This window comes from Megascapheus bottae, chromosome X (assembly GCF_031878675.1).
Source record: "Megascapheus bottae isolate mThoBot1 chromosome X, mThoBot2.hap1, whole genome shotgun sequence".
Lineage (NCBI taxonomy): Eukaryota > Metazoa > Chordata > Mammalia > Rodentia > Geomyidae > Megascapheus > Megascapheus bottae.
The window spans coordinates 97,641,020-97,785,198 of NC_143547.1; the positions used below are offsets into that span (position 1 = coordinate 97,641,020).

Below are 144,179 nucleotides of genomic sequence, written 5' to 3' on the forward strand. Positions count from 1 at the left end.
TAAAAAAGGACCTGAGACTCTTATCTCCAAATAACCTCTAGAAAACAAGAAGTCAGGCTTGGCTCAAGTGTAGGGATGTAGCCTTAAGCTGAAGAGCTCAGGGACAGTGACCAGGCTGAGTTCTAGGCCCAAGACTCACAAAAGAAAAAAACAACGTCATCGACCCATTTGTTAGGAAATGGAAAAGCTTGGAAAAAATCATATTACGTGAAGTAAGCCAGACTCAAAGGAACTTAGGCTCAATGGTTTCCCTCATTTGTCACAATCAGTAGAAACCTTGGGCTCTACTAGCAGAGATCTGCAATAGAGCAAAAGCTTGATACATAAGGCCATATAGTATGAAGCTAATTGAAAGGACCTCCAGGATATAGAAACAAAAGCCATATAATGAATGATCGTTGTCCTTAATGTACTATGTTATCTCTCATCTCCTTTGCTCTCCCTTGGGTATCTCATATTGTTACAGTATCTCACTTTGTTATCTGATATATTGAATTTATTTGTATTTGGTTATTTGAAATTTGATAAGGAAGGGAGGAAAACCAAGACGGGGGTGGGGGGTGGGGGGGGCGGGGGGATGGGAGGGTAATGGGTACCAAGACATGTGAAAGGGTATTAATGTATGTGAATTAATGCACCTTCTATTCAGCAAATATCATGTAACCTTTTTATTAATTACAATAAAAAATTATATTATTTGAGAATTTAGAAAAAATAAATAAATAGGAAAAATAACAAAAGAATAATACTTGGAAGTGATGCTGTGGCTCAAGATATAGTGCAGTAGCCTTGAACTGAAGAGCCCAGGGTCAGCACTGAGGCCTAGAGTTCAAGTCCCAAAAACAAAAGAATTATACTATTTTACCTCCGTATGGAATCTATTAAACTCAAATTATTTCCTTTGTAATGATCAGCTTACACCAAATATGTTTACTTATAGATTTATAGGCACATTCTAACTATCATCAATAAGGGAAATCATGATATCTATGTTTACTTCACTCAATGCATTTTTTCCAAATATTTTTATATCCTAATAAATGGTTCAATATCATTCTTTCTGATGGATATATAGAATTCCAAGGTGCATATAGGCAATGTTTCCTTGATCCACTTGTTCAACGAGGAGAATCTGGGCTGTTCCATTTCTTGGGTATTGTATATAGTACTGCAATGTATATGGCTGTGCTGGTGGTTTCACTGTAGCCTTGTTGGTGCTCTATTAAAATATTTTCCAATATTACCCAATGTAATTTACAAATTCAGTGCTATAACCATCAAAATCACAATACTGTATTTCAATGGGATAGAGAAAACAATCCAAAAATTCATATGGAATAACAAAAGATCCCCAAAACCAAAAGCAATTTTTGGAAGATAAAACATTGTTGGAGGGCTATCAATACCAAATTTCAAACTCTGTCACAAGTCCATAGTAAAGGCACAAAAATAGGCCAATGGAACCGAATAGAATACTCAGAAAGGAATCCACAGACTTATAGCTCTCTAATATCTGATAAAAGAGCCAAAAACATAGAGTGGAAGAACACAGCCTTCTCAGAAAAAGTGTGCTTTTCAAACTAGCTTTACATATGGCTATACATGAAGAATTACTACAAAATGGATCAAAGACCTCACCATAAGGCTAGATTCCATGAAAATAATACAGGAAGGAGAAGAGGAAACAGTAGAGCTCCTTAGTGCCGGTAGAAACTTTCTAAATAAAGAATCTGAATCACAACGAATCAAAGACTGGACAAATGTGATTTATCAAACTTAAAAGTTTCTGCATGGAAAAAGAAAACATAGCTAATAAGCTAAATAGAAAACATATATAAGAGGGCTTTTTTTAACCAGCTGTACATCTCCTCTTGCTCTATCTCCTCTCTCTCTTCAATAAGATAACATGAACCCTGACATGTCAAAAGTTATCTCTTGAAGATAGTGGTTTCAGACAATGAAGAAATTTTGCAAATCATTTAACTTCCCTATTTGTCTTGACCAAAAGTTAGTTTATATCTCACCTTTTAACTTGCTTCAGTTGTTTAACAATGCACACTAGTAATACAACATGTGCAACTAAGAGAAGGATAAACTGATGCAATGATTCTATGAAAATTATTGTAAAACTCATGTACAATATAATTCATGAGAAATTTTGGGGTTCTAAGCTAATATAGGAGATTAATAAAAAGTATACAATATCATGCATTATATCTAAATTATATACGGACACCTAATTTTAAAAAAAGGTTGTGCATCAAAAACATTTGTAAAGTATCAATTTATTTTTACTTTGAGAAAATATGTAAAAAGAAAGATTTCTCTTTCTATCATATTTATAAGAAAATATAACAAAAATCATTATCATATAAGAAAAAAATAACATTCAACACAAATCAGGCAGGGTGGCTCACGCCTGTAATCCTAGGTACTCAGGAGCCTGAGATCTGAGGATAGCAATTCAAATCCAACCCAGACACTAAAGACCATGAGACTATTATCTCCAATTAATCACCAGAAAACAGGAAGTGGTGCTGTGGCTCAAGAGGTAAGGGGGTAGCCTAGAGCTGAGCAGCTCACGGACATTGCCTAGGCCCACCAAAAAAAGCAGCAACAAAAGCGAAAACATTCATCACAAAGTGTAGGTAGGAAGGTATAGAAATGTATCTAAACATACATTAATTTTTTAAAATGCCTCTAAATTTAAAAAAATATTATTTACTGTCAGTTTTGCTGTATTCATATTTTCTGTTATTCTGCTTCATTTCTTATTAACAAATTTACATCTTCTTAGAATAAGTGTAAAAGCTTCAGATTTAACAAAACTTTACATATCCCTTATGTTACTTTAGACAAATATTTATTTCCTTTTTTCACTCAAAATTATATTGTGAATAAATCTTCACAAACACTGCAGATAGTACTCTGCAAAGAGCTATTAACATATGATTGTATATTAATTGACTTGCAGATTTCTCTTAAATTTAATAAGAGTTAAATGAATATTTTTGATTTAAATATCTTCACTGCTTTATATGATTTTCCCTAAACTATCTTTTCAGAAATAATCATTGCTGCCAGGTGCCAGTGGCTCATGCCTGCAATCCTAGATACTCAGTAGGTTGAGATTTGAGGATCGTGGTTCAAAGCCAGCCTGGACACTAAAATCACCGAGACTCTTATCTCCAATTAACCACTAGAAAACCAGAAGTGGCCCTGTGGCTCAAAGTATAAGGTGGTTGAATTGAGCTGAAGAGCTCAAGAACAATGACCAGGCCATGACTGACAAAAAATAATAAGAGAGAGAGAGAGAGAGAGAGAGAGAGAGAGAGAGAGAGAGAGAGAGAGAGAGAGAGAGAGAGAGAAAGAAAGAAAGAATCATTGCTGAATTTAAGTTTGCTCTCTCTCTCTCTCTCTCTCTCTCTCTCTCTCTTTCTCTCTCTCTCAATCAATTTTGAAGTTTGATGAACTTCAGTAAGTTATTTCTAAGCAATCACAATTTTACAAAGTTCTGAGAAATCCCCTAACTGCAGAGAACTGCAAGATGCTCCATCAGTTGTTTACTCAGACAGCTAGCAAGGACATTTAAAAGTAATAGCTGTGTTCCACAGCTAGCAAGGACACCTAAAACTAAACTTCTGTGAGTAAACAATAACATCAGAACCGATAAGAAACTGAGGAATGTCTCTATGTAGAGGTTAACTAAAACATGAGGCTGTAAGAATGAAAACCAAAACTTGTTTATTCTGTACTATGAAAGCTGTGCTAATTCTGTACTCAGGGCCTCCAAGCATCACTGGTTTCTAAAGAACGGAGGACCAAGCTCGAGCTCGCTAATAAATGGCTCTTTGTTGCTTGCTTTGGTAGTGGTCTCTGATGGTCTTTCAGAGGGTTTGTGAAGGTTGGGCATAACATTAGAGTAAATTTGGAAACTTATATTTCCATCAAAACATGTTCCTGAGTATCAAGCATTATCAATATAACCCTTGCCAACTTGATCATCAGAATTATCTTTTACAAGTTTTCTAAATAGCATTGAACATTTGTATACCCATTACTAAAAATAAACTAAATCCTTTGAAAGCATTTCTCTCATATGAAATTCAATGTGAAATTTTCAATGTAATTTTGAATTGGTTATAAAACTCTTATCATTGCAAACTGTCATTGGGCACACACAACTATTTAGATACTAAATTTACTGTACAATTGTCATTTTAGAGTATTTTTTTAACTTGGTTCCTTTATTTTGTATTTTTTATTAACGAATTTATTAACATTAATTTTACATCATATTTCAAATGACATGTTTAACAAACAAGTCTTCAAGAAGGGAATCTCTATATACAATCACTGGCACTTAGCTTTTAGAACATACTCAAAATTAGGCTAAGTGTTTGTATATCATAGATACATGTTAATTTATGAAAGAAAATATTATGTCTAAAGAGTCATAGGTTTTTATGTCTATGTAGTTATGTTTATATTTCCAATAACATATCCATAGCATTGGGTATGCAAATATTGAGTCCTCTCTCTTGTACTGTTTGGATCTAATAGCCACATATTAAGGATACCATGAACCTTTTGTTCCTTTGGTCTTGACTTGTCTCACTCAACATGATTTGCTCTAGATTCATTCACTTCCCTGCAAATGCCATTATTTTATTTTGTCTGTTGGCTATGTAGAATTCATATATATATACCACATACCACATTTTCTGTATCCATTCATCTGCAGTAGGGCATCTGGATTGTTTCTACCGCCTGGCTATTGTGAATAGTGCAGAGATAATAGAATCCCAGGGCCACAACAGATTGGAGAGAGATTTGATAGATGGGACTACCTAAAGATAAAAAGTTTCTGCACAGATAAAAGCATAGTCACAAAAGTAGAGAGACAGCCAACCATCTGGGAAATTATATTTACCAATAATATATCTGACAAATGCTTAATATCCAGTATCTACAGGGAACTCAAGAAACTAATTCCCCCCAAAACCAACAAACGGTTCACTCAATGGGAAAGGGAACTAATGAGAGACTTATCAGAAGAAGAGATTAAAATGGCAGAAAAGCATATGAGAAAATGTTCATCATCCATGGTCATAAAGGAAATGCTTTTGGGCTTTAGTGGTTCTCTGTTAGGAGAATCCTAAATGTGGAAACTTATTTTGGGGGGGAGAGGTGGTCATGGGTCTTGAACTCTGGGCCTGGGCATTTTCGCTGAGCTCTTCAGCTCAAGTCTCCATGAAGCAAGCCTGACTTCCCATTTTCTAGAGGTTAATTGGAGATGAGTCTCAGGTCCTTCTTTGCCCGGGTTGGCTTTGAACCTTGATCCTCAGATCTCAGCCTCTTGAGTAGCTAGGATAAAAGGCGTGACCCACCACCCCCAGCTGGAAACTTAATATATGTATATATTTTGAAATGTCTACACAATCAAGACAATATCCATAAATCTATGTAGATAACTTTTCTGCACATGTATAGGAAAATACAGTGTTGATTGTGTATTGATGGCTCATATCAGGAAAAAGAGTCCAGGAAATTCCATCTCAAACTACCCAGGAAAAAACTAGATTAGAAAACATTCTATGTCTTATTAAGAAGAATGTATTCTGGTTTATTAAACAGAATGTTCTGCATTTATTTGTTTTATATGTCTGTTGAGTCCATCTGATCTACAGAATTTTGTAGATTTTGTAGATTTTAGTATTTTGTACATATTTTATATTATAGTATTTCTATTATTTTGTACAGTATTTTGTATGCTTCCTAATTGATATTTCTTATCTGGATGATTAATACATATTTAATAGTACCTACTACATTTGTAATATTTGTCATTCATTTCACTTTAATCAATATTACTTTTATATATCTACATAATCTGAACTGATCATACAGATATTTACAAATGGAAATACTAGACTGTATTCCTCATGTTTTTCCTGTAACTCACTAAACTATTATTCTGAATTTTTAAAAGTTGATACAAGGGCTTGAACTCAGGGACCTTGCAGAGTTTTACTCTACCACTTGAGCAACAGCCCAACATTTTGTATTACTGCTGGCTAATTGGATTTAATTGAAGATAAGAGTCTCATGAAGTTTCTTGCTAGGACTGGCTACAAATTATGATCCTTAGATGTCAGCCTTTTGTATGGCTAGATTTATGGCATGAGCCAGCAGCTATAGGCTTGAATTCTTTATCAATAATTTTGTAGCTATTCCTTTATTTATGGTCAGTTATTCAAACATTTTCTTAAAGGCATTCTTGTCTGCAGAGTTGTTACTTGATATGACTGTTAAGGGTCCAATGCTTGGGCTCTCTGTTACACCTTATTGCTTATATTCCTAGGAAGCCAATATTTATACTACATAATAGAAAAATAGAAATGTATACTTTGATTCATAACACATTATTTTTCCTATGGAAAAGTGAATTCCTTAGTATTTTCTCACATTTAGAGGTATTTTAGGAAATTATTATTATAGTATATGCTATCCATGATAACTTTGTCTCTACACTTGCACAAATGTATTTATTGTAGTATTTTTGTGGTAATGAGTATTGAACTCAGATATACTTGCTAGTCAAGTGTTCTGCTACTTTAGATAAACTTCCTTTTCATTGTTTAAATGTAATTTCTTGGTAACTTTTCTGTAGGCTAGCTTCACATTGGAATTCTCCCACTTCCTCCTTCCAAGTACCTCAGATTACAGGTGTGTGTCACCACTCCTGGCCCCTGAGCATTTTGTTTAATCACATTTTTACACTAATACATTCAATTTTATGTTATTTCTGTATGAATAAAATTTCTATGTTGATAAAATTTGCTATCAAGTCATCCACATATTCAGTGGAACCTTTAGATGAATAATTCAATAAATGTGCAGCTAAATGACATATCATAAATAAAGTATTGCATTTTTTATTTAGGCAAACTCAATATTCTAAACTTATTCAGTTGTGAATGAAGCCTCATTGTTTAGCACACCTAACTAGACAATGAAGGATGATAGAGATGTTGACAATGATTATTGCTTGCTTGCATCAAAACTCCTAATACTTCCAACTAAAATATTAAGGCATTGCAAAATACGTGTGTAAGTAATTAGTGTCTTGTAACACTTGAGAGTTTGATAGAATGCAATTTAAAATTGTCATTCCTCCTAAAATGACATAGAAAGCAAGATCACCATCTCATATTTTCTTTTTGAGGAATAACAGCAAGTCTCTTTATGAAAAGAAGTCGTAGTATTGTATTGGGATGTAGCGTATGGATCAGGAAAAATATATATATTGGTTTATTGTCAAGGGTAGACCTTTCAATAGAAAGAAAGATGCATCAAAAAAGGATCAGTAGCTTGTTCCCTTGCAGAATCAGACGTTATATCATTTAGATAACTGTACTCTAGGACATAATCAGTGTCTAGATTCTTGTTCTTAAATGTTTCCTTCACATATCATTTATTTCCATATTGTTATATTTATTATCTGATTAGTTAAGAGACATACTCATACTCCTGTATGGAAGTCATTCTCTTGTTTGGTATAATACTGATGTGATTGTGGTAAGCATAATGGCAGATATACCCAGCCTTGAATGCAGATAGAAATTGTCTGATGCATTCAGGCAACATATTATGTAAAGTGTTATGGGATAGTCATTCCTATGCTTTGCATAGAGTCATACACAAATGTATATAACCGGATTAGAAGAAGAGCCTCCTTTACCTGCTTTGAGAAAGTAAACTGACTTCTTCTGTGAGAACCATGAAAGCAGGAACTGATGACGTCCTCTACAACCTGAGATGGAGCTATAGCTCATGGCTAGTATTGAAATGAGACCTCATTTCTGAAAGAAGTGAATTTTGCCACAATAATAATAACTTGGAAAAGGAGAACAGTTCTTACTTTATTATTATTTTTGCTCAGTCCTGGGTTTGAACTCAGGGACTGAGCACCATTCTTGGGCTTTGTCAAGTCTAGAGCTCTGCCACTTGAGCCACAACACCATTTCTGCCTTTTTCTATGTATGTGGTACTGAGGAATCACACCCAGGTCTTCATGCATGCTTGGCAAGCACTCTACCACTAGGCCAAACTTCGGTCCCAGGAAGACAGTTGTGGTAGTCATTTCATGAAGACTGAAGTTTACTTGTGGGAAGTAGGTAATCTATGACTGGATAAATATCCTGAACTCCCTTGAAGAGGGAGATTGAAGAACTCAAGGTATGAGTCACACAGAATTTGATTTAATTCTGTGAATCACCCAATTAAAATTAATAACTCTACTTCCCTATTGAAACATTTATACATTATGCTCAGATCTTATATCTCCTGTGATTACTTACAAGTTTTTGTGATATTATTATCATTAATATTGAAATTTAAGATTTGGAAATGATGCTGGACATTTTACATAATAATTAGCTCTGAACATCATATGACATTTGATGGAATTTTATTATAACATAATTGTGAGATACACATTACACAGATATATTAAATAATTTTCCCTAAAAGATATACTGAAAATTGAGTTGGTTAGAGTGCAGTTTTGAAGGTATGTTTTTTTTTTCTTTCTTTGCAGACAAACTTTTCATGACCTGCCAGACTGTCTGTCCCTTAATTACTAAGCTTCATTCACTTCTCAAACTCACCTTTGCTACACTGCTGTCCTCAGGAACAAACATAATTTTTAACAATACTGAAAGTATTATATATTGTTTGTTATAATAATTAAATATTACAAAATAAATAATGGAATCATGCCAGAAATAATAAAGACTCAGTAGAGTTGTACAATTGTAACCAAGAATGCTCTTTACAGCAAGATGATCAAATGAAGGATTATATATTTTATGCCCTGTTCTCAGTTCTCTCTAGCATCTTTTAATCCAAAAGAGTAAATGAGATTCCTTCACATTTTGAACACGATAATTAGATAGCTTGCCATTTCATGATTTTATATAATGTCTCTCAATTTATGCCTGTTTTAAATCACTTTTACACTCAATTTATGCATTTGGCAAGAATATCACAAAGTAGTGTTACATACTCAATGCAGACAAGCATACTGTGACATTATCTTATCATGGATGATACCTTAAGTTACCTGAAAGATATATGATAATTAGCTCAAAACTGTGGAAAAACTTGTCAGAGATAAAATTAAAACTCCTACTGTATTCCATCTTAGCACAATTTTCTAGGTTTCTATATTTAGACTCCATTGTACACTTGAAAAGTTTTTTTCTTACCAAGGGTTTGAAGAAAAACATAATATTTTCTTCAAAGGTTCACCTTCAACTAATGCAACTGTGACTCTCACAAGACAATATTTTGGAAATTAACTTTACAAAGTGGTGGGCAATCTGGGGTTGGAGAGGGACAGTTAGAGAAAAATGAGGGAGAGGGATAACAATATTTGAAAAGAAATATTCTCATTACCTAACATATATACCTGTAATCCCTTTGTACATCATCATGACAAAATTAAATTCCAAAAAAGAGCTTCAACTTCAAAATAAATTAATTTGTTTTCTGCAGGTGCTTAACCAGTTCTGCCAGCACCACTTGTTGAAGAGGCTGTCTTTCTTCCATTCTATTTTTTTGGCTTCCATGTCAAAGATTAGGTGGCCATAGCTCTATGGTTTAATATCTGGGTCTTGGTTAAGCACCTGCAGAAAACTAAAGTTGGATCCTTCTTTGTCACCCTATACTAGAATTAACTCCAAATGGATCAAAGACCTGGAGGTAAAAGCCGACACTCTGAAAACTTTACAAGAAGGAATAGGAGATACACTAGGCCTTCTTGGCACAGGTCAAAACTTTCTTAATAAGGACCAAGAATCACAACAAATCAGAGAAAGGCTGGATAAGTGGGACTGCATTAAGCTGCAGAGCTTTTGTATGGCAAAGGACATAGCTAGTAAACTAATTAGGAAGCCTACAGAGTGGGAAAAGATCTTCACCAACCATACAACAGACAAAGGCCTCATATCTAAAATATATCAACAGTTCAAAAAATTGAATCAATCCAAAACTAATTTCCAAAGTAACAACCATCCCATTAATAGATGGGCCAAAGACTTAAAGAGAGTCTTCTCTGAAGAAGAAACAAAAATGGCCTATAGACACATGAAGAAATGCTCAACATGTCTGGTCATAAAAGAAATGCAAATCAAAACAACTCTAAGATTCCATCTCACTCCAGTTAGAATGGCCAGGATCAAGAAAACTAATAACAACAGATGCTAGAGGGGATGTGGCAGGAGGGATCACTACTACACTGTTGGTGGGAGTGCAAACTCGTTCAACCACTATGGAAAGCAGTATGGCAGTTCCTCAAAAGACTAAACATAGAGCTCCCCTCTGACCCAGCAATTCCACTACTTGGCATTTACCCAATCATCCAGAAATAAGGACATACTAAATCCACCAGCACAACAATGTTCATTGCAGCACTGTTTACCATAGCAAACATATGCAACCAACCTAGATGTCCCTCAGTTGATGAGTGGATCAACAAGTTGTGGTATTTGTACACAATGGAATTCTATGCTGCTGTCAGAAAGAATGACATTGCCCCATTTGTTAGGAAATGGAAAGACTTAGAAAAAAATCATATTAAGTGAAGTAAGCCAGACTCAAAGGAACTTAGGCTCAATGGTTTCCCTCACTTGTCATAATCAGTAGAAACCTTGGGCTCTCCTAGCAGAGATTTGCAATAAAGCAAAACCTTGATACAAAAGGCCATATAGTAGGATGCTAAATGAAAGGATCTCTAGGATATAGAAACATAAGCCAAATAAAGAATGATTGGTGTTGTTAAGGTACTATGTTATCTCTCATCTATTTTGCTGTCCCTTGGTTATCTCATATTGTTACAGTATCTCACTTTGTTACCTTATATATCTGTATATATTTGTATTTGGTTATTTGAAATTGGATAGAGAACGGGTTAAACAAGATGAGGGGTGGGGGTCGGGGGAGGGAAATGGGGACCAAGACATGTGAAAGATATTAATGTATGGGAATTAATGCACCATCTATCTGGCAAATATCATGTTAACCCTTCTATTAATTACAATAAAAATATAAAGAAAAAAAAAGAAATTAATTTGCTTTGTTTTTCCTCCCAGACAGTAATCATCACAGAGGACTCAAAGGGTTAAGGCAAATAGAATTTCAACTCTTATTCCCTTTGACATAGAGATGATTCAGTGAGAAGCTAATTGATCAGTGGGAAATGCTAATATTATTTATATGTGTATGTTTCTGTTTGATTTTGTTTTCTTCTAAATGCAGCTTGTTATCTAGTGACCTCATATGTCAATGAGTAAATGTAAGCAACACACACTGGTTCTGATTTAAAATATGTCTTGTGAATTTTATGGTAGTTGGCATTTGCTGCTGTTTTATAATAGGTCATTGGGAAAGCATGATGTTTTATCAGCAGCTATATCTAAGGGATTGAATAATGCTTGTAATCCATACAATAAATTGTGCAGTGACACAGTCACTTGGGAAATAACAGGCTTTTATTATTTTGGTCAGTGAATGAGAAAGATCAACCTGTGTTTGTCCACAAGAACTATAGCAAATTATGACATATGTTTCAGACATGTACATATGTCTAACAAAGCTACTTCATACAGTGCATTGTGATTAAGGTCACAGACTATGTTGTCAGAATTGTGATCCTAACTTTGCAGTATGCTGTGAATGATCTATCCATACTGTTCAAACACTGTTTTCTTTATCTATAAATCAAAGATGATAACAATGATTCCTTCATGATTAAGTGTGGTAATACACATAAAACATTTAGGAACATGCACAATATTTGATCATCTGTTTAGAGGAGACAGAGAAGGAACTATTAACTGTATGTCAGAAATTGAATCAAGATGGCTCAAAAGTATAAACCAAGGACATGGAAATGCAGTTTTTGACAAATGTTGACAAATATTAGTTTTCCAGGCAAAAATGAACATGGAGAGCATCCTAAGCAGGATCTATGCCATAAGAACATTGCCTAAGAATTGCAAATTCAGTACAATCAAAAAGAGTGTATTTGGGGACAGAAGAGTGGGGCAAGATGTGTCTACTGAAGTACAGAATTTATTAGCTGCAAGACAAAGAAAAAAATCAAGTATAAAAGAAGAAACAGCATACTGAGATTGATATATGAATCATGTCTCGGTAGTTGGTAAGGATAATAATTCAGAATATATGATGAACTTTGGGGTTCAGTTTTGTTCCTCATAGTTGAGGCTTCGTATATTTGGACATAGTAGTACAAACTTCAATTTTCTGCCTGGTGAAAAAGTATGTAAATATATAACTACAGACTTCCCTGGTGTATTTTCTATCAGGTAAGCATAGTTTTAAATTTTTTTTGCCAGTCCGGGGCTTGAGCTCAGGGCTGAGCACTGTCCTTGGACTTTTTCCACTTGAGCCTCAGCCCCACTTCCGGCTTTTTTCTATGTATGTGGTACCGAGGAATTGAACCCGGGTCTTCGTGCATGCTTGGCAAGCACTCTATCACTAGGCCAAACTCCCAGCCCCAGTTATTTTTCTATTTTTTAGGGAATCATTCACTGCCTGTCATTCCTGATTAATGAAGGAATTCCATACAGATCATTTGGCATCGTACCTTCCTCGCACAGCAGAAAATCCTTTTGCCATTGATGCCAAGGTTTGAAATTGTCATTTTCATAAAAAAAAAAAAAAACAGGCATATCAGCCCATTACCTAATTGATGTACATGAATCATTCTAGCTGGGGAAGCCAATACCAATGCACATGTTGCTGAGCAGTTTTTGGAATATACTCAGTTCTAGATTTGGAGCATATTCTGTCAAAAGAGAGGTCCTGTATTTCCTCATTATAAAAGCAGTTTGTACTTCCACATTTGAGCCCCCATTTACATACATCATCTCTGAAACAAAAATTTGGACCTTTAACTAAATTTCCCTTGCAAATCATTGTAAGATAAGGAAATGTACCATGACATTTTAAGGTGAATTAGAGCTGACAACATACTACTACTGAACATATCTCTTAGCAAAAGCAAGCATTCTGCATCACAGGAGTTTCTATTTTCTTACATTTAATTAGTCTCAAAAATGGTCCACCAGCTTCATGTTAAATTCCTTGTGCATCAATAATCTTGTCTATCCTTGACTTCTCATCTAGAGCATACAACGTTATACTTGGAGGAGCACTTAGCTGAGTAGATATGAGGACTGAGATAACTATGTAAATAGGGCACAGTTCATTTTTGCAAGTAAAGGCTAAAACATTGAAGAGGAAAGGGGATTAAATGAAATATAATCAAAGTCTCGACTCTCATTGCCACAAAATGCTCAAGCTCTCTCTGAGTAGGTAGCCCAGGTTAGTTTGCAACTAAACCCTACTATGGCTCTGTTTCCAAAAATCAGAAAAATACTTTATCTGCAATTCAGTTTCTGCCATCCATATTAATATATCACACTTATTTAAAAGCCAATTACATGCTTGCTGTGTGTAGAAAATGTGCCAGTTTTGTAGAATAATATGAGCACCCCCGCCTCGGCCAAAGGCTCATGTGTTGAAGACTTGGTTCCTAGTGTAGCAGTTTAGAGGTGGAGCTCTGGGGGTAGTCATGGGTTTATGCGACCTCAAAATTCATCAATGAGCAAAATCATTGATGAATTACTAATTCCTTGGCATCATTGGAATATGGGTAAGTTAGAAATTGTTCTTGGTTGAAGTAGGTTACTTCTTGTCTACCCTGGCTAGGAAGTATTCATTATCATAATTAAGAAAAAACATACATTGACTGCTTAGTAATTTGCAATGATCAAATTGGTAAGTGAAACACAGACTGCAAAGCAAGAGTTTGGAGCTTCATTTATAGGTATATCATTAACTTTTAATGAATCACATTAGGTCTGTACTCATAAAGTATAAATGAATTATTAGTCAGATGGGTAGACATAAAAATAAACAATTTATCAAGCCATATCCTTATATTAGTTCATTTACCTTGCATGGTATCAGAAATATCTCTCTAATCAAAAGCAGTAAACAATTCCACCAAAATATTGTTATCACTATACTGTACATAAGTTTAGTTGTTTATTTGAAGTAGGGAATCAAAGGGGAAAAACAAGATGATTGAAATGGGTGGGGTGAGAGAAACTGGAGAGAAATATCGGAGGTGGTATCAGTGTTCAAGAAGTAATGTACTTGGGCCGGGAGTTTGGCCTAGTGGTTAAAGTGATTGCCTAGCATGCATGAAGACCTCGGTTCAATTCCTTGGTACCACATATATAGAAAAAGCTGGAAGTGGTGCTGAGGCTCAAGTGGTAGAGCTCTAGCCTTGAGAAAGTCCAAGGACAGTGCTCAGACCCTGAGCTCAAGCCCAGGACTGGCAAAAAAAAGAAGTAATGTACCCACTACCTGATGAATGTAACTGTAACCCCTCTATATGCTGCCCCCAAAATAAAATACAATAAAAATAATGTAAATAATATAGTATTCAAAAATAAACTTCAATTACATCATTTGGTTTAGCAACCTTGAGGAAACAGCTTTCTCTGTTTATAAGAACTTTAAGTGCAATTCATATTAAAATTCATCCACTTAAAGTGTACAACGCAACAGAATTTCATACATATACAGAGTTGTATAATCATTATCACTATCTAGTTCCAGAACATTGTCATCAATCTACAAAGAAATTCCATGATTCATTAGAAGTCCCTCCTCATCCCACTTCCTTGAGACTCTAAATAACTTTTATCTACTTCTTTGTTTTTATGATATTTTTATTGCATTTTATTGTCAAGATAATGTATAATACATTTACATTCATCAGGTAATGGGTACATTACTTCTTGGACATTAATACCCCTTCTGATGTTTTTGTACCCAATCCCTCTCCTACCCCCTCTCAATCATCTTGTTTTCCCCTTTTTTTCTATTTCAATAAACAAATAAGTAAGTGTATATAAAGTGTACCAGGTAAAAAGTCAGATACAATGACCACATGAGGTTAACCATAAGTGGAAAAAAAAGAGAAAAAAAATAACATCACATAGTAATTAAGAACAACAATCACAAAAATACACCTCTTGTTTCTATATCCTGAAGTTCATTTCATTTAGTCTCATCCTGTATGACAATGTGTACATAGCTTTTCAACTATTGCAACCTCTCTGCAAGGAGCATCCTAGATGTGTACTAATTATCACAAATGATGGAAACCATAGTTCTTTTGTTTCTTTGGGTCTGGCTTACTTCACTTAATATGATTTTTTTCCAAGTCTTTCCATTTCCCTACAAATGGGGTGATATCATTTTTTCTAATGGTGAAATAGAATCCCATTGTGTAAATTAACACATCTTCTTGAACCATTCATATACTGAGGGGCATCAGGCTTGGTTCCACACCTTAGCTATGGAAAATAACGCTGTAATGAACATCGATGTGCTAGTGGCTTTAGTGTGTGCTTGTTTCTGCACATTTGGGTAAATGCCAAGGAGTGGGATTGGGTCATAGGGGAGCACTATGTTAAGTCTTTAGTCTGTTGAGGAATTGCCATATGGCTTTCCACAGTGGTTGAATGAGTTTACACTACCACCCACAGTGTAGTAGTGATCCCTCCTGGCCACAACCCCACCAGCATCTGTTGTTACTAGATTTCTTGATAATGGCAATTCTAACTGGAGTGAAGTGGTATCTCAGAGTTGTTTTAATTTGCATTTCTTGTATGGCCAAATATGTCGAGCATTTCTTCTTATGTCTATAGGCCATTCTTATTTCTTCTTGAGAAAAGTCTCTCGTTAAATCTTTAGCCCACCTTTTAAAGGGAAGATTGTTTCTTTGAGGATTTCTTTTTGAGAGATTCAATTTTTTGAGCTGTAGGTCTGTTTTAGATATGAGGCTCTTGTCTGTTGTATAGCTAGTGAAGATCTTCTCCCACTCTGTGGGCTTTCTATTTATCTTGGTAGCTCTGTCCTTTGTCATACAGAAGCTCTGCAGTTTAATGCAGTCCCATTTGTCCAAACTCTTCAATTTGTTGTGTTTCTGGACCTATATTAAGAAAGTTTCTACCTGTGCCAATGAATCCTAGTGTATCTCCTATTCCTTCCCATAAAGTTTTGCGGGTATCTGCTTCTGTCTCCAGGTCTTACATTTGGAATTAATTCTGGTGCAAGGTGACATATAAGAATCCAGCTTTAGTTTTACAACAGGTGCTTAACCAGCTCTTCCAGTAGCATTTGTTGAAGAGGCTGTCTTTCTTCCATGTTATGTTTTTGGCTCCTTTATCAAAGATTAGGTGGCCATTCGTCTGCGGATTGATTTCTGGATCTTCAGTTCTATTCCAATGTTCCTCAGGCCTGTTTTTGTATCAGTACCAAGATGTTTTGATTACTACAGCTCTGTAATAAGAGTGTGAAGTTTGGTTTTCATATTCCTCCAGTGCTGTTCTTTCTGCTAAGGATTGTTTTTGCTCTTTGGGGTCTTTTATTATTCCATATTAATTTTTGGTTTGCTTCCTCTATTTCAGTGAAGAATTACATTGGGATATTGATAGGTATTACATTGAATTTGTAGATAGCCTTTGGCAGGATTGCGATTTTCATGATGTTAATTCTTCCAATCCAGGAGCATGGGAAGTTTTTCCATTTCCTCAGTTCTGCTTTGATTTCCTTTTTCAGATTTTTAAAGCTTTCATCTTAAAGTTCCTTTACATTCTTCGTTAAGTTAATTCCTAAATATTTAATTTTCTTTTTGTCTATTGAGAAAGGAGTTGCTTTCCTGGTTGCTGCCTTGCTCATATTGTTGTTGGCATACAGAAAAGCAATTGATTTTTGATGATTAATTTTATACCCTGCTACTTTGCCAAAGTTTCAAATCAGCTCAAGTAACTTGGACATGGAGTCTGCAGGGTTCCTGAATTACAGAATCATCTGCAAAGAGGGAAAGTTTCACTTCTTCTTTCCCTATGTGGATCCTCTTTATGTTTGCTTCTTGCCTTGTTACTCTGGGTAGGAATTCTAATACCATATTGAAGAGGAGTGGAGAGATTGGGCATCCTTTCCTCATTTCTGACTTTAGAGGAAATGACTTCAGCTTTTCACCATTAAGTATAATACTAGCTGTAGGTTTGTCATACACAGCCTTTATTATACTGAGGAATGTTCCATGGATTCCTAGTTTCTCCAGAGCTTTTATCATAAAGAGGTGTTGGATCTTGCCAAATATTTTTTTTCTGCATCTATTGAGATGACCATGTGATTCTTGTCCCTGCTGCTGTTGTTGTGATGAATCATTTTAATTAACTTTCATATATTGAACCAGCTTTTATCCGTGTGATGAATCCTATTTTATCACAGTTTATAATTTGTTCTTATAACATTTTAGGAAAATACAATCCACACAACATATAACTGACTTATTTAATATGTAAATCTAATTTTTCAGTATTTGGTTTGACCACTGTCTCTGGTAATTTCAGAATTCCAGTTTATAAAGAGACAAGAGAGTTATAAACATACCAAGAGAAATTGTTACAAAGCTCTATAATTTTAAGAAAATTTGGCATTCATCTTGAATAAAATTCCCTGACATAATCTCAACATTTGGTAATTTTGCAGAGGTCTGACAAAAATTAATTTTGAAAGCATTGCTCCTGCTCTTAATTTTGGGTTTTTTTCTTTTGTACCCATATTAGTGCTTGAACTCAATGCTTTTCAATTTTCCCTTTTTCTCAAGACTAGTGCTGTACCCACCTGATCCTTGCCTCTATTTCTTGCTTTTGCTCATTAGGTAGAAGTGATAGTCTCATGAATCTTCCTTCCCATGCTGTTGCTACATGGGTATGGGGAGGGACACCCAGGGCCAGCCTGAAGTCCCCGGAGCCGCGAGATAGTAAGTATCCCAGCCCTCCCCCAATTACTGTGGAAGAAACCACTCCGAGCCAGGACCTGTGTCAGCAATGAAAGCACAGCAGATTTCTTGTTCATTGTGTCAGGCACTTAGTTATATACTGTTGGGGAAAATGAAGGTGGGAACTGGGAAACTAGCCAATAGGAAGAGAGCCATTGTGCTATCACTAAGGTTCCAGGGCAAACTTTTAGGTACTGGGCAGGACCAGTGCAGGAAAGTGCTGGGGAGGGGGGGGAGCTCAGTAGAATCACGTGCACAGAGATAAGAGAGATATGCAAGGAACCTGAGGAATGCCTGGCCAAAGCCCTTTCATCTGAGCCAGAATGATAAACAGGCCTCAGAGATGGAGATAAGGCCCCAACACCATGCTGGCTTTTGACTGTCACCCTCAGATAGTCTCCTGAGTAACTAAGACCATGAGCATGAGCCACTGGTGTTGTATGGATGATTATGGAATAGATTTTCACATTCCTTTACTCCATTTTTCCTTTGTACTTTTATTATCACAGTTAACACTACAGAATGTCTCAGAGGCTGTAGGTGCATTTATTATCCATAAAGTATATTTGATTTCATACAGAAATCTTTAGGAAATCAAAACCAGACTTAAAAGTTATATTTGATTGTTTTCCTTTTTTTCTATTTTCTCATTCTTATAAATAGTGAAAACCTACTGTGTGTCATCATTGTACTCACGTAATTGAGGCTAAAAACCACAATGAAATAAAAGGTCCGCGCTTATATCCATTAGAATGTTTCAAGCAGAAGGGTAGTAAATGTATAGAGGGACTTTGCTTTAAGATTCACAAATAAAACCAGAATGAATTTGGCATATTATCTATTTTACTAAGTCAATTTTTTTAGACACAGGAGTAGGGAGTCCTAGCAGTCTTCTAGTGTGAAGAGCAGAAACCAAGTAGCACAGTCTGTCTGAGGACAAACAAAAAAAGAAAAGATGGATTATGTATGTCCTATTTTGTCTTTGGTTCTTCTGTACCCCCACTCCCCCTAGGGAAGGCAGATCACTCAATCTCTCAATACCAATATACCACTTCTAAAGTACTCTTACAGACATATCCAGAAACTATTTTGTGCTAGTCATCTAGACACCTAACTGATATATAAGATTCATCATTACAAAATCTAGAGGGCATACCAAAGAGTATATATACATACAAATATAAAAATATATACAAATATATTAGAGAAGTACCATTCACAAAGCAAAGTACAGTAGTGTTATAGTTTTCTCTCCTATTAAAGCTTTTTTCTTTTTTGAATTTTCAGGCTTGATTCACTTTGTTATTCTTGTGTAAAATCTTGCATTGTAGCCATAGCTGGAGCTTAGGTCCTCTGCCCACCCTCTGATGTGGGTTTTTCACAAGATTATCAGTGAATTCATGGTAAAGAGATTTGGTGAAGACGGTGTCTTTCCAGAGGTCAGGGGTCAGGTAACTGTAGGTCTTGGAGATGGCTTCAAAGATGGCTTTGGTGAAGTTGCCCAAGGTGGCAGTACAGCCCCTCGCTGAGGTGTAGCAGTAATCGATACCAGCCATTATCCACAGCTTCTTGGGCACAGGAGCTGAACCAATCTCTGTGCCTCTGGGGGTGGAAGAGACGCACCAACTCCAAACCATAGTGGCCCATCATCTTGCACAGGAAAAGATGAGGCTCGCCAACCTTGTAGCCTCTCTGCACAGGGACAATGGAGCGCTTGGCCTGGATGATGGCCCTCAGATAGCAGTGGCAACCTCCTTGAGCACTTCACACCAGGCAGACATGGCCGTTGTAGTACCCAATGGCCACAATGCCTTGACCGTGGTGGACTGGCCAACACGGGTCTGCTTCTGCACAGGCGTGATCTTCCACACCTCTTCCCTGAGAACTGCCCCAGGCAGAAGTCGTTGATCTCAGACTCCTTGATGGGAGGGAGAAAAAAGCAGATCTCCAATAACTTCATCTTCATGTCCTTAACCAGTCGGTCCAATTTGGTGACGGGATCTACTCCTTGTCTTCGACCTTGCATCCAAGACCCCAGCGTCCACAGCCATAGCCTCTACCACTACCTCGACCCCACAGGCCACTACTGACGCCTCCTAGGATGTCATTGTGGCCTCTCAAGACTAGACCCTCCCACTGTACCGGGATTGTCCGCCATTTGGTGTCTTCCCAGAGAAGAAGAAGGCTTAAAGTATTTTTTCTATTAAAGTTTCTTTTTTCTTTTTGTCAGTCTTGGAGCTTGAACTCAGGGCCTGAGCACTGTCCTGGGCTTTCTCAGTGCTAGAGCTCTATCACTTGAGCCTCAGCACAATTTCTGGCTTTTTTCTTTGTATGTCATACCGAGAAATCGAACCCGGGTCTTCGTGCATGCTGGGCAAGTACTCTACCACTAGGCCAAACTCCCGACACAAGATACCATTGTTAAAAACACTTTTTCTAAGGAAAGTAAGCCAGATCCAAAGGAACATAAGTTCGATAGTTTCCCTCATTTGTAATAATTAGTACATATCTACGATTCTCCCAGCAGAGGATTACAATAGCTCAAAAGGTAAGTATATGTGGTCATATAGGAGGAGACTAAATGAAATGAACTCCAGGATATGGAAACAAGAGGTTTATCTTCGTGATTGTTGTTCTTAATGTACTATGTGAAGTAACTTCTTTTCTATTTTTTCCCCTTATGGTTTCTCTCATGTTGTTACTGTATTTGACTTTGTTTTCTGTCATATTGTATATACATTTATTTGTTTATTTGAAATGGGGAAAGGAAAGGGAATACCAGATGATTGGGAGAGGAAGGGAGAGGGAAACTGGGAGAAAAGCATGAGAAGAAATAATATACCCACTATCTGAGGAATGTAACTATAACCCCTCTAAACATTACCCCGAGAATAAAATACAATTAAAAAAGCAGTTTTCCACTTCAATGACTGACTTTACAAAATTTTATAATCCTGGTGTCTTTTTATCATACTGATGCTATTTTATCATGTCACTTACATTTTAAAATGATATTAGGTTGTGCAATACATAGGCTCTTCTGTTGCCAATTACTTTCCATTAGAATACTACAACATTATAATTCATTCACTTTCTTTTTTCTAGTCCTAGTGCTTGAACTCAGGGCCTGAGCACTGCCCTTTTACTTTCTCAAGAGCTGCCACTTGAGCCACAGCACCACTTCTCGCTAGGCAGAACCCTGGTTTTTGTGCAGGCTAGGCATGCACTCTACCACTAAGCCAAACTCCCAGGCTCATTCACTTTCATGATAATTGCATTATTTAATCCTTATTGCTTACACAGAACTTCCATAAAAATTACCATCTACTAAATTGTACACACTATCAATGTGAGAATTAACTGTGGTAGAAAATTCTCATTAGAAACAATCTGTATTCACAAACATAGGTAACATAAATGTTGAGATTAAAAGATAGTATACATCCAAATTGTGGTCTTTGAGTCATCTGATATTAAATAAGGAGATAAATATAGCATATGAAAGAAATTATTTGATCAAAGTTATTGACATTTGGAAAATAGAAGCAGTATTAAATGAATAATATCTACACTATATATTTGAAAAAATGGTTTTGTACTACTCAGTGTTGGTTGTTATAAGACTATGAATGTGACTTAGGTTTATTGTTACCACATTGAAACTTCAAGTGGAATTGGGTAAATAAGTACACTATAATATCAATAAGCAATTTGGAATTTATCAAATGAATAATTCAAAAGTGCCTGGACAGTAACCTATACTACAAAGGACAATCAGATTTATAGAGATAGCAACAGAAGAATATGCATGTGATATGATGTCATTACATAGGCATCAGTTCCTAATTTATGATGGTTTGATTTAGTACTTTTTGACATCGTATGGTATGAATATGGTTCAGATTTAATAGAAAGCATATTTTGAGTTTTGACCAATTTCATACATGCTACTCTTACTTGTTCTACTTCTTCTCCCAACACTGGGAATATTAGTGAGTTACAGTGAACATGCAAGCACAGAATCACAATTCTATGCAGTGTATCTTGTACTATGTTGCTGAGCTTAGGCTGGGCCAAGTGCATTAAAACATTTTTAGTTTATATTGTTTTCACTTACAGTGGGTTTAAGTTAGCTAAGAATCATCTGCATAATGAATTATGAGCGTCCTTAGAAATGAATTTAAGAATGAAATGATGGATGTTGCCATGTCACACACTGGAAAATGGCTTGTGGGTAAATGCATAGAGTATGTCATCTCAATTGCTTCTGAACTACAAGGTCTTACATAATGAAAAAATAATGAGGCAAGATGTGGGATAGGATTTCAGTGAAGGAGGTCTTAAAATGAAATTCATTTCCATCTTGATTCCCACAGAAGGGTCATACCAGTTGACAGGTGCACTTTGTAAGGCAAAATCTATAAGAAGACATCTGTATGAAATTCCAATGGAACTTTCCCTCTTCTTTTCAATTCCCTCTGAACCCAGAGGTAGGTGAGATATTTTTGGAACATGCCACAGGCACCCAGGCAGGTTGGGGATTTCATTCTAGCCTGTCTCTGTTCTAAAATAATAAAAGAAGCTCCAAGAAATTATAGTTGTCAAATCTGTCAGGGAGTAAAAGCAAGAGGATATCAGTTTGACAGTTTTCAGCAGCCATTCTGCTGATCGTCCATGTTACTATTGCACTGTGCTCTTCTGGAAGTGATGGGTGAGGAGTGAATTATGTGTTTCAGAATTAACTCAAAAGGATTCCTCGTATGTATTTGTTGCAATTCGACAAGTTTGGAAAAGCTGACTTTATATCTGTGAAAGGATTTGAGGAATAGAAAAAGAGTGAGAGAGGCTTAATGTATGTTGGATATGTACAGGGCAGACAATGTGATCATATTCCTGTCTCATCTCTCAGTTCTTATGTTCTTGCTGTTTTACTTGCAAAAAGAAATGAACACCCTGACACATACATGCATTTGTGACATACGGAATGTTTCTCATTTCCACCTACCTGCACTGTGGATAAGCAAGAAAACAAACTGAAGCAAATAGCATGGATCAATGCAGAGATGACAAGAGGTTGGCACTGAAATGCACTGGCTGTAGTTGTGTAAATGTTATCTAGGATTCAGGGGCAAATAGATGATTCTCTTTGTGTAATTATGTATTTACTAGTCAAAATGTTATCTTAATATTACCTAGGCCACTCAACAGTAAGTCTTGTAATAAAATTGAATCATTAAATCTTTTTAAGGACTTTTATTTGGTCTAGGATTTAATGATTAAGGACCAGGTGAGCAGAACAAAATGGGTAAGAGTTTAAATCAGAATGAAGTTTTATAGTTCTACAAAGATTTGAAATTAATATTCATTTCTTGAAAGGAGTGGTAACTAGAAAACAGCTTTAGAAATAAAGCATAAACCTATTCATCCACTTGCTAGCTCTGAAGTATCTTCAGATAAGTCACTGAGTGTCAGTTTGCTCATATTCAAAATACTGTTGTGTATGTTGCATGGCTATTTTGAGAAGCATGAAATGAGATAATACATTATATTTATGTCTGATATCTAGTGAATTATACCAAATATAGATTATAATAAAATACAGTAAATCTATTTGTAAGGAAATGGAAAGACTTAGAAAATATATTAAGTGAAGTAAGCAAGACTCAAAGGAACATAGGCTCAATGGTTTCTCTCATTTGCCACAATCAGAAGAAATTTTGGCTCTCCTAGCAGAGATTTACAATAGAACAAAATCTAGATAAGGCCATATCCTATGATGCTAAATGAAAGGACCTCCCCGATATAGAAACAAAAGCCATATAACAAGTGATTGTTGTCCTTAATGTACTATGTTATCTCTCATCTCTTTTGCTGTCCCTTGGTTATCTCATATTGTTGCAGTATTTCACCTTGTTATCTGATATATTGTATGTATATGTATTTACTTATTTGAAATCAGATAGGGAGGTGGGAAAACAAGATGAGGGGCATGGGTAGGGGGGGAAATGTGTACCAAGACATGAGAAAGGGTATCAATACTTGTGAAGTAATGCACCTTCTATCTGGTGAATATAAGGTAACCCTTCTGTTAATTACAATAACAATATATAGAAAAAAAGTATACAAACGTGAAGCAATAGTTTTTAAGACCTTGGGCTTCAAAAAACAAGAAAGCCTAAACGTCTCGATATGGAAAATGTACGAATTAATAGAGATTTGTCCAGTATGTGTATTATAATTACCCCGATATCTAGTTTAATAGCTGCCAGTTTCTGTGTCTCAAGCAGGGAAGGCATGTTCCTTTGGGTGGCAAAGTCTATCATGTATCATAAACATCTACATGATGAGAGCTACATTAAATAAAAATAGTATTTTTAAAAGGTAGAAATTAGTATACAAGAAAAAGAATACAAATGGACCATTATGTCATAGTTTACCATGATGAATTCATTGATGGTGGGTCAAGACTATAGTCCTAGCAACTCAAGAGGAAGAGATCTGAGGATCAAGTTTTGAAGCCTTCCCAGAAGGAAAGTCTGTGAGACTATTTATTCTAATTAACCTGAAAAAAGTCAGGAATTGAGCTCTTGTACAAGTGGTAGAGGGTCAGCCTTGAGTAAAAAAGTTAAGGAACAATACTCAGGCCCTGCGTTCAAACCAGAGGACAATCACACACACACACACACACACACACACACACACACACACACAAAATAAATAAATAAACAAATTCAAGTTATATGAAGCACCTTCTCTTAGTTATTTCAATAAGAAAATTAAAAATGGAAAGACCTCTTCTCAACAACTCATATGTCAAACTGAGAATCCAAAAGAAATTGGACATCATTTTGAACTGAATAGTAATGAAAGCATACCACATATATTTATGGGAGAGCATTAAATGTATACTTTAATTGTTCTTTGGAGAGAATTTATCATACCTGTTGCCTTCTTATGAAAACATAAGGGATATTTCCTTAATTCTACGGTGACCTTAGTAAGTTCCTTTTCTAGTTCCTCAGAGTGCAAACTCTGGTTGTTTATTATTTCTACCTTTACCTTTACTTCTTGTATGCATTTATTTCTATAAACTTCCCTCTTAAGATGGTTTTCCTACATTGTTAAAGTTTTAGCATGCTACTTTTATTTCTCATTTCTCTTTGAATATTTTCAGTTTCTTGTAAAATCTTGAGAGCACAATGTGTGATATTTTCCAGAGCATGTGTTTCTATTAATGATGAATAGAATTTTCCATACACGTCTGTTAAGCCCATTTATCTTAAGGCATAATTAGAATCCAGTGTTAATTGATATTTTATCTAAATATCAAAATTGGGAACTTATGTCACTATTACTGTGTTACAGCCATATATTTGTGTGTATATACATATTGACATTTCAAAAAATGTACAAAAATACAAATTTTCTTAATGCTACAAGCATTCAAACTCATTTAAGAAACAAAATTAACTTCAGTATTCATATAGTTGTGAAGTGGGTTAATTTTTGGTTTTTGGGATTTTGCCAGTCCTGGGCTTGAGCTCAGGGCCTGAGCACTGTCCTTGAACTTTCTCAAGGCTAGAGCTCTACCACTTGAGCCTCAGCACCACTTCTGGCTTTTTTCTACATATGTGGTACCAAGGAATCAAACCCAAGTCTTCGTGCATGCTAGGAAAGCACTTTAACCACTAGGCCAAACTCCCGGCAAGTGGGTTAGAAACTAAATTAATATGGTTTTGTTTATATATTTCACCCATCAGCCAAGGAAAAATTTACTTTTAAAAAGATTTACTAGTTTGCTCTTTCTGATATAATGAATTGCCACAGATTGGGGAGTTAGAAGAGAAGTGCATTTTATCACATTTTTGAAAGCTAAAACTCTAAATCAGTGATTTGACATTGTTAAGTTCTTCTGAGTCCTCTTTCTCTTATCTTTCAGATGGATAAAGTTCTAATCATAACCAAACATGGAATCCTTTACTGAATGTGCCTCAATCCTAATCTCTTATAGTACAAGTCATATGTGATTAGGATTCAGTATAAAACTTCATTTGAGCTTACGTCTGGTCAATTTTATTTTCTATAAGAAGAAATCATGTCAGCCCTTTCTCAGGCTACCATTATCTACTCTTTTGTTCACACAGCTCCTTCTTAGATCTAGTAGACAGTACTTTCTGAAGAAAAGAACGGAATGGCAGTTAATGAGATACACTAGCCTGCCATTGTGCTGGTTCTTGGAGTCACAACCTGATAATATCTCCTCCACTGTCCATTCTAGTCTTTTCTTTCTTGGCTATCTTCTCAGTAGCTCTGGTCATTTATTTAGTAATGTCCGCTAAAAATTTCTGAGTAATCTGAGACCTCAGTGGGAGATTATTGTGCTTCTCCATTTACAGACATAACTTGGTAAGGGAAAATATGGGAATAACATTGTGCTTTTCCTTGGTTTCACATGTAATTTTTGCTTTCTGCTATTTCAAGGAAACAACCCTATTCACACTTAAACAATAGGGCTGATAACCCTTGCCAATATAGTGACTTTTCTTTCTCATGCCATAGTCAAAGGGGATTCAAAATGCTCAGGAATCAACTCTAACATATAGCCCTTCCACAGGGAAAAATTCCTACCAGCCCTTCCAAGGCCAAACTGAGTTGACAAAAAGTATAAATTCCCTATTGCATTATTAGGAGTGAAATTATATGGAACAGTTCTGCACCTATCACTTGAATTTTAAATTCATGTAACTTTAATATTGAAATGTTGCCCTTTATAGAGATATTTGATTTAGCAACATAATTTAAATTAAATAATACATCTATATTCTCAGCCTTTGTTCTGAACAGATGCTTTAGCTGTAGTGTTAGGATGTTTTTCCTTTTTTTGCATAAGACTAACATCATCTGTTGTCTGGTATATGGTCAGTGGAAATCATGTTATTTGATAAACTCATATATCTCCATTGATGAAAACAGCTGTGTTAGTCAGATACTATACTGTGTGAGAAACAAAACCTATGGATCCATACACTCAGATAGTAGTAATTATTACCTGACTATTTGCAAGCAGTAACATCAATTTGTGCCCGAGAACTTACAAGATCAAATACTGACCCTTCCACAATGAGAAATTATTCAATGAATTAATTGCTAATTTGATATAGACTACTATTCTGACATCTCTGAGACCTTAATGATTGCATAAACTCAGCTTCCAATCTGATAATTTAAAAAGTCAATATCTTGAGTAAGAAGTAATTCATTTTCCCTATTTGTTTTTTTCTTCTATGTAGAATATCCATTTGCATTCTGCCCCTAGTATCTGAATAAATTTTCACTGGGTACAATGTAAACTTGATTTTAGCCAGTACTCCATGGATTACCATAGTTCTTTGGCCAATAGTGGAGCTATAATGAACTTTTAGATCTCTGCCACAACTCAACTCGTGGATTTAGTGATATTAGTGATGTCTAGTTATTCCTGGCTTGCCAGTCCCTTGAGTAAATGGCTATAGACCCTTTGGGCAGAGACTTAATGAACTGTCTTGGCACATACTTGCTTTAGTATTATGTACTCTTTTCCCTTAGAGACTCAACAGCCTCTTAAATAGTCAAGTCCCAAAACTGAACATTAACTCAAAAACGGAACTGAACAAATAACTGGGAATATTTATTGAGTAACATCCATCAGTTTCCACCGCTCAGTTCTTGTCATTCAGCAGTATCCTTGATGTCAGTGACCTATTTTTGCCTCCAGTTATATTATTTCCCATGTCTGCACAATCAATTTAGATTGCCCCTCAAATGTTCTTTTTAGATTGGTAATAAGACTGAGATTTCAGTACCATCAACTAGATTTTTTTTTTATATCTTACTTCCAGTACCACCGCAGCTCTTCACGATTCTAGCTCTGTGATTGTAAACCCTTCTTCCTTTCATCCTCCTTTTCTTCCTCTCTTTCTTCTTTGTTTTTGTCTGCTGTAGATTTGAAGCTAGCATTTGCTAGGCTGAATCTCTACCAATTTTGCCATATACTTGGCCTTTGTGTTTCTCATTACTTTTACATGGAGTTTTATACTACCTTCCCAGTTCCAGCCTCAGTCCTTAGTCTTCCAAACTATGCCTGTGATTAAAGTTGTCTTCTTTCCTTACTATAGTCTCAGCTTAATGAAGAAAGATAATATTGAATTTCTTAATGTACTTGTGATCTTGTAACCAGCCACATTCCTGATTCCTTATTGAAGGATATATGCTCTGGTTTCTCTCACAGAAAGTAAGTGTTGTGGATATTTCAGTTTTAATATTTGTGTTCCAGATGCCCCCATTCCTAATACTTTTTATTTTCCCTTCTACCATCATTCATGGAAAAGAATCCATGTCAACTTTGATTTGTATTGACCATGTTTTCTTTTTAAGATTTCTGTCGTTTTGCAGCAAATCTGTAATATTTCCTGGGCTTTTGAAATAATTCAGTCTAATGCCTCAAAAAATATAACCAAGTCAAAGGAATTCTTTTTTGTCCAGTCATATCTTCTACTCCTACTCCTATCATAATTTCTAAGTAGCTTTTCTAAATTAATTCTATAAATTTCTCCTAGTAAATCCTAAGGCATTGTTCAATTCTTCAGACATATAATACCAGCTTGTACACAGCCACATTATGCTAAAATGTCATACTAGTCATAATTCATAAGCTAAATGGAGAAGTAATATTGGATCTTAAAGGATTTCAATTGTCCAGTGTGAGAGAAGCTTAAGCAATTTCTTGAAGTACAATATATATGCTCCCAATTACTCGGTATATATAAGCCATCTACATTATGTCTCATATGTCTGTGGGGGGGCATGTAGGGTTGGGCTGTAGAACCAGTATCCCCAGTATAACCATCTAGATGTAATCCTTCAAGTTTTCCGAGTATGAGGTTTTTCCTCTCAGGGTCTTGACCTTCTCATAAAAGACATGCCTAGTGTTCTCTAGAGCTCTACAACTCTCACAATTAGTGCTTCTGCCTGCTGTTTGCTTCTTTCTGGCCTTCTGCTACAGGTAACAAGGGCCTCTTTATACTCCAACACAGAGGCTATCCAGTTCTTGCACTTAGATGTTAACTGCTTGCTAACAGCTCTAAGTCTATCATTATCCATATGCAGTGTGTCATACAAACTAATGTTAATCAGTAAATAGTCTTGCCTTTGCATGCTACCTTCTCTTCATATATTCCAAATGACTGATTCCTTGCACCTGCTACAGCATTCCTATCCTAGAAGACTTTACACACGGTCAACATCGGTGAAATATATAGCAAGGACTATTTTGTGCCAAGTAATATCTATGTTATTCGTAAGGATTATGTCCTATAATTCTAAAAAAATCCTTGAAGTGGTGCTAAGATAGAAGTAATAGTTAATCCACTGGAAATCACATAATGCTGACAATTTTTTGATATATTCATTACTTCTTGTTTGGATTCTACTCAGAAAGCAAATGCTAATCTGCAATTTAATGTGTATAGATGTTTTATTAGGGTGAATAGGGGATGGGATAGAGAAGAATTTTAGGAAAGCTGCACAAAATGACATATCTCCACTTAAACTTTACCCAAAGAGAATATCAGAAGAAACTTAAATTGAAATAACCTAGATTATAGTCTAGGAATATCAAGAAAGACAGACTAACAAAGGATTCCTATGCCATCTAGGAACGTGCCCTTTTAATACTTGCTGATTATTGCCCAAGAATAGCAAATGGGAGATGCGTTATACTCACTTCACATAGATAATTATACTTATGCTAATAGGAAACTAAGAGAAACACCCTTACAATTCCCATATCCTTAAACTTGACAATCACAACACAGTTTTGAATAAAAACTTGTGTGCATACTCTCTCTCTCTGTCTGTCTCTCTGTCTGTCTGTCTCTTTGTCTCTGTCTCTGTCTCTGTCTCTCTCTCTCTCTCTCACACACACACACACACACACACACACACACACACGGCCTTAAAGCTCTTTGGCTTTTTTGCTTTTATTCCATTCCTCCATGTCTGCATCTTTTGCTGGTAAACTGGAGATAAGAGTTTCCTGGATTTAGTTACCCACGTTGGTTTCAAACTGCAATTCCTCAGAGCTCAACCTCTTGACTGAAAAGATACTGGTATCTTTTTAATTTTTAAATTATCTTTAAATAGTTAGATGAAAAAGTTACCATTTAACAAAGCAGTTTAGGAATGAAATGTATTTTGATAAATGTCACCCCTTTTAACACTCTCACTCATCCCTTTTTTACTCACCCCTTCCCCCACTCTTGTTAATTCTGTAGGTTATATATTGGATTCTTGGCAGCATTTTCTCCTTCTCGTCTTCATTTGCCCATCCTAATCCACTTGACCTCACCCTACCACTTTTGAGTGAAAAAGACCTGGAAAAATATGTCAAGTGAGGTAAGTCTGGTCCAGAGAGACAAAGGATGTATGTTTTTCCTTGTAGGTGGAAGCACATAAGCCTAGCAGCTAAGTACTTGAGATGATATGCAAGTGTATACAAATGTATTAACTGAAACCCATTGTATTCAATTGAAAATTAAAATAGTGCAATTTCTAAGAAAGGCAATAGCAAAGTTCAGGAATAAAAACACCAATAACCAGGTACTAAAAAGTTTCCTCCGAGAATGCAAGGACAAGTATGTTCTGAATTATACCAAGACTGAGTTCCATACACAATTATTTTTATTCTTCCTTTTGTATTCATTTTCTGTTTTGAATCTTCTTAGTTTGTCTTATAGTTCGTAACCTTTTACAGGTTTTTTTCAGTATATACAATTTTCACAATCATTTACCTTACCCATCAAAGCTATATTCAGTGAACCTTAAATGTTTTTTTTCAACTAATAAACTCTTTTGTCCTCTTGCCCTTCATCCACAAATATCCTGAAACTTCCCATCTCTGATTCAATTGAACTATTAAAGTTTAACTTTACAACTGGCTGTTGAATAATGCTAGTGAAAGTTACACCTCAGTGCACATTCACATCACTAAAAATTCATAACCTGAAAAACTCATCCTAAAATCTGCTTCTATTTTCTCAAGAAAAGCTTTAGTAAAAATCTTTAGTAATATCTCAAATATTTCCAGAAACATATTCATGTTAGTAGTAACTATATTTAACTCTTTCTCTTTGGTCTCAAAGAATATTTCCTTCCCCTCTACATAGATTTAATATAGCCCAGACTTTCCAGAATTTTATTATATCCTCTCGTCAATTTTGTCTATGTTCCTCAACTTTTCCTCAGCATATGAATATTCTTTTTTTGTCATTCCTGGGCTTGGGCTCAGGGCCTCGGATTTTCTCAAGGCTAGAACTCTACCACTTGAGCCACAGTACCACTTCTGGCTTTTTTTCTATGTATGTGGTACCGAGGAATCAAACCTGGGTCTTTGGGCATGCTATGCAAGCTCTCTACAACTAGGCCAAACCCCAGCCCCAGCATATGAATATTGTAATGTGTTAAAGATTAAAAACATTAGTCTAACTCTTTACGTTTAACCCCTACATGTTTATTCTTTTCTGCCCACAAAATTAATATGTTTATAAGTGTATTTCTTAAGTGTTGCTTAACTGTACTTCAATTTTTTCTCCATCTCATTAGAATGTATTTGCTATTTATTTTATGTCTGTTGACTTTTATTAATTAATATCACACAGATTGGATAAATGACTACCCATTCTTTATAATTTTAACCAGTAAGAGTACTGGCAACATGATATACTTTGGCCAATCAAATCAAGTATAAATAATGGCCAAACAAAATCTCAAGCATCAGTAACCTTGTCACAAGCCCAGTGCTAGTGACTTGTGTTTGGTCATGGGCATATAAGTATACATGTACATGTAGATTCGGGGGGAAAAAAAGAAGAAAAATATACAAAATAAGTATTAGGGTCCTTTGTTATACAATAGAGTTAATTAAAGTAAGATCAACAATTCAATATGTAAAACTACATATTTCAACTAAGTCTTAAACTACTACTGGGAGAAAAGTACTGTAATATTGTCTCTGCTATTATAGACGAAATAATTAAGCTCTAGACTGAATAAAGTATCATATCTATGACACATTAGCCAGAACACTCTATGAAGTATGATATTTGACTTAAAATCTTAATAGAATCTGAAAATAATGACCACTTCATTGTAACTCAAATGTATCTCCAGTTGTGACAAATTAATTTTATTGTCTTAAAATTCAATACTGCTGTGTATTACAGGGAAAATGTAAATAGTTCTCTTTTGCTCTTACGCAAACAGAAGGTAATGAATCTTTGCTTATCTGAAATCCAATTGCATTGTCCGAACAGCTCCCTCCATCTTCAATTTTACTTCCAAATATCGACTGGGTTAGAGGAAAATTATGTTTATGATGGGTTCTCTAGAGATAAGTAAAATTAAATTGTACTGTGGTATATGTTTCCAGAATATTAAGTCTATGGTAAACTCTCATTGAATAATCTAATTATATAAAAGAGTCATGTAGGTCTGTAGTACATATGAAATGATTTTTAATCAGGTGGCAGTTCTGTTTTGGTTTAGTTTAAACTATTAATTATTAGTAAAAGTGCAATAACATGTAGCAGTAGGGAACATATAAAAATTTCTAGACTTCATTCTATTTCCACAACCATTTGATGTTTGTTTTATCTTTATGAATTATTTAGGTTTTTTATTTTGGAGTTGATATACAGAGGGGTTACAGTTACATGAGTCACATAATTATTATAATTCTTTGTTTTATGTCAGTGGTACAACTTGAACCGTCGGCCTGAGTGCTGTCCCTGAGCTCTTAGCTCAAGGCTAGCATGCTATCATTTGAGCCACAGCCCCACGTCCGGTTTTCTGGGGTTGTTTGGAGATAAGTGTTTCGTGGACTTTCCTGCCTGGGCTCGATTTGAACTGCGACCCTCAGATCTCAGCCTCCTGATTAGCTTGGATTACAGGAATGAGCCACTTATGCCCAGTTTACAATTATTTTTTAATTTTCTTTTATTTTCAAGATGCCATGAAGTGCGATTAAAATTACATAGGTATGGTGATGAGTACATTATGTGTCAAACATTGTTACCTCCTCCCTCATTTTCCTCACAATTTCCCTCACCAATGGGAATATCAGCAAAAAGTCTTTAGCGATTGACTCTTCAACACTTTGACATTTTCTTTTACCTTAGAGACCAACATCTCTAAATCCATACCCCTTCCCTAGGGTAGACCACATTTAATGACTGATTTTTGCAGTAGTACCATGATGTGATCATCTTTGCACAAGTTGGACAATTGGAAAGGCTATTGTATTTCCAGAATGACTCAAGTGTTGAGTGAAATGGACTGTATCATAATTTGATTTATCCTACTGCCCAAAACTGTGTGTGTATGTGTGTGCCCATGCATGCCAATACTGAGGCATAAACTCAATATAGTACATTTTCTTAATCCATTTATTCATTGAGGACCTTCTAGGAGGACTCCACACATTGAAATTATAATGCCTATTGGTACAGAAATGGAAAGACCTGGAAAATTCATGTCAAGTGATTGAAACTGAAAGGATCAAGGAATATTTGTTTTCCCTTTTATGTGGAAACTGGAAATGCATTGGGTAGTATGCAAGTGTATACAAATAAACTGACAGAAATAGGATAGATTCAAAGGAGAACTCAAATAGTGTAATTCCTTAGAAAGATGAAGTCGTGTCCAGAAAAATAAAGCACTCTGAAGAAGGTACTCAAAAGGGTAGACAAAGGAATAGAAGAAGGGGAATATTCAGAAAAAGAATCCAATGTCTATCTTATAAAATCAAGAAGAGTGAGAGCAGGCCTGGGTAGGGGAGGGATAGGTGAGAATATTGAAAGGGGTGATATAGATTATTAAATATTGTATTCATAAAGTGGTTAAATTGTAACTTCTTTGTATAATTGTTAACCATAATTTATAAAAAATAAAGAAAAATGTACACTATGCTATACTTCCAGACATTAGTTTCTTCTAGCCTGTAAAGTATGTTTGTGAGCATTTCTGTGCCTATTGGAATTATCTCTATTTTTTGTATAACAAAGTATCAACATTAAAAATATATACAGTCACTGTGATAGACTATCCCTCTAATAGATACAATTTAAGATGCATTCATTTTTGAATTTGAGATGATGGAAAATGAAAGTTTATCAAAATTATTGGATAAAAGTTTTGAGTATTTTGGTGTTGATAAAAGAAATTGAGATGTGAATGTAATGTCCAAAATTATCTTAGGCCATTTCACTTAAAATTAAGCATCTTTCAGAAGTTACCTGATTTCTAGAACTTCAACTTCAGATACCTCTTTGCCCCAAGGTCTTAAGTCTGGGGACAGGGAATACTGAAGCATAATTCAGGAGGTTCTTGAGCAATATTTGACATGGTTTGGGAGTTTACCACTCTAGAATTTAAATGAACATTTCTGACTTGCGTTCCATTATGGTTTCATAACCTATTTCAAATTTCTTGAAATCTACTTATTGTTGGTAAGATATTAAGCTAGGTGCATTAGCTCTGGCACATTTGAAAAGAACTAAAGAACTTATTATAAATCAGGAGTGGCTTAAATATGTAGAGGAAAAGTAGAACAACCAGGGCTGTGGAAAGGAAATTTAGAGGGGCTCTGGGGACATAAGTAACAAGAACTCATAACTCTCCCACAATATTTCCTCAGAATCTACCTTAGAGAATCAGTGGATGTGGGACATGATTTACAGATTCATTTTTCTTAAAGACAGAGTAGAGCCAAAGAAATGTTACCTAATCCACCTTCTGGCCCATTGTATCTGTATTCAAGTTAAAAAATTCCTGGGAAAGTGATGTGTCATGCAAATGATGTCAGATTTTCAGCTCTTTATTCATTTTTACACATTCTAATCATTTTCCAACCTTCTGTATTACAGAACTGTATGAGAACTAGCTTATAGTTCAGAACAGGGTCAATCTAAGTTTTGACAGTACTGGAGCTTGCTTTGCGGCCTTGAACTTTTCTCTGTAGGTTCTCTACTGCTGAACCATACTGCTAGCCCCCTTTTTTCATATATTTTTATTGTAATTAATAGAAGGGTTACATTATATTCACCAGATAGAAGGTACATTACTTCACATACATTGATACCCTTTCTCATGCCTTGGTCCCCATTTCCCTCCCACCACCCCCACCCCTCATCTTGTTTTCCTCCCTTCCCTATCTGACTTCAAATAACCAAATATGCATATATACAATATGTCAGATAACCAGGTGAGATACTGTAACAATATGAGATAACCAAGGGAAAGCCAAAGAGATGAGAGATAACATAGTACATTAAGAACAACAATCACTAATTATATGGCTTTTGTTTCTATATCCTGGAGGTCCTTACATTTACCTTCATACTATATGGCCTTAAGTATTTAGGTTTTGTTCTATTGTAAATCTCTGCTAGGAGAGAGAGCCCAGGGTTTCTACTGATTATAACAAATGAGGGAAACCATTGAGCCTATGATCCTTTGAGTCTCTCCTTTTTTCATACCTTAATTTGAGATAAGGTCTCATGTGCCTGATTCCAATCTTGGCCCAAAATACTCATATTTTATGCTTTTTAATGTTTCCTATTGTAGTTATTATGACACATGCATGCCACCCTACCCATCTTTGCATTTGAGATGGAGTCTCACAAAGTTTTCCCCCTGATTCTAGCAAGAAACTGTGCTTTTCTTGATATCACCCAGTCATGTAGCTAGTATAACAAGCTGTTTGTTGAGAAGGGAATCTAATGAACTTTTGTCCCTATAGTATAGTGTGATGCCCAGGATTAAGGTACCTTCTTCTTGCTATTCTGTTTTGTTATTTCCATTTGAAATTTTGGGTAAAATTTTATATTTCTATGAAGAATAGCATTAAAACTTTGTTGAAGATGAAACTAAGTCTGCAGATTTCTTTCAGTTTTATGGCAATTTTCACATTATTAATGCTGTCCATGAGCAACAAAAGAAGTCTTTCCATTTTCTGGTATCTATTTTTATTTCATTATTAAATATTTCTAGTTTTTATTGTAAAGGCCTTTTATATTGTTTACATCTATTCTTGGGTATTTGCATTTTTAAGATGATGGTAAATAGGCAGGTTCTCATGATTTCTTCATTAGTTTAGTGATTGCTGGTATGTGAATGAGCTACTGATTTTTGGTGTTATTTTTTTTCCTACCGTGAGTGGTGCTTTTGTGGATATTACACTTGACCATATTCCTCTTAGAACTGAATACATTCTTGCATATTGCTCTAAATTTTCAATAATTTATGTTATGCATTCTGCATATTAACTGTTCAATAGTTTATAATAAGTAAATGGACCCAGTGCTTTCTTTCATCTAATTACAAATGAGGGTTACTTTCATTCGCACATTGGCATTTTCCAGTGAAATGTATTTCATATTTTTTTTTAATTTCAATTTTATTTTATTGTTGGAGTGATGTCCAGGGGGTTGACAGTTACATTCATCAGTTAATGGGTATATTACTTCTTGAACATTGTTACCTTTTTCCATGTTTTTCTCCCACTTACCCTACCTTTACCCCTCCCACTTATTTTGTTTTCCCCCTACCTTTCCATTTTCAAATATAGAAATAAATGTATGTATTATATACCAGGTTCATCCTTATCTTGAAGTTTTACTTGTAAGTTTTTATGTATTTTTAGATGTGAACTCTGTCGTTTATATTTGAGTAAAACATAATTTTGCAGTTAGGATCTAGAATTTTCACTCTATTCATGAAATTCATTTGAAGTTTAGGAATTCTTAGCATTAGTAGTGTCATGTTTAGCATGTTTTTATCATGAATGTTATGGATAATAGCCTAATAATAGTTTTTTTCTTCTTTATCATCAATACTGGAGTGAAAATTTAGGACTTTGCTTGCTACCCAAGCACTGGACGACAGAAGCCACAATGTAATCATTTTTTTTCTATTTTGTTTTTAGATAGAGTCTGGCTTCCAAACTTGATATTCTTGCCTCTACCCCTTGCATATCTGGAGGAGCTTCGGTCAGAGGAACAAAGCAACATGTCTAACTTCTTAACTGACTCTCGCTTTTCACCTTTGGCTCATGGCAAATTTTTTTTCTGTTTTTTTTATTGTAATTAATAGAAGGGTTACATGATATTTGCCAGATAGAAGGTGCATTAATTCACATACATTGATACCGTTTCACATGTCTTAGTACCCATTACCCTCCCCCCATCCCCCCCCCCCCCGTCTTGGTTTTCCCCCCTTCCCTATCAAATTTCAAATAACCAAATACAAATAAATTCAATATATCAGATAACAAAGTGAGATACTGTAACAATATGATATACCCAAGGGACAGCAAAGGTGATGAGAGATAACATAGTACATTAAGGACCTCATCTCTAAAATATATCAACAACTCAAAAACTTGAATCACTCCAAAACTAACCTCCAAAGTAACAACCATCCCATTAAAAAATGGGCCAAAGACTTAAAGAGAGTCTTCTCTGAAGAAGAAACAAAAATGGCCTATAGACACATGAAGAAATGCTCAACATCTCTGGTCATAAAAGAAATGCAGTTAGAATGGCCAGGATCAGGAAAACGAATAACAACAGATGCTGGAGGGGATGTGGCCAGGAGGGATCACTACTACACTGTTGGTGGGAGTGCAAACTCCTTCAACCACTATGGAAAGCAGTGTGGCAGTGTCTCAAAAGGCTAAACATAGAACTCCCCTATGACCCAGCAATACCACTACTTGGCATTTACCCAACCATCCAGAAACAAGGACATACTAAATCCACTAGCACAACAATGTTCATGGCAAATTTTTATGTTCTTGGTCCCTGCCACCTGAATAATTGACTTGGAGGCCTGCGTTACTGATCCCAGTATTAAGAATCTATTTTCATGCTCAGGTCCAAAAGACATTTTGCTACATTTTGAAAGAAAATATAAAGCAACAAGTGCCACATTTTCTCTGAAGAATTAAAATGGATAAAAAGGTATACCCAATATAAGACAATAAATAGATCAAATATATCATATATGTAGCATGAAATACTAATTACTGTACATATTACAAAAATGAAGCAGTGCTATATGTACTATATGAATGAATGGGCTATATTAAACGAAACAGTATTTGAAACTACACTGTTTGCTCTAAAACAAAAGAAAAATATCAACACTCATCAATAATTTTATGATACTATAATAAAGAATTAGTAATTGATTACTTCATTTTTGTAAGAGAAATTTTTAGTGCTGCAATTAGCTGTCTATTTATGCAACATTGAATTTTAAAGTTGGTATAATTATCATGATAACTTATGTTTTCACTCTATAATGATAACAATATCCATAATGTAGACTAATTATTGAAAAATCCCTCACTGAAATTGATGTTCTGGTTCATATCTGTAATCTCAGCTGTTCTGGAAGAGAGAGATTAGAAGAATATCTGGGACAAAATTTTCAGCAACACTCCATCAAAACCAATAAGATTGGCAGAGTGGTACATACCTACAAATCATGCTACATGAGATATAACGATACAAGGGATATATTCTAAATTATCCAAAACAAAAAAAACCCAAGATACTCTATCTGAAAACAAACTAAACTTAAAATCTAGAGATATGCAATCAAGTGGTAGACTTATTGCCAGCAAGCACAAGGCCCTGAGTTCAAACATTAATACTACAAAAAAGGAATCCCCAAAATATAATTAAGAAAGTAAAATTAATCTGATATTTTATCACCCAGAGAAAATAACCACTAACATTTTGATAATGACTATGCTATTAAACAAAACACATGAATATACATTCAATATGTAGAAATGTGATGTTTTAAAATGAATTCCATGTAAGCTCTTACATGAAAAGTTATTTTAAAATTGTAGGTGGTTCTTGTATACAGTCCTGTCTCTGGTGAGATAAAATTCTGTGTAGAAGGCTATGTCATCTCTTATTTATCAATATTTAAAATTAAGATATTCATTATTTGAGATTATTAATGTTTTCACTTTAGAATCTGTGAAATAATGTCACATTACAATAACCTCAGCAGGGAATACTGTCATACTTTCTATCATAATGGAACCAAATTTTTCATTTCACATTTCATGATGACAAAATTTTGTTTTTGATGACCATTTACTCTTTAATGAAATTTTTTTAATATTTACTTTTTTGTGAAGTACCCTTGATAAAATCTAATTGTATATGTTGGGCAGTTGTTCTGTCACTGAGCCACATTGCTAGATCTGTATTTACATTTATTAATATTTCATTGGAATATCTGCTTATTTTCTTGACATTTTAGTCATAATTTATTTTAGTAGACTAATTCAATATTTCAAAATCCAAAGATGACCACTAGATAATGTGACTCATTTTGGTTTGGGGAGCAAGATGGTGAAGGACATATCTCAGAATACCCACACTGCTGGGTCTCCTAGACATTTCACTGAGACAGAAAGTGTGTATATTTAAGATATTGATATGGTATCATCTGTCACATATCGTAGTTATATGCCTAAATTAATTACTATGTCTATTTATTATATATAATCCCTATAATGTTGTCAATGAAATTGGCAAGTGTGATATGTTATGGAAAGGAAAAGTAGACTTTTTCTTTTGAAAATAAATTATGCTATAAAAATTGATGGTTAAGATATACATATGATATTATTTAGGTATAATGAACAATTCTGGAAAAATGCATTTTCTAGATCAATAGCTGTATATCAGGTAACTGTTTTATTAATTTCTGGAAATAATGAAGCTACATTTGGTACAATGGGTTCAAGCACAGTTTACAGTAGCTTCAGCATAAGATGAAGCTGTACCAGTCTAATATTATTAATTAATCATTGTATTTTTTTATCACAAGTAGCTGAGTTAAATGTAGATTGGGTAGGAAATATATCCCTGCTTATTTTAATTTCCTGGGGCATGAAATCCAACCAGGAAAGTAACATCACATCTGGTTTACTATTTTCCTAGACAGAAACAATTTTCCTGGATTATACTTGGCTTTTTCTACCATTCCATAGGTCATAGACACAAAGTATGAATTCTGCCAACTACAGTGTATATTAATTTCAATAATGTGTTCGAGAGTTATGAAAATACTACCAGATGGCTTTAAGGACGCACTAGGCTCAGTGAGAGATATGCATAAAACTAAACCTCAACGTAGTACATGACATGAACCAGGGCCTTGTTTAATTTGTGAATCACAGAGATGTTGTGGTTTGCCCGGAAAAAGTGACACTCCAGATAAAATGTACAATATCCTACAAAAACCCTGATTGGTTCCTTTTCCCCAGTAACAATTATCTAGAAAGTAGCGTGAGGTCCATTTGGAAATAATAAGAAAATTTAAGAGTATAAATTGCTGGCAGTGCCCTAGGATTCTTTCTGAACGATACAGGCTTTCCTGTTGCTCACTTAGTGTTAGATCATCATGAAAACGGATCAACTCTTCGGGTGAATGGAGTTGCCATAACTATTCTTATGATTCAGCTTAGCTCTTGTTATCTAAAACTGCTCTGCTTATTCTAATCAAGTCAGATTTTACATTTAGGAACATCATGATCAATTACCTAAAACTAAACATCTATGAACTCATACTATTCTAATTGGTGCTTTGGTGTTTTGCCCATCACCATAATGATGAACTGTGTCTTTGGTGGTTGCATGCTCTCATCTGGCTTATGCCATTCTGTATTTAATTACTTCCATTGCACTCAGATTTCCCAACTGAGTGGCTGTAGTTACCACTTTAATTTCTGCCATACAGACAAGATCAGTCACAAAGCTCTTCAAGGACATAAAGTCTCATAAAAAATTTACTTTTCACAACTGTGGTAAAAAAAAAATATGCCTGCTGCCAGGCACCAATGGCTCACGCCTGTAATCTTAGTAATCCTAGCTACTCAGGAGGCTGAGATCTGAAAATCGGGGTTCAAAGCCAGCCAGGACACTAAAGTGTGTGAAAACCTTTTCTCCAATTAACCACCCCAAAAATTGGAAGTGGCACTGTGGCTCAAATGATAGAGTACTAACCTTGAGCTGAAGAGTTCAGGGACAGTGCCCAGGAACAGAGGTCATGACCACCACCACCACAAACAAAAACAGCAATAGAAAAAATATTACTGAACTAACTCCCAAGGTTGGAGAATAATTATACATGGCAAATCTACTCTGGACATTCTAATTTTTAAGCTTTTAAAATTATTTCTCTAACCGGGAGTTTAACCTAGTGGTAGAGTGCTTGCCTAGCATGCACAAAGACCAGGATTCGATTCCTCAATACCACATACGTAGAAAAACGCTAGAAAGTGTGATGTGACTCAAGTGATAGAGCACTGGCCTTGAGAAAGTCCAAGGACAGTGCGCTGGCCCTGAGTTCAAGGCCCAGGACCGGCAAAAAATGCTAAAATTATTTCTGTACATTAAACAGAGGAAAGTACAAAATCTCTAATGTTTTACCATGGGCCGCTTATTGGTTCAGGTTCTATCCGACCTATCACAACAAAGTTAATTGAAGACACATTTACTTGTTTGATTTGACTAAGCAAAGCTTAGGAAGTAAGTGAAATGTAAGTAGCATTGACACATCCACATACATAAACTGGTTTATGTAATTTATAACAATGTATTGGAAATTGGCACATGCCATTTTAAAGGCTGCAATCTAAGGCTGAAATATAAGAAAAAATAGTGCTATAATTTCAGTCTGAAATCCAGTATGTCAATATTAGGGAAAAGACTGGTTTTAGTTTGAGTCCAAAGGTAGGAAAAAAATAGTATTCCAATTCTCTGCAATCATTCAATAGGAGTATTCCCTTATTTAGGAGGAGATCATCATTTTATTGTTTTCACGATTTCAGCTAGTTTTGTAAGGTCTACCTATATTAATGCAGATAATTTAAATGAAAATGGAATCTCAAAACATCCAAAATAACATTTGAACCAATATCTGGATATCTCTTGGCCCAGTCAAGTTATCTCATATACTTAAGTATGAACACATAGGTAGACAACTAGATAGCTAGGTAGCAAACAAGCTAGACAATATCTTTGTAGTGAAACATTTTTTTGTTTGTTTGTTTTTGGTCGGTCATGGGACTTGAACTCTAGGCCTGGGCACTGTCCCTGAGCTCTTCAGCTCAAGGCTATCCCCTACTCCTTGAGCAACAGCACTACTTCCAGTTTTCTGGTGATTAATTGGAGATAAGCGTCTCACAGACTTTATTGCCTGGGCTGGCTTTGAACCAAGGTCCTCACATCTCAGCCTCCTGAATAGCTAAGATTACAGGCATGAGCCACCACATACAGCTTGAATTTGGTCCAGAACAAAAAAAAACTAGGAAATATAATCAATAAAATGTTTGGTTGTTAAAAATGGTCAAAATAAAACACATGGATAAACATACATGTGGATATATGAATATATATGATCAGATGTCAAATATAAACATATGCACAGATTTCAATAGTCAGCTTCAGCAGAATGAAATCAAATATTTTTAATCAACATATTAACAGTATTTATATACTTAGCAACAAATTGTGAAAGGGGAAAATCTCTACAAATATTTTTAATTATGAAATGCATGAAAAACTAATAAATCCAACATGTAATTAGATCAGTATAATCACACTGATGATGAACTACAAACTTAATTAAATTTAATGTAATTCCAATTTGAAAGACTTTTTTTATACTTTGATATAATAATTATAAATTCATTTAAAGAAAATGCCCAAAGCTAGTCAAGAAAAGTATTAGAAAATATACAAGAAGGGACTCGTGTTTTTGTGCAGCAAGTATATTCTAAATCTAATTCAGAAAATGGGGCTTCTAGAGTAATAAAGTAGGGCATTAAGCATTAAATGTTATAATACCCAGAAATATACAAGTACAAACTGAGATTTCTAATATCAAATTAAAATAAGATACAGGAGAAATTTGTGCTGATTTTGTAACTAAAACTTGCTCAAATTTACAAAAAAAATAAGGTATGATTCATTGCTCAAGCCTTACAGTAATAGTTATAGATGACAAGAATACTAAAGCCAGAATGAATAGAAATCATGAAAGAGAATTTTAGTTTAAGAGCTATATCTAACGATTGCATGTTTTCTCTTATACATGGAAGGTAGAATTAATTTATAAATATATAAGTAAATTCTTTTTTTGATATTTTTATTGTAATTAATAAAAGGGTTACATGATATTCACCAGATAGAAGGTGTTTCTATCTTAACTATGTTAATGGAAATAATCATAGTTCAACAAAATAAACAACAAGAAACCTGTACTTGAAAGGTGTGGGGATAGGGTCAACAGGTCAACAGGAGAGGAGTAGACAAATGAAGAAATGAATCTGGAAGAACTCAATGCATATACTACAAATTGACAAGAGTGAGGGAAATGGTGAGTAGTAGGGATGGGTGATAATATTGAAAGGGATAACACTGATCCAGATGTGCTTTGGTGAATCATAACTCTTTGCACAGTTATTTAAAGATAATAAAATATCTTTTAAAAATAAATATATCTAAATGTTCTACTATTCCACTGTTATTAATATGTGCATTCTTTAATGATAATATTTCCTACTATTCTACTGCTAGCTGATTCACAGGAATAAAAAGGATTAGAAATAATTTCATTGTTGAGAGGTTTTTTTCTTTGATGGAAGAAATTTCTGGCAGTTTCTTAATTTGTATAAAGCATTTTTCATCTTTATTTTTTTAAATATTTTATTGTAATTAATAAAAGGGTTACATGATATTTGCCCGTTAGAAGGTGCATTAATTCACATACATTGATACCCTTTCACATGTCTTGGTCCCCATTACCCTCCCCCCCACCTCCACCCCTCATCTTGTTTTCCCCCCTTCCCTATGAAATTTCAAATAACCAAATACAAATATATCCAATATATCAGATATCAAAGTGAGATACTGTAACAATATGAGATAACCAAGGGACAGCAAAAGAGATGAGAGATAACATAGTACATTAAGGAAAACAATCATGCATTATATGGCTTTTGTTTCACTATCCAAGAGGTCCATTCAATTAGCTTCATACTAAATGGCCTTATGTTTCAAGGTTTTGCTATATTGAAAATCTCTGCTAGTAGAGCCCAAGGTTTCTATTGATTTTGATGAATGAGGGAAACCATTGAGCCTAAGTTCCTTTGAGTCCGGCTTACTTCACTTAATTTGATTTTTAGTATTTTATGAATAGCTTGCTTTAATTTTCTTTGGGTTATCATTTGAGAAAGTGACATGAAAAAAATTAAATTCTTTGTTAAGATTTTATTATTTCCAAATGATTACATTTTAAAATATACATACAATATGAATGAATATTGTATTCTCATGTGATAAACACTATATCTAAACATGATCATATATATAAATATATCTATAATTATTTATACTATAGTTTCAATAAACATTTTTCCTTTTTACTCATGTTAGATTGATTTTATTATGGAAGAAATATATCCATATATTTCTGTATAAATTTCTTAATTTTATATTTCTTTTGTGATATATATTATCTCACTTAGTATACATTTTAATTTAAATATATTATTTAATTTATGTATATTTAATATATATCATTTAATTCAGGTTATTTATTTAAATTTTATATATTATTTATTTTATATATTATTTAATTTATTGTCTATATTTACCTTTTTATTTTTGTTTACCTTATGATTTCCATGTCTACTAATTTTTTTATAAAAGGTGTTATCAAAATGTACATACATACACAAATGTGTAGCTAGTTATATTCTTCAATGAACATACACAAATCGATTTATGTAGAAACCATATCAAGAAATACAACATGACTAACATCTTAAATGCATCCTCAAGAGAAATTGCCGCTCAAATTTGTAACATTTAAGTTGTTATATCCATTAAAATTATATACAGAGAGATAGATACATAAATATATAAATAAATATCTTTCTGTGTAAAATCTAAATTTTACATAGATATATGTTTACGAATTCACTCTTATTCAACTGATTTATTTTCATATGCTTACTCTATGTTTAACTACTAAAATATTACAATAGGACGATCTCTAATAATTTATATTCTTCCATTTTCTTTTGTTGTTATATTTATGTTTTTAGAATTTTTTTTTTTTTGCCAGTCCTGGGCTTGAGCTCAGGGCCTGAGCACTGTCCTTGGACTTTCTCAAGGCTAGAGCTCTACCACTTGAGCCTCAGCACCACTTCCGGCTTTTTTTTTCTATATGTGGTACCGAGGAATTGAACCCGGGTCTTCATGCATGCTAGGCAAGCACTTTAACCACTAGGCCAAACTCCCGGCCCTGTTTTTAGAATTTTCATGATATAATTCTATTGTTATTATATTTTCTTGCCAGTCCTGGGGTTTGGGACTCAGGGCTTGAGCACTGTCCTTGGGCTTTCTCAAGGCTAGAGCTCTACCTCTTGAGCCACAGCACCACTTGCAGCTTTTTTCTACTTATGTGGTACCAAGGAATTGAATCCGGTTCTTTGTGCATGCTAGGCATGCACTCTACCAGTAGGCCAAACTCCTGACTCCTCTATTGTTATTGTTAAGGTGTCCAGAGGGCACATCATTTCACAAGTCAGGTAATGGGTATATTTATTTTTTAAAGAGTGACACACCTTTTTTCACTTATTCCTAGTTTCCCCTGCCATCCCCAACCACTACTTATATAGTTCATTTTCTACCTATTGTATACTGAATGCCATAACTGCATTTTCATCCTTCCTCTCTCCCTTTATGTAGCACCTAACTACCCCCTTAAAAAGAAATATTAAATACAAGCAAAAGCAAAAAACTCATTATTATACTTATGTCTTTATATTTTGAAATGTAGTTAACAACTAGCTAGTCCCTTTCCATAAATTCTTAGATTTTTATAACTTTTCTAAAGGCAGTATTTTAAATAATTATTTTTATTTTTTAACACACACATATTTATATATGAAAATTATTTACTTCATAAACAAATATAATTTGAGTATAATAAAATAAATAATATATTTAATCTATTTCAATGGTTTTTATCACATAGAAAATGTGATCTGAAGCAGGGTGCGGTGGCTCATGTGTGTAAACCTAGCTACTCAGGAGGTTGAGATCTGAACATCAAGGTTCAAAGCCAGCCCGAGCAAAAAGGAACTGAGACTCTTTTTTTAATTATTGTAATGTATAGAGGGGTTACAGTTATATTCGCCAGATAGAGGGTACCTTACTTCTCCACATTGATACCCCTTCTCATGTTTTTGTCCCCATTTTCCTCCCCCTACCTCCCTTTCCTATTTCAAATAAGCAAAAAAATAAACATATACAATATACCAGGTAACAAAGTCAGGTACTGTAACAATATGAGATTATTTTCTATTTTAAGCTTGATCTTATATGATTTTTGCCAAATATCTACAGGTGAATCCCTAAATCAATCCAGTTATTGAATATTTGCATCTCAATGAGTTCCCTCATGCTTCTTTTCAATTAAATCTCATTCCATCTCATGTTCCAGGCATTAAGTCATTTGCTATATACATTGATATTTTAATATTTTATTTGGTCATAAATTCAATACAAACATGGAGAAAAATCCCCCATTGCCCTTCTCTATTTGGCCCAGTGAAGTTTACACTATCTAGGCTAGCCTGAACAAAAATTTCCAGAAACATATACACCTATACACTGTCTTTACAATGATAGAAATGGAAAAATGAATCCTTAAATGAAATTTCCCCCTGAAGGATATACTTAATATGTGCATGCTGCCATCTTTATTAGTACACACCATTGTGCCCCTTTGAAATATATACATTATCCTCTATCCTTTGTCTTTGTGTGTTCATAATATCCTTGGTGTTTTCTAAATGCATATTGTGATCACTTGGGGTACCACTTAAACAAGATTCTATCATGATTTGTCTGCAGTGAAACCTAAACTTCAAATTTGTGAATAATTTATAAGCTGAAACAAAATTGGGAATCTTTGGTTCAGATAGAGCACTGGTTCTCATATTTGAGAACACATTAGAATCTCAGGAGGAGGGCTTTAAAATATTATTGCTAGCAGCATTTATGGAAATAACATAATGGACCCTCTCCTCATATGGAAAACCATGCTCATACAAAGAAATAATATATTATTTTAAAACAAATTATTTTTTAAAACTCTAATGTTAGATTCAGCTTCAATGTAATTAAATAAGAATCTCTATATGTAGGAGACATAGAAAATCTATTTTTTTCTTATTTAGTCTTTCTTCATGTCAACTCATCTAATATGCTTTTAGGATTGAGATTCACTGAATATTTTTGGTCACAGTGACGTATAGAGGGGTTACAGTTACATTTGTCAGGTAGTGGGTGTATTACTTCTTGCACATTGATACCCCATCTTATGTTTTTGTCCCCCTTTCCCTCCCCCCACCCTCTACCAATCATCTTGTTTCCCCCCTTTCCCTTCCCTATTTCAAATAAGCAAAAAATATATATGCAATATACCAGGTAATAAAATCAGATACAGTGACAACATGAGATTAACCATAAAGGGAAAAAGAGAGAAAAGAAATAACCTAGTACATTAAGAACAACAGTCACAAAGATAAACCTCTTGTTTCCATATCCTAGAGTTCATTTCATTTAGTCTCAACGTATATGAGCTTGAGTGAATAGCTTTAGAGCTCACTGACTCTTCTAAAATTTCAAAAAATAAAACCTTCAGTCTCATCCAAATGCAAGTGAATCAGAAGCTGGATCCATCTCCCAGTGATTTCTGTTCAAAGCAAACAAAGAAAAAACCTGTATGTGACCCACTTCGCAGGACTGTAAGATTAGAGCCACTGCTAACAGTGTTAATTCAACCTTTGTAAAAATCTAGAAACAGATGAATTACTTTAAAAAAAATAGTGATGCTTTAGTCCCTCCTTTCCAAACAGTCCTATGTAATTACTATAGAGCGTGGTTTTAGAATTATAGTGAGGGTTCTACAAGCTCTCACAAAGTTTTCCTGTGTAGGGGCTGGGAGTTTGGCCTAGTGGTAGAATGCTTGCCTAGCATGCATGAAGACCCGGGTTCAATTCCTCGGTACCACACACATAGGAAAAAAAAGCCAAAAGTGGTGCTGAGGCTCAAGTGGTAGAGCTCTAGCCTTGAGAAAGTCTAAGAACAGTGCTCAGGCCCTGAGCTCAAGCCTAGGACTGGCCAAAAAAAAAGTTTTCCTGTGTAGCTAAGATTAACAAATGCATTCCTTACCCAATACTCTGCTGCACAAAATTGGTAAGTCCTTACATAACCAGCTTCATAGCTTCTGGATCTTACTGGATGAGTGGACAGTTGCTAACTTTGAGAACATCTTGGAGGAAAGAAGAAGAAACAACCAATACAGCCACAACTGGTATGTGGGTTGCTCTTTCAGTAATTACTCAATCACAAGGGCTCAATAGCTATGTGTATGTGATCATATAAAGTGATGCTTATCGAAATGAATTCTGAGAAATTGATAAAAGATGTTTGTTTTGTGCTGCTTGCAAATCCTTTTTTATTATTCTCCTTCCCCTTTTGCCACAGTTTTTCCTTTTAATTTCTGTACCCTTTGTCTTGTATATAGGTTTGTCTGATTTGGAAGAGGAAGCACAGAAACGGTACAAAGAGTGAACTAATTCAGTAGTGCTATTCACTGGACACTACATTGGAAATTAACTATATAACCTCGGGTGGGTGGTGACTGAGAGGAGACAAACTGGGAGGAAACGAGGGAAGAGTTGATACTGTTAAAAAATGCTCTCTTTACATGACTTAAGTAACTCTAACTTCTCTGTACAGCACTTTTACAATAAAAAAGGAGAAGCACAAGAAAGTATTTAGCAGAATAGTTTGCAATAATAATTCAGAGATTCTTCCATAATATTTGCTAAGAATTTCCTCATTTTTTCCAGAAACATAAGTATTGCTATCGAAGGACAATCTTTGGATAATATTGATTATGGTACAACTTATAAATGATCAGAACAAAAATATTTTCAAATGTTCAGCTACATTTTCAGTTTAAAAATATATCAAGCTTATCAAGATCTGGAAACCAGATCTGTTAGAAAAATAAGGAATTTATGAAAACATTCACTCCAGGAAGAGATCAGTCATAATGAACTTTATTTATGAAGACAGCTGCATTTCTTTTTTTAAAAGCTGTTTTGCAGCAAGATCCTTAAATTTCAAATTGTTTTAAGCTCAAAGCAAGGAACAAATATTTTATTATTTCCAAGAACACAATAAAAGCTTAATAAGCTACCATTTTTAGAACTTATTGTAAATTTTTCTATTGGAAATTTGATTTATACTGTGACTAGAAAAGAAAATAAATTATTTCTCATGTTAATATTGTAATGCAGTTTTACATTATTTGAGCTATATATTCATCGATTATAATACTAAAATTAGAAGCAGATTAAATTTAATTGTGCAGTTAAAACAATTTTCTAAATTGCAAATTGAGATATTAATCATATTTGCATTACTACAATTAATCATATTATGTTGCCATATAGTTTTATGTTCATTTCTTTTAAACAAGTATTAAAAATCAACATTTCATCACCATTGCATCTTATTCCTAATCAATATCATTTTTATTACCTTTTCCTTTTCCTTATCGTTTTGCTTTTTTCTGAGAGAGTTTTCAACACCATCTTCAGTGAACATCATTGAAGAACATCACTAGAAAAGATAATAGTTGGCTTCCAAGAATGATGCACTATTCAGTGACTAAACACATAGCTCTTGTAGCAGAACACCTGTCAAGCAAGTACAGTTCAAACCCCAGCATCACTAAATTAATAACCCCAAACAAATATAAAATAAAATACCATATAACATTTATATAAAATCAACCTTAATTTTGATGTGGCATGATGAGTTATTTGTTGCAATTTTATGAAAATGAGTATTGAAAGTTAAATGTGGAACTGATTGAAAGACATTTCAGTATAATGATTTGTGTACATAGGTACAACACTAAAGATGGGTAAAAACTGAATCAGATACATAATTTAATCACATATGTTTTATTTGTGGGCCTAAAGTCCTTTGTACTCTCTCACGAGTTCACATTTTCAGTGAAAGTTCTATTGCAAAGGCCTTAAACTTCTCGATCATGTTAGTGCATTTTTATAACGTACTGAAGAGTCAATTAAAGACTTTATACAGATTATTAGTGCTAATGTATCTGGACTTGAGGAAGGATAGAGCATCCAGTAGTGCTGTAGCAAAAATTTAGTAAGTTTTAGAAGTTATATAAGAAAATGTTCTGGCTTTAGTTGTTATATGTCCAAATTTTGTATCAAACTAACAATAGTTTATTTTAATACTAAATAGTTTATGAACTTGCATAGGAATGGAAATTCAGGATTGTAAATGGAAATAATATTGTAAATAAGATAGCCCTAAAATAGAGATCTTGCCTAGTGTTACTTCTAATAAAAACTCAAGGTTCCTTAAAAAGTAGAAGAGGAAAGAAAAATAATATTGAAAAGAAAGCACAGCCAGGAGCATGACCTAGTGATAGAATGCTTGCCTAGCATGCATGAAGCCCAGGTTCAATTCCTTGTTACCGCAAACACAGAAAAAGCTGAAAGTGGTGCTGTGGTTCAGGTAGTAGAGCACTTGCCTTGAAAAAGCCCAAGGATCGAGCCCAAGCCCTGAGTTCAAGCCCCAGGACTGGCAAAAAAGAAAAAGAAAAAGAAATCACAAAGGAAAAGAAAGTACTGCTGCAATTTAATTCAATGAAGACTGGTGCTACGGTATGAGTTTTGTTTGTGTACGTGTGTGTGTGTGTGTGTGTGTGTGTGTGTGTGTAAGGATCTAGATTCTTCCACTTTTATCTAACTTAAGAACTATAGAAGCCCTTTAAAAAAGATATATGATGCATCATTCTGGAGGCACTAAAATACTATCAACCTGGTCCAAAATCCCATTTAGATATGTTTTCCTTAGTAGAGTACATATCATCATACTGATAAAAACTGACACTGTACTTAATCCTAGCTGTAGAAGTATGTATTGTTTCTGGGCCCTTCATCTGTACTAATTTGTTATGAAGAAATAAAAGAAAACTAATATAGAAATTTCTTGAGACCCAAGATTAAAGAATTCTGTTTCAGAAAGCATTTATATGTGCATAATTCTTGCATCCTGGAAGCAGCATGAGTCTGAAATGCCTTAAGCAAGTTAATAATTTCAGATTCTCTGGATTATTAACATAATAGAGGATGCAAATTCATGTAATGTTAGTTATATTCAACACGATAATCTTCTCTCCAATTCTAGGTAGTGGAGGAAAGTAGATATATTTTAAAGCCATTGAATAGATCCATTCTAAACGTATAAATTAGTGTGGCATACAAATTATATACTGCTCTTGAAGAATGGAGCTATAATGTTCCAATGTTCTTTCTCAGTTGATTTTCATTATTCACTGTATATCACAGTTTTAAATCTTCTAATTTTTATATCTTTTATGATATCTTTAAATAATTATTACATGGTTATACTTTTTATATAAATATTGAGAACTTGACAAACACATAAATTAATACTAGTGCTTGTATTTTGTGTGTACTTATATGTCTTCTTGTATCTGGTTACTAGCCAGTGGCAGAGCTCTGTCCATTGCTTATTTTTCCCACATGTCTACCACATACCAGTAACATCAGCTTTTCTGTCTTCAATCATGTATTTCATTAGCATTTTTCTTTCTTCCTCCAGGTTAAAGTAATAAGTAATGTATAAATATATATTAAATTGAAAGGTCTTGCTATTTTTATCCAGAAGTTGCTGGGATTAGGTATAGTATCAAACAAAACTTTTCCTTGCATATAAAAACAATGAATAACTGCATCATATATCCACTAAATTCCTACTACTAATTCTCAGTCAATCATTTCTAAAGAAATTGTTCTTTAGGCTGGATGTTGGTGGCTCACACCTATAATCCTAGCTACTTAGGAGGCTGAGATCTGAGGGTCACCATTTGAAGCAAACCCTGAACAGATAACACTATAAGATTTTTGTGTCCAAGTAACCACTAAAAAGGCAAAAGTAGAGATGTACTTCAACTGAGTAAAGTACTAGACTTGTGCAAAAAAGGTAAGTGAGAGTATGAGTCATATCCTAACACTAAATTTGAGCTACATTACTCTCTCTTTCTCGTCTCTCTGTCTCTGTCTCTGTCTCTGTCTCTCTGTCTCTCTCTCTCTCTCTCTCTCTCTCTCTCTCTCTCTCACACACACACACACACACACACACAAACACACTACACACAAAGAAAAAAATCAGCAGGGTGTTAATGCTGATATAAAGGAAAGATGAAACCTAGAATGTCTATTAGATTATGTCTTTTCTCCAATGTATTGAATTTGCTCTTCAATAAAGATCCCTTTACTTTGAGTCAATATCTAGATGCTTTTTGAATTTCTATGATTATTAGTTTACTCTTTTCCAATCTGTACTACATTTGCACTTATATACATACATGTACTATATTATGTAATGCAAATAGATATGCAGGTGTGTATGTGTGTTTATGGGTTTTTTTGCCATTCTGGTGCTTGAGCTCAGGGCCTGAGCACTGTCCTTGGACTTTCTCAAGGCTAGAGCTCTACCACTTGAGCCTCAGCACCACTTCCAGGTTTTTCTGTGTATGTGGTACCGAAGAATTGAACTGGGCATGCTAGGCTAGCACGAGTTAAGTATTACTCTATATAGAACATTTAATGATTACTAATTGAATGATCAATGATTACACTATATAGTATATTTTATGCATTTTGAAGTGGACTTTATAATATTTATTTAATGGTATAAATAATATAGTACTGTACATATTCATACTTTCACTCTAAAATCTCTGGTAATTTATTGATACTTTAGCTTTTTACATTGTCAGTTATCCCTATCATATTCGCTGAATTCACACATTTCATAAACTTTTCTTGATATTTTCCATTGCTACTTAATAGTTGATATTCACCCTTACTCTAAATCCAATTTTCATTTTGTTTTTGTTTATTTAGTTAATGAAAGACAAGGTTGATCTTAGTGTCTCATGAGAGCTAGAAACTGGTCTACTGCATAATCCCTAAGCTAACCCTCAAGTCTTAAAGATTAACAACACTGGGTATTTTTACTTCTGAATACTGCTTCATTATCTTCATGTATTTCATTTTACTTATACATTCAATAAGTTAAGGACACATAGATTTGTCACAATGGAGAGCTCTGTAGAAATTTTGAGCAAATTTTAGACTTAGTATAAATTTTAAATCATCTGAATAAGCACCTGCAGAAAACTAAAGTTGAATCCTTCTATATTACCCTGCACGAGGATTAACTCCAAATGTATCAAAGAATTCGAGGTAAAAGCAGATACACTGAAAAGTTTACAAGAAGGAATAGGAAATACACTAGGTCTCTTTAATAAAGGCCCAGAAACACAACAAATCAAAGACAGTTTGGATGTGTGGGACTACATTAAACTGCACAGCTTCAGTATGACAAAGGACCTAACTACCAAACAAACTAGACAGCCTACAGAGTGGGAGATGATCTTCACTAACCATACAATGGACAAAGGCCTCATACCTAAAATATACCAACAGCTCAAAAAAATGAATCACGCCAAAACTAATCTCCAAAGAAATAACCAACTCATTAAAGATGGGTCAAAGACTTAAAGAGAGTCTTCTCTGTTGTTATTAGTTTTCTTGATCCTGGCCATTATACCTGGAGTGAGATGGAATCTTAGAGTTGTTTTGATTTGCATTTCTTTTATGACCAGAGATGTTGAGCATTTCTTCATGTGTCTATAGGCCATTTTTTTCTTCTTCAGAGAAGACTCTAAAATAGTCTTTGGCCCATCTTTTAATGGGATGGTTGTTTCTTTGGAGATTAGTTTTGGGTTGATTCAATTTTTTGAGCTGTTGATATATTTTAGATATGAGGCCTTTGTCCATTGTATGGATGGTGAAGATCTTCTCCCACTCTGTAGGCTTCCTAATTAATTTACTAGCTATGTCCTTTGCCATACAAAAGCTCTGCAGTTTAATGCAGTCCCACTTATCCAGCCTTTCTCTGATTTGTTGTGATTCTTGGTCTTATTAAGAAAGTTTTGACCTGTGCCAGGAAGGCCTAGTGTATCTCCTATTCCTTTCTGTAAAGTTTTCAGATTGTCGGGTTTTACCTCCAGGTCTTTGCTCCATTTGGAGGTAATTCTAGTGCAGGGTGACAAAGAAGGATCCAACTTTAGTTTTCTGCATGTGCTTAACCAGTTCTGCCAGAACCACTTGTTGAAGAGGCTATCTTCCTTCCATTCTATATTTTTGGCTCCCTTGTCAAATATTAGGTGGCCATAGGTCTGTGGTTTAATATCTGGGTCTTCAGTTCTATTCCATTGGTCTTCAGGCCTGTTCTTGTGCCAGTACCAAGCTGTTTTGATAATTATAGCCCTGTAATAGAGTCTAAAGTTTGGTATTGAAGTTCCTCCTGCGCTGTTCTTTCTGCTAAGAAGTGTTTTTGCTATACGGGGTATTTTATTATTCCATATGAAATGGGATGTGGCCAGGAGGGATCACTACTGCACTGTTGGTGGGAGTGCAAACTCGTTCAACCACTATGGAAAGCAATATGGCAGCTCCTCAAAAGACTAAACATAGAGCTCCAATATGACCCAGCAATTCCACTACTTGGCATTTCCCATCCATCCAGAAACAAGGGCATACTAAATCCACCAGCACAACAATGTTCATTGCAGCACTATTTACCATAGCAAAGATATGGAACCAACCTACATGTCCCTCGGTTGATGAGTGGATCAACAAGATGTGGTATTTATACACAATTGAATTCTATGCTGCTGTCAGAAAGAACGACATTGTCCCATTTGTGAGGAAATGGAAAGACTTAGAAAAAATCATATTAAGTGAAGTAAGCCAGACTTAAAGGAACTTAGGCTCAATGGTTTCCCTCATTTGTCATAATCTGTAGAAACCTTGGGCTCTCCTAGCAGAGATTTGCAGTAGAGCAAAACCTTGATAGAAAAGTCGATATAGTAGGACGCTAAATGAAAGGATCTCTAGGATATAAAAACATAAGCCATATAATGAATGATTGTTGTTCTTAAGGTACTATGTTATGTCTCATCTCTCTTGCTGTCCCTTGGTTATCTCATATTGTTACAGTATCTCACTTTGCTACCTGATATATCAGATATATTTGTATTTGGTTATTTGAAATTGGACAGGGAAGGGGGGAAAACAAGATGAGGTTTGCGAGTGGGAGGAGGGAAATGGGGACATTTGAAAGGTATCAATGTATGGGAATTAATGCACCATCTATCTGGCAAATATCATGTAACCCTTCTATTAATTACATTATAAATATGTAAAAAAAAGAAAATACCTTAAACCAAAAAAATTTGACACAGATAAACAGTATTTTATGTGCTTATAACAGTCAGAAAAAATGGCATATAGGACTGGTGTGTGTGTGTTTGTATGTGTGTGTGTGTGTGTGTGTGTGTGTGTGTGTGTGTGTGTGTGATGCAAAATGAAGTGACCAATGAATCCATAAGTTGTGAGGTTTCTTTTTTAGCTGAAGCATGTAGGAAAATTTCATTTGGTTCTTTAACAATAGTATTATAATGCTCAAGAGAGTTTGAAATGTACTACATTTTGTGTACATGCTTGACCTTCAAGCATGGTTTGGGTGATAGGAAGTTTTTTAAATACATTGTTTTAGTATTTAAAAATCAAAAAGGATATTATATTTAATAAAGAAAACAAAAATTCTAAATATAACAAAGCCTGCAGATGTAATTGTCTCAAATGTAATTGTTCAAAGGCATCAGGTTTGTGAATATAACAATTAACTTTACATGCTAAATTAAAAAAAAACATTAAAAACTAACTTTGTTCAAATTAAAAAAAAGAGAGTCTTCTCTGAAGAAGAAATAAGAATGGCCTATAGACACATGAAAAAAATGCTCAACATCTCTGGCTGTAAATGAAATGTAAATCAAAACAACTCTGAGATTCTACCTCACTTCAGTTAGAATGGTCATGATCAAGAAATCTAACAACAGATGCTGGCGGGGATGTGGCCAGGAGGGATCACTACCACACTGTTGGTGGGAGTGCAAACTCGTTCAACCACTATGGAAAGCAGTGTGGCAGTGCCTCAAAAGGCTAAACATAGAACTCCCCTATGACCCAGCAATTCCACTACTCGGCATTTACCCAACCACCCAGAAACAAGGACATACTAAATCCACTAGCCCAACAATGTTCATTGCAGCACTATTCACCATAGCAAAGATATGGAACCAACATAGATGTCCCTCAGTTGATGAGTGGATCAACAAGTTGTGGTATTTGTACACAATGGAATTCTATGCTGCTGTCAGAAAGAATGACATTGCCCCATTTGTTAGGAAATGGAAAGACTTAGAAAAAATTATATTAAGTGAAGTAAGCCAGACTCAAAGGAATTAGGCTCAATGGTTTCCCTCATTTGTCATAATCAGTAGAAACCTTGGGCTCTACTAGCAGAGATTTGCAATAGAGCAAAATCTTGAAACATAAGGCCATATAATGTGAAGCTAATTGAAAGGACCTCCAGGCTATTGAAACAAAAGCCATATAATGAATGATTGTTGCCCTTAATGTACTATGTTGTCTCTCATCTCCTTTGCTGTCCCTTGGTTATCTCATATTGGTATAGTATCTCACTTTGTTATCTGATATATTGAATTTATTTGTATTAGGTTATTTGAAATTTGATAGGGAAGGGGGGAAAACCAAGACCGGTGGGGGGTATGGGGGGAGGGTAATGGGTACCAAGACATGTGAAAGGGTATCAATGTATGTGAATTAATGCACCTTCTATCTGGCAAATATCATGTAACCCTTTTACTAATTACAATAAAAAATGCAAGCCAACTAAAAAAAATAAATAAATACCAATCACATATAAATTAGTTGAATTTAAATTATCAATTAAAAATAATGAAAATAGTGTCCTAATGTTCATACCATCAGTTCTTCGTATAGAACATAAGGTAGATCCCCAATGGACAGGGATGGTTCTGTCCTGACCATAGGAAGTAATGCCCATACACTTAAATCTTAGTTGCCTGAAACTATTTTCTTTTTGTTCCTCTGGGCCAGGACACTGGCCCTGAGTTCTTAAGCTCAAGCTTACTGCTCTACCACAGTGAATCACAGCACCATTCCAATTTTCTGGTGGTTAATTGGAGATAAGTGTCTCAGGGACTTTCATGCTGGGCTGGCTTTGAATTGCAATCCTCATATCTCAGCCTCTTGAGTAGCTAAGATGACAGGTGCCCAACTAGTGAAAATATTATAAATCTTAGTCATGTCACGTCAATCTTCTAACTTGCTTTTTAACTTTCAATATCATATTGGTAAATGCACATTTTCATATCCATACCAACTTTAGAATTACTATGATGATATACAAAATACAAGTAAGAAATTTTTTTCATATTTCATTGAACTCATATCAATTGAGGAAAGATAATGTCATGACATTATTGAATCTTCTTAGTGATAAAGAAGAAATTCTCCCACTGATTTTTCTTTTTTAATTGGAAGTTCTTCTGGTTGCTTTCATATAAGTCTCATACTTGTTAACTGTATACTTACACATTTTATTTGGAAGAATTGGTGCTAATATAAATTGTGTTGATTTTCATTTCAGCTTCAACTTGTTCATTGCTGTTATACAGCAAATCACTTCTCTTACATATTAACTTAAATTTCCTTAATCTCAGATTTATTGTCATTTTATCCAAATTTCTATACCAACAAGTTTGTCTTTATGCTTTCTTGTCAAATCAGTATACGTTTCTTTTTATTGTCTAATGTCATTGGTTAAAACTTCTAGCATGACATTGAAAGAGTGGTAAAAAGAAACATACGTACTGTGAAATCTATGCTTCCATTGAAAAATATGATGTAAGTTCCATGATTTTCATATATATCCTTTATCAAGCTTCAGAAGTTCTCATTTATTTCCAATTTATTGAGAGTTTCTATCATGAATAAATATTATGTTATTGTTATTATTATTATTATTATTATTATTATTTTGCTAGTCCTGGAGCTTGAACTCAGGATCTGAGCACTCTCCTTGAACTTTCTCAAGGCTAGCAATCTACCGCTTGGGACACAGCACATCCTTTATTTTTTTCTGCACATATAATACCAAGAAATTGAACCCAGAATTTGTGAATTCTATAGAGGCACTCTATCACTAGTCCACATTCCCAGCCCAGTAATTATTTTTAACACATGTATGAATTCCCTTGAAGATGTGGGGCAATAATTGATGTTTAGAGAAGACAAATATTTTCTTCAATGCAGCATATACTAAACATCATATTCACTATTCATCAGGCCATGAATTCATATTTAGAAATGTGTAGCCATTGTATTCACTACAATGCTCAAGTGAAAATGAGAATAATATCATAATTTATGCAGCACTTGCTATGGTGTAAGTAGTTTGCATATGCATTAGCACATTGCATCCTTCCACATTTTCCTTGCACATATATACTATATAATATATACTACATATTACACGTTGCATATACATTATAGCTCTAATGTCAGTTTGTTATATATGCTGCCTCCACATGTAAGAGAGGAATTTGTAATAACATCAAAATACATATTTCCTTCCATGTATAGTATTCCAGTAATCATGCAAATTATTTTGTACGTATAATTTCATATAAACCTGATGTATAGAAATGTAGTCAGCAGTACACATGTATACATATAAATACATATTCTGGCAGTGATCGCTGAGAAATAAAATTCTGGGAGAAGTAGTTGATTCTAAGTCCTTAACTTTAAAAAATATGCTAACAAATCTCTGAAACATCCTGTGGCATCAGATAATATGTGCTCAAAAAATGAGCATGTGTCAGATGGACAGAAGATACTAATGAAAGTGGTTCTCAATGACAAATACATCTAATATAATTTGAGGAACAAAATGATGTATAGGGAGTTATTCATCCAGATATCATGTGACATTAATAAAGCAAACTCTAAAGGAGCCTGCAAATATAAATAATACAGTGAAGTATTTGAAGTTATATCTTACAATATACTTTTAGTTAATAGACAGAATGCTAAGCATACAAAGAAAAGCATTATAAAATACTACAAAAAGAAATGTTTGACAATACTTATCAAAGATAAATAAAATGTTAGGTTCAATGTCATGAATAATGGAATGATTATATAGCCTCACAATATCCATCAAAAGTTTCTACTACAAAATAAAAAAGAGAAATGTTACTATCAGGAATCCTAAAAGACATGGCCTTAACCAAATTATCAAATTCAACAACCACAATAGATGTGTCAACATCATATGCTTCTTGGTACATTGTATGAAGAAGTACATAGTAAGTGTATCTGAAACTCTTGGTGAGAATTCATAAAATAGTAAAACAGGAGGAAATCTCAGACATTGAATATGACCAATATTTTACAAAATGGTTGATAATGTTGAACTATGTATGTATGAAAAAAGGCATTTGATCAAAAACAGAGACGTTCTGAAGATGAAAGGAAAGAATAGAAATATGGTATCTAAATACTGATTCTGATCCTCATCAGAGTCCCAGACTAGAAAATACACATTAGTTGGATAAACTGTGAAATTTGAATAATACTAGCTGATTACAGTGCAGCACTGAAGCAACAGGGCAAGAATTTCAAACTTTCATTTTTTTTCTACAAACACATGTACAAGGTCCACAACATTGTTAAAATGTTGAACATCACTAATCATCAGGGAAAATGCATGCTGAATGTCTCACTTTAAATATTTTTCAAAAAAAGCGCCGGGAGTTTGGCCTAGTGGTAGAGTGCTTGCCTAGCATGCATGAAGACCCGGGTTCAATTCCTCGGTACCACATACATAGCAAAAAGCCGGAAGTGGTGCTGAGGCTCAAGTGGTAGAGTGCTAGCCTTGAGAAAGTCCAATGACAGTGCTCAAGCCCTGAGCCCAAGCCCAGGACTAGCAAAAAAAAAAGCGAAAAGGTACAAGCCTTTAGAACAGTGTAAATGTATTGGAATTTTTGCATCTCATGAGGAAAGAAATAGAGCAGGTCTTAATATAAGCAAATAGATTCCTCAAAATATTAGAAATATAGCTATGATGTCACATAGCTTTCCTCCTTTTTGATATCTATCCAACCTTATTGAAATCAGAATTATACATGCACTAATATAATGACACTACTGATTCATTCTAAATCATTGGAGTAATTTCATAAATTGTATTATTCCCCTGCAATAACAGCAGTTGATGACTTAACAATATTGATTTTTGTTGCAGGTTTGATTAGTAACAGATTGTCTCTGGATGTTAACTAAAATCATAATACCTAATGTTGGGAAACAATAAATGTTCATACCAGCCTATTACAATAGCAAGAACAGGATCTGAGAGGAGAGACCAATGTGATTGATTGCTTAGGAAAGATTTCACTGTAAAGGTCTTCCCAATCCAGCCTACATAATGTAATCTCCAGTTCCTCCTATCTTTGTCCCAAATTGCATTCATAATTCTGATAGTACTTTTGGTTAAAATTAAATATGGACAGAGTAAGTATTACTGTTGGCTCTTCAGGAAATGTCAAGTAATACACAAAGCATTCCAGATGTATTCATTGAATGTTTACATCTAAGGAATATTGTCTATTTTTTGTATGAAAATCCTGAGAATCAAAAGTTAGATGACTTGCTTAAGTTGAAAGAGCTTTTATACTCCTATTACCACACAACACTGCATGTCTTTGTAGTACTCCTACTTTGATTTCTTTACCTAAAAAATAAGGAAAACAACTTAACATATAGCCTTACTGTGCAGATTGTGGTATAATAATACAATGCTTTGATGGAAATACTTCATGCACCCAGAATTCTAGCAAGTTTATCTCAACAGATATGGCAAGTATATTGACAATAAGGAAGAAGTGTACCTTGTTCTCAAAATATGTTGTAAATTTTTAGTCATGATTACACATAACTGAAGAGAATCTACACTTGATGACTGTAAATTTTTCATTTGGGAAAAATGAAAGTTGAAATGTTTCTCTATGAAAATACTTTTCTGTAAAATTTGTCAATCTCAGTTTTTTAAGCAACAGATCATTAGGTAGCCATTGTATGAAACAACAATATGTAACCCATTGTAGAAATAATTCACAAGATAATCATAAAAATAGTTCAGTCAAAATTGGGCAATGAATGATGTATTTAAATCATTTGAAAGTGAGTTATTGTTGCCAGCATAGTAGCAAATGAGGTTTAAAATATTTGGCTACAAATCAGTCGAAGTTTGTAAGGGATGTCTTCAGTTATGGAATATATATAAAAATACTTAAGTAATATTATCCTGACAATTAAATACAATTAAAAATGCTTAAGTAAGAAATTGTATAGAAATGCAAAACAAATATTCTGCCTACTATTCTATGGTCTTGTGGTAGCACCAAGAACAATATAAAGTTATATTATGATAGTATATTATATTATTATTTTATATCATTATTATTCTCCTTGTTGATAGCATGTTCATCCTTTGCTTTAGTATCCCCAATAAAATGACACTTGATGAGTTATATTTTTGAAATAATTGATACAAAACATTTATAACAAGAAGTATACAAAACATACAGAACAAATTCATAGATTTAGCTGGGCATTGGTGGCTCACACCTGGAAACCTAGCTACTCAGACGGCTGAGATCTGAGGATCACAGTTCAAAATCAGCCTGGGCACAAAAGTCCCTGAGACTCTTATCTCCAAGTAACCACCAGAAAACTGGGAGTGGTTCTATGGCTCAAGTGGTAGAGTGCAAGACTTGAGCTGAAATGCTCAAGGACAGCCCCCAGGGCCAGAGTTCAAGCCACATCACAATACATAAATCAATAAATCATAGACTTGAGAAAATGGCTTCTCCTATATGAAAAGGACTTAGGTTTTAAAATAACTGTTCTAGCATGCCTTTGAGAATACCTGCAAATCCTTCCTTTCTTATCGTCTGCTGAAGGGAAAATATGTTGATCCACAGCAACCTAAGTTTGCCTTCATTTGATTAATAAGAGAGTCATTCAATATGTGCTATTGTACTTGATGTGTTTTCTCATGGTGTCTAACATTATCCATAACTTTCTATTCAGCTATAGACAATATATTCGCATTGGGTTGTAACATTCAAGTTTGTGAATGCATATAGATTATATATTTTAGGAGGTATTACAAGCTATATTTCTTTTTCTTTTTGTATTAGTGCTTATTAATTTTGCAAAATGATTTCATTGAAATATCCTCTATGTGTCCATAATATACTTTGATTATAGTCACCTACGCTACTACTCTATTATCCCCCCTTGATAAGGCTTATTATTCCCTTTTCATAAATGCAAATAAGGTGCTTCAGTCATGCTCATTTCCATTCTTTCTTTTCTTATACTTCACGGATTTTCTTTTGTATTCCTTTTGGTGACTAACAGAACTTACTAACATTACATATATAAAGAGAAATGAAACATTTGAATATAAATTATACAAATGTTCAGCTTTGCTAGACACTGACAAACTGTTTTTCAAGATGTTTTTTGCTAGTTTGTATCCTCACTAAGTGTATATAAGAATACTGATTGCTCCATTTTCTCACTAAGAATATTATTTGTTTTCTTAATTTCAAATATTCTGAAGGTTGTATGGAGGAGCTTTTATCATGCAATTACTCAAGTTTGTTTTTATATCTAATAAATCTGTGTATAATCAAGTTAAACTAGGAAACTACTGCAGGAAACCATAGGATAAGCACTCTAAAATAGAGGTAAAGGCAACTCTTTCTTTTTTATCTTTCTTTCCTTTTCTTCTTTCTTTCTTTCTTTCTTTCTTTCTTTCTTTCTTTCTTTCTTTTTTTTCTTTTTTTTTCGGAGGGTTGTAGGACTTGAATTGTGGGCCTGGGGGCTATCCCTGAGCGCTTCAGCTCAAGGTTACCACCCTATCCCTGGAGCCACAGCGCCACTTCCTAGGCAATTATTTCTAGTTTACTCAATGGAGTCTGGTGGGGAGGGCAAATAAGATGAAGATGGAAATTAGAGAGTAATGAAAAATAAGTATGACAGAAGTATGTAGTTCAAACATGTCACAATATGAAAATGCCACAATAAACTCATAATTTTGTACAACTAGTACAAACCAATAGCAAAAACAGTTGCCAAAAAAACCATCAGAGAAAGTTGTGCTAATTCAATCTGGAGAAAGGTTTTTATCTTGGAAAATTCATTTGATGCTGGAAAATTAATCTTGACTTCAGTTTCTTTGTAGAAACAGACATTAATAGCTGGGCTAGTATTTCATATAGTCTGAATTCAAATTCTGGCACCAGCAAAAAAAAAGGAAACTATTGCTTTAATGTAAATTGGCTCAAATTTTCTGTGACTAATTTGAAGATATTTTTCAAAACCACTAAAGTATTTCAACACTTCCAATTTTATTTTTAGGAGTTTTCTTGAAATAACAATACTTAGAGACCATGATACAATTTGGCAGATTCTCTATTGCCTCAGCCTGGATAAAGGGAGAAAAAATTCACTGGGGCACGAGAAAACTTACTGGAATAAAAGAAATTTTCTATACCTTGATAGTATCCTAATTATGCAGGTGTATATAGTTCACAAAACATACAATGCATAGCTAAGATAGGGCCATATTTACAATTAAATATTTTTATAAAATTGAAAGTAACACTAGACATATAGAGCTCTATTCATTATTCTCATTATTACTTGCAAGAAATTTCCAGGAAACTTCACTTCCTTTTCTAACTTATCTTCTTCAACAGCCGGTGCATTTTTTTTTTCACAAATATTGAAACAGCCAAGCCCTGAGAGAATTTGTTTAATGTGTGGATACTCTGTTGTAATATCAAATTAGATTGCATAGAAAAATAAAGTATCACAGTTGTGTGCATCTCAAAGGCTATTTCCGAGCACCAAAGGCTATTTCCCAAAACCAGAAGCACTTTTCAGCAGTTTGCATAGTGAATTAGTTCTGTAGTTCCTATTCATAATTGCAGGTTTACTTCTGTGCTACAGCTGGTGAAGTTGAAAATGGGCCTTGTGCTCTGGGGATTCTGTTTCTCCTTTGGCCTTCATAAAAGAAAACCTATTTTACCATTTAAAATCAAAGATTAATTAAAAAACAAAGATATTACAATTCCCTATTTAGTGAAATGCCCAAAATGTGTTATATTTATTTGAAACTTCTTTTGTAAGTTCTTTTGATTTTTTTTAAAGCAATATAGGCTTGGAGACTCCCTGAGAAGTCCTTTGATAAGATATGCACAATACTTACTATGCATATGTATTAACAGCAAGAGAGCCACACTCTTCCCATTAGAGCCCCAGAAAATCCTTTGTCTTACTAAGCACACGTTTTCCAGGACTGAAGTAAAAGTGAATGTCGTTGCTTTTGCTATCCGATGCTAACGTTAAAATCATTCTTGCTCCATTCACTTCATACTTCTCTGAATACTAAAAGAATGACAAAAGTTGTCAACCAATTTCATTCGTTGCTTTCTACATGACTCTTTTTAGTTCAGATATTTTGAAATTTTCTGAAAGAAATAAGGAGTGCTTCAATCTCAGTCAATGGACTAGAAAAAATTATGAGAATGAACGTCAGGTAAATAGCTTTCAGCTGTTTACATATCTGTATATTTGATAATATTTTAAATCCTCATGTTTTTTTTATAAAACTAAAAGAAATACATTACCTTAAAGCAGATATATATATATATATAATATTTAGTTTCTACTTACAGAGATTTCAACATGTTATACATTTTGTTCTTTTATGAATGTGTGTGTACATTTATATATATATGTATATATGTGTGTGTATGTTTAGTATACAAGTGTACACATGGACAAAATTGTGCTTTAGAAATATAATACCCAATCTTAATTTATTTACTCTCTAGTAATTCTTATTATTCAACACAATTGGGTTGAGTTTCTCTAAGACGGAATTTTTACCATAAAATATTTCAGCAGTTTAAATGGAAATATTGTAATTAGGAATCACAGACTTAATTTTGATCAATTTATGTTACTCAAAAAGAAAGGAAAGAAAGAAATATACCCCTGAAAAAATAAACATTATGTGTAGAGGAGTTGATGACAATTTCTTTCCTAAGGTTCTTTTAGAATTAGACAAAGAAAAATATGACATGATACTTTGTTGAAAGACCTAAAACTTGAAATATTATGTCATAATCCTAAAGAATCCAGTGTTTGCTGAGATATTATTTATAATTTACTCATGTGGCAGGAAAATGTATTCATTAATACATATATATCATTGATTATAGCACTTTAGAGTACATGAATAGTGACTTTCTGCAAAATTCACAGAGTGCTCACACATCTTTCCCTTCCTTCCTTCCTTCCTTCCTTCCTTCCTTCCTTCCTTCCTTCCTTCCTTCCTTCCTTCCTTCCTTCCTTCCTTCCTTTCTTTATTTCTTTTTGTCTGTCTGTCTGCCAGTCCTGGGGCTTGAACTCAGGGCCTGAGTGCTGTCCCTGAGCTTCTTTTGGTCAAGTCTAGCACTCTACCACTTGAGCCATAGCACCACTTCTGGCATTTTCTGTGTAGGGGTGGTACCGAGGAATAGAATCCTGGGATTCCTGCATGCTAGGCAAGCACTCTAACACTAGGCCATACTCTGGCCCTGATGTATTTCTTACCTTTATTTTTAAGTTTTTCTGAGTAAAGAAACTTATCATTCAGGTCACACCACATTTTCCAGGATGCTAAGATTGCAAGTTTATACTTTCAGACACTGCTAAAGGGTTGAATTTGAATTGGCATCTGTTCTATGATTTCCTCTAGATTTTTTTTAAATGGTTGTCTCAGGCTGTGGATGAAACTCAGGTTTGTACATGCTACATCCTAGACAAGTGCTGCACCAGTGAGCTTCAGTCACAAAAATATGCATGTTTCTAGATTAACTTGTAACAACGGAGTAAAATCTTGTGACTTCTTGAAGGACCATAGTACATCATTGGCCAGCTCTCTGATAGAAATAATTTGTCTCTGCCTTAAATCAAAATGTATTTCTTTGTGACTTGTCTGTAAAAATTTTTGTTATTCTCCCAAGGCCCCAGAAAGCATTTAAATATAATTTTACTTACAAAATACCATATATTTTATGATTGTAGTATATTAAAATATTAAGGGAATAAATCAATCTTTATTCACTTGTTCATCACTAAAATGAATCATTATTCATGCCATTTTTATTCTAAATTCTATGAAGGTAGGTACATTTACAACAGTGAATGTGGAGTAGACTTGAATTAGACTTGATTATTTTTATATGAGATATGAAGTTAAGGAACATTGATTCCCTTCTAATTGGGCATTAAAAATGAAGGAAACTGCTTCTACACATATTTCTTAGCGTCAACAAACAGCCTCATCCTTGTAATCTTAGCTACTCAGAGGCTGAAACTGAAGATCAGGGTATGAAGCAGCCCATGCAGGAAAATGATTAACCACCAAAACGCCAGATGAAAGCTATGGTTCAAGTGGTAGAGTGCTGGCCTCGAGCTAAAAAAGCTAAGGGACAGCACTTACACCCTGCATTCAAGTCACAGTACTGCCACATGAAAATAAGGGTCATTGTTTTTTTCTAATTTTACATTAAAAATTACATATTAACTTACCATTCAATGCCTCTTCCTAGGTACCTACTTAATACAGAGCTCCTCTTGGAATTTATGTGTTTTATGTATAGCATAATTTTCTCATCCCAAGAATTACAGGCCTCTGGTTGGAATTCTCACTAAGATTGATTCTAGTCTTTCAAGCTAACTCTCAATGAAACAACACAAGACATTTTATACACAATATTTACTTTAATCTTACCATAAGTCTACGAACCAAAAAACTGTCCTTATATCTTACTACAAGGAACTTGAAATACAGGAATAAAAAATTGATATGTAATAGACCTTCAAGCTGAATTGTGAGCCACGGGTCGTACAAAAGCTCTCTGAGTATAGCCAAATTATCTGTGTTTCTTTTCATCTGAGGTTCGCCCTAGATTGGCTTAGTCTTTTGGGATAAGCAATTTACTTATTGAACAGATAATAATTGATGATGCCTTATGAGCAAGCAGCATGCTAGTCTTTAAAAATAGGATAATAGGTAGAACATTGCAGTGTATACCTGCAATCCCCACTACTCAGCAATTGGAGAGAAGAGAATCAGGAGTTGAGGCCACCATGACAAAGTTAGTGAGATTTTTCTCTCCAAAAATATAAACAAAAGATTTTGAACTATGCCTCAACTGAAACAATGCTTGCCTAGCAGGTATGACATAAAGGCATAGGTCAATATCAAGGATCTCTAATATAAAGGAATATTATAGCAACCAAAATAAATACAAATATACTTGGTGAAACAAACTCACTTAAGCTTATAATTATGTTATATTATAATTAAAAACTGTGGTAAATGCTATGTAAGTAAGTTTACTCATGTGATCCCAATTGAACCTATAAAGATAAAGACTGAAAATCAGGTTCATAATTAAATGTTCCCAATAATGGCATATTTGTTGACAGGTACCAATTAGAGAGGGTTGGAAGTAGAAAGAAACAACTTACAGAAAAGTTTGAAATCACACTGAACTTACCAGCAAAGAGATGAAGTAAAACTAGTACAGATGAAGCAAAGGAACAATGAAGAAAGGGCTGATACTTGATTTGGAAGAGATCGGTAAGGGTGTTATATTTGTTGAAATAATCTTACCTACACATAGGTAAGATTAGATAGTAAGTGTGCCTTTATCAGAAGAGTAATGAAAAAATGTGGAAGAATTTAATGTACGTTCATGATATTTTGTTTGCGTGTGTGTGTGTATGTGTGTGTGTGTCTGCCTGTCTGTGTGAAGATGGGGGTTGACTGGTAAACAGAAAACAATTGAAAAGGGCGAATTATACAAATATACCAGGTTGAGTGCTCTTATTAACTGTGAGATACTCACAGAAGTGCCTAACTCAACTCTCTTGTTGTGCTTTTTAAAAGATAAGAGAGGGCCGGGAGTTTGGTCTAGTGGTAGAGTGCTTGCCTAGCATGCACGAAGACCCGGGTTCGATTCTTCGGTACCACATACATAGAAAAAAGAAGCCAGAAATGGTGCTGAGGCTCAAGTGGTAGAACTCTAGCCTTGGGAAAGTCCAAGGACAGTGCTCAGGCCCTGAGCTCAAGCCCAGGACTGGAAAAAAAAAAAAGATAAGGGAACATGAAATTTAACAATATCTTAATGCTTTTAATCCTTGTTCCCAGAATCAAGACCAAAGCCTGGTGCATGCTATAAAACTGCTCTGCCAGGGGCCAGAGTTTGGCCTAGTCTTAGAGTGCTTGCCTAGCATGCACAAAGACCCAGGTTCTATTCCTCGGTACCACACAGAGAGAAAAAAAACGGGAAGTGGTACTGAGGCTCAAGGGGTAGAGTTCTAGCCTTGAGAAAACCCAAGGACAGTGCTCATGCCCTGAGTTCAAGCCCCAGGACTGGCAAAAGAATGCTCTTCCACTAAGCACAAGAACACTCCCTATCATCACCATTTCAGAAATATTTTGGTTCTTGATATTGTAGCTTGAACCCTGCTAGGCAGCCATTCTAACATGTGAGCCATGCCTCCAGCTACTTCCCACGTCCTCTGAATGGCAATTGTGTACAACTATGCTCGGCCATTGTGTTTCACTGGTAGCTGGGATAAGAAGTGTGTACCAACATGCCCAGGCATAGATTCATATTTTTCCCCCTGGCTGGCCTAAAGCCATAATGCCTTAATTTCTACCTTCCTAGTCCCTAGAATTACATGATTAAGCCATGACTTCTGGCTTCTTTCTAGGAAATTTTTTATGTATACACTAAAGTTTTTAATTGTAATCACATTTTTTGTAGATAATCTCTAGAATTTTATCATTCTGCTGTAAGATGAATTTTATATCCATTGAATAGCTCATACGCACATCTATATCTAGGTACGAGGGTAAGATTGTACTTGTACACAGCCTCTTTGGATAATTTTGTAATTCTACCTCACCAACTTAGAAGTAGATGAATTTGGTTAAATAACTGTTCGTCTGAAAGGAATGTGTCTACAGTCAAATCCATTAGTCACAAACTGGGGCGGCAAAAATATGAGTTCATTGATTACAGGATGAAATATTATGGCACTTGAGGACCATATCTGTGTAAAGAAAATACACACACAAACTTCTTGGGCAGAATGAAATAAAGTAATTTGTAAGTATAAATCAGAATGGCATCTTCATTATTCTCTAATTCAGATTTAAATCCTCCTCCCTTAGAATCACTTCCCTTTGTATTCCTTTGTGCTTAGATTGATCAAGTTGTTACTTAGGAGTTGTGCTAAGCTGTGTTATGCATTGTTCTGTGATCACAAACGTGGTATTTTGTCATTATTTACTATACTTTGCACCTCATGCTATCCAGTCTCTGTACATCAGCTTCCACTGTCATGACATTGTTCAATACGTAGTTAAGAATTAATAAAGTTCTGTTATTTAGTGACATCAGAAACATTTATTCAGGGCTGGAAGTAGAGATTAAATTTAGGACTGTGTGCAATCCCTTATGTGTTTCACTGAAGCCTGTTTTTCTACCACCTGAGCCACACCTCTACTCTTCCTTTTTTTGGTTAATTGCATATATGAGTTTTATAGACTGCCCTGCTTGGGCTAAAATTCTCAGACCTTAGCCTCTTGAGTAGCAAGGATTACAGACACCTGCAAACAACTTTTTGGTAATGTTGCAGGTAGTTTACAAAAATATTATAGATTATATTATGTATTTATTGTTCTGCAATATCTTTGCAATAAATCCCTTATATGTGAAAATTATTTCACTATTATTTAATAAAGCAGATCAAGCTTATTTATTATCAAAAATGTCCATAAAATGAGAGGCACTTGTTTTATTTAATAGAGATTAGTGGGTAGCAGTAAAAGCTGGAGAGGGTTTAATCAACAAAATACCTCCACATGCATTTATCGGATTTGTTTTATATCTGCAACTTGCACTCCGGCTTCAGTAGACAGTGGGTATGAAGGAGGTCACATTGACCTCCTTTCCTTATTAAATTTTAATGCCTAATTTACAAGAGCTCAAGCTTTTACTGACTGGAATGTGAGATTCTGCTAATGCATGTTTCTAGTGAATTACAAAGAACTATGTTCACAACTGACATGGGAAGTTCTTTCATTCTATCTTAGCCAGTGAACTTTGTTTGGAACTAGACCTCAAAGAATCTCACCACTGTAACTTTTAATGTGTCTTTCTAGACATTGGCATCTACACCAACAGTGTACAGAAAGCACGCACAGGTAGATCAGAACAATAACAAGACACTATCTCAAAATAATAGCTAGAACAAAAAGGATTGAAGGCATGGGTGTGGTAGTAGAGTACCTGTCTTCCAAGTGCAGATTCAGAGTTTCAACTCCAGTATCGCACATTATGATAACAGATATCATCCAAGTGGTGTTGGTGTTGGCTTATGCCTGTAATCCTATTGACTAAAAAGGCTGAGAACTGAGAATTGCAGTTCGATATCAGCCCAGACATGAAAGTCCCTGAGATTATCTTCAAATGATCACCAGAAATCCAGACATGAAATTGGGGTTCATGTGGTAGAGTGCTAGCTTTGAGAAAAAAAGAGACTAAGAAGCTCAGAATCAGTGTATGCACACACACACGCACATACACACACACACACACACACACAATTTCAATACAAAAGTGTACTATGAATCAAAAGTGAAAAGAACATTTCTCATGATTATCCTGATAATCCACTGTAGATTTTCTTTGATTCTTGGGGCTTACTTCATATTTATAGTTTTCTCTATCTGCATGATTGTAGGAGGCCATTACATTGTACAAATGAAGATCTGTTAGAAATATCTGATTCTTCTTTAGCAGTGATTTGCACATTTTGATTGGCCACCAGACACTGCAGACCTGGCTATGATTTGATACTGAATGGACACTATCTTCTTCAGTGTTTTCTAAGCAACATTTAAAGCTCAAATTTTGGGGAAGGGGCAGACTTTCTGAAGAATCATAGCAACAGTCTGGACAGAAGCCTCATGAGCTTAAAGAAGATAATGAAACTGCAAGTCTTGATCATTGTTCTCGGGATATTGTCTTCAGTAATTGATCATTCTTTCACCCTGTTGATTTTCTCTTTAAAGAAAAATGACTTTCTTTTTCTTTGCTAGTTACCATGAATGAACAGTGCCATTCATCATTTTGAGTAATTCTTGTTCCAATTTAATTCAACTGTTATCTGTAAAATATCCTAATCTTAGGAATTAAGTTATGTTTTGAAAGCATTTTCTCATCCTTTTCTATTCCTTAATTTTATCAAAATCAATATATATGAAATGAATTTAAATTTTCAGATAGTAAAATTGCCTTTTTATAAATATACAAATTTCTTATTTAGCAATAAATAATATGTTCTTTGTTAGAAATTGGTATTTTGGGTTTAAAACTAAAAGAGAAGCTGGGCACCGGTGGCTCACACATGTAATTCCAGTTAATTACTCAAGAGGCTAAGATCTGAGGATAGAAGTTCCAAGCCAGTGTAGTCAGGAAAGTCTGTGAGACTGTTATCTCCAATTAACTACCAAAAATCTGGAAGTAGCACTGTGGCACTGTGGGTCATTCTAGTACATTGTTTGCCTTGAGAAAAATCACTCAGGGACAACACCAGGCCCAGAGTTCATGCCCCATGACCTAAAAAAAAAAAAGGAAATATGCATTAATATATGAATAGCCATATTCCTTTACGAGCAACATCTATATGTCCTAAACTTAGATAATAATACACTTAATGTGAACTTTAATCCAAATGGCTGCTCCTGGGAAAATACTTTGAATATTTTGGATATATTCAAATGACCAATTCAAGTAACCAATAAATCATTGCAGACTTTTTACAATAGTTAAGACATGGAACACCCAGATGTCCCTCAGGAGATGAATGGATCAAGAAGATGTGGTACTTATACACAAGAGAATTCTATGCTTCAGTCGAAAGAATGACATCGCCTCATTCATAAGGAAATGGAAAAACTTGGAAAAAATAATATTACGTGAAATAAGTCAGACCAAAAGAAACAGGATCCATGGTTTCCCTCATTTGTAACAATTAGTATTTGTCTAAGATAATCATAGCAAAAGAAGCAAAAGATTATAATAGCTCAATAGCTATGTACAAATGACCATCAAAATGAACTCTAAGATATGGAAACAAGAGGGTCTACATTGTTTTTGTTTTTTTCTTAATGTACTGTTTGATGTTATTTCTTTTTTCTTTCATTTTTTTTTCCTTTGGTGTATCTCCTGTTGTCACTGTTGTTATAGTTTGGTACCCTGTATTTTGTATATATATGTATCTGATTTGGGGAATGTATGGAAATTAACAAAGTTACCTAATGCAACATTGATACTCAAAAGACATTATGTTGGAAATGAACATTACAATATGGGGAGAGGGAAGTTGGGGTGGGGGCAAGAGCAGGAGAAAATGAGGGAGTGGGGAATAATGTTGGACAAGAATTGTTCTCATTTTTTTACAGATGGAACTGTAACGCCTCTGTATATTACCTTTACAATAAAATACAATGAAATTTTAAAAAATAATTGCTAATACTAATTGTGGAACGTAAGCTAATATGATCAGCCCTATACATGTTATTGCAAATGACATAATCTCCCTTTTCTAGACAAAATAATATTTCTTTGTATATACATACCATTGCTTCTTTATTTCTTTCACTCATAACATGATGCATATAGCTGTCTCCATATATTGATTACTGTAAATGATATTGCAGTGATCATGAACTGCAGTATATTTTGCATGGTATTGATTTCATATACTTGGAACATATTCTCAGAAAAGGGATACATGGGTATTAATATTTGTACTTTTTAATTTGAGAAGGTATTTTCTGTAGTTCCTATGTCAATTTACAGACACATCAGCTATGCATAAGCCCTTTCTTTATACTCTCACCAACAATTTCTATCTTTTGTTTATGACAGTACTATGAACAGGTTTGATTTGCATTTCTGATATTAAAGTTAAGCATCTTCATGTATATCCACTTTATCATGTTTTGAAAAATTCTACCCATTTAGTACATTTTCGAATTTTGGTTCTCTTTTATTTCTTGTATATTTTGTGGGTGTCTTATATATTTTATATATTAAACTCAGAAGTTTAAGATATTTGTTACCCAGAGGTTTGTACACTTGTAAAGTCTCTAATTACATATGTGAATGTTAATACTCTCAGTGAGATATGCAAAAATGCACTGGGCAGTAAAATTTTGTGAAATGTCCTATTCAATAACTTAATATAAAATAAATAAAATATAAACTAAATTCCAATCTTAAAAAATAAACTCTTATCAGATACATGGTTTTCAAATATTTTTCTAATTGCGGAGGATGCCTTTTAATTTTTTTGATTGTTTCCTTTTTTCTGTGATAAATGGCCAATGCTAAAAACAAAATGAAATAGTCATAGCATTACATATATGGGCAGAGAAATGGAGAAATGTGAGTCATAGGGTAAAAAGATTGGGTAACAGTATAAAAATATTCATAGGTTTTTGGTACATTTCTGATCTGAAGGTCAAAATTTTGAGATTGTTTAGTTACAGAATATTTCATGTTCTGATTTATATAGTATCTTAAATCCTAGTTATAATATTTAACCTAATCATAATGATTAACCTCCTTAAACTTTGTTAATTTGATTAGTATTCAAATATAACAGATTGGAGCAAAATTTTTCATAGGCTGAATAAAGCTAGTATATCCATATGAGCATATATTATTAAACATCATTAGCAGTATGCGTAATAGCCATAGATTATTATAAATATGCTGCCAAGTGCATGGATATACAAATAGCTGAGTCTTTTTTTTCAATTCTGTCAGATATGTACTCAGAAGCACAAGCCCAATTTTCTGAATTTGATTATAACCTTCCTAATGAGCATAAGTGGTATCTCACTGTGGTTTTGATTTGCATTTCTCTGGGCAACTTTTAAAAGATCAATTCGCAGTTTTCATACCTGTTTTGTACATTATGCTGACTTGTTTATGCTATTTGTCTATTCCAGCATTTTGCAAGTGGTCACTTGACATGAAGTTTTAAAAATAGCAGTCTATTAGCTTATATATATGCAGTATTGGTGCTGCTAAAACTAATAGAAAATTTTGGCTGATACAATATGATTGATATTTTAATTTTCCTCTTTCCGTTAAACTGAAAAACAACATCATTTTAATTAAAAAATGTTTATATCAGCTGGGCGTGGTGGATCATGCCTGTAATCCTAGCTGAGATCTGAAAATCAAGGTTTATAAAGCAAGCCCAGGCCCCAATGGACCTGAGACTCTTATCTCCAATTAACCTCTAAAATAACAAAACAAAACTGGGATGCGGGGCTTGGCTCAAGGCTAGGGTGGTAGTACTGAGCTGAAGAGCTCAGGGACAGCGCTTAGGCTAAGTTCAAGCCTCAAGACCCACAAAATGTGTTTATATGGAGATTAATTTTGGAGTGATTCAATTTTTTGAGCTGTTATTATTTTAGATATGAGGACTTTGTCTGTTGTATGGTTAGTGAAGATCTTCTCCCACTCTGTAGGCTTTCTAGTTACTTTGATAGCTATTTCCTTTGCCATACAGAAACTCTGCAGTTTCAAGAGGTCCCACTTGTCCAGATTTTCTCTGATTTGTTGTGTTTCTTGGTCCTTATTAAGAAAGTTTCAACCTGTGCCAAGGAGAGCCAGTGTATCTCCTATTCCTTAATGTAAACTTTTCAGTGTATCTGCTTTTACCTCGAGGTCTTTGATCCATTTGGAGTTAATCCTGGTGCAGGGTGACAAAGAAGAATCCAACTTTAGTTTTCTGCAGGTGCTTAACCAGTTCTACCAGCACCATTTGTTGAAGAGGCTGTCTTTCTTCCATTCTACTTTTTTGGCTCCCTTATCAAAGATTAGGTGGCCATAGGTCTGTGTGGGTTATTAACTGGGTCCTCAGTTCTATTCTACTGGTCCTCAGGCCTAAAAGATGGGCCAAAGACTTAAAGAGAGTCACATGAAGAAATGCTCGACATCTGTGGCCATAAAAGAAATGCAAATAAAAACAACTCTAAGATTCGAGCTCACCCCAGTAATGGCCATGATCAAGAAATCTAATAACAACAGATGCTGGAGGGGATGTGGCCAGGAGGGATCACTACTACACTGTTGGTGGGAGTGCAAACTTGTTCAACAACTATGGAAAGCAATATGGCAGTTCAAAAGACTAAACATGGAGCTCCCCTATGAACCAGCAATTCCACCACTTGGCATTTAGACAATCGTCCAGAAACAAGGACATACTAAATCCACTAGCACAATGATGTTCATTGCAGCACTATTTACCATAGCAAAAATATGTCTCTCAGTTGATGAGTGGATCAACAAGATGTGATATTTATACACAATGGAATTCTATGCTGCTGTCAGAAAGAATGATATTGTCCCATTTGTAAGGAAATGGAAAGACTTAGAAAAAAATCATATTAAGTGAAGTAAGCCAGACTCAAAAGAACATAGGCTCAGTGGTTTCCCTCCTTTGTCATAATCAGTAGAAACCTTGGACTCTCCTAGCATGGATTTACAATAGAGTTATTTCTCCTCTCCTTTGCTGTCCATTGGTTATCTCACGTTGTTACAGTATTTCACCTTATTATATGATATATTGTATATATGCATATTTGGTTTTTTGAAATAGGATAGGGAAGGGGAGAAAACAAGATGAGGGCTGGGGGTGGGGGGAAGGAAATGGGGACCAAAACATGAGAAAGGGTATCAATGTTTGCGAAGCAATGCACCTTCTATCTTTTGAATATAATGTAACCCTTCTGTTAATTACAATAAAAATCTAGGTGAAATTTTTATATCATGAAATTTTTTTGCATTTAAATATCAGTAGTATTTGTACCTTACTATCAAATTCATTCTCAATTGCACTGAGAAAAATTATAAAATAAAGGATTATGAAACATATTACCTTTTTCATTGAGCCATTAAACATTGCCTATTAAATAGGAAGAGTCAAGTTGATCCTTTATTCAAATAGAAAGGGAAAAATCTGAGAAAAAAAGTCTCTGAAATTTAAATATAGTGAAATCTAAGTTACGTGTGCTCAGATAAGGAAAAACACAAATAAACTAATAACAAAATAATTAGCTGCAGAATTTTTTCAAAATTTCTCCCTTCTGGAGAGGAAAAAAAACTCAATAGGAAAATTTGTGTAAATAATACATAAAGGCATGAACAGTCACAACAAAAGTTTTGAGATACATGAAAAATCTTGTGGGATATTTTTCCTTTACATCTATTTTGTGTTGGCTGTATTTTAGTGTAAATATTTATTTAGAAATAAATAATTTAGAACCTTGGAAACTTTACCATCTCTACTGACAATATATTTTGAAGTCTTACCAGGTGTGAGTTTATTTTCAATAGAATTCTAAATTGAAGAGGAGGAAAATAAAGTTGAGGTCAACTTCTCCATTATTTTAATGAATTATCAAAAAATAAACATAATCATCCCAATTTTGTTAACCTTGAAAAAGTATTTACCCAAGAAGAATTCCATTTTTTTGTTTTATATAAACTTTATTTTCTTTTTAAATTTAATTTTAGATTTTACAAATATTTTGTGTTTTACTGATTTTTTTCAATTTGAAATGATTGATTTTCTAATCAACGAAGGCAATAATATCTGTACTTTGTAAGGGAATGTAATTCAAAAGTACTTGAAAAATTTAGTAATTATATTTCTTCTTAGTACATGAAAGTTTGAAAATTTCTCCATTGCACCTGAGTCCAAGATGTCAAATATATGTAAAGTATTAAGACCAAATTAAATCCACTGCACCTGAGTCCAATATGTCAAATATATGTAAAGTATTAAGCCCAAATTAAAGTAGATTTTGCTGTCTTTTTCTATTTTGAGACCAAGTGCTCCTTTTTTTGGTGATTTTTGGACAAAGTTTTCTAAATGGTTTGTAAGCATTTCAAGAAGCCCAGTGACAAACAGGAACATTAAAATAAGATCAAGTTCATTGCCATTGCTACTTAAAGTACTCTTTCAGAAAAAGAAGGAATGAGAAAATGAAGGACAGGTTGGAAGAATAGAGAGAGTAAATGATATTAAAGCAGTTATTTGCCATGGAACCATCTTGTATTAATTTGGATTTTGATTTGAAGGGAAAAATGTTTTGCTTCTATTAAAGGTTTTTTGACAATAATTCATAAAACAGAAATAATGTATATGACTTAACATGTCTGGCAATTAATGTAAGCATAGAAATATATGAACAACTTCAGTTGGAAATGCTTTGACAGAAGATACTGGAGTTCTTTCAGATCATGATATTTTGGAACCCTTGGTTCAGTTTTTGAGATAATTTGATCTAGTTGGTTGTTATATCTTTTTCATTTCAGTCTCTTAGATCATATGATAATATATACAAAGCAAATACTAAATGGCTCTGTATTAAAAGTGAGTGAACATCAATTTTACTTACATAGTCCAACAAGTGATATAACAGATAATTCCTAAATAATCAAACAGAACTCAATTTATGTAACTAAAAAGAAGTATTGAGTACTTATGGTCTATAAATCAGAGTAGAAAAATTCTGAGGACACAATTATTAGCAAGATTTCAATCAAGATTGGTATGCAGCAATCCATTTTCCTCAAGGCATATTCAAAGGACTCAAAAAAATAACTTTTGATAAGGCAATGGTATGTGTGTTTGTATGGGGAAGTGTTCATGTATGTGTCCACATGCCTTGGTGTTGATTGAACCCAAGATTTCCAAAGCTATACATTTGGATCCATTGCCCTAGTCCTTTTCTTAATATTTTCTTCATATATACTGAATGAACAAAGATGAGTCTTAGTGATATTTTCATACATGCATATAATGTACTTTGAACAAATTCACCCTGTAACTCCTTCTCATCCTCCCTCTTAAACATATAAATACCTTTACTTTTTATTTGTACATTCATTTAAACTACTTCAGCCATATTCTCCTCATCCTTTCCTCCTTTAACTCTCTTCCATCCTTTTTATCGGCACCCCTAAAGAGTGTGCTTAGTTGATATTCCTATCTTTCATTTCTCAAAGTCTAGATTCTACACATGAAAGAGAACATGCTCCATTTATCATTATTCATCTATTTTATTTAACCTATAATGATATGTACAGTTCCGTCTACTTTCCAATAACAGCATGATTTCATTCATTATGTATGAATATCAGTCCATTGAAATATGTGGTATTTTATATCCTATGTTATATATCTGATATGTTTTATTACATAACTCATTTTTCTTATTCATTCATTACTTTATGGTTAACAGGGCTGAGTCCACGATTGCATAGTTTGGCTAGAGTGAATAGCACTCCTATAAATGTAATGGTGAGTTATCTATTGTATACTTAGTTCCTTATGGGTATAGGTCCATACATTGTTTAGTAGGACCATATGGTAGTATTATTTTTAAATTTGAGGATGAACGTCTATACCAATTTCTGTAGCTGTTACATTAATAAGAGAAATTCCTTCTCCACACGGGTACCTTAGATACTTTTTTTTTGTTTCTTTGATTGCCATTCTGGAAATTTATGTGTTAATTTTTTGCATGTATTTTTTTATTAAGAATGTTGAATTTTTCATGTATGCTTTAGTGATTTTCATTTTTTCTCTGTTGAATTTGTTTGCCAATATATTTAGATTTTTATTCCCTTGGGGCTTTGTTTTTGGAGCTCTTTATATATTCTGTATGTTCTTTGCTGTGCAGGCACTTTATAATTTGATGCAATACCGTTTGTCTAGCTATGTCTGTTATAAACAATTGGCATCTTGGTTAGAAGGCTATAATCAGTGGCTATCTTTTCATGGATTTTCCTATATTTTCCTATCTTCTTGGTTTCATGTCTTGAATATGATTATTGATCCATTCTGAAATGGATATGTACAATGTGAGACATCGGAGGGGTCCTACTTTCTATTTTCTACTTGTGAACATCCATTTTCCCCATAATTTTTTGAGAAGGTTATCATTTATTTCCAAAGAATTGACACATTGGTCACAAATCAGATGACTATAGCTGTGGTTCAGAATTGCTTATTTTTGTTTTGTTTTTGAGATACAGTCTCCACTAAGTTTCCACAAACTTGTGGCTCTTCTGTCTCCACTAAGTAGGCTAAAGGAATGCCTTAGTGAATTATATTCACAGTAGATATATTCAATACATTCTTATATAATAGAGGTCATTATTGGGATGATGTACTATTATTATCTGTGAGTGCATGTTGTATACATAATATATGTAGATATCAAATATGTATGTGCCTTTTACCAGTATTCTATTATTGGTATTAATGTGATTTCTCAGAAATCTTTAAAATGATTCATTTTCTCTATGTGGATCAGTGTAATTGTTGTGGTCATGAACCTTCCAGCTGGAAGGCATAGTTTTGAATACAGGTTCTGCTGCCTTGTAGCTATTAAACCTTATGTTTACTTAACCATCTTGTGTCCTAGTTTCCTTAACTACAAATAGATATAGAGTACTTTGGGGAGTTTAGAAATTAGATTAATATTGTCAATACATTTTGAGGCTTCTTCCACGTAAAAAATAAATGTGATATCCAATTAAATAAATATAATATATATTCTGTGAGTCTTGGAGGTTCTTGCTATATCAAGAAATCAGAATTATGTAACACCACCTTCCTCCTTTTCTCTGTATTTATTTAAATTTGGATTAATCACATATCTATGAGTAATCTGAACTCCTAAGGTTGTGGGAACAAAAGGCACAGTTGAATAAAATTTCTGCATGAAAATCTGTATGGATATAGACTATGCAAATAAACATTTATAAACAAAGTGCCCAAATTTTGTTGCATTGTATAAATGTTCATAGACATAGTACTTCAATGTCAACAAAGCAGCATGTATTTTCTTGGCTTTCCTTTCAACTCTGTAGGTTCAATGAAGAGGGATGCCATTCCAAATTCTCATTATATATAAGAAGAAAAATACAATGAAGATGTAACCTTATGCACAATTTAATATGTGAAAACAATAGTAAATTATATCTTTTGAAAATACTATAAAGAATAGGATGAAAATAAAAATGACAACTTAAAAAGGTGAAGATGTTTGGGTTTTGCTCCTTATTACTTCAGCATAATTGTGTAAATGATCTCAGCTTTCTAAAGCAATCAAATACAAACAAGTAATGTACCATGAAAAATTATTTCTTTTCTTCTCATATTTTTTGCCTTATTGTTTATCTCATGTTGTTATTGTATCTGACTTAGTTACCTAGTATGTTGTATATACATATTTATTTGTTTATTTGAAATAGGGAAAGGGAGGGAAGAAAAAGATGATGGGGAGGAGGATGGGGGAAGGAAAGTGGGAGAAAAACATGAGAAGGGGTATCAATGCTAAAGAAATAATGTACCCACTACCTGACAAATGTAACTGTAAACCCTCTATACATCACCTTGGCAATAAAATAGAATTTTTAAAAAAAGAAAGTAAAAGTGGAAAAAATCTAATTTTGCTGTTTCATGCAGATTTCTGAAATTATCTTCAAGTAAATTTTCTCACTTACTGTATTTCTTCATATAAATAAAAACTTACATATATATCAGATGTAAATTGTAAGGTCGATATGGTTTTTTTTATTGTTTATATTGCCACCTCTTTTTCTAGTGGTAGTATAATATAATAGTTTCATATTTGACGTTTTACTGTGAAACCTTTGGGAAATTACTTAACGTTTCTGAAACTAATTTTCTTACCTACAAATGGATATACAAACATACAACCACAATATGATGTCAGTGAAAGATGAAACAGTAATTTTGGAATGATAACTGGCTTTCTACCATCATTGATAAGGTATTTCTCAAACATCTTGATATATTTTCCCTCAGTAGGAGTGTATGAGTAGTGAGAAATCAACTTATAAACAGAATGCCTGGCTTTTGTGTTCAAACTAAGGCATTAAAAATGAGAAAGTCTGAGAAATGAAAAAGATTTTCATTCTTAATCTATTTTTATAAGAAATAAGCCCCCAGTTAGATTCTGGTGCCTCATATCTGTAATCCTAGCTACTAAGAAGAGTGAGATTGGGAAGATCATAATTCAACCCAGTTCAGGCAAGATTATACACAACTTTACCTCTAAAAATTTGCCTACAAAATATCATGGCTTAATTTGTCATATGCCAACCAAGTAAGCAAGCAGAGAAAACATAGGGCCGCAAATTCAAGGCCTCGTACTGAGGGAAGCGAATGAAAAAAGAACCTTCTATATTTAGCAGCTTCAAACTACAAATAGGTATGGTCTCAACATAAAATGAAGGATGAATGTTGAAGCAACTATAATTTTATTCAAATTTCTGTGTGTTGATGTAAGAAAACTATAAGATTACATTAAACAAAGTAGCAGCTATACAGTCCCACTGTGAATGGCAAACAGAAGAGTCATTCCCCCAGTCCTTGAGTATGCAGTAATGTCAAGAGTCATGTGGGGGGTTTACAAGAGAAATGAGAGATGACTCAATGGCTTCCTTTTGGACACTATGTCGAAATAAACTTCTTAATTGGGGGTGAGAGTTGTTGGGGAGAAAGAAAGAGGAAGAAAACAGGGGAAAAGAAATGTACTCATTGTCTTATGTAACTGTAACTCCTATGTACATCACCTTTACAATAAAATAAAATAAAATAATCAGATTGCTTAAGTGGACAGTTGACTATAAGAATCAGATGCAAACCCCCTGATACCATTCTAAGCCATTTGCTTCCTACCTTGTAAGTCCTCAAGAACTCAAATATGAAGCTAGAGGAAGAAAGAAGACAATGCTGCAGTGACAGTGATAGTTTCTAACTCTCTCGCAAAGGTTCCTGATACATTTAGTTCTACATGTAGGTCACAAACACAAAAAGAATTAGGTTAAGCCATAGAAATAGAAAGATATTTCTATTCATTCCAATCATAAGAGATCAGTTTTATATCTCCTGAGTATAATAAAGGGTATATACCATACCTTGGGACACTGTAAATGCTTGTGAACTGAGTTATTGCTTTAATTATTTTCCATATTAATTGCTACAGCACCTCTTGGAAACCAATTGTAGGTTCAGATAGAACCAATGTTCTCCGTACAAGATCAGATAGAGAGCACTAATCAATGTACTTCTAAAATTGAGTAAACAATGTTGCTTTTATTTTGAAATTGTCTTCTAAGCTACTTACAGAATACCAATTATTTTCTGGGCATATAATTGTTCTGACACAGAAAACTGGACCTTCAGGGGCCAGGAGTTTGTCCTGGTGGTAAAGCCTAGCATGCATGAAGACCTGGGTTTGATTCCTCTGTTCCACATATGCAGAAAAATCCAGAAGTGGTGCTTGCTGTGGCTCAAGTGGTAGAGCTCTAGCTTCGAGAAAGCTCAACGACATTGCCCAGGCCCAGAATTCAAGCCTCAGGAGTAGGATAAATAAATAATATCACATTGATAAATTCTCTTATGGAGAATTTGTAATTTTTAATTATTATATTTCACTATGCTGCACAGCAATGTAAAATACATAAACTAAGCAATAAGAGACAAGAACTAATAGCTAACAACTTTAATCATAGCTACTCAGGAAACTGAGATCTGAGGATCACTGTTCATAGCCACCCTGGACAGGAAAGTACATGAGACTTTTATGTCCAATGGACTGCCAAAAAGGAGGAATTTGAAGCTCTATCTCAATTAGTAGAACATTAGCCATAACCAATAAAAGCTAAAGGATGGCACCCAGGCTTTGAGTTCAATTCCAAGTAGTGGCACAAAAATTAAATGAGCAATTAATTATAATTATTCATATTTACTGTGTGGCTGACATGTTAGGGACTAGTCTAATTGCTTTGTACATAATTTACTTTGATCTTCATAATATTTTTATTGAATAAATGCCATTGTTATGATCATTTCATACATGAGGAAATTAAGGCCTAAATTTAAATATTTGGTAATATATGAGCTAGAATTTGGAATCTTACTTATTGACACTGGAGCCAAATATGATTATATAATCTCAAGAATAATTTATTTACCACATGATTAAAGTTAGGAAGGAATGCAGAGATTGGGAGACCACACATGTAAACTTAAGTATTCTTAGGTTACCTATTATTGGCCAAACTCATTTTCCTTACAGATTTTTTTTTGCCAGTCGTGGGCTTGAGCTCAGGGCCTGAGCGCTGTCCTTGGACTTTCTCAAGGCTAGAGCTCTATCACTTAAGACTCAGCACCATTTCCAGCTTTTTCCTATGTATGTGATACCAAGAAATCAAACCCCGGTCTTCATGCATGCTAGGCAAGCACGCTACCACTAGGCCAATCTCCCGGCCAGTCCTTATAGATATTTTAGCACTCTTATGCACATTTTGTGAACAGCACTGAAAAAATAGTTTTGACTTTTTATGTATTATGAACTGCAAATTTCCTACTTTAAGTTATAGGGTTTCTGAGATAGTTAAGATAATTTCAGTGAAAGTATTTTGAAAACCAAGTATTGACTATATATCATAGTTTTTAAAATATGCAGCTTCAAGAATTTAAGAAGCAAATGTTAGATTTGTGAACAAACTATCAGTTCTAAACAGTTACTTTAGCTGAAATTATATGTCAAAACTAGTGATTTCTATCTTAATGGCCACTATTTAGTACCAGAATTTATTTAACTCAGTCTGGGAAGATGGCTTAGTGACAGAGTGCTCACTTACTATTTATGAAGCCTTGGGTTCGATTCCTCAGTACCACATAAACAGAAAAAGCTAGAAATGGTACTATGGCTCAAGTGGTGAGGCCTAGCCTTGAGCAATAGAAGGCCAGGGATGTTGTCAAGGCCCTGAATTCAAGCTCCAGGACTGGCAAAAAAGAAAAGAAGGAGGAGAAGGAGGAGGAGGAGGAGGAGGAGGAGGAGGAGGAGGAGGAGGAGGAGGAGGAGGAGGAGGAAGAGAGTTTAACTCATCATGGACAACATAGTATGTTCTTAAAATAGGTTATATGACCCTCTGAGTTCTATTCTGTCACCAATCTATTCATATATTATAATTCAATCATTATATAAATACCTGTAAATTAGAATAGGCTTTTCCTAAATAATTTACATTACTCAAGGGGGACTGTAACTAAAAAATGTACCTAGGTGCTAATTTCAGCCTTAAAACTTCTCATTTGTATGACTTATAAGAGTCACATAATCTCTGTCTAATACATTTGTGGAGTACTTTGCACAGTGAAAGGCAAAGGATACAGGCTTTGGAATTCTTACTTATTATCATCATTATTTTTTCACAAACATTCCTCAATTTATGAAAAACTTGTATTCTGAAACACTGTGGCATAGTTGGTTCTCTGGAAACAGAACATCTATTTCCTTCGACATAATTGGTTATCAGGAAACACAAGGACTGTTTCCTTAGGAGCAGTTTTATAAATATTTCTTAGATTCCTAGCTCACTCTGCCAATTCTATTAAGGCCATCATGTAATTATCAGAATGCTACTTATCAAGTCTCAGCCAGAATAAAGGTCAGGGATTTCATAACCCCAACAAAAAGGCTTGGAGAAACTGTGGTAGGATTAAGAGTGAAAGGGAAAGATTATATGTAACTAGTTATCTGTGAAGGAGAATGAAGTTGGTAAAATTTAAGGTTTGAGTTTGAATAAATGGGTTGCATTTTTACTAATAATTTATTGAAGAGAAAGAGACAGCACTAGGGCTCCTTGGCACAGGTCGAAACTTTCTCAATAAAGGTCCAGAAATACAACAAATCAAAGAAACGTTAGACAAATGGGATGGTATTATACTGCAAAGCTTCAGTATGACTAAGGACATAGCAAGCAAGATAAATAGCCCACAGAGTGGGAGAAGATCTTTACTAGTCATACAACAGACAAGGACCTCATATCTGAAATATACCTACCACTCAGAATAATTGAATCTCTCAAATGCAAATCCTCAAAGAAACACACGAAGAAATTCTCCACATCTCTGGCCATAAAAGAAATGCAAGTAAAAATAACTTTGAAATTCCACCTTATCCCAATTAGAATGGCGATTATCAAGAAATTTATTAACAACAGATGCTGGCAGGGATGAGGCCAGGAGGGATCACTACTCGTTCAACCACTCTGGAAAGTAGTTCCTCAAAAGACTAAACATAGAGTTCCCTTATGACCCAGCAATCCCACTCCTTGGCATATACCCACATATCCAGAAACAAGGCCATACTTAATCTACAAGCACATGATGTTCAATGCAGCATTATGTACCATAGCTAAGATATGGAACCAGTCCAGATGCCTCTCAGTAGCTGAATGGATCAAGAAGATGTGGTACTTATACACAATTAAATTCTATGTTGCCATTAGAAAGAATGTCATTGCACCATTTGCAAAGAAATGGGAAGACTTGGAAAAAATCATATTCAGTGAAGTAAGCCAGAACCAAAGAACATAGACTCCATGGTTTCCCACATTTGTAATAATTAGTATGCGTATAGGATTCTCATCGCAGATGATCAAAATAACTGAAATGCTATGAGGGATTAAGCTAAGCAAAATGAACACCAGGATAGGGAAACAAGTGATTTATCCTTGTAGTTAATGTTTTTTAATATACTATATGAACTTATTTCTTTATTATTTTTCCCTCCCCTTACGGGTTATCTTCAGTTGCTGCTATATCTGAATGTGATATCTGCTATATTGTGTACACATTTATTTCTTTATTTCAATCAGGGAAGGAAAGAGGAAAAACAAGATGATGAGACAATGGACAAAAGATGAACCAGAGTAACAGTGATATTCACAAGACAATATGTTGGAAATAAACTTTACAACTTGAGTGGATGGAAAGTGAGGGAAAAAAGATGGGGCAGGGTCACAATGTTCAAGAAGTAATGTACTTACTACCTTAAAATGTAACTGTACCCCCCTGAAACCACCCTGATAATAAAATTTAAATTTAAAAAAGACTTGCATTTTCAAGAAGTTATTTAGAGGATAAATCACACTTAGGAATAATCTACTTTAATCTACTCTAATTCCTTGTAAAATATTTGTACTATTTCCTTATGTATAACTAATGGAAACTAATAAATATAAAATATTTCTACTGTCAAAAATAAAGAAAGAATCATACAAAAAGAGTCTAAAATAAGGTTGAGGGGATGAGAGTTTGGCCTAAGTAGAAGGTTGATGCAGATAGAAAGCAATAGGTTCTACTAATGACTAATAAGAAACACAAAGATGACAAGTTAGAATGGGAAAGATAACAAGGATAAAACAAAATTTTCCCTTTATTGATGTCTCTTTTCACCTACAAATATAGATAAATGGGTTGATATTTTAACCTTCCTTCTGAGATTACACTGCTAAGCAAATGATTAGATGAAGGATATTTATGGCCTGCTAAACATGTAAACAGTATCCCAATAGCCATGAATAGTCAATAAAGGGATGTAACTCTGACAGTGAACACTAAAATATTAGTCTCAATTATTGTAAATTGCTCAAAATGAGGACTTAATGTTACATCCTGCTCTGGGCTATTGGTCAGAATACTGTAACTCTGAGCTTTTGGTTGGAAACATTTGTATGTGTCTCTGTTAATAACAAGTCACAGGGAAATAAACGTGCAGTATATTACTAACCCCAAAATGTTTTGGGTGATGTTATAAATGTTAATATTCATTAGGAATATGACTACATTATTTTTTACTGGTCCTTTGGACTGAACTCAGGGCGTGAGCACTGTCCTTGGGCTTTTGCAAGGCTAGTGCTCTACCACTTGAGCCACAGCACAACTTCCAGCTTTTTCTGTGCATGTGGTACCAAGGAATTGAACCCCAATATTTGTGCATGCTAAGCCAGCACTCTACCAGGAGGCCAAAGTCTTGGTCCAAAAACTACATTATTCTTAACTATCTGAGATACAGCATTCATTATTTTCCATGCCATTTTTAGAGATCGCCTAATCTGGAAACATTCTGGCAACATTTCTAGTGGCCTAAACATTTTCATATATAATGTGGAAGCTTTTTATAAGGGAATGTAAATTTACTCAGAGTGTCTACTCACCACAAAAACAGGAAGAGCTTTTCTCCTATATTGAATCAAATTTGTTGACATATTTTTCTGCAGAGCCCTTAAAGTCTGATGTCTTTTTAGATTTATTGTGAACTCTGTTCAGGGGATCCTGGATATCACAGAGCATATCTCTCATGCATGCTCAATAACTTCATCTGCCTGGAAGAAGTTGGCACAGTGGACATTAGACCACTTTACTTGGCCAGTAAGAGGGCAGTGGAAGGTTGTTTACGTAGTCTAAAATGCATTGATCGATTGTTTAAAATTTTTCCATGCTTGCCTCTTAGGAGATTATAAATGAAAAACAAGGCAGAAGTACCTATCTGATCTAATGTTGCCAGTTTACTGGTAAGTACTATCTCTCAGAAAAAAAATAGGTCAAATTTCTGAACATCAATGTGTTTCAAACACTTCTGGGATACTCACAACTACATTTAGGGTGATAAGACAAATAATAAACTGCAATGTATGAATTGAAAAGTTCTTACAAACAAGTTTCCTTGAATCTACTCTAAACTCTCTTTATAATATAGAGTTTGCTAACTACAGCAAAGTTTTCAGATAGCTAATTACAGTATAGATAGCCTTAAAACTTATGAACACTATAGGTCAAGACAAAACGATAAGAGTAGAAAAGTAATTAAGAAAGAATGTTAGTGATGAGAAAATGAAATCTTATGCCAGAAAATTATACACAAAAAATAAGTTATAAATTTTCGGCTGAACATTTCAGCTAAAAAATAAGATTTACATATCAAAACATGGGATAATATATTGCAGTTATTTAGGTAAAACAACTTCTCCAATGTTACTGTCTGCTGTGGATATATATTTTTTGCAACAAGCATATACTAACTGCCTTGATGAATTCCATACCATTGTACTGAATGCCCACTCGCAGTGTAATACAAGTAAAAATGCAAATGCATGATTCAGTAAAATTTGTTCCTACTTAGATATCATTCCCAGATTTTCACTGTTCTCCAGAGAAGTATATGTTCTTCTCCTTCTTAATTTCAGTACAATTACTTCCTAATTTTTGCTTGGATAGATAATATTTTGTAATGGTTGATATACAGTTACTTATGGATAAATCATGAAATAGTCTAAAGTCATTACATTGACCATTTTGTATTAGTGTTCTCATGATAGTATATAAATACATTTATTTGCTTATCATTTGTCTACTGCATAACAGTAACTCATTTCCATACTTTACATTAGTTAACTCGCCTTAGAACAAATTTTAACATGTTAAGTATTTAACTGTTTTGTTGCTGGTTCACTTAAGAGCCCTTATTTCTCACTTACAATCTGGAATGCTTTATGTGCAAAACTACTGTAGAGCTATCATCATAATACATTCCTTTCGGTTTTGTGTTGTCCGTCCAGCCTTTTTGCATGAAAAACATTTGATCCATCACCCAAATTCCTTTTCAGGAAAATATACGTTATGTGGCAGCTAGAAATTTTGTCTTCAGGCAGTCTTACCCCAACAATACCTACCAGATTATCTCTGCTGAAACAACTATGATGAACAAGGATTGAGCTTCTTGGCTCAATTCAGAAAAACTCTGTTGTAGCTTTAAAACTCTAATAGATGTAGAATTCTCTGTGTTCCAATTCATCCTTATCTCTCACTACTACATTTTACTCAAATTATACGCCAAACTCTATTTTATGGGTACCCAATGTGAAATAAGGTATTTTCTATATAATGTGACTTCTAGAAAATGACTAGTTGGTAGAGTTCCCATTCTTCATCATAATTAATGCCCTTAATTCAATATTATTGTTGAAAGTAGCAAATAGAAAATATATTGTAGAAAAATAAATTATCATGATGTATTCAGGATGCTATTTAAATGTAAAAACATATTATATCTTATGAAGGCTAATTTGTTAATAAAGGGAATTGAACATATGAAATTATGTAAGGTTTCATGGCAAGACCAGTACTTACTAAGAAATATTAGTATTATTTAAAAGGTTATTATATGTGTTACAATTCAGAGATAGAAGTCTATAAATATAGAATGCAATGCTGAAGAACTCATTAGAACATAACTAGTGAATTATATGAAATTATAAAACTTCAAGTCTGAATGAATACTTTGTGCCAAATACCATATTTAATTATTTAACACATAAATGTTATCTTGGATACATCTCACTGACATAGATACAATTGATTCTTCTTTTTACAATTAAGAAAGTAATTAGCAAAGTTAAATTATTTTGCCAAATCAGTGACTTAAGAACTGAAATTAGTAATTAAATTCAGTTCTTGGGTGAACCTATATCATGTTCTCCTCTTTGAGAAATGTTGGCTTGCTTTCATAAATTTTATTTCAATGCAACATTAAAATAAGCCATGAGAAATTTGTTTATGGCAAAGGACAGTTTTGTTGATGTCAAAGTTATTTTCTATGGTGAAGTTTGTGACTAAAATACTGTTGGCCAAGATCACCTTTTAAAATACATTAAATCATCCATAAATGTATTTTATGTATTTCTGAATTAATCTAGCATGACCAATTTTCTTTAAGTGTCCAAACAGTGCTGTTTCTAACATTTAAGTATATTTTGAGATAGTTGTCTTTATTATTTGAAAAATGTGTGTCATTAATCATTAGATTTACTAAAGTCCCTAAATACAAACAGTGGAAGTTACATGAGTTAATTGTGCATGACATAGTACAAATCTTGCAGAACAAATTGCAAAGATTATTTAGGATTGCAACCAAAAGATTGATTAGTGGCTTGATTTCTTTAAGATAAAAAGAAGAACCTGGGGACATAATAGTTCTAATTTGAAAACAAAATCCCCAGAAATTGACTAAAAACAAACCAGAATCTTAAAAATTGCACTCAGACACTATGAAAAAAATTGTATGAAGAATTATCCAAACAAACATACTGGTGTTTTTTAAAGGACATAATTGTGGTACCACTATGATAAAAATAAACTTCCCAGAGATGACAGAATTTATAAATAGCTATTCATCATGGTATTTCACTTAATGTCACCCAAAGACTTTTTTTTCTTTGCTTATTCTTCTTTATTTTTCTCAAGTTCACAGATTTACTGTATATTTATGAAAATCAGAATAATCCCAGGAGGCAAAAATAAATTCCAAATTAGTAAAACAGGAAGACTTTAAATCTTTCAACAATGGAGCAGTATAAAAAGACTCTGGGTGTTTCACATATATAGAAAATGGTGGCATTTATTTCTTTAAACTGCATAGAAATGATATAGCTCAGGATGTGGGAAGTACATGAGGGTAAACAGAGATAGATATCAATGACATTAGTCTAATGCATATATGACTCTTTTCAATTGGTATAATACATTTAATTAATTTTGCATAAAACACATCAGTAATTGCTTAGAGTAACTACAATCACTTTTTTATATTTTATTATAATTAATAAAAGGGTTACATGATATTTGCCAGATAGAAGGTGCATTAATTCACATACATTGATACCCTTACACATGTCTTGGTACCCATTACCCTCCCCCCCATACCCCACCCTGTCATGGTTTTCCCCCCTTCCCTATCAAATTTCAAATAACCAAATACAAATAAATTCAATATATCAGATAACAAAGTGAGATACTGTAACAATATGAGATACCCAAGGGACAGCACAGGAGATGAGAGATAACATAGTACATTAAGGACAAGAGTCATTTGTTATATGGCTACTGTTTCAATATCCTGGAGGTCCTTTCAATTAGCTTCGTACTATATGGCCTTATGTATCAAGGTTTTGCTCTATTGCAGATCTCTGCTAGTACAGCCCAAGGTTTCTACTGATTATGACAAATGAGGGAAACCACTGAGCTTAAGTTCCTTTGAGTCTGGCTTATTTCACTTAATATGATTTTTTCTAAGTCTTTCCATTTCCTAACAAATGGGTCGATGTCGTTTTTTCTGACAGCAGCATAAAGAGGCAATTCAAAATTTCATATGGAATAATAAAAGACCCTGTATAGCAAAAACACTTCTTAGCAGAAAGAACAGCGCTGGAGGAATTTCAATTCCAAACTATAGACTCTATTACAGGGCTATAATTATCAAAACAGCTTGGTACTGGCACAAGAACAGGCCTGAAGACCAATGGAATAGAACTGAGGACCCAGATATTAAACCACAGACCTATGGCCACCTAATCTTTGACAAGGGAGCCAAAAAAATAGAATGGAAGAAAGACAGCCTCTTCAACAAGTGGTTCTGGCAGAACTGGTTAAGCACCTGCAGAAAACTAAAGTTGGATCCTTCTTTGTTACCCTGTACTAGAATTAACTCCAAATGGATCAAAGACCTGGAGGTAAAAGCTGACACTCTGAAAACTTTACAAGAAGGAATAGGAGATACACTAGGCCTCCTTGGCACAGGTCGAAACTTTCTTAATAAGGAACAAGAATCACAACAAATCAGAGAAAGGCTGGATAAGTGGGACTACATTAAACTGCGGAGCTTTTGTATGGCAAAGGACATAGCTAGTAAACTAATTAGGAAGCCTACAGAGTGGGAGAAGATCTTCACCAACCAAACAACGGACAAAGGCCTCATATCTAAAATATATTAACAGCTCAAAAAATTGAATCAATCCAAAATTAATCTCCAAAGTAACAACCATCCCATTAAAAGATGGGCAAAAGACTTAAAGAGAGTCTTCTCTGAAGAAGAAACAAAAATGGCCTATAGACACATGAAGAAATGCTCAACATCTCTGGTCATAAAAGAAATGCAAATCAAAACAACTCTAAGATTCCACCTCACTCCAGTTAGAATGGCCAGGATCAGAAAAACAAATAATAACAGATGCTGGAGGGGATGTGGCCAGGAGGGATCACTACTACACTGTTGGTGGGAGTGCAAACTCATTCAACCACTATGGAAAGCAGTATGGCAGTGCCTCAAAAGGCTAAACATAGAACTCCCCTTTGACCCAGCAATTCCACTACTTGGCATTTACCTAACCATCCAGAATCTAGGGCATACTAAATCTCCCAGTACAACAATGTTCATTGCAGTATTATTCACCATAGCAAAGATATGGAACCAACCTAGATGTTCCTCAGTTGATGAGTGGATCAACAAGTTGTGGTATTTATACACAATGGAATTCTATGCTGCTGTCAGAAAAATCACTTTTTTTTGTTTGTCTGAGCATGTACTGTAAGATCTGAAGTTCATTATCTTTATCTTTATCTTATGTGATAGTTTTTCTTAATGTACTGTGTTATTTCTCTTTTCTTTTTTTCCCTTTGATTAATCTCATATTTACTGTATCTAACTTTGTCACCTGGTATACTGTATATACATTTATTTGTTTTTTTGAGATAGGAAAGGGAAGGAGGGAAAACAAGAGGATTGGGAGAGGGAGAAGGAGAGAAATGGGGAGAAAACTTGAGAAAGGTTATCACTGTGTGAAAAGTAAGGCACCTACTACCAGGCAAACGTAATTGTAACAATGAAAAATAAACATTAAAAATGCTTGTGTCTCTATGCAAAACTGGTCACCCAAAAATGTAATCAGTCAGTGACAGGTGCTGTTTATATTCCATTTGCATACATTTTAAGATTAATTTGAGGGAGTTGTTTAAACATTCAAAAGCCCATATTTTTAAAAGAAATTCGATTTGAAATATGCTTATGCTCTTCAAAAATGGATGACTTACAATAATAGCATTTTGAATTATTCAGGTACATCAATTTCAATTCAATCCCATGTTCTAGTGGTGGTTCAGCTTGACAGTACCATGTGAAATCAATAAAAATATGTTGCTGATCTAGCAATATGGTGTAATGTCTGAGAAAGCATTGATAGTTTTCCAAAACCTTCCTTATCACATATTTATTTCATTTTAACATGTTTCAGAATAGGGGAAGGTGAAAATGCTTTTTTAATTTTTTGGCAGGCTGGCCAATAGCTTTCAAGATTTTCCACAGATTATTTCTTCCAGCATTTATTCCAGTAAGTACGCACATCAAGATAGTTCATTTATAATATTCTCCTGAGCATTTAGTGTATTCAGATTCATACATCTCATCAACTAGTTTGTAACCTCTTTAAAATCAAATGTTTTATTATTTTTATTCTTTGTTTTCTTGTGTCATCTAATTTATTCTTCAGCATAAAAAAGTATTAAATAAACATGTATGAATGATTGAATTAATAAACAAAGAGAAATTACTACTAGACACAGAAATATAAACCTGTCACAATTACAGGAAGGCTCCAGAAGTATAATCAAAATGAAGTTGAAATATGTTGAAGAAAATGAAATCCAGAAGGAGAGATGTTTGCAAGAGAAAATGAATACCAAGGAAAAGTACAACAGAAGGAAAAAAAAGACACATAAACGTGAACAAACTGCATAGCCAGTATATGATAATGGACAATGATGTAGTGGCTTTATTAGCCTACACATGTATGAATACTTTAGATGTCAGTGGATAGGAATAGAGAACCAAGTGCCCCTGTGGTAACACTGATATATCAACATGCCTCTGTGAAAAGATAAGATACTTGAGTTGGTTACGGAGTTTTCTTTTTAAACAAGAAATTACTTATCATTATGTATTGTACAAAGAGTTACCATTATTTTAGGTTAAATTTCCACACAAGGTTCCTCGGTCATCCATCTTCTATTTGAAAAGCATACACTTATACAAAACAACTGTAAGGGCTGGGAGTTTGGCCTATTGGTAATAGTGCTTGCCTAACATGTACACGGACCAGGATTCAATTCCTTGGTACCACACACATAGAAAAAGCCAGAAGTGGTGGTGCAAGGTGACAAAGAAAGATCCAACTTTAGTTTTCTGCAGGTGCTTAACCAGTTCTGCCAGCACAACTTGTTGAAGAGGCTGTCTCTCTTCCATTCTATTTTTTTGGCTCCCTTGTCAAAGATTAGGTGGCCATAGGTCTGTGGTTTCATATCTGGGTCCTCAGTTCTATTCCATTGGTCTTCAGGCCTGTTCTTGTGCCAGTACCAAGCTGTTTTGAGAATTATAGCTCTGTAATAGAGTCTAAAGTTTGGAATTGAAATTCCTCCAGCGCTGTTCTTTCTGCTAAGAAGTGTTTTTGCTATACGGGGTCTTTTATTATTCCATATGAAATTTTGAATAGCCTCTTCTATTTCTTTAAAGAATGCCATTGGGATATTGATGGGTATTGCATTGAATTTGTAGATATCTCTTGGCAAGATTGTCATTTCCACAATGTTGATTCTTCCAATCCAGGAGCATGGGAGGTTTTTCCATTTCCTTAGTTCTGCTTTAATTTCCTTTTTTAGGGTTTTAAAGTTTTCGTCAAAAAGGTCCTTTACATTCTTAGTTAAGCTAATTCCTAGGTACTTTATTTTCTTTGAGGCTATTGTGAAAGGAGTTTCTTTCCTGATTATTGCCTCGTTCCTCTCACTGTTGGCGTAAAGGAAAGCAGTTGATTTTTGAGGGTTGATTTTATAGCCTGCTACTCTTCCAAAGTTTTGAATCAGCTCAAGGAGCTTGGGAGTAGAGTCTATAGGATTCTTTAAATACAGAATCATGTCATCTGCGAAGAGGGAAAGTTTTATTTCCTCTTTCTCTGCTTGGATCCCCTTTATGCTTGCTTCTTGCCTTATTGCACTGGCTAGGAATTCTAGTACTATGTTAAAGAGTAGTGGAGAGAGTGGGCATCCTTGTCTCGTTCCTGATTTTAGAGGGAATGGCTTTAGCTTTTCACCATTAAGTGTAATACTAGCAGTGGGTTTCTCATACACAGCCTTTATTACATTGAGGAATGTTCCATGGATTCCTAGTTTCTCCAGAGCTTTTAACATAAAGGGGTGTTGGATCTTGTCAAATGCCTTTTCCGTGTCTATTGAGACAATCATGTGATTTTTGTCCTTGCTCCTGTTGATGTGTTGAATTATATTAATTGATTTGCGTATGTTGAACCAGTTTGCCTCCCTGTGATGAATCCAGTTTGATCATAGTGTATAATGTTTTTGATGAGTTGTTGTAGATGGTTGGCGAGTATTTTGTTGAGAAGTTTTGCATCGATGTTCATCAAAGATATACGTCTATAGTTCTCTTTCTTTGATGAACCTCTGTCTGGTTTGGGGATGAGGGTTATACTGGCTTCATAGAATGAGTTTGGTAAGGACGTTCAAATATTCTTAATAAAGAGCCACAAGCACAACAAATTTTAAAAACTATGTATGAAGAAGACTGCCTTAAATTCAGAGCTCTGTATGTCAAAGGAAAGAGCTAGCAAGTTAAATAGAAAGCCCACAGAGTGGGAAAAGGACTTCACTAGCCATACAAAAGACAAAGGCCTCATATCTAAAATATATCTACAACCAAAATAATTGAATCTCCTCAAAACTTATCTCCAAAGAAACAACCATCCCAGTAAAAGGTAACCTAAAAATGTAAAGAGAGCTTTCTGGAAGGGGAAATAAAAATGGCCTATAGAAACATAAAGACATGCTCGACATCTCTGGCCACAATGAAAATACAAATCAAAACAACTCTGAGATTCCACCTCACTCCAGTTATAATGGCCATTATCAAGAAATCTAATAAAAACAGATGTTGGTGGGGATGTGGCCAGGAGAGATGGCTACTACACAGTTTGTGGGAGTATAAACTCATTCAACCATTATGTGAAGCAGTATGGCTGTTCCTCAAAAGACTAAACATAGAGCTCCCCTATGAAACAGGAATTTCACTACTTGGCATTTACCCAAATGTCCAGAAACAAGGCCATACTAAATCCACTAGCACAACTACGTTCATTGCAGCACTATTTACCATAGCAAAGATATGGAATCAACCCAGATGCCCCTCGGTAGATGATTGTATCAACAAAATGTGGTATTTATACACAATGGAATGCTATGCTGCTGTCAGAAAGAACGGCATGGCCCCATTTGTAAGGAAATAGAAAGACTTGGAAAAGATCATATTAAGTGAAGTAAGCCAGACACAAAATTACATAGGCTCAGTGGTTTCCCTCATTTGTAATAATTAGTACACATCTAGGACTCTCCTAGCAGAGGATTACAGTAGCTCAGGATGAAACTAAATGAAAAGAAATCTAGGATATGGAAACAAGAGCTTTATCTTGTGTGATTTTTGTGCTTAATGTACTATGTTATTTCTCTTCTTTTTTTTTTTTGCCCTTGTGGTTAATCTCTTGTTGTTACTATTTCTTTGTTACCTGGTATATTGTATATTTATGTTTATTTGCTTATTGAAATAGGAAAGGGAATGGGGGAAACAAGATGATTCGGAGGTGGTTGGAGGAGGGAAATAGGGCTGAATACACGACAGGGGGTATCAATGTGTGAGAAGTAATACACCTTCTACGTGACAAATGCAACTGTAACCCCTCTATACATTATCCCAACAATTAAAAATAAAAAGTCAAATTCCTACCTTCAAATCACCTAGATAACACACAGATAACCACACAAACTTACTGTGGATTTTAAGGCAACCCAAACAGTGATAAAATTGTGATTTGGACTTTAGCCCAGCATCAGAGATTAAGATGTTTGTATGAAGGGAAAAAAGGTAAAAGACAGGAAAAAATAAATTTTATGAAGTACTATTTAATCAGATAATTTAAGAATGAGTTTAAAGCTTCCTTAGGATATGGAATTAGGCCTTGAACCCCTAAACAAAAATAATATCTCCTATCATCACTATAAGACATTCTGCTTTTGGACTGCCTATTTCATGCCATAAGACCAGAAAAGGAAATGACTTATAAAAGACCTGTAAAAGATATATGATCAATGGACTCAATTTAAAAAAATTAATAACATACTGAAGCAAAATGTTATAATTATTAAGAAATTCCTTCCATTGTTTTACATTGCTGACAGTATTGAGGATTGAGCTCAGGCCTTGAAATTTCTACGAAGGCACTTGGTCCATATGAACAGCCCATTTTTGCACTGGTTATTTTTGGTCATGCCTGGACCAACCTGACATATGATTGCCCTACTTGTACTTTTTTATATTGCTGGATCAGAAAAACATGCAACACTGAGGTCATGCATCACACTTTCATCTCGCATGAAACGTTGGAAACCAGCCATTTTACCAAACCATTCATTGAGATGAGGTCTTTCACATTTTTTTTTCTGAAGCCTCCTAGCCTTAAAACATGAACCCCTAATCAATCATTGCTATGTAGGTAGGATTACAGGGTCACAAAACTTTATACAACTTCATTCCATTACTTATATGCAAAAATCTATCATATAATCAATACTAATCCATATGCTTCATTTCCAGACTGCAATGTTTATTTTAAATTCCTATTCATGAGAGAAGCAAAAATGATACTCTGCAAATATAAATATAAAATAAATATAGCTTGAAAGAGGGGCCGGGAGTTTGGCCTAGTGGTTAAAGTGCTTGCCTAGCATGCACGAAGACCTGGGTTCGATTCCTCCGTACCACATGCATAGCAAAAAGCCGGAAGTGGTGCTGAGGCTCAAGTGGTAGAGCTCTAGCCTTGAGAAAGTCCAAGGACAGTGCTCAGGCCCTGAGCTCAAGCCCAGGACTGGCAAAAATAAATAAATAAATAAATATAGCTTGAAAGAAAAATTTCATTTTTGTATGTTTCTGTGTGTGTGAGAGAGAGAGAGAGAGAGAGAGAGAGAGAGAGAGAGAGAGAGAGAGAGAGAGAGAGAGAGAGAGAGAGAGAGAGTGTGTTCTGGTCCTCTTGGACCAGCCTAATCACAGTCCTTGAGCTTCTGTGTTTAAAGATAGCTACTGATATACCACTTGAGTTACAGCTCCACTTCAGCATTTTAGTAGTTAACTGGAGATAAGTGTCTCTCCCACCTTCCATCTAGGCTAGCTTTCAACCATAATCTACTGAGTGGCTAGGATGAAAGGCATGAGCAATCAGTGCCCAGGTACAGCTTTTTTTGAAAACATATTTTTATTCTTAAATTAAGAATTGTACTGAGCCCTTTGCTAGGAAATGTCCTACTGATATTAATTCTTATAAAATCAATCTAAACAAAAATTTGTTATCAGCTGTACATCATATATAGAATGTGATGGAGCTTTTAAAAAGCTGAGGTTTACTATGGAAAGCAGTATGGTGGTTCCTCAAAAGACTAAACATAGAGCTTCCCTATGACCCAACAATTCCACTACTGGGCATTTACCCAATCGTCCAGAAACAAGGACATACTACATCCACTAGCAAAATGATGTTCACTGCAGTACTATTTACCATAACAAAGATATGGAACCAACCATCTCCTCCTTAGATGATTGGATCAACAAGATGTGGTATTTATATACAATGGAATTCTATGCCGCTATCAGAAAGAACAACATGGCACCATTTGTGAGGAAATGGAAAGACTTGGAAAAAATCATATTAAGTGAAATAAGCCAGACTCAAAGGAACATAAGGCTCAATGGTTTCCCTCATTTGTAATACTTAGTACATATCCAAAACTCTCCTAGCAGAGTATAACAATAGCTTAAATCCTAGATACAAAACTCTACATAGGATGAGGCCAAATTAATGGACCTCCAGGACGTGGAAATAAGAGGTTAATTATAAGTGACTGTTACTCCTTACGTATTATGTTTTTCTTCATGTATTATGCTGCCCTATTGGTTAATCTCATATTGTTACTGTGTCCCACTTTGTTACCTGGTATATTATATAGATGTTTTACCTGTTTATTTGAAATAGGAGGGGAAAATGAGGGGGGGAGGGAAATGGGGACAAAAACATAAGAAGGGATATCAATGTGTGAGAAGTAATGCACCCTCTACCTGGCGAATATAACTGCAACCCCTCTATACATTGAAATAATAAATTAATTATAATTAATTAATTTAAAAAGCTGAGGTTAAAGGAAATGTTAAGAATAATTTAATTATGTTGAAATCATATATGATATACAAGTTTCTCCTATGAAGAATCAATCAATTGCAAAAAATGCTATATAAAATATGTCAAAAATAGGCAAGTAAGTTACTGTCATTCTTTCATACCAACTATTTAATTATGAAACTGAAATAAACAGTTAAGTACTTCTGCTAAGTATTGTAAGATAACCTCATGTAACAACACTGATATTACATATTGCTAGCTGTTGTAAGGGCACTAAGTACTTGACGTAAGTAGCATTTGACAATAGTAGTAAAAGCTGAACTCAAATTGTGAACTACAAATAAATTGAGAACCTTATAATCTACAAGAAAACAGAAATATTGTATCATAGTCCTTTCCATTTTAATTAAACTCAGATGATAAAAATATTTCATAAATGGATGAGAAAATGTATGCATTGATCTTTACCTTATCTAAGAAATGTTTCAAACCCAGATAGAAAATAGGCAATTTGAAATCAATAGTGATAATTCGATATGGAAAAAGAAATTTTCTGTAAACTAGTCAAATCAACAATTTAGAACACCTGAAGGGTGCCAACTTCATGATTGAATTAAAATGGTAAAAAAATCAAACAAAATTATTAAACAACCAATTTTTTATTATAGAAGATGGTTCGAGTCTACAAAGCTCAACTGAGACTTGCAGCAGCCATTTGAGGCACAAGAACAGTTTCAAGCAGGCTTAGAAAATGAACCAAGAGACGCTTTATCTATTGGACCAGAAATTGACACTGGATTCAGAGTTATAAACCTAGCAATTTTCTCTCCATAAGAGAAAGAGAGAAAGAAAAAAATCATTTTAGCTTCAACAGGGACCCTGAAGTGAGGCTTATTCCAGGTCTCAATAGGGAATAACAATTCAAATATCTGTTTCTTTAAAAAGTCTCTGAGGATTGGGGAAATGTCAAAACCCAGAAGCATATGTGTAGTGGGGGGAACTGAAGAGGAAAATGCATTTTCTCTGAAAAATTATTTGTGATATGAAGAGAAAGAAATATGCTATGGTTCAGCCAGGTAGCTTGCTAGATTTCTTTCACGTCTATAATTAATTGAATATTTTTTTGCATTTCAACACCTCCTTGCATTATTCATTTTAACAGTAGCCTTCACTGAGTATTGTTGTCACATTATTCTTGTATCTAAGATGTGTGACCTCATTTTTGCAATCATTCTTGACTAGACAATTTATCATTATTATTAAATATAGTATATTGTTTCCTGCAATTCTATGCAACTTTCAAGCTAATAGCAAATCTATTTTCTGGTGACAGAACTCAATATATGGAAAGCTAACTAATTTATAAAGAAACATGCACATATTATTTCAAACTTGTGGAAAGGAGATAGGGAAATGATGAAAACAAATGAATCACATCATGGTGACACTCGAGTAGCCATTTGGACCAATTCTTTTATGTTGGTAAAGCTTCTAGACTAAAGAAATGTAATTCTTCAAAGAAACAGTTGTGTTAACCAGAAATTTATTTTTTGAATTCTTATGCCTAGAGCAGAGACAAAACGGAGATAACTTTCATTTTATAGCTGATGCTTAGAGATACAATTATTCATCATCATTCCAGGATATGTTTGAAGGCACAGAACAGCATCAGTGATTGATGTTTGACAACTTATACATTTTTTCCAAAAGTAAATGACAGAAAAAAATCTGATTAGTCATTCTTTTTGCTCTGGACTCATTATTTGTCAGTTGTGTAGAACTTATTTTTCTGATGATGACTGCAGAAAAGGAATGCTTTTGTTTAAAGTAACTGACTCTATTTTGAATTCCTCCCTTCAAGATCAAGAGAGAAAGGATTACTTTCACCAAACTTCCTCTCCTTCAAAACACAGAGACAAACTGAAATTCTAATGCACTTGTCTATATGAAATGAGCACCAAATTCCTGGGCAAATTTTAAACTACAGTAATAAGAAGATTAACAAGAGCAGTAATTGATGTAGAGAATTTTTTAACAGTGGTGTAGAAGTGTTCTCTCTTCACATGGTTTAATTTAATTTTTACTATAACTCCATTAGATAGAAATATACTTACTTTCAAGAGAACACTGAAGCTCCTGTTTTTGTATGCTAATCATCCAATTTCATTCATGTAATGATTCATGAGATACAAATTGAAATTCTACATCTACTTATTTCTATTATAATAAGTTCCATTCTTTTCAGCTTCCTTAGGGTAAGGCCAAATGTACTATGATTAATGTCTAGTTGAACTGCAGTGTCTCACAAACGAATCAGTGGTTAGACCTTTTCTCTTTTCTTTTTTTCTTTCTTTTTCTTTCTTTCTTTCTTTCTTTCTTTCTTTCTTTCTTTCTTTCTTTCTTTCTTTCTTTTTTGCTAGCTATTATCAAAGAACAGGGGAATTAAGTTGTTACATCTAGTATTAAAGCAAAGAAAGTGAAAAGTGCCACAAAACATACAGACATTTCTTGTTTAATTGTGTTAAAAATTCTTGTTTGTCACTCTTACTAGTTTCCAACCATGTTCCATATCCTATGGAGAAAGGGAAACAAGAGTGTAACAAGGAGTGAGTATTATAAAAATTACATTATATGTAACCCAACATAACCCAACAAAAACTGGAGGAAGGGGCAAGAAAGGTAATATAGAAGGAGTGAATCTGACCAAATTATATCATATAGATATTGTAAATATAAATTCATATCCTCTGGTGCAATTAATTTAGACTTATCAAATTAATAAAAATGATATGTTACTCAAAACGTAGACTACTATTTTAATTGTTAGTATAGTATAGCAAGAAATTAGGCAAATTATATATTGCTTTGACATATAAATATTACCTTTTGTGTTAAACTTGCAAATATTAACATTAATATGAGCTATTGATCTATTTGTTTTCTTTTTGGCACAACTTGGATTTGAAATCTAGACCTAGTGTTTTCTAGACAGATGCTTTACTTGCTAAGCTACACTTCCATTCATCTTTCTTTAAGACTACATAGAATCAGTCAATCCAAAAGTTTAACTCACTGCATTAATAATATACACAATTATGACATAATTAGTAAATATTAAGAGAATATACTTGAGCAGAATCCACGGCTATCAGATAGAAAAATAACAATTTTATCATTCAGAACAGAAATTTCATAGGGTGCTAAAGTTAAAAAGAATTTTGACTGATGATTTTTGTAGAAATGGTTGTCTGTTTTGGCAATTGAAAATAAGAACAGTACTTCACTGCTTGGAGAACAAAAATTGCTTCTACTACAGCAACTGCTGTGGATGTTGGATCATATTGAAGCATCTACTGGGCAGATCCACAGCTGGCTAGATTTGCTGATAAAATGTGATACATCCTAGGTTGTTCATTTATTAAAAATTGTTCTTTAATATGTGAGACCTATGTAGACTTTTTAAAATGGGAAAACCTGGATAAAGCGTACTTAATGCTGAATAATATCAGTATTTAATTGCTAAGCTGAAATCATCAGCTCTGAGATGACATGGAAAGTTTCACTTTTTTAAATGAATGAATATCAAAAAGAATGTGACACATTTAAAAGACAATAAATGTTTGGCAGAATAGTACCATTGCAGGCAGTAATATTAGTAAAGACAATTTAGACAAGAGCTACTGAAATGGGATAAAATTCAACAAACATTTTTAAAAACTACTATAAACACTTTTGTGGAGATTTTTAAAATAAAGAAACAGATGGGGAAAATAATTGTCTAATGTTTACGCTAATATACTGTATATCCAAATTATCTAGGGTACTTAAGAAATCAGGTTTTTGGTGGAATGTTGTTGCTGTTGTTGTTGTTGTTGTTTTATTATTGTAGTTTTGTTAAATGAGAGTTTCTCTAAAATCCCAACGCTATCTCAGAAATTGTTGAAAAATACTCCAAAGTGGTTTCAAAGTTTCAGATTATAATTGTAATGGTCTTGATGGACATTGAAATGCTTCAAAGTCACTGTTCTGAATAGAAATACCTGAAGAATCTGTGGCATATTTGACCTATAAAGTGAATGTTGGATACTCTGAAAGTAAATGATACTGTCACCACTGTAGTCTGAATGTAAGGCTGTGCTTGCAGGCAAGAGATCTACAATTCAAGTAACACCCACAGACACACTCTCACACCATGTTCTTCCTGTCTAAGCCTCCTGGATACTTGGTTTAGTAGGTCAGAAATACTGGACCAAGCTTATTGGTAAAGATTAGTCCTTATCAAAGCTGTCTTTGAACTCTAAGGGTCTTCATTTTCCACTCCTGAGTAGTTGGGTTTATAGGCATGCACCACCACTCTAATCAATCCTTGAAACTAATTTTGAGAAAATACGTAGATAACATGAGCAATTTTTTATTTATTTTATTTTTCATTTATTTTTATTTTTTATTTTTGTTGATCATGGAGCTTTCACTCTGGATTGGGCTCTATTCCAACCCAGTAGCTCTCCACCAGTTGTGCCCCAACACCACTTCCAGCGTGAACATTTTAAATGAATTGGTCACTCACAAAACACTGGGATGCTTGTAAAGGCATTAAAGAGGAATAGCTTCTTAACATGCTTTAGTATTTCTCATAAAGTACCCTAATTTTAAAACAGAACTGTCTCGGGGGGGGGGAAGCTAGTTGATTTGTTTATTCCATACTTTAGTCTCAATTCTTTTCAATCATGATGGTCTATCTACAGTCTGAAAACAAGTGGAATGGGATTGTTAAAAATGGAGAAAATGATTTTACGCTATATGAGTTCCAAGGCACCATGCAGTGTTTCCACATTTTTTAATGAAAGGAAAAATATCAACTTTTTATTTCAGATTGTCTTTTAAAACTACATATTCTGTGATAACAGGGATTATCATATTCACAGTATTCATCACATTTGTATAACATGCATTGTGGTTAGGTAAGTACCAAACATATAGTCTTTCACTACATAACATGAAAAAAATAATGAATTGATATTTAAAAATGTGTCAATGGCAGACATAGAAATTTCATAATTAGAGCAAATTTCATTAATATTATCATTTTAAAATTGCTTTGAATATTTATAAATGAAATATGCACAAAAGTTTTTTGTGGTCATAAAAACTTGAACTTCAAAATTGGATAGCGAAGGAGGGAAATCAACAAGAGCGGGGGTGGGGGAGGGAAATGGGGACCATGTCATGAGAAAGGGTATCAATGTTCGTGAAGTAATGCACCTTCTATCTGGAGAATATAATATACCCCTTCTATCAATTACAATTAAAATGAAAAATATATGGAAAAAAAGAATATAATGATAAATTATCTCAATGGCCTCTGTCTTACCCTAGCCATATATGATACCACTTCCTCATGTTGTTCTGAGACTTAGGACCTCATGTAAGCCACTTCTGTGTCTTTTAGAAGAATTTGGAAACCAATAAGTTTGAACAACTCATCAAACAATATTATACCCTGCTTTACATGAACATCCTGGAGTTTCTATTTGCATATATCTGAGACAAAGGCTCAGAGTCCAGTGAGCAAACAAGGCCAATAAGTTATACTGTGTCTCTAAGGATCTCAAAATCTTCTACAGATACAGAGCTTTTAGTTAAGTTTAAACCATGGAAGTGTTTCCAAGAAAGTAGGTTAAAAATGAGATTCCCTGTAATCAGTGTAAGAATAAATGAAATAGATGAAGGTTTGGGAACATATTGAAATATTTTTGTATATGATGCTCAGGATTCTTGAGTTTATTGTTAAATTATCACAGTCATTTTTCCTTTTCTTCTTTTTGTTGTTGTTGGTTGGTTGTGGGGCTTGGATGCTGGGCCTGGGTGCTGTCCCTGAGCTCTTCAACTCAAGGCTACTGCCTTACCCCTTGAAACACAGCCCCAGTTCTGGTTTTCTAGTGGTTAGTTGGAGATAAGAGTCTTACGGTCTTTAGTGCCAAGGCTGTATTTGAACCGTGATCTCAAATCTCAATCTCCTTAGGAGCTTGGATTACAATTGTGAGCCACCAAGTCCAGTGACAATAGTTTTTCAGTAGAAGAGACCTGCATTTGTTTATAGTTTCCTGTAAGTTACAGTGTGATCAGACTGCAGATGTGTAAGTTTGTGAAACTAACACTATTCAGCAGCTGGATTTGCAGTATAGGAAGTAAGCAATGAAGCTTAAAGCAGGGCCATAGCCATCTGAACACAGAGGGAGGGATAAATTGCAAAATGATTAGACAGAAACCTATTGGACATTCCGGTCAACAAGGAAGAAAGAAGCTTGTGGCATGGATTTAGTAATGTATATTTTTTTATTTCCATAAACTTTGAGATGCCAATAGGAAAGCAAGCCAATTCTAATAAAGTTTTTAAACTGATATATGTGTGTGGTTTATTTTTTGTGAAAAAAATATATTCTGTACAGGATGATTCTTTAACAGGTAGCAGAAATCAGCAGAAGTAGTCTAATTGTTGGCTATTGAACTAGATCTACAATCAAAATCAGATTTTAAATAACACCATGAAGTAATTTGTAGTTAATATACCCACAAATAAGAGAAAAATATTTTATACATATGCATTTTCTGACATCAGATTTTTAATAGTTTTAAGAGTTTAGTCATATTTCTGAAATTATGGGTCTAGTTTTAGGAAATCTTAGAAACATTAAAAATGGTCATTGTCGAGATTCTGCGGAAGATGGCGGCGGTTCAGGGTGAGACGTACTGAGCTCCTGCCAAGATTCATGTACTGGCAGTGCAGGAGACAGTCCTCTAACAGAAATCGATCCTAAGTAAGCTTTAGGACCACGGAGAACTCAGGCAGAGAGGAAAAAAAGGAAAAAAAGGAAGAATACGAAACGAGAGCTGGAGCTCCAACACGGAGCGGCCGGGGAGACAAAGGCTCTTCTGAATCAGAGCAGGGACAGCACTCCACAGTAGCACAGACCCGCCGGCTGCAGACAGAGCCACACAGAGCCTGCGCGAGCCCAGAGCCGACACCCGGCCATGCACAGACCTGCCAGCTTCACGGAACTGGAGAATCCAGCAGTTTGTGAGTAGCTCCGAGGAGAAGTTTCCACTTCTGCTCCGGAACGGCATTGGGAGGGAGCTCCTCCCCTACCAGCTGAGAGCAGCTCCGTCTTGACTGCTGGCAAAGACCCAGGCCAAAGCAATTGGAGCCTGAGAGGTGTTGCTTACAGCGCTGCCTTTCTAACTGGCAAAGGATTTCCCAGAGATCCCTTAGCCAGAAATCCAGCCCCAGCACTGCTAAAGTCCATCCCCTGCGCTGCCACAGACCTGGTAAACAAAGCCGCCCGTGGATCTTTCAGCTTTGTTTTACCAAACAAGCAATCTCATCCGAAAAACCGCAAAGCCAAATCACAAGAGAAAAAGACTTTGCGAAGTGTTTAGATCCCGAATTTAGTGGAGACACAAGTTTCCTAACCTCTCCCCCCACCAAAAAAAAAACAAAACTGAAGAATACCCTTTTTTTTATCTTTTTTTTTACCCCATTTCATTTGCATTTTTAAATGTTATTTTTCTCTTTGCCATTTAACCTACACCTTTTTTTTCTGTTATGATTGTTACTTTTTTTTTCTTTTTTTATTTTTGTCTCCTCTCTTTTCCCCCATTCCTGCTGTCACTGTGGTCATTCCTAGAAACACAGTGACAGCTCTGTTTACAGTTTGAACAAAAACGATATCCATATTGATACACCTGCTTTTTAAACTCCGGCTTCTCAACCCTAATATCTCTTGGGTAAGAACTCAGAACAGTGAGGAATCTCCTCCCCCCACCTTTTTTTCTTTTTCTTTTTTTTTTGTTTTTGTTTTCATTGTTTGTGTGTGTGTGTGTGTGTGTGTGTGTGTGTGTGTGTTCTGTTTTCTTTTATTTTGTTGCTGTTTTGTTTCTTTTTTCTTTTCTTTCTTAAATTGGTATCATTGAAATCACCTACATCAACCTCTCTTTTCTCTATATATGCTTCTTATTACTCTTCCTATTTTGATAAGTATTACTTAAGTTAATCTAAACTTTCTACACAAATACTCTGTCAATCACCTTATGTCAGTTATCCTTACACGATACCCTTTCTTCATTACTATAATATTCTTAAACTCCTGTATTATTCTTTCCCTACCTCACTTGTCGTCTTTCATATTATTTTTCTATCTCTGGTCCTCTGTTCATCCTTCAACTCTTATAATGCATGGATCTACATTTGATGGTTGTTGAGCAATGCTGTGTATCTAGGTGTTCAATTATACTCTAGGTCCAGAGGGACTTAAGTACAATAGAGATTGTATTGAGGAGCTTATTGTTTTGGTCATAAATTGGTCATCTGTGATTGTATTAGATTAGTATGTAAGTATACAAAAAGAAAGAATGTTATTACCAATCTAAAAGAGCTAATATCTATTGTCAGCCAACTAAAAAGGTCTAGGTTGGTTATATCTGAAAAATTATAATCTTGTTTAGTATTAATCTTGCTCCCATTCTCAAATGGGCAGAACAAGAAATACAAGAAAAATGTCAACTCAAGGAATAGCATTTCCCACCCAACATAAACAGGCAATGGAGCAGTCAGTGGCAAATCTAGAGGAGAGCCTTCCAAGTGCTATACAAATGCAATTGATAAACATCATTAATGAAAAATGTGAAAACATAAAGAACGAGATAAGGGAGGAAGCCACAGCTAAACAAGAGGAAAGCATAAACAAGGTGATATGTGAAAAAGGGGAAGCCATAAAGGAGGCCACAATAAAAGATTTTCAAATAAAAAGGGACGAATTCATAGAATCGACAAACAAAAAGGTGACTAAACTCCAACAAATGTCCAAAGAGAATAAAGCTGCTGAGGTAACCACTCAAATGGAAATAAAGGAGCTAAAGAAATCCATACATGATCTAAAAGAAGAGATGCAAGGCATCAAAAATGAGCAATTAGAAGCAAGGGAGATGAAGAATAAAATAGATAGCTTTGATAGCAGGTTAGACAATGCAGAAGAGAGAATTTCCGGGGTTGAAGATACTTTAGTTGTTATACAAAAAGAACAGAAAATGAGGCAATTCAAATCTAGGAAATATGAGAAAGCGCTACAGGAGGTCCAAGATACAATTAGGAAGCCTAATTTAAGGCTAATTGGTATTGAGGAGGGTCTAGATAAATAGGTCAATGGTACTGGAAATATACTTCAGGGAATCATCTCAGAGAACTACAGAAAATTCTCAAAGATGTTCTACACATGGAAAACCAACACAAATGTAATACAGAGAAAGACATGGCACGTAAAACTCATAATATCCAAGTACCACAAAAACTATCAAGACACAGGCCCTAATGAAAGCTTGTAAAAATGGCAGAAACTAATGAATATTTCTCAATCCTGACTCTCAATATCAATGTACTTAACTCTCTAATTAAGCGGCATAGATTATCAGTTGGATCAAAAAACAGGATCCATCACTCTGCTGCCTTCAAGAGACACATCTTACCCAAAAAAAAACAAACACATTTTGAAAATGAGAGGTTGGAATAAACTCTATCAATCTAACGGCCCCCATAAAAAGGCTGGAGTTGCCATCTTCATATCAGATAAAATAGATTTCAAACTAAAATTAGTGAGAAAAGACAAACAAGGTTACTACATACTACTAAAGGGATCTTACCTCCAGGAGGACATAACCATCCTAAATATCTACACACTGAATCCCGGAGCTCTGAACTTCATCAAGCAAACTTTACTTTCACTGGAACCACACATAGATTGAAACACAGTGATTGTTGGTGACATTAACACACCACTCTCACCTTTGGACAGATCAACAAGGCAAAAACTCAACAGAGAAACCTTAGAATTGAATAACTATATAGACCAACTAGATGTAATACACATCTGCAGATTATTCCACCCCGCAACAACACAATATACGATTTTCTCAGCAGCACATGGAACATTTTCCAAAATAGACCACATCTTAGGCCATAAAACAAACCTTGACAGATTCAGAAACATTAAAATTATTACTTGCACTCTCTCAGATGACAAGGGCATCAAATTGGAACTGAACACAAAACTCCACCAACGAAAACCCTGTAATTCATGGAGATTGAACAACACATTGTTGAATCACCAATGGGTCATCGAAGAGATCAGACCAGAAATCCAACACTTTATGAAATTTAACAAAAGGAGCACACAAAATACCAGCTCCTTTGGGACACGGCAAAGGCAGTACTCAGAGGAAAATTTGTAGCTCTGAGTGCCTACAATAACAAATTGGAAAAACTGCAAACCAACAATTTAATGTGTCACCTTAAGCTCCTGGAAAAAGAGAGACAAACCAACCCTAATATCACTAGAAGGAAGCAAATTATTAAAATCAAAGTAGAATTAAATGAATTGGAATCCCAAAAAAAACTATAGAAAGAATCAACAAAACAAGAAGTTGGTTACTTGAAAGAATTAACAAAATTGACAAACCCTTAGCAAATCTTACCAAAAAAAGAAGGGAGCAAACCAAAATAAACAAAATCACAGACGAAAATGGTAATATCACGACAGAAATTACCAAGATCCAGAGTATCATGAGGGAATACTTCTCAAACCTGTATGCCAACAAATTTGAGAATCTAGAAGAAATGGATGAATTCCTAGCCAATATTAACATACCCACACTGAACCAAGAAGAAATAACACAACTAAACATGCCTATTTCAAGCTCTGAAATAGAAATGGCAATAAGAGAATTTCCACCTAAAAAAGCCCAGGGCCAGATGGATTCACAGCTTAATTCTATAAGTTCTTCAAAGCAGAGGTCACACCAATACTCCTCAAGCTTTTCAATGAAATTGAAAATGAAGGTTCTTTACCAAACTCATTCTATGAAGCCAGTATAACCCTCATCCCCAAACCAGACAGAGATTCATCAAAGAAAGAGAACTATAGACCTATTTCTTTGATGAACATTGATGCAAAACTTCTCAACAAAATACTGGCCAACCGTCTACAACAACTCATCAAAAAAATTATACACTATGATCAAACAGGTTTCATCACAGGGAGGCAAAGCTGGTTCAACATACGCAAATCAATTAATATAATTCAACACATCAACAGGAGCAAGGACAAAAATCACATGAGTGTCTCAATAGATGCTGAAAGGGCATTTGGCAAGATTGAACACCCCTTTATGTTAAAAGCTCTGGAGAAACTAGGAATCCATGGAACATTCCTCAATATAATAAAGGCTGTGTATGACAAACTCACAGCTAGTATTACACTTCCCAGCGAAAAACTAAAGCCATTCCCTCTAAAATCAGGAACAAGACAAGGATGACCCCTCTCTCCACTCCTCTTTAATATAGTATTAATTCCTAGCCAGTGCAATAAGGCAAGAAGCAAGCATAAAGTGGATCCAAATAGGAAAGAGGAAGTAAAACTTTCCCTCTTTGCAGATGACATGACTCTGTATTTAAAGAAACCTATAGATTCTACTCCCAAGCTCCTTGATTCAAAACTTTGGAAGGGTAGCAGGGTGTAAAATTAACCCTCAAAAATCAACTGCCTCCCTCTACGCCAACAGTGAGAGGAATGAGGCCAAAATCAGGAAAGCAACTCCATTTGCAATAGCTTCAAAGAAAATAAAGTACCTAGGAATTACCTTAACTAAGAATGTAAAGGACCTTTTTGATGAAAACTTTAAAACCCTGAAAAAGGAAATTAAAGCAGAACTGAGGAAATGGAAAAACCTCCCATGCTCCTGGATTAGAAGAATCAATATCATGAAAATGACAAACTTGCCAAGGGCTATCTACAAATTGAATGCAATACCCATCAATATCCCAATGTCATTCTTTAAAGAAATAGAATAGGCCATCCAAAATTTCATATGTAACAATAAAAGACCCCGTATAGCAAAAACACTTCTTAGCAGAAAGAACAGCGCTGGAGGAATTTCAATACCAAACTTTAGACTCTATCACAGAGCTATAATTATCAAAACAGCTTGACACTGTCAAAAGAATAGGCCTGAAGACCAATGGAAAAAAAATGAAGACCCAGATATGAAACCACAGACCTATGGCCACCTAATCTTTGACAAGGGAGTCAAAAAAATAGAATGGAAGAACGATAGCCTCTTCAACAAGTGGTGATGGCAGAACTGGTTAAGCACCTGCAGAAAACTAAAGTTGGATCCTTCTTTGTTACCCTGCACTAGAATTAGCTCCAAATGGACCAAAGATCTGGAGGTAAAAGCTGACACTCTGAAACTTTACAAGAAGGAATAGGAGATACACTAGGCCTCCTTGGCACAGGTCGAAACTTTCTTAACAAGGACCAAGAATCACAACAAATCAGAGAAAGGCTGGATAAGTGGGACTGCATTAAACTGCAGAGCTTTTGTATGGCAAAGGACATAGCAAGTAAACTAATCAGGAAGCCTACAGAGTGGGAGAAGATCTTCACCAACCAAACAACGGACAAAGGCCTCATATCTAAAATATATTAACAGCTGAAAAAATTGAATCACTCCAAAACTAATCTCCAAAGTAACAACCATCCCATTAATAGATGGGCCAAAGACTTAAATCGAGTCTTCTCTGAAGAAGAAATAAAAATGGCCTATAGACACATGAAGAAATGCTCACCATCTCCGGTCATAAAAGAAATGCAAATCAAAACAACTCTAAGATTCCGCCTCACTCCCGTTAGAATGGCTAGGATCAAGAAAACTAATAACAGCAGATGCTGGAGGGGATATGGCCAGGAAGGATGTCTACTACACTGTTGGTGGGAGTGCAAACTCTTTCAACCAATATGGAAAGCAGTATGGCAGTTTCTCAAAAGACTAAACATAGAACTCCCCTATGACCCAGCAATTCCACTACTTGGCATTTACCCAATCATCCAGAAACAAAGACATACTAAATCTACCAGCACAACAATGTTCATTGCAGCACTATTTACCATAGCAAAGATTTGGAACCAACCTAGATGTCCCTTAGTTGATGAGTGGATCAACAAGATGTGGTATTTGTACACAATGGAATTCTATGCTGCTGTCAGAAAGAATGACATTGCCCCATTTGTTAGGAAATGGAAAGACTTAGAAAAGATCATATTAAGTGATGTAAGCCAGACTCAAAGGAACTTAGGCTCAGTGGTTTCCCTCATTTGTCATAATCAGTAGAAACCTTGGACTCTCCTAGCAGAGATTTGCAAAAGAGGAAAACCTTGATAAAAAAGGCCATATAGTAGGATGCTAAATGAAAGGATCTCTAGGATATAGAAACATAAGCCATATAATGAATGATTGTTGTCCTTAAGGTACTATGTTATCTCTCATCTTTCTTGCTGTCCCTTGGTTATCTCATATTGTTACAGTATCTCACTTTGTTTACCTGATATATCAGATATATTTGTATTTGGTTTTTTGAAATTGGATAGGGAACGGGGGAAAACAAGATGAAAGGTGGGGGTGGGGGGACGGAAAATGGAGAGCAAGACATGTGAAAGTGTATCAATGTATGGGAATTAATGCACTATCTGTCTGGAAAACATCATGTAACCCTTCTATTAATTACAATAAAAATATATGAAAAAAATGGTCATTGTCATACTGCCCTTAAAAACATCTACCACTGGTTGGCTTATAAAGAGTCGATTATATGTCAAATTGTTTGTTGTAGAAGAGAGACTCACCTATAAGCAGCAAATACTTCACCATTAAGAGAAAGAACTTGGTAGTAACACTTTTTGGGTTGGTAACTAGCTTGTTTGAGTGGCAAGTAATTTAGCCTTTCAAAGCCTCATTTTCCATGTTCACATCAGTATAAATAAATGGGGGAATTTCCAGTATTTATGTGATTGTTGACCAATACTGCGTTTGTGAGTTTGTGCTAAAATTGTGGCTAACATTAACAATGAGTGTGAGTATTCTATTCCTCTTTAATAGGTACAAGAGCATAAACATTAAGAAGAAAGAAGGGGAAAGGAGAAAGGAAGATGGAGAGAAAGCCAGAGCAGGGTAGAATAATAACAATAGAAAGAAACAGAAGGAAAAATGGGAACATTGAAGATTTGGTGACATTTATCCTCACTGTCCCATAGAGTGTGGAGGCTCCAAAGAAAGTAGCTCGTGTACTGTTCAGAACATATAGAATGGGAAAAGGCATACACAAGAATACTGAGATGGACTTCAAGAAGGGATTCACTGCCTGGCAAAGCAACAGTCTTACTAAAGTTTTGCTCAGAAAAAAAGATGAGCTTGCACTCATATTAGGCATAAGGAAGATAGTAGAGATAAGTAGGGCATGGGAATCAATCATTCAGAACTCATAGAATGTTTCGTTGTGGAATATGACATATTTAATGAGAATCAAGCATTACTGGCTATTAAAAAGATACAGACACAGAACCACAGGAAAGAAAATGGGAGGGAAGAAGGATGCACATGTATGTGTGTGTGGGTGTGTGTGAGGGTGTGTGAGAGAGAAATAGAGAGACAGAGACAGAGAGAGGGAGACAGGGAGACAGAGTAAAAGAGAGAAGGGGGTAGGAGGTGGAAGACCTATCATTCTAAGATTTCAGTACAGATCCTTGAAAATTTAGTTAGATGTAGCAATATCTTTTCCAATTAACTATCTTTCAGCTAAGATCTTCCAACATGGATCCTTAATATTCTCCATTAATATTATTTCATCTAGTCTTTTCAGAGAATTTGCAAACTATTCAGCTGGATTTTGTTACATAAGCAAAGTATAATGATTAAATTCCCTGGCACATTAAATTATGTCTGCATCTATAATGCAGATGTGTTTACTTTTATATTTTGGCTTCTGTGACCATTCAGTATCCAATTCAATATAGTCCAAAAAATGGAATTGTGCCATATTAGTTAAAACCACTCAGTACAGTTATATTGTATGCCTTTAGAGGACAGGTTCATGAAGAATCCTTAAAAAGGATGCAATGATACTTATAATTTCTGATAAGTCTTTGACAAATACTCCCTTTATAATTGAGCTGTCGCATTGTAAACTGCTATATCTTGCTCATTCTGCATGTTTGTATTCAGATCCTTTCAGACATATTTCACAAATGCTATCCTTTTTTTGTAATTAATAGAGGAGTTACAGTGATACTGTATTTCCAAGAAATATTGAACTCATTAAACGCATAGTGTTTTGCTAGATGTTAGAGTTAGAGTTGAGACAGTTTATGGCAAGACATGCCAAGGGGATGTAGGCTTTATTATGGTTTAAATTGTATATAAGTTAAATATAAATACAAATACTCATTTGATTTGAATGAGTCTGGGGCAATTTCTGAAACACAAAAGAGAATCTATGGCTTTCAAACAAAAAAATTAATACTTGATATTTCCAGTGGAAGGTAGGAAAGAAAATTTGACATAGAAAGGAAAAAATGATTTAGCATGAAATCATCCACTGGGAAGATAAATTTCAATAAACACAGACTAAAGAAGTAATTATATTTAATTTAAAGACAAGATACAGAATTAAAGTGCATAAAAGAATGAGGTAAAAGTAAGCATTAGAAAACAAAATGCATAAAAGAATATTTTATTACATTCATTTTAAATTTATAAGTTAGATTTATTTTTTCTTACAATAAAGTGGTAAATTTGATCAACTCTTGAGAATTTAACTATAAATATCAAATTATTCAGGACAATTTTTAAATGCATATACATAGACTATTTCATTTACAGAGGTTCAAAAAATTAATTAAAAAAGAGTACAAGAGCGAGGACTCAATAGTTGCAAACCAAATGCTATGGACATGTCTACTGGAAATATAAACACAACTACATAGACATAAAAACTTATGACTCTATATACATAATGTTTTATTATAAAGATTAACATGTATCTATAACATACAAACCCTCAGCCTAATTTTGATTATGTTCTGAAATCTAAGTGCCAGTGATTGTATAGATTCCCTTTTTGAATATTGTTTATTAAACACGTCATTTGAAATAGAATGTAAAAATCAATGTTAATAAATTCTTTAACAAAATAAAGTAAATTGAAGAAATTATGAAGCCATCAAAACAAAGAGAAATAATAAAGCAATTTAAAAGCAAATACAAGGCATTATGATGAAATATTTACCACTGGACGGTCATCTAATTCCCTTTCTAAAAGACATTTTAATTTCACATTTACAAATTAAATTTTAAGGTATTTCAAGAAATATGTTTAAGCATAAATGTAAAATAAATGTACATGTGTATGCATGTGCATGTATACCACTCACTAAATATGCCAATAGAAAGAAAGCTGCTATATCTCCCATAATAACAAAATATATCTTAGCACACAATCATTACAAAGGGCAATGTAATAAACACACATCCTTTTCACTATCTGGGAAGAGTGACCTACTTTTTGGTTTCTTTTATTTGAAGCAAAAAGAAATCCCAATGGACACATTAGAAATTTTATTGTTTGTGATAGCAGAATTACATGCAACCTAGGTGTCCACTACAAATATAGTAGGTAATGATGAATGTTATTTCTTACTTTATAGCGATCAAGGTAATAAACTAGATGTACTTAATATATCCCAGCCGTATTTTATACAAGTAACAAAGAATGCTCAAAAAAAACCCAAGAAATACAGAAACAAGGACATACTAAATCCACTAGCACAACGATGTTCATTAGAGCACTATTTACCAAAGCAAAGATATGGAACCAACCCAGATGCCCCTCAGTTGATGAGTGGATCAACAAGATGTAATATTTATACATAATGGAATTCTATGCTACTGTCAGAAAGAATGACATCACCCCATTTGTAAAGAAATGGAAAGACTTAGAAAAAAATCATATTAAGTGAAGTAAGCCAGACTCAAAGGAACATAGGCTCAGTGGTTTCCCTCATTTGTCATAATCAGTAGAAACCTTGGGCTCTCCTAGCAGAGATTTACAATAGAGCAAAGCCTAGATACATAAGGCCATATAGAATGATGCTAAATGAAAGGACCTCCAGGATATAGAAACAAAAGCCATATAAGGAGTGATTGTTGTTCTCAATGTACTATGTTATCTCTCATCTCTTTGTTGTCCTTTGAATATCTCATATTGTTATAGTATTTTACCTTGTTATCTGATATATTGTATATATGTTTATTTTGTTATTTGAAATCAGATAGGGAAGGGGGAAAACAAGATGAGGGGCAGGGGTGGGGGGAGGGAAATGGGGACCAGGACATGAGAAAGGTTATCAAAGTTTGTGAAGTAATGTATCTTCTATCTGGTGAATATAATGTAACCCTTCTATTAATTACTATAAAAATATATGAAGAAAAAAAGAAATGCAATGAAATCTACAAGACATTTATTTATCTGATTAAAAAGCACATATGCACAGAAGAATCGCAGGTATTTACTGAGAGATTTGTATATGACTAATATCTTCTTAAGAGCATCATGCATACCGACTCAGTAAATCTTCATGATAACTCTATAAAACTCAAGAACACAGATAATAAGTTGTTTTTCCAAGTCTATACTAATATGGTAGCTAAGTTAGGATTCACTGTAAGAATGAATTACTACTGTAATCGAACCACTATGCATAAAGCAAAAATTTTTGTCATTGTATATACATATCCAAGGATATGTATTATAAACACTTTGAATATAAGACAGAAGGAGATTCACTGATGAAACATAGAATAAGAGGGGAACCTTATAATGATCAATAAATCAGTAGTAAAATATTACAATGTCCCCAAAATTGGAACATATATATAGAAACACATTTTATATATAAGTGCATATACATATATACACATATATGTATAAATATGTATCTTACCAATTTTCTTAGTACTAAAAGACTAACAATTGTTTTCTGATGAGTAGTATAATCCTTCTTTCATGCATGTGTCTTATGTGCATCAATATTCAGACATTTCCTAGAACTTCTCTGGAATTTTGGACATGCTATCAATACTCAACTGACAGTGAATAATAGAAATACAGTAAAATGCTTCCTGGTTCAGACTCTGTGTAGTTCTTCTGATATGATTTGTGTCTTCAAAGCTCTGTCTTTAAGTAGTTTACCTGGAAACAAGCACAAAGTCAGGATAGGGACAAAATGATTTTAAATAAATTTTGAATAAACACAAAATAAGGTTACAAGTTTTGATAATAGCATCTAGGTAAATATATTATTTCCTCTGCTTCTTTTTATAGTGTGAATGATTAATCATTTGTTATGAACATATATGATCATAATCACTAGTAAAGGATTAAAATGCCAGAAGCTCCTGGGTCAATATTTAACAACAAAATGCAAACGATGCAAACCTGGATTGTGGATCATATTCTGGGAAACAGGAGAAGGACCAAAATATTAGCTTAATTAATTCATTTAAATCTAATATGTTGTTCAATATCCCCTAAGAAGAAAATATCGCACATGATTTACACTTGCAAGAATTGTATTTTTAGGGACAGCATTTGTGAAAGAAAATCAAGACAAGAGGACAGAACCATTGCACCATAATACAGATTTGACCTTTGTAAATGAGAGAATCTTCATATCCAAATCAGCTATCAAAGTAATCTTGACTCTTCCGGTATCTTACCTGCTTTAGTATCCCTGTTGTTTCCCATCATTGGCTGAACATAGCCTGGAACAAAGGCTGATTCAAAGCATAAGGGCCAGAGTTGCAAGTCCATTGCAGTCACAAATCTGAAAGCAACTGATTATCTTAAAAGTGACTTTTACATGTCTAAGCCTATTTTATGGCCAACACTCTTCTCAATGCTCAGTGCAGTATAGCCAAGTAAACAAGAAATGAATGTCTTCCCTCCTCCATTCCTTTTTTATTTTTTAAAATCCTCACCTTTCATATGATAAGTTAGCAGGTGAGACTTTGAATATTAATTATATTTAGATAGGGTCATAAGAGCCAAAGCCTTGCAATGAGATTTTTAACCTTATTAACAAGAGACTACATAGCACTCTTTTCCATTGTCAGGTGAGGATATATAGAGATGGTGATTTGCAGACAAGGGATAAAACACTCAACAGACACTTAACTGCCCAGAACCTTGATACTGGCCTTTCCAGCTTCAAGAACTGTGTGAAATAAATGTTGACGGGTTTAGCCTCATAGAATATAGTATTTTGCTCTAGAAAACCAAGTAGACTTATGTCGGGGAAATACACACCTGGTTCTAAATAGTCTAACGGTTAAATAGTGGAAAGCAAGTATAGTCAAACTTTGGGGAAATGGTAGAAAAGTGCAAAATATCATAATTGTTCAGTTTATCTAGGTGAGCCAGGAAAAGTTTTACAGGAGATATACTTGACTTTGCTTTCAAGGAAAAAAGATTGTTATGGCAGAAAAACTATGGAAAGATGTAGAAGAAGGAAGAAACAACATTAGTAAATGGAAGGAGGAATTTCCATCTTTTCAAGGACAAATGCTAAGACAGCTTTATGGGAGCTGAGGTTACTTGGAGGTCATTGTTTAGGAGAAGATGGAAATGAGGATTGAGGATAAACAAAATGGTCAATTGGTTGTTTTATTTCCAAAGATATATGCTTCTTCCTCTGTGTGTGGAGGGTGGAGGGGGTATGTGAATGCATGTGCCCATGAATGTGTGTACTCACTTTGCTTCTTAATATAATTCAGTGAAAAGACATTGAAGATTTTCAACCAAAGGTTTGGGGGTAATCTGATATGATTAAACTTTACCATTAGAGATAATCCTTAGACTCTACTGTGGGAAGTAGATTTAAGCAGGATAAGAGTAAAGATAGGGGGCCTGGAGTGTGGCCCACTGTGGTACAATGCTTGTCCAGCATGCACAAAGACTCAGGTTCAATTCCTTGGTAGCACATACACAGAAAAATCTGAAAGTGGTGCTGTGGCTCAAGTGGTAAAGCACTAGCCTTGAGAAAGCCAAGGACAGTGCTCAGGACCTGAGTTCAAGTCTCAGGGCTGGAAAAAAAGAGTAAAGATAGAAAAGAGACAAGATTTGGAGAAAGGAAGCATTGCTACAGTTCAGGAAAAATCATGATGAACTGAGAAAGCAAACTAGGAAAAACTGAGGAAAATAATCCAAGATATATTCCAGAGGTGGATTTGACAGTAACTGGTGAATATCAAAGTGAAATATAGGTGTAAACTAGAGAATAATGCTGTCATAGAAAACGGTTTCTTTATTCAAAATTCATATTAAAATCAACGTATTTATCTTCTTGTGTATAATCTGAAGGCTGAAAATATGTTTTGTAAATTTGGCCGAAAGGAAAGTACCACCAGGTTATTCAGGCAGAAAAGTTTATTTGGAGCAACCGTACTACTGGCCCACTCGAGACAGAGGCCTGCAGACGGTGGACTCATGGAGGAGTGAGCTTAAATAGGGAGAGGGTGAGGAGAAGAGGGCCAGTGAAGATGTAGATGTTCTTTCAGAGCCCAGGAACCTCTCAGAGTCCGAAAGATGCATGACCGGGGAGGGTGAGGATGTGACCTCAGAGGAAGGGAAATGACCTCACAACCTCAGGGACCACCCACTGTCCCCAGGAATGCCAGTTACCTGGGCTACACATGCTAGGCAGAGACTTCTAGGGCAGGTGTCATGTATGCGCGGGGGTGGCCTGGGGGGGGGGGAGAAACAAAGGGAAAGGGCCATTTTTCCTGGGAAGACCTAACAACTGCATCTAATTCTTGGACCACTTGTATATAACTCTTGAAAAAACTCACTACCTTTTTGTTTTATTAACAGTTTTACTATTTGGGGGACAATAGTCTCATAAACTTGAATCATTCCCCATAAACTAATATCAGTATTTTTTACTAACCTTAACATAATGCGATTTGCCTCTTTTTTTTATTTCCGCTGACATACCATCTCCATTGAAATAGAGGCAAAATAATCACCAGATGGAAATTTTTGTGAGATTTTCATTTTGTGTTCAAGTTTACATCAAGGGATTCATAACTCCCATTTAGCTAATAGAACACAGTGATTCCATAGTTCCTATCCAACTTCATGTTGATGTGTCATCATTATTTATCTGACTGAAGAATTTGGAGAAAATTGGTTTAATTTGTTTTTGCTTTGAGACATTTAAGAATTCTAAGAAGGACATCAAATCAAACATGACAAACCATGCATTATTTAACAAGTAATTTTAGTCCCTAACATATTCCAGGCACTATCACAACTGCTGCTGCTGCTGCTACTACTAATCACAACAGTGGCAATATTAAATATAGAAAGATACAAATTCAATAATAAATTATACCTCATTAGCATTTAAATTTTGTTGTAGAGCTAACAATTTATTTTTGTGGATCATGGGGCTTTTACTCGGCCTAGACATTGTCCCTGAGCTCTTCAGCTCAAGGCTACCACCCTCCTCTTGAGCCAAGCTCCACTTCCCATTTTCTAGAGATTAATTGGAAATAAGAGTCTCAGGTCCTTTTGTGCCCAGGCTGACTTTGAATCTGGATCCTCAGATCTCAGCCTCCCGAGTAGCTAGCATTACAGGCGTGAGCCACTGTGTCCAGCTGGAGCTAACAATTTTGAATCACCCAATCTTTCCCATGTTTTCAAGAGTCTTGAGATTTGTAAATTCACTTATCCCTATACCAAGATTCAACAACATCCTCCAGATAAATCCAATCCCCACATATATCTAAAATTCATAAGCAGATCAGCTAGTTACATAACTTTTATAGACTATGCTCATATGAGGTGACTCAGTTTTCAAAATGCTGGATGATCTCTGCCTTGTAGGGAACTCTGAGGCTCAGAAAGGGTTAAGAGGTTGGAAGGCCACCTGTAAACACTCTGAAAACTGAGGACTGAGCCCTGGAAAGGTTGAACTAAATAGCTATGGAGAGGGTTAAGAGGCTGGAATGCTACCTACTTAGATATTCAATAAGGGTTGAGAGTTGGACCTTGAAAAATAGATATTGAGGAACACAGGTTTGAATTATGCCTAGGTTGTAGTCTTCAATCCCAAAACAATGAGGAAGCCAGTTATTCATTATGTACACAAACTATTTTGATTGCAATAACAGAAGAAATGCCTTTTTAATACATGAACCTGTAGTAATCTTCCCTGTATTAAGCTAAATAGACAGCCTTGTTCATGGAAACTTAGGGTGCAAGAGCCAATGAGCCTTGACCCCCTGGATCCTGGCTATATTCTCATTTCTTCAGCCCCAATATCTTTTTTTGTGTGTGGGTCGTGGGACTTGAACTCAGCCTGGGCGCTGTCCCTGAGCTTTGCAGCTCAAGGCTACCGCTCTACCCTTGAGCTCAGCCTCACTTTCTGTTTTCTAGAGGTCAATTGGAGATAAGAGTCTCAGGCCCTTTTGTGCCTAGGCTGGTTTTGAACCTTGATCCTCAGATCTCAGCTCCTGAGTAGCTGGATTACACGCATGGGCCACTGTGCCCAGCTTCAGCTCCAATATGTTGTCATAGTGTTCCAGGGTACAGAAAGTAACATGTCTCACTATTCTTGCTTTAAATTATGCTGTCTTCTGCTTTAAAATTTACCAAAGCCATACTAAAACATAGTATTTGATTTTACTGATATATTTTAGATGCCTACTATGGACTATGCTCTCCTTGATGTGTTGAAGACAAAGAGCTGGATGGTACCATTCATGGAATTTGTAACTAGTGAAGGAGGAACTTAGTATAAAAAAGAAGAAATAAGGAAAGTGATCTTTGTATTTATGATTAAGATAAAAGATTGTATGATAAAGCATGATAAATATAAATGTTGAAATCACAAGCCACCCTTTCGATAAACTAGTGGTTTTCCTTCCTTACATATATCAAATTTATAATATGAATAATGTCTTAATAATTCCAATAAACAGCTATTTTTAGAATATTATCTGTGTTATTGTGCTCTAGCAAGTAAGATAAAGAAGATATACTGAGAAAGTTCCTATAATTATGGAATTTATGTTTTAATAAAACTGCTACGTTTTGGCATGGGTTCCATTAATACTTATGATCAGAAAGTTTAAATTTCTTTCCAAATAATATATTGCTTACATAATATCAATGAACTTGTATAAAGAAATATGGAAATGACAGAATAATGATGAGTTGAGTTAGACTCATTTGAATAGCAAATATTATCATAATGCAGAGGTTAAATATTTCTGCTTGGTAGTTTTGTGTATATGCATGTATGGAAACTGTGGCTTATAACTATTTACAACATAAAAGAGGTATCACAAGTAACTATTTTCTCCCAAATTATTATAGGACAAAACAGATTTCTTTTTTAAACCTAGGGGAAAAGTTGAAAAAAATGTAAATAAAGCCATTAGGTAGCTCTCTTTTCAATAATATAAGTAAGCAGTGCTATAACATGTTATTAATAATTATTGAATCGTGTAAATGTGGTTTAATCTCCTGTAGTGAGAAACATGCTTATACTCATATGAAAATATATCTTATCATCTTTTCTTCTAAAACCAATGGCAGTAAAATATTGCTCCTGTTCTGGCTCTATTCTTGTGCATCTACTGTATACAAAACAGTGAACAAATTAAAGAAACACAAGGAATAGAGTCTCTCCAATAATATTTGAATGATTACAAGGAACACAGAAGTTTACATAGTACTAGTATTAACTAGCAAAATTGTAATGTTATCTGAAGGAAACATGTCAAGATCAAAATTAAGCAAGAGCAGAGAAATAATTATTTGTACTCATATCTCCTGTAACAGTCATTATAGATGATTTCACAATTAATCTTGGAATAATACCACAAATAAATCATCAGGAAACAACAAACAATAGATTCATTCCCATGGAATTTACTTACAAAGAATTTTTCCTATTTAAAATTACTTCCTATTTTAAGGTTTACTTTTCACCCAAATCTGTGTTTCATTTATCTTTATGATTTTTAATTTAAAATTTTTAATATTGTGTATTGATCATATGTGAGATGAAATATGTATACATTATAAAATGTCACAGCTAAGTTAATTATCATACCTATTATTTCATTTAATTATCATTTTTCTGTAAGTGCTGTGACAACATTTAAAATCCACTCACAACCCAGGACCTGGTGCTGACAGCTGCAAAACCTGATACAGAAAAGGCTGAGATTTAAGTATCAGGGTTCAAAGTGAGCTGAGAAATGACATCCATGGTATTCTTATCTTCAATTTACCACCAGAAAAGCAGAAGTGGTGCTATGGTTCAAAATTATAGAAAGAAAAAAATATAGCAAGGACAGTTCCTGGGCCCTGAATTCAAGCCCTTTGGCTAAACATAAACATAAATAAATGATAAAATAAACTTTACTCAGGCCAGGAGTTTGGCCTAGTGGTAGAGTACTTGCCTAGCATGCACGAAGACCCAGGTTCGATTCCTTGGTACCACATACATAGCAAAAAGCCAGAAGTGGTGCTGTGGCTCAAGTGGTAGAGCCCTGGCCTTGAGAAAATCCAGGGACAGTGCTCAGGCCCTAAGCCCAAGCCCAGGACTGGCAAAAAATACTAATAAAAAATAAAAATTAAGAAAAACTTTACTCACTTAGAAATGTCAAGATAAGAATTACCTGGCATGAAATTCAGAAATAGTGAACTTCTTTCCTACATTCTCTCAGGCCACAATGGTATAAAATTGGAACTCAAGACCAGATGACAACATAGAAAATCCTATAATTCATGGAGATGGAAAAACATATTCCTGAATGACAAATGGGTCATTTGTCAGAAATTTAACAGTTTATGGTATTCAATTTAAAGGAACACACAAAATATCAGCTCCTTTGGGACACAGCAAAGGCAGTACTCAGATGAAAATTTATAGCTCTAATCCTTACATCAACAAATTGGAGAAATTACAAACAAGCAATTTAATGATGCACCTTAAGCTCATGGAAAAATGAGTAAGAAACCAAACCTCAACCCAGTAGAAGGAAAAAAATATTAAAATTAAAACAAAATTACTTTTAGTTCCCCCAAACATAGAAAAAATAATAAAATTAATGATTATTAAAATTATTGTAATTAATATAAAGGTTACATTATATTCATCAGATAGAAGGTACATTACTTCACAAATATTGATACCCTTTCTCATGTCCTGTTTCCGATTTCCCTCCCCCCTCACAACTTGACTTCCCCCTTCCCTCTCCTATTTCAAACAACCAATTAAGCACATATAAAATATATCAGATAACAAGGTGAAATATTTTAACAACATGAGATAACCAAGGGAAAGTAAAAGAGATGAGAGATAACATAGTACATTAAGGACAACAATCACTCATTATATGCAGGCCCTTAGAAAATCTTACCAAAAAAAAAGTGAAAACACACAAGTAAACAAAATGAGAGACAAAAATGGAAATATCATGACAGAAGTTAACAAGATCCAAAAGATCTTAAGGAAGTATTTCTTATACCTTTATGCCAACAAATTTGAGAATACAGAAGAAATGGAAGAATGTTAGCACATACTCTTATGCACAAATCAAATAAAGAAGAATTAAACAAACCAAATTCAAGGAAATTCATTTCAAGTAATGAAATAGAAATACATAAAAGACATTCCATCCATGAAAACCCCAGGACTTGCTGGGTTCATGGTTGAATTATATAAGGCTTTCAAAGCAGAAATCCTTCCAATACTCCTCAAACTTTTCAACAAAATTGAAGGTCAGCATAAATATAAAGTCAGCATAACCCTCATCCCAAAACCAGACAGGGATTAATCAAATAAAGAGAACTATAGAACCATTTCTTTGATGAACATTGATTCAAAACTTCTCAACAAAATACTGGCCAATCAACTTCAACAAACTATCAAAAAAACGATTACTATGAACAAACAGAATTCACCACAAGGATGCAAGTCTAGTTCAATATACAAAAGTCAATTAATATAATTCATCACATCAACAACAGCAAGGAAAAAAAGCCACATGGTCATCTCAATTGATGCAGAAAAAAAAAAAACATTAGATAAAATCCAGCCCCAATTTATGACAAAAGCTATGGAGAAACTAGGAATACACAAAATAGTCCTCAGTCTGATAACGGCATTTTATGGCAAACCTACAGCAAGTACTATACTAACTGGCAAAAGGCTAAAGCCATCGTCTTCAAAATAGTATTAAAATTCCTATCCAGAACAAAAAGGCAAGAAACAAATGTAAATGGTATACAAATAGGGAAAGAGGAAGTGAAACGTTCTCTCTTTGCAGATGACATAATTCTGTATTTAACGAACCCTAAGACTCCACTACCAGGTTACTTGAGCTGATTCAAAACTTTAGCAAAGTATCAGGGTATAAAATTGACCCTCAAGGGCTGGGAGTTTGGCCTAGTGGTTAAAGTGTTTGCCTAGCATGCATGAAGACCCGGGTTTGATTCCTCAGTACCACATACATAGAAAAAAGCCGGCAGTGGTGCTGAGGCTCAAGTGGTAGAGCTCTAGCCTTGAGAAAGTCCAAGGACAGTGCTCAGGCCCTGAGCTCAAGCCCAGGACTGGCAAAAAAAAAATGACCCTCAAAAATCAATGGCTTTCATATCTAAAATATATCAACATGTCAAAAAACTGAATCACTCCAAAACTAATCTCCAAAGAAACGACCATCCCATTAAAAGATGGGCCAAAGACTTAAAGAGAGTCTTCTCTGAAGAAGAAATAAGAATGGCCTGTAGACACATGAAGAAATGCTCAACATTTTTGGCCATAAAAGAAATGCAAATCAAAACAACTCTAAGATTCCACCTCACTCCAGTTAGAATGGCCAGGATCAAGAAAACGAATATGAACAGATGCTGGAGGGGATGTGGCCAGGAGGGATCACTACTACACTGTTGGTGGGAGTGCAAACTCTTTCAACCACTATGGAAAGCAGTATGGCAGTTCCTCAAAAGACTAAACATAGAGCTCCCCAATGACCCAGCAATTCCACTACTTGGCATTTACCCAATCATCCAGAAACAAGGACACACTAAATCCACTAGCACAACAATGTTCATTGCAGCACTATTTACCATAGCAAAGATATGGAACCAACCCAGATGTCCCTCAGTTGATGAGTGGATCAACAAGATGTGGTATTTGTTCACAATGGAATTCTGTGCTGCTGCCAGAAAGAATGACATCGCCCCATTTGATAGGAAATGGAAAGACTTAGAAAAAATCATATTAAGTGAAGTAAGCCAGACTCAAAGGAACTTAGGCTCAATGGTTTCCCTCATTTGTCATAATCAATAGAAACCTTGGGCACTCCTAGCAGAGATTTACAATAGAGCAAAACCTTGATACAAAAGGCCATATAGTATGACGCTAATTGAAAGGACCTCTAGGATATAGAAACAAAAGCCATATAATGAATGACTGCTTTTGTTAAGGTACTATGTTATCTCTCATCTCTTTTGCTGTCTCTTGGTTATCTCATATTGTTACAGTATCTCACTTTGTTATCTAATATATCAGATATATTTGTATTTGGTTATTTGAAATTGGATACGGAAGGGGGGAAAATAAGATGGGGGGTGGGGAGGAGGGTCATGGGGACCAAGACACGTGAAATGGTATCAATGTATGTGAATTAATGCACCTTCCCTCTGGCAAATATCATGTAACCCTTTTATTAATTACAATAAAAAATACCAAAAAAAAACAAGTCTAAGATTACACCTCACTCCCGTTAGAATGTCCAGGATCAAGAAATCTAATAACAACAGATGCTGGAGGGGATGTGGCCAGAAGGGATCACTACTACAATGTTGGTGGGAGTGCAAACTCATTCAACCACTATGGAAAGCAGTATGGCAGTTCTTCAAAAGACTAAACATAGAGCTCCCCTATGACCCAACAATTCCACTACTTGGCATTTACCCAATCGTCCAGAAGCAAGGCTATACTAAATCCACTAGCACAACGATGTTCACTGCTGCACTATTTAACATAGATGAGGTATGGAACCAACCCAGATGCCCCTTAGCAAATGAACAGATCTAGAAGGTGTGGTATATTTACACCATAGAATTCTATGCTGCCATCAGAAAGAATGACATTGCCCATTTTTAAGGAAATGGAAAGACTTGGAAACAATAATTTTAAGTGAAGTAACCTAGACCAAAAGCAACATGGTTTATTTTATTTGTAATCATTACAATGTGTAGCACAGTGGCTCAAAAATAATGTACATATAACCAGATAGGATGAGGCTAAATGAAATGAACTCCAGGATAGGGAAGCAAGAGATTTAACCTTTAGGTTGTTCTTTGTAATATCTTATGTGAAATTATCTCTTCACTCTTTTTGTCTTGTTTTGTTTCATTTTCTTTTTGTTCACTTATGATTTTATCCCCTGTATGTCTGATTTTGTTACCTGCTTATTGAAGATACATTTATTGGTTTATTTGAATCAGGGAAGGGAAAGGAAGGGGAAAGGTAAGATGACTAGACAAAGGACAAAGAATGAACCAGTGTTAACAGCAATTTCCACAAGACAGTATGTTGAAAATGAACTTTGCAACATGGAAAGGGGTGAAGGAAGGAATGTGGGAGAAAACCATGGGAAGGGGTATTCAAAATGTAATGTACTCAATACCTTGTGAATGTAACTGCAACCTCGCTATATATCATCCAGATAAGAAAATATTTTTTTAAAAAAAAGAATTAGCTGGTTCTAGTTTTAGTTCGAATATTTTACAATAGATATCCTATTTTATTATAAATGATGTTTTTAAATTTCAGTATCTTGTTGACATTGTGTAGACATAATTAAATTAGGGCTTATTTTCCAGGTCTGCCTCATGTTTTCTTTTATGAATAATATAACAAAAGACAAAATGTAGCCCATCTTAATGATATAATACAGAAAACACACATTTTCCACTTTCCTAAAACTCACATTCCTAATCTTCATTAGTTAGGAAAATAGAAGGGTTTCATACTATATCTAATAGTCATGCTATTGTACTCTTCAACTATCATATTGGTCTGTTGGCTTTCATGGGCTATAAATCTATAGCCTATGCTTCAATTATTAAAGCATTTACTTTTAGTTTGTTTCTGAAATATTTTGTGAGAGAATATGAAGTCTTGGATTTATCATGCTTATAAGCTAAAATGTCACATACCACATCATCGTACATAATAGCAGAAGACCTAAGATGATTAGTTTAGAGCCAAAATATGTGTTACACACAACAGAGCACACAACATGAGCTTTATGTTTGTACTGATTTCTCTGGACAGTCAAAATCCATGAGGTACAATACAGAAAGGACCCAATATCTGGAGAAACTCTGTGCTAAAACAACTTTCAGTCTTATGAAGTCTGTTGGCAACTCAAATATTTGCTTCATGGAAAGACATTTCCTGGGAAAGAATCAATCCTGTTTTGAAGGAAGTACATGTATAGTACTACTGACTATACTATATTCCTGGAAAGACAGTTCACTACAAAGCTCTGAAAGTAAATCGAATGAAAACTTTAAAAAAATACAAGTAAATACTGAAAATTGGTCTCTGTTAAATATCATTAACACTGTGTTAATTTACCCACTAAATTGTCCATTTGAATTCCATGACTAGCCTTGAAAAACGGTTGATAAGAAACTGTCAGTTTTCATGTAAAGATGACTAGACTCCAAGTCTTGCACCTATTTACAATTCTATTTTAAGGGACTATTCATATGTATGTTTTCAGGGAACAGTAGGGTCCCCAAATCTATTTCTTGATTACTTCCTCAGTGTCAAAAAACACAAATGAAAAACTCATTCTTAACGGTTGGAAGAATGCTCACACTGCTTTAATAACCTAAAGAGTATACATCTGTTATGGTAGGAAAAGCCAAGTATTGCCTATTAGACCTGTCTTCATGTAGCAAAATAGTAAATCAAAAACAATACTACATTTCTAAAGGAATTCCAGGAATTAGGTCTACCATTAAAAATTCAAATGACACTGAGATTTTAGTTCCTGCCATATCCCCATTTACTTCTCTATTTGGCCTGTGTACCAGATCGATCTGAGAGAATGAAGGTAGGTTTTTGTAAGTTTAACTAGTTGTTGCTAATGTACCAGATGAATTTAATTGCTTCTACAAATTAACACATTCCCTTGTCTCTGCTTTGCAGTTATTGATCTGGCAAATAGGATTTTTAAATCCATACGTGTCCAGAAACCCCACCAAAGTAGTTTGATATTAACAGGCAAAGATAGCAATGTATCTTTACTGTCTGAGAAAATATTCACTGTTCAAATGTGATCTTAAAGTATCAGGTACTTTAGACTTGTTTGTAAGTCATTTTTATGATAAATAAATTACACCAAATGCATTCAACAGCTTCCACTTCTAACATAGATGAATATCTAAGGGTTAAGTGGTATGGACATACCAAGATTTATTTTCTAAAACAAAGCATAAGCTTTGGCTTTTGGATACAACTGCAACCAAAAAATAGTCATGCTGTGTGTTCTTAATTTGGGTGATTAATTGTAACTGTTCATCAAGTTTCCTGTGAAGCTGGTACATTTGAATGGAGCCCAAAGAAACCAAACGCTTTGCAATTGGTTGAGGTTGTTGTACAAATAATTCTGTCACTTGGCAGTCATAAACAGGTCCAATGTTGCTTGAAATGGCAGTGGCATGTAAAGATGTTTCATGAAGACACTGTCAGGTCCTTATAGATACACCAGCATGAGGGTTTTGAGTATTTTAAAGTAATGCCATGACATCATGTACAGGTAACTACCTTACTTTTGAGAAAGTTAGGGGCAGCTTAATAAATACCAATTCATCTGTAACTCGTTTGAGATCTAATCAGCTTGATGCCCGAACAATTCTGTTTCAAGAGTGTCACAAGTTAGGAAAACAAAATGAAGGCAGATGGAAAATTAACTCAGATTTCTATATTTTATCAAATATTTTTCAAAGTGAACACTAAGAAATAGAAACAAGGTATTTTTCTTACTGTTGTTGCTGTTTTGTTTTCTTTTCTTTTGGAAGAGTAAGGGGGCACAGAAATGGTGTGATATAGGTAAATAAATACAGCAGTTGTACTCACTAAACATTATGTGGAAAATGAACTAGACATCTTATAGAAAGGAAGGAGTGATATGATTCAAAAGGAAATGAAAACACATCCTAACTTATGTAACTGTAACCTCTCTGTACATCTCCTCTACAATAAAAATAAAATACATTTTTAAAAAGAATATAAATCAGTGATGCTTTAGACTGGTGCACTTCAGATGAAAGAGAAGATATATCTTGAAGAAAGACAGTTTGCATGAACATGATCTGGCTAAAAAGATGTACCTACTCTCTACTCAAGTACCATATGAAGTGAGTATTCTTGAAATTTGTGTTATTTCATGGATGAAGTCAATGGTTTCTGAATAGAAAGAAGAATTTAGAGCTAATCTTTGCAACTATCTTCTGAGAAGCACGTACAAAGTAGGAACAATTGGTTCTCTCTTAATACTCAGTGAATTTTTGCAGGAGAAATTACTGATATTTTGTGTGTAGGTGTATAGATTAGTCTTTTTTCTAATTTTAAGTTTAGTAGTAAAATTATAACTAAAAATTCTTTTAAGAAAACAATTGGATATTATATATATTTATAGATGTGTGAAATATGCATGCATATATACATAGAGATATATGTATACATGTGTATACATATGTATAAATGTGTATTCATGAATATATATCCATATTCAAATATAAATATACATGTATGTGTGTACATATGAATACCTGAAATAGCCCTGTCTATTTCTAGTAGATTAGGTTCCATATACAGATGTGTTCTAAGTAAATATCTCTACCTCAGGATATTCTCTCTAAAACTCTAGTCTATATTCCCCAAGGAAGACTGGTGGTAATAGAAAGTCACCTATGTAGCATGCATATTATGTTTCTAGAATAGTTTAGTACTGTTGGTATATTGCAATAATAGAAACGGAAGTCAATTCTTTTCTTTTTTTTTTGTTCCTTCCCATCGCCCCTCCCAATCATCTTGTTTTCCTCCTTTTCTTTCCTATTTCAAATAAACAAATAAATGTATATAAAATATACCAGGTAACAAAGTCAGATACAGTGACAATATGAGATTTAAAAAAAGGAAAACAAATAACATAACACATTAAGAACAACAATCACACAAAATAAAGCTCTTGTTTCCATATCCTAGAGATCCTTTCATTTAATCTCATCCTATATGACCTTATGTACCTGGGTTTTGAGCTATTGTAATCCTCCGCTAGGAGAGTCCTAGATGTGTACTAATTATTAAACATGAGGGAAACCATTGAGCCTATGTTCCTTTGGATCTGCCTTAGTTCAATTAGTATGATTTTTTTACAAGTCTTTCCATTTCCTTACAAATGGAGTGATGTCATTCTTTCTAACGGCAGCATAGAATTTCATTGTGAATAAGTACCACATCTTCTTGATCCAGTCATGTACTGGAGGGCATCTGGGTTGGTTCCACATCTTTGCTATGGTAAATAGTGCTGCAATGAATATTGTTGTGCCGTTGGCTTCAGTATGTCCTTGTTTCTGGACGACTGGGTAAATGCCAAGTAGTGGAATTGCTGGGTCACAGGGGAGCTCTATGTTTAGTCTTTTAGGAATTGCCATACTGCTTTCCAGAGTAAACCAATTTTTTTCTTAATTTTACCATTGCCTACAGGTACACTTGAGACTTTTCATGTATTTATTGCCTAAATTCGCAGAAAATTAAATTCACTGCATCTCTTTAAGTATGTGCAATTGTTTACTTAAATCTATTCTTTTTGTTTCTCAAATATATATTTATAATATCTGCTGATAGCTGCACTCCTAAACCCATTCTTTCTCATGATCTTAATCAAGTCAACATCTATATAGGTTTTAATGACAAAAAATCTGCATGTGAGTCCTGGGTTTTGCCTTTTTCTTCCCAATTTTCTGACCCACAGAAATTCAACACAGTTAAAATTCAGCACACTTAAAATGGAAATTACTACTTTGCCCTTGACAAACCTGACAAATCTCAAAGCGCTGATCTGTCTTTTCCCTAAAATATTTATTTTCACTGATTAATATTATCTATCAGTGCTACTATCAGTTATGAGCAATAACTTATAGATATCCATAATTCTCATGGCTAGCAAGTTAAATGTCTACCATATCTTTCATATCTACCCACAAACTATCTGCCTTCTCCATGAAATTTGCTGCTTATTAGTAAAAGAACCATGTTAGGCCATTAGACTTGCATTTTTCTTGTTCTGGGGGATTTTAGTGCTAAACAGTAAAGAATATGCAGATATCTATCTGTTGAATAAATGAGTGATCAGAAAATACGTCTGCTGTTATTATGGTGAAGGTGGTTACAAAGGGCAGAAAACTAACTAGAATTAATAGATCATATCAAATTCAGTAATGAGTATGAATAAAACTGACCTTATACATAATTAGTTATCTGAATAGTCAATTCATTCATTTTGCTAGCAGATATTTATATATGCTTGTATGTGCATACAAATATATATCACTCCAAAACATTTCTGCAAAAACCATATTATGACATGGGACATGGAAGTATTTCTGTAATGCTAACTTGATATAAATTTATTTTGAATTCAAGCATAGAATTTATGGTATTGTGACTTTTGATTGTTAAAGTTTGTTCACTTCAGTATAAAATCCTTTTTTTCCTATGTCTATAGGTCATACTTTCCTGAACACATTATATTTCTTTTTTTCTTCTTTTTTTATTGTAATTAGTAAAAGGGTTACATGATATTTGCCAGATAGAAGGTGCATTGATTCACATACATTGATACCCTTTCACATGTCTTGGTACCCATTTCCCTCCCCCCCCACACCCCCCACCCGTCTTGGTTTTCCCCCCTTCCCTATCAAATTTCAAATATCCAAATACAAATAAATTCAATATATCAGATAACAAAGTGAGATACTATAACAATATGAGATAACAAGGGACAGCAAAGGAGATGAGAGACAACATAGTACATTAAGGACAACAATCATTCGTTATATGGCTTTTGTTTCAATATCCTGAAGGTCCTTTCAATGAGCTTCATACTATATGGACTTATGTATCAAGATTTTGCTCTATTGCAGATCTCTGCTAGTAGAACCCAAGGTTTCTACTGATTATGACAAATGAGGGAAACCATTGAGCCTAAGTTCCTTTGAGTCTGGCTTACTTCACTTAATATGATTTTTTCTAAGTCTTCTGAACACATTATATTTCTGTGAGCAGTTTTCTTAATCTATTAGGTTGATTTCTGCTTAAGACTGAAATAAATGAAAAAAGGGGAAAAATAGTAACAGTGATACCTATCCCAATCACAACACTATTTATCAACCACTGGAATGGTTGATCTTGCCAGTCAGCTTGATAAATTCTTAGGAGGTCAGTAAAGGGAATGTCTAGGTATGTCTGTGATTGCATTGCCAGAGAATGATCACTCTGATCAGTGGCTCAATTAACAGCCCTGGTCACTTTCTGTGATGCCTTTCTGTTTCCTGATTAATATGCATTGAGTGATTTTGCTCCATCACATGTTCCACCAGGATGTACTAATGCTTTACTAAAGCCTTGGATATAATGGAGCTAACCATCCATGGACTGAAACCGCTGTAAGCCAAAAGAATTTCTTACTAATATGATTTTGTCCTATATTTTGTCAATGTTACTGTCCAACTAATACAAACACAAACACAAGTTTCAAAATATACATTTCAAAATATAAAAGGTAAAACACAGCACTATAACTTTATGTGACTCATACAAAAACTTTTCTCCAGAGAAACTAATCTATTTTTTAAGATTCAGTGCAGAGAAATATATTAACTTCCCTCTATTGCTTTGGTGGGAAATAATGAAAAGAATTAGTATGAAGTGCCACAATGCCATGAGTCCTTTAATTCTTTTATTAGAGAATTGTATTTCTTCATTTACAGAACTGTGAATATATTTCACAATGAGAAAAAAACAGTCAAACATAAAAATATAAGAATATTTTGGGTTGTTTATACCTCTAGTGTCAGGAGGATGAATATCATTTTTAAAATTTGTTTGTTTTTAAAAGAGCGCAATCATATACTTTAATAATTTTTAACAATCACTACAATTTTTAACAATAATTAATCTATACAAAAGAACATGGTACATATCCTGTACCATATAGTTTTCGAAACACCAACACAAACTCAAAGGCAAAGTTTACATTAGAAAACTGTATGTCATTTGCAATATGATGTAAAAATCAATGTTAATAAATTCTTTAATAAAAAAAATATATCCTTCTGTTAGCTCCCCTATGACCCAGCAATTCCACTCCTTAGCATTTACCCAAATGTCCAGAAACAGGGACATACTAAAGCCACTATCACAATGATATTCATTTCTGCACTCTTTACCATAGCTAAGATATGGAACCAACAGATGCCCCTCAGTAGATGATTAGATCAAGAAGATGTGGCACTTATACACAATGGAATTCTATGCTGGCATCAGAAAGAATGACATTGCCCCATTTGTAAGGAAATGGAAAGACTTGGCGAAAAAAATCATATTAAGCAAGTAAGGCAGACCCAGAGGAACATAGGCTTAATGGTCTCCCTCATTCGTCCTAATCAGTAGAAACCTTGGGCTCTCCTAGCAGAGATTTACAATAGAACAAAACCTAGATACGTAAGGCCATATAGAATGACACTAAATGAAAGGACCTCCAGGATATAGAAACAAAAGCCATATAATGAGTGATTGTTGTCCTTAATATTATTCTTGTTGTCCTTAATGTTATCTCTAATCTCTTTTGCTGTCCCTTGGTTATCTCATATTGTTACAGTATTTCTCCTGGTTATCTGCTAGATTGTATATATGCGTATTTTGTTATTTGAAATCGGACGGGGAAGGGAGGAAAACAAGAGGAGGGGCAGGGGTGGGGGCAGGGAAATGGGGACCACGACATGAGAAAGGGTATCAATGTATGTGAAGTAATGCACCGTCTATCTGGCGAATATAATGTAACCCTTCTATTAATTACAATAAAAATATATGAAAAACAAAAGAAAACCTATGTACATAAGGTCATATAGGATGAGACTAAATGAAATGAACTCTAGGATATGGATACAAGAGCTATATCTTGTGTGATTACTGTTCTTAATGTACTATGTTATTTTACATCCCTGCTTTTGCCCTTATGGTTAATCTCATGTTGTTACTGTATCTTATTTTATTACTGGGTATATTGTATATATGTGTATTTGAAATTGGGATGGGAAGGGGAGAAACAAGATGATTGGGATGGGGTGGGGTAGGAAAACAGGGACAAAAACATGAGAAGGGGTATCAATATGCAAGAAGTGATGTACCTTCTACCTGATGAATGTAAGTGTAACCCCTCTATACATTATCTCTATAATTTAAAACATCTGTTATAATAACTAGCGTATAACCAGCTCTTAACATGTCTTTTGTACAAATGATATAATTGATGCACATAGAAGTTGGGTATGTTTCTCATGACATAAGAGGTAGTAAATAATGTAGCTCTGATTTCAAAACATCTACCTGAATCTAAGAATCAATGTGTGAGTTTTTTTTTATCCCACTGACCTGATGCCTTTAATCCTACTGTCTTTAACTTTTGCCAGCAACTGAATTACTGAATATGTCTTAAATTGGAACCACAAAGCATTAATGTGTATTCTCAATTAAAGCACACCCTAGCTTTCCTTTCCTTTCGATTCCAGTTCAAATTCCCCTCATATACCTGTTCTTATTTCAATTATATAGACTTTTTGCATTTATTAGTTTTGTCTATGTATTCTTACATTTATTCTTAGCCAGGCACAAATCTAGACAGTTAAAAGAAGTTAAAGAATAGATGACTCTGTCCTTGGGATGCTCACAAGACTTTGAAGCTAAAAACTGAAGAATTGTTGTTCTATGAGGTTTCATTGTAGACTGTGTGAATACAATGGTATGTGATTATATGCATATATTTAAACATATGCACAAAATATTTGAATTCTTTTGAAAAAATTTATACTTTAAAATTATTCTCCCATACCTCATTCATATTTTCGTATCATTCATATCATTTTTCATATCATTCATCCCTTCCTTTTTTCCTTCCATCATACCTCAAATATTTATCAAGCATTCATAAATTATTTATTAGTGGAACTCAAGAACTTGAAAAAGTCATTATAGCTACATGTGTTTGTCATTAACATTGAATTCTAAGAGTGACAACAAGCCACCTCATTATATGGTTTTATTGCTCTTATTTATATGGACACTGAAAGACTCCCCATAGTGTTCAAGTTGTTCATAAAGGACACTGCATTCATGAATAAATAGTCCAAATTACTATAGTCTTCATTTGAGTAACCTGAATGTTATACTGAAATAGTGTGTCACTTCTGGAGTTAATTACCTTAAGAGCCTTGCAAAGTATCCATGTGTGTCATGTATCTCTTCTAAACCAGAGTAGTATAATTGTTGCACATAAAAAATAAGTCATTGTATTTACTCTAATGAGATTACATCTCAGTTTTGCTTGTGACATGAAAATCTAATAGCAGGGTCGATCTAATGTTTCTATGGTAATTATCATGGCACTTTCTCCTCCCTTCCTATATTCTTCTCATGTTACATTTTAATGTGTTTCTGCTCAAGTCAATTCAATTTATCAGTAGGCAAGAGGCATGAAAAAGGACTGATTTGCTTTGGATCTTCTTACAAGTAAACTGGAAAACTCAATTTTCAACTTCAGGTTTCAATCAGATCCACATGAAAAGAACAATAATGGATTCAAGGGATAGCAATACTTACATAAGTCTAATACAATGTAAATTTAAAAATACTTTTAATGATGGTTCATTATTTTTCATAGTTAATATTTTTTCCTCCCTTCCTCCCCACTCCAAAGGGAAGTTTAACATTCTAATAGGATAGCCAATAAGTGAGTGATAGGGAGTTAAAATATATTAAAATATTCAGTATATCATCAAATGTAGTGACTGCTAACTATGATGTGTAGATGTTTCTGCAGAATTCCAGGAAGATACATTGGATTTTTGGGTGCGACAAGATATAAAAGACATGTATTTTCAATTTCCTTCTTCTCATACATGACTACCCAGAACATTGACTCTGGCACTATCCTCTTTCTCACCTACTTTCTTTCATGTCTTTTAACATTTGCCTTTCCCCACTTTACAAAAGAATGGCTATGTTTTCAAATTGTCCCCCTGCCTCCTCACACATATTATAGCATGATGTATTTCCTTGAAGGAGGAAAAACTTCCAACCCACTAAAGAAAATTTCTGTTTGAAGCCCTGATAGTTATAGAAAATGTGATTCAAGCCCACTGAGTTGATTAATATTTCTTTTGAATTCTTAATGACTTTTGTGTTTCAATTACATCGAAGACAAGTCTTTTTTTAATTGTATTTTATCATCAGGGTAACATATAGAGAAGTTACAGATACATTTGTCAGGTAGTGGGTACATTATTTCTTGAACATTTATATGCCTTCTCGTGTTTTTCTCCCCCTTTCCCTCCCATTCACCCCTCTCAGTCATCTTGAATTTTCCTTGCTTCCCTATTTCAAATAAACATATGATTGTATATATAATATACCAGTTAAAAAGTCAGATACAGTAATAACATGAGAGAAACCATATGGGGAATAAAAGAGAAAAGAAATAACTTCATATAGTACATTAAGAACAATAACAAAGATAAACCTCTTGTTAGTCTTATTCTATATAGCCACATGTACATAGCTTTTGAGCTATTGTGATCATTTGCAAGGAGAATCCTAGATGTGAACTTATTATTATAAATACAGGAAACCATAGAGCCTATTTCTTTGATTCTGGCTTACTTCAATTAATGTGAGTTTTTCCAAGTCTTTCCATTTCCTAACAAATAAGGCGATGCCATTCTTTCGGATGACAGTGTAGAATTCCATTGTGTATAAGTACCATTCATTTACCGAAGGGCATCTGAGTTGGTTCTATATCTTAGCTATGGTAAATAATGCTGTAATGAACATTGTTGTGCTAATAACTTCAGTATGGGCTTATTTCTGGGCATTTGGGTAAATGTCAAGTAGAATTGCTGGGTCATAGGGGAGATCTATGTTTAGTCTTTTGAGGAATCACCATACTACTTTTATAAATTTACACTCCCAACAACAGTGTAGTAGTGTTCCCTTCTGGTCACATCCCCAGCAGCATCTGTTGTTATTACATTTCTTGATAATAGTCATTCTAACTGGAGTGAGGTGAAATTTGAAAGTTGTTTTGACTTGCATTACATAGAAGACAAATCTAAGCCACATTAAGAACTAAACATGTTTTATTTAACATGTAAGTGAAAAGCAGCTTAAATAAATGAGAATCAGTCCTAAATCCTGTAACACATACAATCCTAGAGGAAAAATAAGCATTTATATTTTACTAAAGCTTCACTGTTTGGAATGTACTCTAAAATATGTTCTTTGCCAGGCACCAGTGGCTCACATCTGTAATCCTAGCTACTCAGGAGACTTATATCTGAGGATCATGGTTCAAAGCCAGCTCGTCCAATAAAGTCCATGAGACTCTTATGTCCAATTATCTACCAGAAAACCAGAAATGGTGCTGTAGCTGAAAGTGGTAGATCCTTGAACAGACACGCTCAAGGACAGCGCCCAAGCCCAGAGAGCCAGCCCCACAACCAATAACAACAACAACAAAAAATGTTCTTTGTTACTATGTAAATTCCAAGTCAATATTTTAAGCTTTCACTTTATGCATGAGAAAATGCTTTAAAAGTTTTATTTTTATTGACCATATTTTTTAAGTTTGATGAACATTATACCATTACAATAATTTCAAATGAATTTTCACAGTGAAAAATTTCTTCCAAATCATATATTACAATTAGTTTCAATACTGTATAGGAGACAGACATGCATTGAATAACTTTGCTATTCCTTTCATTTTACTTATTTTTAACTTCCACAGTCATCCTGGAAATATTTCTTTGGATCGCCTAGAAAAGGTATTTCAAAGGATTATCAATGTTTGTGAAGTAATGCACCTTCTATCTGGTGAATAGAATGTAACCCTTCTATTAATTACAATAAAAATATATGAAAAAAAGGAAAAAGTGTTTCAAGTCAATGGTCTAGGACAAGGAGCAACTGAATTGTCCTGAAATCCAAGTTTTGTAACTTCAAGTCTCATGTTCTTTATATTGTAAGAATATTACCTAGGATATCATAGGATATTACACTGTTTGCATGATTCAATCTATGTTGTAAAAAATTTGGGGAAATGAAAATACAATAAAAATGAAAGGATCTCTAGGATATAGAAACATAAGCCATATAATGAATGATTGTTGTCCTTAAGGTACTATGTTATCTCTCATCTTTCTTGATGTTCCTTGGTTATCTCATATTGTTACATTATCTCACTTTGTTACCTGATATATCGGATATATTTGTATTTGATTATTTGAAATTGGATAGGGAAGGGGGGAAAACAAGATGAGGATTGGGGGTGGGGGAGGGAAATGGGGACCAAGACATGTGAAAGGGTATCAATGTATGGGAATTAATGCACCATCTATCTGGCAAATATCATGTAACCCTTCTATTAATTACAATAAAAATATATGAAAAAGAAAAAAAAGAGGGAAATTAGAAGTGGTAACACTAACAAAAATTTAGTTAATGAATATCTAATATTGATATTTCCATTTTGTATTTTTTATACAACGTAATATCCACCCTGCACTTCCATGTTCTCTGCACAGTTTTCCCATATGTTGTCTGTCTCTTTCTCTCTATCTCTCTCTTTAAAATAATCCCAGGTGAACTAAAGAAGAGAGTAAAAATTACCAGCATTGAGTGCAAATAAAAGCAAACTTGATTAGGTAAAATTAGCTGGTTATATGAGTACAAACAAATAAAATGACTGTTTAAGATACAAATAGGTAAAATAGTTTGCACACTATTTTAAAAATCATTTCAGACTTGTGTGACATGCCCATAACTTTAATGTACAAAAATTAATTGCTTGATTCAGCCTCCAGCAACACACAGCTGTAATAAGGGCTACTTGAAAGTTTGACACCGGGAAGACTGATGTGTGAGGTCAACGCAGGCAGAATATTTGACAACACACCTTCTTTATCTATAACTGAGCACAAGGGTATGATCCTATATAGACAGATAGATTTTCTATTATGTTATTTCATGAAATGAGGCTCAGTAAGAAACCACTTGACTGAATCGAGTACATTTTGTCATCTGTGGTACTCCTTAGCACTTAGAACCAGAAATAAATCTTGGACTAATAAAAATGTTCTATCTTCCTTACAAGTGAAACTTGAATGTTACAGACAATAGAGAACTCATGTTTTAAAATGTAATTGTGTATTATCATCCTAGTAGTAGCATTTAAATTCAATTCACAAAACCACTTTAGATTAAGGAAGCATAAAAATAGAGCCTGTCAATGACAATACTGAGTAGCAACCAACATTAATTTCGGTGCACTCAAATTTTTAAAGTGGCTTTATGCAGTTTAATATGCTATAGGTTATGGTAACTTTCTATAGCACTAATTACTTGCAAATATGCTGATCTTATTCAATAGAATGCTCCCTAGTACTTTTTTTTCTTTTCCCAAAACTGACATACATTTGGCATACTGATGATATAAATATGAATGAGAAAATGATGGTGAAAGAATTTTGAAAAGACAAGAAATAACTAATGCTTGGGGTGCCACATATTGCTTACTTGGTAGAGTGCTAGCCAATTAGTGAAAGCATCAGGTACTCCGTACCAGTGCTAATCTCAGACAAAAACAAAAAAGAAAAGCAAAAGATGACTCTTAGAAATACACTTTTATTTTTTTCTTTAATATATTTTTATTGTAATTAATAGAAGGGTTACATTATATTCGCCAGATAGAAGGTGCATTACTTAACAAACATTGCTACCACTTCTCACGTTTTTCTATCCATTTCCCTCCCTCACTCCCTCTCCTCATCTTGTTTTCCTCCCTTCCCTATCCTATTTCAAATAAACATATATGCAATATATCAGCTAACAAGGTAAGATACTATAACAGTATGAGATAATCAAGGGACAATAAAAGAGATGAGAAATAACATACTACCACATGGCCCAGAGATCCTCAGATAAAAACCATTTTCTCCGAAGATGCAGTGTCAATTAAAAGGACCAATGAAACTGTACTTGTGTGAGACCAACCATATGGAAATCAACTCATATCCATGTAGTTTCATTTTAGCTGGCATTTCATAGGCAAAGTTGAATGAATCCAATACTTAGGTGCAAACAATCAGCATCCAGAATGTTACCATGTAGCTAACATTGTGCTCACTTGTGATTAACATCTATATCTCTTTCCCTATGACATTCACTGAGCTCTTCAGCTCAAGCCTACTGCCCTACCCTTGAGCCAAGCCCACTTCTGTTTTCTAAAGGTTAATTCGAGGTAAGAGTCTCAGGTCCTTTTATGCCGGAACTGACTTTGAACCTTGATCCTCAGATTTAGCGTCCTGAGTAGCTAGGATTACAGGCTTGAGTCACTGCGCCTGGCTAAGAGGATGTCTTCCATGTTAGTTTTTGGCTCTTTTATTGAAGATTAAGTCGCCATAGGTCTGTGGGTTGATTTCTGGGTCTTCAGTTCTATTCCATTGGTCGTCAGGCCTGTTCTTGTGCCAGTACCAAGCTGTTTTGGTTACGATAACTCTGTAATAGGGTCTGAAGTTTGGTATTGATAGTCCTTCAACCGCTGTTCTTTCTGCTAAGGCCTGTTTTTGCTATTCAGGATCTTTTATTATTCCTTATGAATTTTTGGATTGCTTCCTCTATTTCATTAAAGAATGACCCTGGGATATTGATGGGTAAGTATTTTCAATACATAGAAAAGAGTTTGCAAACAATGGGCATCCAATACTTTGTTGAATTAAAAGTATATAATTTTGTTATTATAGTAAAATGGCCTTCAAACCACAGGACAGTGTTCTTTAAAATGTACCCTGAAGCCTTTCCTTTATTTTCATAATTTCCTTAATTTAATATTCTGTGGGTGCATTAACCCACTCTACCAAAAGTTTAGACATTTCCTAGAGACTGCACACTCTTTTCCACATGAGGTTCTCTCTCTTCCTGGAGTCCACCCTCTCCCTTCTTCTGTCTTTCCCCCTCTCCCTCCCTCTCTCCTTCTCCACTTCCTCTCCCCTTTTCCTCCCCATTTCTTCCCTCTCTCTATTTATTTTTTCAATTTCTTGACACAATTTCCCTACATAGATGGATCTAAAGATTTTCATCCTTTCCCTAAACAACTTAAATTTATTATTACATACATGCACCATCACACCTCTTTTGGACCTTACTTACATAGCCAAACAAGAATTTCTACAGCAAGTTGTCAAGCATGACATTCCTACAATTATATGACACAATCATGAAAGCAAATCCCTCTCCCCTAATCGCATTCTAGTGAATTGAAACAAGTCATAGCCCTTTCGTAATCCTAATTCCTGACAATAGAGTTAACCCTTAAGACAACCAAATGACAGGATACATATTCTAAGGAACAAATAGTGCTCTAGAGTATAAGCATAGTTCACTTAGATTTTTCATATCTACCACTATTACAAAAGGAAATTAGAACTTTTCAGTGGCTATGCAATTGTTCTCTCAATGAGCTATACCCCCATTAATTCTTCCTGGTTTTCTATTACTTAGGTATATCAAACTTGCACATATTATTAGCAATCAGTGGTTTCCTTAAAGCTATATACATGGATGTACCTTTTGTTATGTAAGCCGTAAATGGATGCAGGTTACTTTGTATCAATTGAATAAAAACTTAAAAGTTTCCATTTTTAGATTTTTTATGTGAAATTATTTCTGAGAATATTATAGTTCTATGGAACTCAAATTAAAATCTGAAAGATCACTTAGGATCACTTAGTATGCTGTCTTTGAGTAGCTAGAGAAATTAAGTTCAATTGCCTGCACATCTCCAACTAAAAGTGAATGATCCCTCTGCATATGCATGCTGGTCCCTAAAATGTGAAGTTTTACGGAAGATAGGCTTGCAGATCAATGATTCACAAGTAAGTGAAATAGTAAGGTCTTGGTGAATCCATCCCTTATCAATTCACCCAACTGCAATATACTTTGTCATAAGTATATTTGACACAGAAATGAGGTGCATTTCACAGCTCTCAGGTAATAATTGTTGAATCTTCAGGCCTTAGTGAGAACATTGTACAATTTAAAGAGATATATCTTTAGAAAGTAAATAACCCGGGGCCGGGAGTTTGGCCTAGTGGTAGAGTGCTTGCCTAGCATGCACGAAGACCCAGGTTCGATTCCTTGGTACCACATACTTAGAAAAAGCCGGAAATGGTGGTATAGCTCTAGCCTTGAGAAAAATCCAAGGACAGTGCTTAGGCCCTGAGCTTAAGCCCAGGACTGGCAAAAAAAGAAAGTAAATAACCCTTTGACATTCATAAAGTTTTCTTCTTTTTGCCAATCCTGGGCTTTGAACTTAAGGTCTGCGCACGGTCCTTGGGCTTTCTCAAGGCTAA

At 34.5% G+C, this 144,179-nt stretch overlaps 1 pseudogene; it reads right to left on the reverse strand.

The window, feature by feature from the left end:
* Positions 1–19,261: 19,261 nt before the first annotated feature.
* On the reverse strand, positions 19,262–119,981 carry LOC150041634 (small ribosomal subunit protein uS5 pseudogene; annotated as a pseudogene).
* Positions 119,982–144,179: the final 24,198 nt, after the last annotated feature.